The sequence below is a fragment of the Salmo trutta genome, chromosome 16, assembly GCF_901001165.1.
Source record: "Salmo trutta chromosome 16, fSalTru1.1, whole genome shotgun sequence".
Taxonomy (NCBI): domain Eukaryota; kingdom Metazoa; phylum Chordata; class Actinopteri; order Salmoniformes; family Salmonidae; genus Salmo; species Salmo trutta.
The window spans coordinates 10827035-10953328 of NC_042972.1; the positions used below are offsets into that span (position 1 = coordinate 10827035).

General features: G+C 42.8%; 4 protein-coding genes across 5 annotated transcripts; 2 read left to right on the forward strand and 2 right to left on the reverse strand.

Annotated features, from left to right (window-relative positions):
* Positions 1–9255: 9255 nt before the first annotated feature.
* LOC115150074 (ankyrin repeat domain-containing protein 60) lies at positions 9256–14029 on the reverse strand. The gene is made up of 4 exons (XM_029692979.1): positions 13460–14029; positions 13050–13180; positions 12135–12300; positions 9256–10294 (listed from the first exon to the last, which is right to left on the reverse strand). The coding sequence occupies exons 1-4, from the start codon at positions 13749–13751 to the stop codon at positions 9849–9851; spliced, it is 1035 nt and encodes a 344-aa protein (XP_029548839.1). The 5' UTR covers positions 13752–14029; the 3' UTR covers positions 9256–9848.
* Positions 14030–23393: 9364 nt separating this feature from the next.
* Positions 23394–54980, reverse strand: LOC115150075 (serine/threonine-protein phosphatase 4 regulatory subunit 1). Of its 2 annotated transcripts, none has more exons than XM_029692981.1 (20): positions 54922–54980; positions 48809–48853; positions 46440–46569; positions 45703–45809; positions 45308–45450; positions 44874–45020; positions 42495–42599; positions 41965–42030; positions 41044–41202; positions 39147–39271; positions 37308–37747; positions 36358–36659; positions 34200–34280; positions 33142–33327; positions 32457–32618; positions 31335–31435; positions 30468–30588; positions 27750–27884; positions 27324–27465; positions 23394–25272 (listed from the first exon to the last, which is right to left on the reverse strand). In XM_029692981.1, the coding sequence occupies exons 1-20, from the start codon at positions 54926–54928 to the stop codon at positions 25127–25129; spliced, it is 2850 nt and encodes a 949-aa protein (XP_029548841.1). In that variant the 5' UTR covers positions 54929–54980; the 3' UTR covers positions 23394–25126. The 2 variants fall into 2 exon arrangements, with proteins under 2 accessions (XP_029548841.1, XP_029548842.1); XM_029692982.1 differs by having other exon boundaries at positions 25021–25272; positions 34227–34280.
* Positions 54981–56948: 1968 nt separating this feature from the next.
* On the forward strand, positions 56949–68674 carry rab22a (RAB22A, member RAS oncogene family). The gene is made up of 7 exons (XM_029692983.1): positions 56949–57256; positions 57776–57855; positions 60188–60269; positions 64749–64820; positions 65414–65520; positions 67863–67972; positions 68211–68674. Exons 1-7 carry the CDS (start codon positions 57221–57223, stop codon positions 68309–68311), a joined length of 588 nt encoding a protein of 195 aa, XP_029548843.1. The 5' UTR covers positions 56949–57220; the 3' UTR covers positions 68312–68674.
* A 7729-nt stretch (positions 68675–76403) lies between these two features.
* LOC115150077 (vesicle-associated membrane protein-associated protein B) lies at positions 76404–116255 on the forward strand. The gene is made up of 6 exons (XM_029692984.1): positions 76404–76678; positions 89051–89203; positions 101901–102004; positions 107544–107624; positions 112685–112870; positions 114158–116255. Exons 1-6 carry the CDS (start codon positions 76621–76623, stop codon positions 114314–114316), a joined length of 741 nt encoding a protein of 246 aa, XP_029548844.1. The 5' UTR covers positions 76404–76620; the 3' UTR covers positions 114317–116255.
* The last annotated feature ends 10039 nt before the right edge of the window (positions 116256–126294 follow it).

Consider the following 126294-nt stretch of genomic DNA (forward strand, 5'->3'; position numbering starts at 1 on the left):
GTCCCACTAAAATACAAAGCATCTGGCTGTATGATGTTCCACTAAAATACAAAGCATCTGGCTGTATGATGTTCCACTAAAATACAAAGCATCTGGCTGTATTATGTCCCACTAAAATACAAAGCATCTGGCTGTATGATGTCCCACTAAAATACAAAGCATCTGGCTGTATGATGTCCCACTAAAATACAAAGCATCTGGCTGTATGATGTCCCACTAAAATACAAAGCATCTGGCTGTATGATGTCCCACTAAAATACAAAGCATCTGGCTGTATGATGTCCCACTAAAATACAAAGCATCTGGCTGTATGATGTCACACTAAAATACAAAGCATCTGGCTGTATGATGTCCCACTAAAATACAAAGCATCTGGCTGTATGATGTCCCACTAAAAAACAAAGCATCTGGCTGTATGATGTCCCACTAAAATACAAAGCATCTGGCTGTATGATGTCCCACTAAAATACAAAGCATCTGGCTGTATGATGTCCCACTAAAATACAAAGCATCTGGCTGTATGATGCCCCACTAAAATACAAAGCATCTGGCTGTATGATGTCCCACTAAAATACAAAGCATCTGGCTGTATGATGTCACACTAAAATACAAAGCATCTGGCTGTATGATGTCCCACTAAAATACAAAGCATCTGGCTGTATGATGTCCCACTAAAAAACAAAGCATCTGGCTGTATGATGTCCCACTAAAATACAAAGCATCTGGCTGTATGATGTCCCACTAAAATACAAAGCATCTGGCTGTATGATGTCCCACTAAAATACAAAGCATCTGGCTGTATGATGCCCCACTAAAATACAAAGCATCTGGCTGTATGATGTCCCACTAAAATACAAAGCATCTGGCTGTATGATGTCACACTAAAATACAAAGCATCTGGCTGTATGATGTCCCACTAAAATACAAAATAAAAGTGGTAAAGCCTAAATGAATCTGTAAATATTCATACACTCATGAAGCAAAATGTATGCTTGTCAAATATTTCTCTTGCTGTAATGTAATATATCTTCTGTTAAAATGATGTACAGCATGTGTGTACACGAGGGAAATACACACACTTCAGTAGCATTCAACAAAGTCCCAGTCTATTGAGCTCAAGGTCAGAGAAAAGACCCCCAGTCCTCTTCACACACCTCTTTGTTTTCATTCACCTCATACACACGTACCCACAGTGCCACTCATCGTCCCGCTGGGACCTTGAATCAGAGCTTTGATCTTCTGTAGGTTGTGATCCACAGCAACGTCCAAAAACTACACCCAGTTCAGGTCTGCTTCAAAACACACGTTACTGGCCCTGAGGAGGAAGGAGGAGAAGAGAGAGGGAGAGGGCTGTGTACCAGTAGAGGAAGGAGAAGAGAGAGGGAGAAGGCTGTGTACCAGTATAGGGAGGAGAAGAGAGGGAGAAGGCTGTGTACCAGTAGAGGGAGGAGAAGAGAGAGGGAGAGGGCTGTGTACCAGTAGAGGGAGGAGAAGAGAGAGGGAGAGGGCTGTGTACTAGTAGAGGGGGGAGAAGAGAGAGGGAGAGGGCTGTGTACTAGTAGAGGGGGGAGAAGAGAGAGGGAGAGGGCTGTGTACTAGTAGAGGAAGGAGAAGAGAGAGGGAGAGGGCTGTGTACCAGTAGAGGAAGGAGAAGAGAGAGGGAGAAGGCTGTGTACCAGTAGAAGGAGGAGAAGAGAGAGGGAGAGGGAGAGGGCTGTGTACCAGTAGAGGGAGGAGAAGAGAGAGGGAGAGGGCTGTGTACCAGTAGAGGGGGGAGACGAGAGAGGGAGAGAGCTGTGTACCAGTAGAAGGAGGAGAAGAGAGAGGGAGAGGGCTGTGTACCAGTAGAGGGAGGAGAAGAGAGAGGGAGAGGGTTGTGTACCAGTAGAGGGGGGAGAAGAGAGAGGGAGAGAGCTGTGTACCAGTAGAAGGAGGAGAAGAGAGAGGAAGAGGGCTGTGTACCAGTAGAGGGAGGAGAAGAGAGAGAGAGGGCTGTGTACCAGTAGAGTATGGCACTCTAAAATGTGCAGTTCCGTCACACAACACAATGTCACAGATGTCTCAAGTTTTGAGGGAGTGTGCAAACTGGCATGCTGACTGCAGGAATGTCCAGCAGAGTTGTTGCCAGATAATTGAACATTCATTTCTCTACCTCCAATGTCGTTTTAGAGAATTTGGCAGCACATCCAACCGGCCTCACAACCACAGACCACCTGTAACCATGCCAACCCAGGACCTCCACATTCAGCTTCTTCACCTGCAAGATCCGCTGAGACCAGCCAACCAGACAGCTGATGAAACGGAGGATTATTTCTGTCTGTAATAAAGCCTTTTTGTGATGAAAAAAACTCATTCTGATTGGCAGGGCCTGGTTCCCCAGTGGATGGGCCTGGCCCCCAAGTGGGTGGGCCTATACCCTCCCAGGCCCACCCATGGCTGCACCTCTGCCCAGTCATGTGAAATCCATAGATTATGGCCCAATGAAATGAAATCAAAGTTTATTTGTCACATGCGCCGAATACAACAGGTGTAGACCTGACAGTGAAATGCTTACTTACAGGCTCTAACCAATAGTGCAAAAAAGGTGTTACGTGAACAATAGGTAAGTAAAGAAATAAAACAACAGTAAAAATACAGGCTACATACAGTAGCGAGGATATAAAAGTAGCGAGGCTACATACAGACACCGGTTAGTCAGGCTGATTGAGGTAGTATGTAGATATGGTTAAAGTGACTATGCATATATGATGAACAGAGAGTAGCAGTAGAGAGGCTACATACAGCCACCGGTTAGTCAGGCTGATTGAGGTAGTATGTACATGTAGATATGGTTAAAGTGACTATGCATATATGATGAACAGAGAGTAGCAGTAGCGTAAAACAGGGGGTGGTGGGTGGCGGGACACAATGCAGATAGCCGGGTTAACCAATTGGTCGGCCCAATTGAGGTAGTATGTACATGAATGTATAGTTAAAGTGACTATACATATATGATAAACAGAGAGTAGCAGCAGCGTAAAAAGAGGGGTGGGGTGGGGGGGTTGAGGGGTGGGGGGGTCACAATGCAAATAGTCCGGGTAGCCATTTGATTACCTGTTCAGGAGTCTTGTGACTTGGGGGTAAAAACTGTTGAGAAGCCTTTTTGTCCTAGACTTGGCACTCTGGTATCGCTTGCCATGCGGTAGTAGAGAGAACAGTCTATGAATGGGGTGGCTTGGGTCTTTGACAATTTTTAGGGCCTTCCTCTGACACTGCCTGGTGTAGAGGTCCTGGATGGCAGGCAGCTTAGCCCCAGTGATGTACTGGGCCGCACTACCCTCTGTAGTGACTTGCGGTCAGAGGCCGAGCAGTTGCCATACCAGGCAGCGATGGAACCAGTCAGGATGCTCTCGATGTTGCAGCTGTAGAACTTTTTGAGGATCTCAGGACCCATGCCAAATCTTTTTAGTTTCCTGAGGGGGGATAGGCTTTGTTGTGCCCTCCTCACGACTGTCTTGGTGTGTTTGGACCATTCTAGTTTGTTGTTGATGTGGACACCAAGGAACTTGAAGCTCTCAACCTGCTCCACTACAGCCCCGTCGATGAGAATGGAGGCAGTGGCGCTGGTCTTTACAGACAGGCTGTACTCTCCCACTGGGGCATCTGCTGGGCTGGTGATGTCCAGGGTGATTGAGCCCGCCAGGAGCACTGAGCCCTGGTGAACCTTGACCTTCCAGATTGGAACCCTTCCAACGGCCTTCAGGTAGCCCGAACACTGACCTGGTCCCCAATGCCTCCGAAAGCTGGGGCCCTGGATGGAGAAGGGAGAATGTTTTGGGTTGTGTCCAGTAGGAACAAAATGGAAGAAAACTTTAAGAAACAGTGAGGTACTACACACAGAGCTACAAAAATTAGAAACACCTTCCTAATATTGAGTTGTCCCCATTTTCTGGTCCATGTTGACGCCAATGCTTCTCACAGTTGTGTCAAGTTAGCTGGATGTCCTTTGGGTGGTGAACCATTCTTGAAACACATGGGAAACTGTTGAGTGTGAAAAACCCAGCAGCATTGCAGTTCTTGACACACTCAAACCGGTGCGCTTGGCACCTACTACCATACCCTGTTCAAAGGCACTTAAATCTATTGTCTTGCCCATTCACCCTCTGAATGACACACATACACAATCCATGTCTCAGCTGTCTCAAGGCTTAAAAATCCTTCTTTAACCTGTCTCCTCTCTTTCATCTACACTGATTGAAGTGGATTCAATAAGGGATCATAGCTTTCACCAGGATTCACCTGGTCAGTCTATATCATGGAAAGAGCAGGTGTTCCTAATGTTTTGTAGACTGTGGATTTGTCCAATAAGATTCTATATTTTCTGACAGCGTAACGTTGATGTCAGGAGTACATATACATTACAAGTGGAGGTATCTCAAGTCCTGTCATTGGTGCAATTCAGTCTTTAGATAAGATAGAATTGACCCCAACTCAGCTATGTACAACACACTCAAGGATTAGTTCCAATATCATTATTACTGCACTTGTCTGTCTTGTCAAAGGGGACTAACATAGGGCCGATTTCCCTGCCCTAGCCTCGATCCATCCTAGTGTGTTTTAGTCCAGGACTAGCATAATCTGGGTCCGGGAAACTTTTAATACAAACAGCCCTAATAAATAGCAGAGATAAATACAGTTATTCTATTTTCTATTCTAGACAGCTCACCTGTCTCCACCATCAGCTCCAGTAAGTCTGTTGTGGGCCTGGAGGGGCCATGGAAGTCAAGGTGACCAGGAAGGACTGGCCTCTCCTGACTATCAGTCTGTTCACTGAGATGTCATCGGTGTTGTGGGCTGTGTTGTTCTTCTCACAGTGGAGCTCTACTTTACCAACGTCTTCAAGAAAGAAAGAAATGAATAAATATATAGATACTAAATATATTTTTCATTTGAAACTGAACTATCCCTTAGCCAAAATTCAGATTTTAAGTTTTTCCTAATACAACTTTTTTTTTGTTCTAGTCGGCGTGTCTGTTTCTGCATTTGTTGCCGTTGTCTTGCCCAATGTTTTGTTTGTCACATTTTTGCCTGACAGCAACATAGCAGAAACAGATTGTCAGTTGGGCTAGTTTAGATCACTGGATAGAGAAAACACTTGTAGCCTTTCACCATGCAAAATGCAGAATAAATATGCAGAAAGAAATAGGCGAAAGACCTAGGACTTAGGAATTAGAATTTAATATGATCTCTATGTAAAAGACAGCCTTGGGCCAGTATGAAATGGTATGAGAAACCTATGACAACAATTCAAGTGAAACATGGCAGAAGATTAGTGATGAAAAAAGCCCCTTAAAGGCAGGGAGAATCCCCCCCAAAAGTAAGCCTGTATATTGCACAGGTAACACATTATAGTAAACTACAGTATACCTGTATTCAAATACTATATGTACAAAGGCAGCAGCAGATCTTCAAGTCCAGTAATTTGCTGATCTGCCCCTATCTGTCAATATTGATATAGTTTGCTAAAGTGTTATCTATGCAATACACTACAGGCCAACTTTGCATATTTTGCTTAATGGCTCATAAATAATAAAAGCTGTCAGAAATCATATTAATTTAACAGATGAACAAACACCAACAAGGATGATCTTTCTTTGTAAGAAAATGTTCCATTCTACAAGTCAAGTCACCCAATTACCCATTCACTGTACTATATTACCCTCTGTCACTAAACATGACATAGGCTACCTTGACAATGCAATAGTCACATTTTTCAGCATCTGAAAAATCTTGCAATGAGCAGTGTTAGTTGACTTGCCAAAAACCCATTGAAGCTGTCTCTCACGTGGTTGTGTTGGTAAGTGGATTGAGTTGCTTGTTGTAGTACTGCAGTACTGTAAGCAATGAAAGGATGCCAGGACTTTTAAAGGGAGCCCTACCCAGGTCAAAAGAATGTCTCAAACATCACACAGACAAATGCACCCTTTCACTAGAATGGTCTTTCTGGTTCTTCCCCTGTGTGTAGGTGGTAATAGCTACTTTACATTTTTGGGCAAGTGATCATAATCTTCATGCCTTTCAGACCTTAATGTCAGTTGCACAGAATACAGCGGGTGTAAACAGTACAGTGAAATGCTTGCTTGGATGCTCTTCCTCAATGTTGCAGTAATACTACGTCATATGAAATAAATACACACGAGAAATTAAATAAGGTACACAAGAATGAAAGAAATACACAAGAAAATATTGGCATGTAGAATATATTGACATGGAGAATATATTGACATGGAGAATATATTGACATGGAGAATATATTGACATGGAGAATATATTGACATGCAGAATATATTGACATGGAGAATATATTGACATGTAGAATATATTGACATGGAGAATATATTGATATGTATACAAGTGTATTGTGACTATCAAAAATAGACACTATTGAAATCTATATACATCTTGATTTCTATGCAGGGCAAATTATACTTCAAATATACTGCTCAAAAAAATAAAGGGAACACTTAAACAACACATCCTAGATCTGAATGAATGAAATAATCTTATTAAATACTTTTTTCTTTACATAGTTGAATGTGCTGACAACAAAATCACGCAAAAATAATCAATGGAAATCCAATTTATCAACCCATGGAGGTCTGGATTTGGTGTCACACTCAAAATTAAAGTGGAAAACCACACTACAGGCTGATCCAACTTTGATGTAATGTCCTTAAAACAAGTCAAAATGAGGCTCAGTAGTGTGTGTGGCTTCCACGTGCCTGTATGACCTCCCTACAATGCCTGGGCATGCTCCTGATGAGGTGGAGGATGGTCTCCTGAGGGATCTCCTCCCAGACCTGGACTAAAGCATCCGCCAACTCCTGGACAGTCTGTGGTGCAATGTGGCGTTGGTGGATGGAGCGAGACATGATGTCCCAGATGTGCTCAATTGGATTCAGGTCTGGGGAACGGGTGGGCCAGTCCATAGCATCAATGCCTTCCTCTTGCAGGAACTGCTGACACACTCCAGCCACATGAGGTCTAGCATTGACTTGCATTAGGAGGCACCCAGAGCCAACCGCACCAGCATATGGTCTCACAAGGGGTCTGAGGATCTCATCTCGGTACCTAATGGCAGTCAGGCTACCTCTGGCGAGCACATGGAGGGCTGTGCGGCCCCCCAAAGAAATGCCACCCCACACCATGACTGACCCACCGCCAAACCGGTCATGCTGGAGGATGTTGCAGGCAGCAGAACGTTCTCCACGGCGTCTCCAGACTGTCACGTCTGTCACATGTGCTCATTGTGAACCTGCTTTCATCTATGAAGAGCACAGGGCGCCAGTGGAAAATTTGCAAATCTTGGTGTTCTCTGGCAAATGCCAAACGTCCTGCACGGTGTTGGGCTGTAAGCACAACCCCCACCTGTGGACGTCGGGCCCTCATACCACCCTCATGGAGTCTGTTTCTGACCGTTTGAGCAGACACATGCACATTTGTGGCCTGCTGGAGGTCATTTTGCAGGGCTCTGGCAGTGCTTCTCCTGCTCCTCCTTGCACAAAGGCAGAGGTAGCGGTCCTGCTGCTGGGTTGTTGCCCTCCTACGGCCTCCTCCACGTCTCCTGATGTATTGGCCTGTCTCCTGGTAGCGCCTCCATGCTCTGGACACTACGCTGACAGACACAGCAAACCTTCTTGCCACAGCTCGCATTGATGTGCCATCCTGGATGAGCTGCACTACCTGAGCCACTTGTGTGGGTTGTAGACTCCGTCTCATGCTACCACTAGAGTGAAAGCACCGCCAGCATTAGAAAGTGACCAAAACATCAGCCAGGAAGCATAGGAACTGAGAAGTGGTCTGTGGTCCCCACCTGCAGAACCACTCCTTTATTGGGGGTGTCTTGCTAATTGCCTATAATTTCCACCTGTTGTCTATTCCATTTGCACAACAGCATGTGAAATGTATTGTCAATCAGTGTTGCTTCCTAAGTGGACAGTTTGATTTCACAGAAGTGTGATTGACTTGGAGTTACATTGTGTTGTTTAAGTGTTCCCTTTATTTTTTTGAGCAGTGTATTAATACTACCATTACTCCCCTGTATACAGTGCATTCAGGAAGTATTCAGAGCCCTTCACTTTCTCCAGAGATGTTAGATCGGGTTCAAGTCCGGGCTCTGGCTCAGACACTAAAGGACATTCAGAGACTTGTCCCGAAACCACTCCTGCGTTGTCTTGGCTATGCGCTGTCGTTGTCCTGTTGTAAGGTGAACCTTCGCCCCAGTCTGAGCGCTATGGGGCAGGTTGTCATCAAGCATCTCTCTACACTTTGCTCCGTTCATCTTTACCTTGAACCTGACTAGTCTCCCAGTCCCTACTGCTGAAAAACATCCCCACAGCATGATGCTGCCACCACCATGCTTCACCGTAGGGATGGTGCCAGGTTTCCTCCAGAAGTGACGCTTGCCATTCAGGCCAAAGAGTTCAATCTTGGTTTCATCACACCAGAAAATCTTGGCTTCGGTCTGGCCACTCTACCATAAAGGCCTGATTGGTGGAGAGCTGCAGAACTCTGGAGCCCTGTCAGAGTGACCATCGGGTTCTTGGTCACCTCCCTGACCAAGGCCCTTCTACCCCGATTGCTTAGTTTGGCCGGGCGGCTAGAGTTTTGGTGGTTCCAAACTTCTTCCATTTAAGAATGATGGAGGCCAATGTGTTCTTGGGGACCTCCAATGCTGCAGAAATGTTTTGGTACCCTTCCCCAGATCTGTGCCTCAACACAATCCTGTCTCGGAGCTCTACGGACAATTCCTTCAACCTCATAGCTTGGTATTTGCTCTAACATGCACTGTCAACTGTGGAACCTTATAGACATGTGTTTGCCTTTCCAAATAATTTCCAACCAATTGAATTTACAACAGGTGGACTCAAATCAAGTTGTAAAAACATATCAAGGATGATCAATGGAAACAGGATGAAACTGAGTTCAATTTCAAGTCCCATAGCAAAGGGGCTGAATACTTATGTAAATAACGTATTTCTGTTTTTAATTTTTAATTTGCAAAAAATTCTAAAAACCTGTTTTCGCTTTGTCATTATGGGGTATTGTGTGTAGATTGATGTGAGAAAAAAATTATATAATACATTTTAGAATATGGCAGTAAAGTAACAAAATGTGGAAAAGTCAAAGGGTCTGAATACTTTCCCAAGGCACTATATGCTGCCATGGTCCAACGGCAATGCATTTGTTTGATAGAACAGTTCACGACTACAATCATTTAAACGTTAAAGGTAGTTTATTCCCCATTTAACAGTTTTCAACTCCCTTTGAATTGGCATTTTTCATACAGTATTTCAATTTTTTTTACAACATTGTTCTCATTTCTCTGGTTTCTACTTTTATTCACCAATAAGCAGTGTCACATTCTGTCGTCCAGGTTGCTCAAGACATCTTATTTCCCCATATCTGACTAATGTAATTGCACCCTTATGCTGCACCTTTGTTTTCATTGGCTTATCTTGATTATAAATGTCAGTTCATCTAATTTTCTGCCTCTTGATGAATTCATGAAGGGAGTCTTGCTGCTCGGAACCGTTGCGAAAGCGCTTACTCAACGTCCGACGTGGGAGAGGTAGGCAAACTTCTGACTTCTGACTAAATGAACAAGGGGGAAACATTGTCTGTTAGCAGGTTTTTGTTCCAACCCAACACTAACACATCTGATTCAAATGATCCGACTGCTCATGCGATTCAATCCAGAGTAGTTAGGAACTGGTGTGTTAGTGCTGGGCTGGAATAAAATCCTGCGTTCACGGCTCTCCAGGACCAGGCTCTTGGCCATCCGCCCTGTTCTTGACCTGCAGCTCTGGTCACGCATCCCCCATCCACGCCCTCCTTGCCTGGGCCCTCATGGCTGTGTTCTGCGGCGGCCCCAGCTGCCTCACTTCCACCCTGCCCTCCACCCCACGGCTACAGTGCCCCAGGTGGGCCATGTATCTCTGAGCGTGGGCACCGCGGTGCCAGGTGCGTAGCTGGGAGTCATGTTTCTGGTGGGCGAACAGTTCTGTCTCGTCCAGGTGAGGCTTGAGGCGCACGCCCTGTGCACGCTCCTGCCAGTGGAAGAGGAAGAGCTGCCGGGTGCTCTTCCTCTGGCCCCAGCGCGTGGCGGTTCTCAGAGCCGTCATGCCCTCAGCGTCCTCCAGTTGGTGTGGGGCACCGCACACCAGTAGCTCCTGTATGGACTGCAACTGGCCCTGGGCGGCTGCCGCGTGGAGGGCACTGCGCCCCAGGGGAGTCTGGCCCTTAACATTGGCCCCTAGATAACAGGATCAAGTTTGTTAGGCAGACAGAAAGAAAATGGACTAAAACAAGGAGAGACTGGCTTGACTTTTGCTTTCTTCTGCCAAACGTTTTCCGTCGCATGACCGAATTAACATGACACAGATACTGCCAGCGTACCGGAAAAACCCTGTACCTCCAAAAAGTTACATCTTCAGGAATTAAAAATAATAAATCCTTTTTTTCAGACCTATTGTTATTTATTAATCGAAGTTCACAAGGTATTATTATTTATATTAGTCCTACAGAAATATTGTTTTCACAGAGCATGGAAGGGGATCAGTCATGCACACAAAAATCTGAGGGGGAACAAAGTATGTGAGGATGGCTGGGGGGTGGTATGGTAGCATAATTACAAGATTATGTTATAATATTGTTGATGCAATGAATGGTTGTTTTATGAAATATTTTAGAGTTTTTAAATAGTTCTCATCTATGTCTGTGTGAACTGAGAGGAGCCTAAAAACCTACAGCTGGCATTCCAGAGATAAGATGTGGTCAATGTAAGCGAGATAGCCTGGAAGAGTTTCGAACAATCCCTTATTGTTCTAATCATCCTGGCATCTGGGAAACTAAGCCAAGGTGGGGTTAAAACAACACTCTAGTGCAGATGACCACAGGTTAAACCCAAAGTGGCTTATGGTGCCCCCCAATCTGCATGGGAGGGGTGGAACCAGCCATGACTAAGCATTCTTAGGCTCCTCGGCCCAACAGTCAAGAGTGTTGGTTTGACTAGTCTCATTATTCCAATAATTAATCGATATTGAATAATGACGATTGTTTGAAGAAATTACAGTCTCTCTCACTTGATTAGAATATTCCACGACAGTAGTCCGGAAAGGGGCTAGCTCCCCCGTCCATAAATTGGAGAGTTTAGCTTTTTCAAACACAATCTACAGCCATAATCATTATGTCAAATTCCATGTAAAAAATAGCAAATCAATATTTTTCTGCATATCTACGCATAACTCTTGAGCTGTCTGTATCCTGACTGGTGGTTCTTTTATTTTAATGAAGTAAATATGCTTCTCTGTATTTCTACCTAAAATCTGGGTAAAAGATTGAAATTAATACGAGTCTTATTCAGTACATTTACTTAGTGCTTGCTTTTCTAATGTCTACCAACCTTGCCAGCAGGTGTAACCGATGTGAAATGGCTAGTTAGTTAGCGGTGGTGCGCCGCGGCTTTTGTGGCGCGATGGGTAACGATGCTTCGCGGGGTGTCAGTTGTTGATGTGTGCAAGGGTCCCTGGTTCGAGCCCAGGTTGGGGCGAAGAGAGGGACGGAACCTACACTGTTACATTGATGCTGTTGACCCAGATCATTGGTTGCTGCGGTAAAGGAGGAGGTCAAAGGGGGGGTGAGTGTAACCGATGTGAAATGGCTAGTTAGTTAGCGGTGGTGCGCGCTAATAGCGTTTCAATCAGTGACATCACTTGCTCTGAGACTTGAAGTAGGGTTTCCCCTTGCAACGGCCGTGGCTTTTGTGGCGCGATGGGTAACGATGCTTCGCGGGGTGTCAGTTGTTGATGTGTGCAAGGGTCCCTGGTTCGAGCGAAGAGAGGGACGGAACCTACACTGTTACACAGGCATGCCAGCTAAGATAGTTAGACAAGCTAGCTACTCTTACTTGATTGATAAAAAATATCTGAGGGGGCACCTGCCCCTGTGCCCCCTATGGGCATCATGCCTCTGAGGGGGATGTCTACATTCAATTTATGTAAAAATAATATTTATCAAAATCACCCAAGTGAGATACAAGGTTTTTCCAGTGTGCCGGTGATATCCAGATGTTTTGCCTCTGTGGTGGAGGGTACCTTGTTGGAGCAGGAAGCGGACAGCGGGCATGTGTCCACGGTGGGCACTGATGAACAGAGCAGAGAAGAGACGGTGAGAGAGCCAGGAGGGAGCTCCTCTCATGGAACCCATAGCACTGAGATGGGAGGAACGTGGAGGTGCTGGTTTGGACATCACACTCTTGAGCTACATGAAATAAAGAGAAAATAGTCATTTCATGTGTGAAAAGTCGATGGAAATGTTCATCCTAAAAAAAGGGGAAGAGTGAAGTAAATAAGGTCTACAGGTTGTAATAGCAGCTGTGAGATGCTGTTTAGATGTGCAGTAATTACAGGCTAGCCACATTAGATCAAATAAGGAGGTGGATCTTTCAGCAAGTCTGGTAAAGAAATGCAGTATTGCTATTAGGTGATGATGTTTTTTTTACCTTTATTTAACTAGGCAAGTCAGTTAAGAACAAATTCTTATTAACAATGACGGCTGACCCCGGCCAAACCCTAACCCGGAAGACGCTGGGCCAATTGTGTGCCGCCCAATCACGGCCGGTTGTGATACAGCCTGGAATCGAACCAGAGTCTGTAGTGACACCTCTAGCACTGAGATGCATCGCCTTAGACTGCCGCACCACTTGGAAGCCACTTTTTTTTTACTATTACATTTACATTTTAGTCATTTGGCAGACGCTCTTATCCAGAGCGACTTACAGTAGTGAATGCATACATTTCATTTCATGCATTTTTTTTTAGTACTGGCCCCCCGTGGGAATCGAACCCACAACCCTGGCTTTGCACACACCATGCTCTACCAACTGAGCCATAGGGAAGACTGTGCCCACAGGGAAGACTGTACTATGATCAATAATGACCTGAGCCATTGAGAGTCTCTGTGTATGACTGCTGTAGACTATTCTAGGTTTTTCTTTCATGCCACATCACCTTGAATACATCCCCAGTAGCTGCAGCTATCACAAGCTCAGCCCATCCATCATAAGGCCAGATCATCAGGGTGACAGTAGTTCCAGGGACGATGTCATTACAGTGAATAGTGGTGTCATCACATAGGTCACCTGTTGGGTGGAGAGAGTATACATTAGGTCTGGTCAGAGAAGCACATCATCAGATAATTAGTCTGACTGGAAAACGCCCTCAATAGAATGTTCACCATGACGGGCCTGTCACTGCTAGCCTACATTTGAGATTTATAAGGGACGTGATTCTAACTTCATTGAACCCAATAAAAATCAATGGATACATATCTAATCAATTAATCAACAACAACTCCCCATTTCTCATTAAAATATGTCAACAGTTAAACCAGCAAATGACATCAAAAGTATTTATTTTACCATTATCCAGGTAGCATACTCTCTGGAAGTCTGTGGGAATCCCAACCACTAATTCCATGGCGTTTTTTAGCTCTCTGATTCTCATATTATGGTGGCAGTCGGGCACAACGAACATCTCTCCCGTTTCACGCAGCCTGGCACCAAGACTGAACTTGACTTTCTTCGACGGGTCACGGTAAATTGCACTTTTTGGTCTCGGTACACTCTTCAAGTCGATGTCGCGGTAAATCATCGCACTTTTGGGTCTCGGTACCTGAAGTGAAATCTTCGTTGAGGTGTAAAAATATGCCATTGGATTGCAACGCAATCAATATTTTTTGCAGATTGCAAAGGGTTTAGAATTGGAAAATAATGAATTCATGAATTCTCTTCCGTTTGGAATGTTGTGTCTGACTATTACTGTTGCTATGGTGATAGACGTTAGAATCCTATTGTTGCGCTTTCGGCGCATGTGCAACAATAACATACACACAGTTAAATAAAATCTAATCTTTCATAATAGTTATATTGACTTGGAAATACCTGGTATATTATGGTCAGGAGGTAGACCCACTTTTTAATAGATTTGCGACAGCAGTCGCATTTTAAATTCTGTACAACTTATTTCTGACTTTGTAACGTGATTGGCTCAGCAATCACATTTGAAATAGGCTATATCGTCAGTGGTGATTTTTAGGTGAGGGAGCGCAACAATTTGATCTCATAATTTCCTCAGCTTTACCAACCAGTGGTTTTGAGCCACACCTACTTAGCTAAAAATAAATTAAGAAATAATAATAACGTTATCTATAATATGTTTTGGTGCCTGTTTTGCATATCATTTTGGCATTAATACGCGTCACATATCAGTTGGCAAACAATGTAAAAAAATAAATAATATTGAGTTGATAAAGCCACATACAAACATGGCCTCTTTTTTGCTTTCTTGAGTAAGGCAGCTCTAAAATACAGGTGTTTCAGCCTAGTTCAGTGCTTTCTGTGGTGGTGGGGCAGGCAGCGGAAAATACAGAATGTAGAGGTTGGTAATGTTCTCTAGTTGCTCCGTGATTGGCTCAGTGTTCTGTCACTCATGTGGACAATAGGTCACCACAAAATCTACAGGAAGAGGTAAAATGTTCAAGCCCCTTTGGGTGCTGCCATAGATTTACAGTAGAAGTGCCCATCCAAGAAGGCTGAAGGTCATTGGCCACAGATAAAATGATGTCAAATCAAGTTTTTTCTACCCTAGCTTTGATTAGACGGATCATGTCAACATCGTACTTTCAAAATCTTAGCAAGCAAGCTAGACAAGCAGTCGTCATCATGAATCACGTTGACAATCTACTGGCAAATCCTTTTCCATCCTTATCATATGAAGAGAAATTAGAGATGAAACGTCTCGGTGCTCATTGGCCATAAACATTACACAACAAGTCGGAACTCACAAATTCAACTATGAGTGGTTTGGAAGGAAGCAGTGGCTAACTGCAAGAAACTCAAAGCAATCACTATTTGCTTCCCCTGCCTGCTATTCAGTGGAGAGGGTGTGTGGTCCAAGTCTGGGTTTAAGGACTTAAAACATCTGTCTGAAAGGGTCTCAAAACATGTGAATTGTGCATCACATATAGATAATGCTGTTGAACTCAGACTACTGGGGAAATCAAACGTTTTGACTCAGCTAGACACCTTATATATATGAGCCATCGACCTTTACAACCAACAAACGGAAGAAAATAGGTACGTGTTTGCCAGAATTATAGCATGCATTAAATTGTGTGGCAATTATGAGACACACTGCAGGGCCTGTTTGTACAACTGTTCTGACTTGGTGGTCCACATATAGCCTATAGCCTGTTTTAGAGAAATGCCATCATCTAATATTGTAACAGCTGCTTACGTACCTCCATTGTAAGAGCTTTCATTGTCTGCTTACGTACCCCCATTGTAAGAGCTTTCATTGTCTGCTTATGTGCCACCGTTATTTATCCTACGGTTCTGACTTGGTGTACGGGGAAAATACTGTAAGAATGGCCCATGCTCTGAATTATGTCGCTTGCCTCTTAACCGCTTATCCTTACATATGACATAGTTTGTACATTGGCATTGTTATATTGCTTGTATAGGTGTATCTCATTAGTATGTTATTCATAATTTTAGGCAATGTTAGAATGATGCATTTAATTAGATTGCTTTCTTTGTGTGTTATAATTAGCTCAAGTGTTTTTCTCTACGAGAAGGGTGGTAAGTTACAGACAAAACAACATTATATTATAGTATCCCCTCCTCGTAACCATGGTTACCAGTGACAGTCTCTTTTCCCATTCAGCTATTTGTGTTAAACAGAGAGTCCAGTAATAGAGCCATGTAATTCCAGTTCTTATTGCGAGAGTTTTTTTGTTTGCTTAATGCGCTGTCAGTGGGAGTCCTCCCCCATTAACTCGAAAGCCAGCTGTACCAATGTGTCAGAGGAAACACCGTACAACTGGCGACTGTGTCAGCATGCATGCGCCCAGACCGCCACAGGAGTTGCTAGAGCGCAATGGGACATGGACATCCCGGCTGGCCAAACCGTCACCTAACCCAAATGACGCTGGGCCAAACCCTCCCCTAACCCGAACAATGCTGGGCCAAATTCTCCCCTAACTCGAACGATGCTGGGCCAAACCCTCCCCCAGCCTGGACGACGCTGGGACAATTGTGCACCGCCTCATGGGTCTCCCGGTCACGGCCGGCTGCGACACAGCCTAGGATCGAACCCGGGTCTATAGTGACGCCTCAAGCACTGAGATGCAGTGCCTTAGTCCGCTGCACCACTCGGGAGGGCCATTTCCTGCATTTCTACACAATCTAATATGACACCTTTAGGGTAAGTTTTGGGGTTACTTTGATTGTAAATAAGAATATAATCTGTTTCTAAACACTTCTACGTGAATGTGGATGCCACCATGATTATGGATAATCCTGAATGAATTGTGAATAATGATGAGTGAGAAAGTTATAGACGCACATGTTTTCAATACAGTGTACTTTTGTCGCACAGTATACTTTTAAATCTTGTAATAAATCAAATCTAGTAATACATAACTTGACATTTCTGTCAGCTATTGTGACATTGTAGGAGGATAACCAACCTTCCATTTCATGGCAATGCATGTCTTAGCCGCAATAAATGCTAAGTTACACAGTTTCTTCTGATAACAGTCTCCAGTATCAACATTTCCAAGCAATCAAAAACAGGGAGAAGGGATAATCTGTAGACATGCTGAGATAAAAGTACATACTCTTTGCCAGAATTCAGCCAGCCTTCACAATAGCATAACATATGAAAATATGTCCCCTTTTGTGTTTTACACCTCCACCAGAGGAATTACATTTCTGAGTTCATGATATTCAGTTTCACTGGCATATTTACATTTACATTTAAGTCATTTAGCAGACGCTCTTATCCAGAGCGACTTACAAATTGGTACATACTATTGATGATCTTAAACTGCAGTCATTTATGTCTGAGATTATATGAACATGATGGCATTCAAACATATCTGTATCCATTCATCATCATTAGTGTCTCCTAGGTCTTCCTCACATTTTAGTTTTACATGTTTTGTGTCATCGGGAAAAGCCTCTATCAACCCTTGATACAGATTGGAAATCAACTTGAGAGATTTGTCAGACTGCCTTAAAATAGTTTACATCTTTGAAGCTTCTGGCTTGTCCAGTGTTTGCTGCAAAGAGAATAAAGTGTTCACAGAATAAAGTTCACCTCAGCACTGTCACAGACTGGTCTTCCCTGGTTGCCTGATCCTGCTGAGACCACTGTCACCATCTGATCCTGCTCAGATGAGGCACGATAAATAATTATCTCGGTGTACATTTATAGATAATATTATCCAAGAATAGAATCAATGGTTCAATAAATTAAATGACCATCAATTCAAGATGGAGCTTTGTGTCCATTCACTGGTTGTTATATACTGCTAAATTAACCTGAGGTGGTCTTCCCTAGCTGTCTGACCCTGCTGGGACACCTGTCACCATCTGATCCTGCTAAGACATGATGAGCATAGTGTTGGTACTGACTGTGCACCATGACAGTGAAACCTGTAGAGCTGTTTATACCTTGTCAGTGTGAAAAAATAGGTAATTATCTAGGGAAACTGACAGATCAATAACGTTACATTGATATACTGACTCTAATAAAAACTCACATTTCGCTGTCAAAACACGTTTGGCCACTGGTTTCATCACTTGATTCAGGTCTGGTGTGATTGAGGCAAAAATAATAGCTTTAGTCAGTGAGCAAGCTAACGTTAGCCAAATTTTGGCTAGCTCTAATGGTACATCAACTGGCAAAAACTAGCCAGGTTCATTTACTTCTTTTGAAATGGGACAAAACAAAGGCTACAAAACATTTCCATACATATAACAGCTGTTAGATAATGCAACCTGACAGATAGCTGGAGCTGAACTGGCTGTGGTAGCTACTAGCTAGCTAGTTCATTCACTTCCGACAGGAGGGGATAAAACATGTACTGCAGTAGCTTACGTTACATGATATGTCAGTTGCATTACTAACTCAGCACTGGGAATAAATACTTTTTTCTGTTAAGTCAAACAGCAGTTACATCAGTCAAATAAAGAGTAGCCAGTTTCTGCAATGCTTGCTTTTACAACTTGGAGAAAAAGCACAACACACAGACAACAGCTGCCTGTGTTCGCAGGCTCTGTGGTGTCCTCGCGGTCCTAAATCTAGCCGGCTGATACCGCTCTAAGGCGTCCGCATGGTCCTAAAGCACAACGATGCCGTTTTTAAAAATGTATCACAGTGCAATGATAAAACTGGGGGGGGGGGGGGGGTACAAAAATGTCATGTTCCCCCCATCCCCAGTGAAAGTTGCACCCCTGTATACATCAGTCTCTGTCTCTACTACAACGGCCTCAATTCTTCAACACTAACAAACTTCTAAACTTCTTCCATTATGCACCATCATATTTATCTCCCCAAATAATAGTCTAAAATGTTTGTTATTCCTTATGAGTAAAAGCGTAGTATTCTAAGTGTAGTTACTTGTGATGAAATATGTGATCTAAGTGCCCCACACACCAAAGTAATAAGGGTGATATATATACTGAACACAAATATAAAACGCAACATGCAACAATTTAAAAGATTTTACTGAGTTACAGTTCATATAAGGGAATCAGTCGAAATAAATTCATTAGGCCCTTTAAAAAATATATATATATTTCACCTTTATTTAACCAGGTAAGCTAGTTGAGAACAAGTTCTCATTTTACAACTGCGACCTGGCCAAGATAAAGCTAAGCAGTGCGACACAAACAACAACACAGAGTTACACATGGAATAAAGAAGCGTACAGTCAATAACACAATAGAAAAAAAAGAAAGTCTATATACAGTGTGTGCAAATGGCGTGAGGTGGTAAGGCAATAAATAGGCCATAGTAGCGAAGTAATTACAATTTAGCAGTTTAACACTGGAGTGATTGGTGAGCAGATGATGATGTGCAAGTAGAGATACTGATCTGCAAAAAGCATAAAAGTAAATAAAAACAATATGGGGATGAGGTAGGTAGATTGGGTGGGCTATTTACAGATGGACTATGTACAGCTGCAGCGATCGGTTAGCTGCTCAGATAGCTGATGTTTAAAGTTAGTGAGGGAAATATGTCTCCAGTTTCAGCGATTTTTGCAATTTGTTTCTGTCACTGGCAGCATTGAACTGGAAGGAAAGGTGGCCAAAGGAGGTGTTGGCTTTGGGGATGACCAGTGAGATATACCTGCTGGAGCGCGTGCTACGGGTGGGTGTTGTTATCATGACCAGTGAGCTGAGATAAGGCGGAGCTTTACCTAGCATAGACTTATTGATGACTTGGAGCCAGTGGGTCTGGCGACGAATATGTAGCAAGGGCCAGCTGACTAGAGCATACAGGTCGCAGTGGTGGGTGGTATAAGGGGCTTTGGTAACAAAACGGATGGCACTGTGAGTAGAGTATTGGAAGCTATTTTGTAGATGACGTCGCCGAAGTTGAGGATCGGTAGGATAGTCAGTTTTACTAGGGTAAGTTTGGCGGCGTGAGTGAAGGAGGCTTTGTTGCGAAATAGAAAGTCGATTCTAGATTTGATTTTGGATTGGAGATGCTTTTTTTATTTATTTTATTTAACCTTTATTTAACCATGAAGGGCTCATTGAGATTTAAAATCTCTTTTTCAAGAGCGTCCTGGCCAAGATAGGCAGCGCCAAGTCATTACAAAAATTACAGACAAACAACATGAAAAACTACAAGTAATCTAGTAAAAACCATAGAATTCACAAGAGTATAACAAAATCAAAAACAGCAAATTAAAAACATTGACATGTCAGGGAATCAGTCTCAAGATCATTCATCAGTGATTTAAAAATACCAATCGGGACAAGTTCTTCCAGTTTAAAAGTATTTTGTAAGGCGTTCCAAGACGATGGCGCAGAGTACATAAAAGCCCTTTTACCAAATTCAGTTCGGACATTTGGAACAGTTAGCAGGATAAAGTCCCGCGAACGAAGAGAGTACCCACCACATTTCTGAACAATAAAAATGCCCAAATAAAAAGGTAGTAAACCCAAAATGGCTTTGTAAATAAAAGTATACCAGTGACTTAAAATGAGTCTGGAAGGAGAGTTTACAGTCTAGCCAGAAACCTAGGTATTTGTAGTTGTCCACATATTCTAGGTCAGAACCGTCCAGAGTAGTGATGCTAGTCGGGCGGGCGGGTGCAGGCAGCGAACGGTTGAAAAGCATGCATTTGGTTTTACTAGCGTTTAAGAGCAGTCGGAGGCCATGGAAGGAGTGTTGTATGGCATTGAAGGCCCTAATCTATGGATTTCACATGACTGGGCAGGGGTGCAGCCATGGGTGGGCCTGGGAGGCCACCCACTGGGGAGCCAAGCCCAGCCAATCAGAATGAGTTTTTCCACACAAAAAGGCTTTATTACAAAGATAAATACTCTTCACCCCCTCTGACAATCCTGCAGGTAAATAAGCCGGATGTGGAGGACCTGGGTTGGCATGGTTACACGTGGTCTGCGGATGTGAGGCTGGACATACTGCCAAATTCTTAAAAATGACGGGTTATGGAGGCGGCTTATGGTAGAGAAATTAACATTAAATGATCAGCTCTGGTGGACATTCCTGCATGCCAATTGCACGCTCCATCAAACCTTGAGACATCTGTGGCATTCTGTTGTGTGACAAAACTGGATTAATTATCTTGACAAAGGATAAAATGCTCACTAACAGGGATGTAAACAAATGTGCACGAAATATGAGAGAAATAAGCTTTTTGTGCATATGAAACATTTCTGTAATCTTTTATTTCAGCTCATGAAACACGAGGCGAGCACTTTATATGTTGCGTTTATTTTTTTGTTCAGTGTAGTAGTCTGTCGATAGTAATCAGAACATAGATTATACTGACTATATTTCACCGCTTCACTTTACATTTTAAACTTCAAGTATCACACAAATACTTTTAAAGAAGCAAGTAACAATTCTTCTTCATGGAAAATTACCTAGCTGAGTTTTATATTAATCAAAAATTTGTGTTGCAGGTGTTTTGAACCTTTGTGACAATGATATGACACTCATTTGCACAATTCATTTGTTGGTTATCCTCTCTAGGGTAGGTGGGACGAAATCGTCCCACCTACGTAACAGCCAGTGGAATCCTGTGGCGCGTTATTCAAATACCTTAGAAATGCTATTACTTCAATTTCTCAAACATATGACTATTTTACACCATTTTAAAGACAAGACTCTCGTTAATCTAACCACACTGTCCGATTTCAAAAAGGCTTTACAACGAAAGCAAAACATTAGATTATGTCAGCAGAGTACCCAGCCAGAAATAATCAGACACCCATTTTTCAAGCTAGCATATAATGTCACATAAACCCAAACCACAGCTAAATGCAGCACTAACCTTTGATGATCTTCATCAGATGACAATCCTAGGACATTATGTTATACAATACATGCATGTTTTGTTCAATCAAGTTCATATTTATATCAAAAACCAGATTTTTACATGAGCATGTGACATTCAGAACTAGCATACCCCCCGCAAACTTCCGGTGAATTTACTAAATTACTCACGATAAACGTTCACAAAAAACATAACAATTATTTTAAGAATTATAGATACAGAACTCCTCTATGCACTCGCTATGTCCGATTTTAAAATAGCTTTTCGGTGAAAGCACATTTTGCAATATTCTAAGTAGATAGCCCGGCATCACAGGGCTAGCTATTTAGACACCCACCAAGAATTACTATAAGAAAAATGTTTATACCTTTGCTGTTCTTCGTCAGAATGCACTCCCAGGACTTCTACTTCAATAACAAATGTTGGTTTGGTTCAAAATAATCCATAGTTATGTTCAAATATCCTCTGTTTTGTTCGTGCGTTCAAGACACTATCCGAAGTGTAAAGAAGGGTGACGCGCCCGACGCGTTTCGTGACAAAAAAAATCAAAATATTCCATTACCGTACTTCGAAGCATGTCAACCGCTGTTTAAAATCAATTTTTATGCTATTTTTCTCGTAAAAAAGCGATAATATTCCGACTGGGAATCTGTGTTTTAGTTCAAAGAGAGAGAAAATAAAAACATGGAGTCGCCTCGTGCACGCGCCTCAGTCTCATTGTCCTCTGATAGACCACTTACCAAAGGCACTAATGTTTTTCAGCCAGGGGCTGGAATTACATCATTCAGCTTTTTCCCGGGTTCTGAGAGCCTATGGGAGCCGTAGGAAGTGTCACGTTACAGCAAAGATCCTCAGTTTTCAATAAAGAGAGCCAAGAAGCCCAAGGAATGGTCAGAGAGGGCACTTCCTGTACAGAATCGTCTCAGGTTTTGGCCTGCCATATGAGTTCTGTTATACTCACAGACACCATTCAAACAGTTTTAGAAACTTTAGGGTGTTTTCTATCCAAAGCCAATAATTATATGCATATTCTAGTTTCTGGGCAGTAGTAATAACCAGATTAAATCGGGTACGTTTTTTATCCGGCCGTGTAAATACTGCCCCCTATCCCTAACAGGTTATACAAGGTAGTTTTGATAGAAGAATGTATATGTTCAAGGTAGTGACAAAGATATTCTAACTCAAAACTGTATGACATATGAAATGTACTATGTGAAATGTATTAGATAAGACTATAAACTGATGGTGTGTGTAGTTTAGTCAGAATTAGAACCAGGACATTGGGTTCCTTTCTCGCTATGTAAATCAAATCAAATTTATTTATATAGCCCTTCGTATATCAGCTGAAATCTCAAAGTGCTGTACAGAAACCCAGCCTAAAACCCCAAACAGCAAGCAATGCATGTGAAAGAAGCACGGTGGCTAGGAAAAACTCCCTAGAAAGGCCAAAAACCTAGGAAGAAACCTAGAGAGGAACCAGGCTATGAGGGGTGGCCAGTCCTCTTCTGGCTGTGCCGGGTGGATATTATAACAGAACATGGTCAAGATGTTAAAATGTTCATAAATGACCAGCATGGTCAAATAATAATAATCATAGTAGTTGTCGAGGGTGCAACAAGCATGTAAGCAGGGTGTAGTTGCGACAACAAAGGATAAGAGGCGCTATTGACAGATAACAGAAGATTCTGTCCTCACCCAGGGTAGTGGAAAAGTACAGCCTGTCTGACTAGGGAGTAGCCCATGATAAGAACTTGTGTGCGTGTGTATAAAAAGACTAGCTCTGCACTAGAAGGGCAGAGCGCTCTCTGAATAAAGAACTGATCATTTGTTTGCTGGGACTCTGTCTATTTCTTAAAACTAGAGCCTTACAACCGCTAGGATACAGATGGAGTTATAAAAAGTTCAGTTAGAGCATTGAGATAGAAATTCTCGTGACAAGTTTGGAGACAGGCTACACATTACAAATGTCTTGATTTTTCTGATTTATATTATAAATTTAATTACAGAATACTAAAAATAACATTACATAAAACATATTTTAAAGAAACCATTGTAATATTCAATGGTTATGAATTGCAAAGTTCAGATATAAAATCTTTGAACAATGGTACATAATTGAAAAGAAAATTACATTTCATAAAATGCATATATATTAACAAGATGGGGAAAATTGCTGATAGATGAGATGCGTTAGGTAGTATACAGACTTGAGATGCACGCCACACCGCAATCAGTTTAGGATCTCAAGTCGTGTCTATGGTCAAAAATGGGTTGCCATGTGAACAGGTGAGAAAAAAATAGATTAAAAAGACTACAAAAGTGACTTGGTGACAGCTCCCATTATATCCACACTCATGTCTCTACAGAAAACCCTAAAACTGGCCTTGGATCTCCTCACTATACAGGTTAAGCTATACAATGCTTGCCAATGTTCGGAAGTTTTTTTATTCTCCAACATACTCATTTCACAACTAATGAGATATAATAGTCAGTGCATCTTGGAACACAAACCCAGGGCACACAACCATACTGTACAATTGATTGTGGTCAGTGCAGTGGTACAACTGACCGAAAAGACAAAATGGGATTGGAATCCACAATGTTGAAGTGGATTTACATTTTTATTAATTTAACCTTTATTTTACTAGGCAAGTCAGTTAAGAACAAATTCTTATTTACAATGACGGACTACACCGTGGATAAGGGGGAGTGCTTCACCACACTATCAATCTCTTTTTCTGCTTCTTCTTTCTACAGGTTTACAACAAACTCTGTCACTTTATCATAAACCCTTGAGTCGTGAACACCCAAAATAACCCCAAAACACAATTGAAGGCCTGCATCCAATATGGCACCATATTCCCTATACAGTGCACTTTTTTGACCAAAGCCCTATGGGCCCTGGTCAAAAGTAGTGCACTATAAAGGGAATAGGGTGCCATTTGGATGCAGAATTGACTGTCACCAGAGGTCCCGCTGACACCAGAGGTTTATTCAGGGGAGAGCAGCGTTACAGAATGTACAGATGCATTTTATATAGAAGAATCACAATTCTAGTGCGTCTATCTATACATTACATTTCTATCAGTGACGTTCTTAAGCGCTGCACCTCATTCTATAAGCTAAACGCCCCTATGGCAAAACTGGCCTGAGTAATGTCCAATCAGAGGTATTTCATTGGTCTCTGGTAGACTTGGATCACATTATTGACATAGTAAACACACAGAGGGAAGAAGCCATGAGTTCATTATCATATTTTGTTTCGTGCCGAGTGGTGCGGTTGTTCATTCTCCTAAGCAGTAGTGGTTGTCGTTGAAGACAAGATGAAAAGAGAGAGCGAGAGAGAAACCGTGATGAGACCAGAGGACCTGAGAGAACCAGCTGGATACGGATGGGTTGAGGTGACTCGAGCCGAACCGCAAGGTACGTTGTTTTCTACCTGGGATCGGACGCCATTTTGCGGTGGCTGGTTTAGCTTAGCTAGGTGCTGTTTTCAGATCAAGTGTGCGTGTATGAGTGTCTGTGTATGAGAGTGTGTGTGTGTATGAGAGTGTGTGTGTGTATGAGTGTTTGAGAGAGAGAGAGAGAGCACATGACTGATTGTATGTTTATGTATCAGTGCCTTTATTTCTTGCAGGCGAGTGGTCTGGTCAGGTCTGATGCTGGTGGTAGTTATTGGCTGTGGGTCAGAGCAGGCTGGCTGGTTCTAGATTAAGGCAGAAGTGTCCATAAGCATCATGTTGGGGTCCAGGCTGGCAAAGAAGCGTACGTCTCTGTCCTTGTCCGCCTGCAGGGTCATCGCCGTCTCCTCCAGCTCTTCTAAGTAGGCACTGCCCGGCTCTTTGAAGTACGCTGCAAGTACAAAGTCAAGTCAGTATTTATTTAAAGTGCATTTTACATGGGTCACAACTATAGAAATATAATTACTAGAATGGGTGTCCCAATTCAAGTCAATGAGGCCCTAATGGGTGGACCAGTGGGCAGTACTTAACATAATTAAATATAAGAATGTAGGAAACTGGGGAAATATGGAGAACTATAGGAAACAATGAGGAATAGAGGGAAAAACCTTAACAACAAAATTAAGGGAGAAAATAGTCCACAGAAGAGAGAGGGAAAACAATATTCTAAGTGGTATGCCCGTTTGGATATTGGAACATACTGCGTAACACATTTTGGGAGGAGAAAAAAACAACAACACGCAACGAGAGAGAAAATCTGTTGGAACTGGGAAAGACTCACTAACTGGATGTCGCTCTGGATAAATGACTAAAATGTAAATGTACTTGCAAGACCAGTCACCATTTATTATCATGTAGTGTGCTTGACTTGCCTATTGGTATTGCTCTATTCAATATAATTAGTAGTTATGCTCTTAGTAGTTATGCTCTTCTCTTGCTATTTATTCATTTCATGTGTATTGCATCATACGTGCATTTCTGTTTCTATTTAAGCAATAAGGCACCAGGAGGTGTGGTATATGGCCAATATACCATGGCTAAGGACTGTTCTTAAGCATGACGCAACACGGAGTGACTGGATACAGCCCTTAGCCGTGGTATATTGGCCATAACCCACAAACCCCAGAGGTGCCTTATTGCTATTATAAACTGGTTACCATTGTAATAAGAGCAGTAAAAATACATGTTTTGTCATACCTGTGGTATATGGTCTGATTACAGTACCACGACTGTCAGCCAATCAGTATTCAGGGCTCGAACCATCCAGGTTATAATCTGTTTAAGAACATTCCCATACACATCATGTCAATCAAGTCCTCTGTTTGAAACACTGGAGGTTGCCTTGTATCACTAAAAGGAGATATATATATCTGGTGTGAGCTATCTCACTTGTCACCCCCAAAGCCAATTCCTCCTTTGGCCGCCTCTCCTTCCAGTTCTCTGCTGCCAATGACTGGAACGAACTACAAAAATCTCTGAAACTGGAAACACTTATCTCCCTCTAGCTTTAAGCACCAGCTGTCAGAGCAGCTCACAGATCACTGCACCTGTACATAGCCCATCTATAAATAGCCCAAACAACTACCTCTTCCCCTACTGTATTTATTTATCTCCTTTGCACCCCAGTATTTCTACTTTGCACACTCATCTGTCAAATCTACCATTCCATTGTTTTAATTGCTATATTATATTTACTTCGCCACCATGGCCTATTTATTGCCTTTACCTCCCTTATCTCACCTCATTTGCTCACATTGTATATAGACTTATTTTTCTACTGTATTATTGACTGTATGTTTGTTTTACTCCATGTGTAACTCTGTGTTGTTATATGTGTCGAACTGCTTTGCTTTATCTTGGCCAGGTCGCAGTTGTAAATGAGAACTTGTTCTCAACTTGCCTACCTGGTTAAATAAAGGTGAAATAAAATAAATAAAAAAAATTTTTTAACATGCTCCATGGCTCAGGACGAAAGGCTGATTTGGCTCAGTTCATTTGCTAAGAGGAAGAACTTTGCAGCCGTTTCTGATTAATAAACAATGCCATGCTGGTGGGTGGTAACATTTAAATTAAACCCAGCCCTGAAAAGAAATGTACTCTGAAAAGAATTTGCACGTTCTCTCATAGGAAAAGACATGGCATTGACACAGATTTCACAAATGTCCCACCTTGGATTTCCCACTTCAAGTCCAAATATATCACACTTTCACTAAAATGATGACCTACTGAAGTAAATCATTTATAACATCATGGGTAAGCTCTGGCTGGCCATCATCTTTCAACTCAAAAAAGTGGATTTTCTGGTGTGAGCTTTTAAAATGTGAGAGACATATTCCCTCTCAAAGACAAATTATGTTCTATTTCATTCTTGACTTCCTCAATAGCATAAAGCATCTACATGCATGAAACATTATTGGGTAGATAAGAGGGCCCAGTCTTTACCTTTCTCCATGACACTCTGCCGCATTGCTTTGGCCACCAGCACGCGGACGTTGGCCACGGGGTCCAACGACAGGCTGAGGAGACTGGGGAGGAGGTGCTGGGCAAACTGGTCCATGGGCATACAGTCCTCCTCCACGATGGCCTGGGGAACACAGCGGAGAGAGAGTTAATAGAAAAAACAGCAGGGTTGTGTTCATTAGGGAATGCAACAGAAAATGTTTTAAAAATCAGTTTCCCTTCTGTTTGGTGCCTAATGAACATGACCAAGCAGTCAGGCATACAATTCTCACATCCACCTTCTTTCAGAATAGTGCTATGGCAAGCATGGCTGATGCAATTTCACACTAAAACATTTTTTGAAGGCAGCAGCTATTGGGATTAGTGTTTGTAAGGATTTATTTTCATAAATACTATGTGTGTCCTGACCTGGCAAATGAAGGCAAAGGCCTGGCGGCCCACCCATTTTGGACAGTGGCAGAAGCGGACGATGAGCTCGTTGATGAAGTTCAGGCCCAGCTCGCGGGCTCCACACGCATACATCTTTTGTAAGATCTCCACCACCTGGGACAGACAAGATGATATTTGATGACATTTCCACAATATGAGGTCGAAATAACAGTATGAAATTGTGTATGAACCATTTGAAGAAAATGCCTGGAATTTCAGCCTGTTCAGGAAGGATGGATCTTTTGGCCCACATCATGACGTGATCTGATTATAATAAACCAATGACTGTTCATCTGGGTAATGGGGTGGGCTGTAGACCATCCTATCAGGGCTGTGTATGTAAATACAAGGTATGACCAAAAGTATGTGGACACCTTGTCGAACATCTCATTTCTTAATCATCAGCATTAATATGTAGTTGGTCCCCCCTTTGCTGTTATAACAGCCTCCACTCTTCTGGGAAGGCTTTCCACTAGATGTTGGAATATTGCTGCGGGGACTTCATTGGAAAGGGGCTTCCCCAAACTGTTGTTACAAAGTTGGAAGCACAAAATCGTCTAGAAATTCATTGTATGCTGTAGCATTAAGATTTCCCTCAACTGGAACTAAGGGGCCAAGCCCAAACAATGAAAAACAGCCTCAGACCATTTTTTTAACAGTTGGTACTATGCATTCGGGCAGGAAGCCTTCTCCTGGCATCCGTCAAACCCAGATGCATCCGTCAGACTGCCAGATGGTGAAGCGTGATTCATCACTCCACAGAACGCGTTTACACTGTTCCAGAGTCCAATGGCGGCCAGCTTTACACCATTTCATCCAGCGCTTGGCATTACGTATGGTGATCTTAGGCTTGTGTGCGGCTGCTCGGCCATGGAAACCCATTTCATGATGCTCCCGAAGAACAGTTCTTGTGAGGACGTTGCTTCCAGAGGCAGTTTGGAACTCATTAGTGAATGTTGCGACCGAGGACAGATTTTTACACGCTACAACACTCGGCGGTCCCGTTCTGTGAGCTTGTGTGGCCTACCACTTCGCGGCTGAGCAGTTGATCGGGACAAACTGACTTGTAGGAAATCCTATGACGGTGCATCCTATGACGGTGCCACATTGAAAGTCACTGAGCCTTTCACTAAATACTGGAGGCCTCCAGTATTTATGCTGCAGTAGTTTATGTGTCGGGGGGCTAGGGTCAATCTGTTACATCTGGAGTATTTCTCGTCTTATCCGGTGTCCTGTGTGAATTTAAATGTGCTCTCTCTAATTCTCTCTTTCTTTCTTTCTCTCGGAGGACCTGAGCCCTAGGACCATGCCTCAGGACTACCTGGCATGATGACTCCTTGCTGTCCCCAGTCCACCTGGCCGTGCTGCTGCTCCAGTTTCAACTGTTCTGCCTGCGGCTATGGAACCCTGACCTGTTCACCGGACGTGCTTGTTGCACCCTCGACAACTACTATGATTATTATTATTTGACCATGCTGGTCATTTATGAACATTTTAACATCTTGACCATGTTCTGTTATAATATCCACCCGGCACAGCCAGAAGAGGACTGGCCACCCCTCATAGCCTGGTTCCTCTCTAGGTTTCTTCCTAGGTTTTGGCCTTTCTAGGGAGTTTTTCCTAGGGAGTTTTTCCTAGCCACCGTGCTTCTTTCACATGCATTGCTTGCTGTTTGGGGTTTTAGGCTGGGTTTCTGTACAGCACTTTGAGATATCAGCTGATGTACGAAGGGCTATATAAATACATTTGATTTGATTTCAGTAAGGCCATTCTACTTCCAGTGTTTGTCTAAGGAGATTGCATGGCTGGGTGCTCTATTTTACACCTGTCAGCAACAGGTGTGACTGAAATAGCCGAATCCACTCATTTGAAGGGGTGTCCACATTCTTTTGTATATATAGTGTATGTGGGATGCTGGGCTTAAGGGCGTTGTAGTTTTCATGAAGCAAATATTCAACCTAGTTCAGCGCATAAACGTGGTAATTAAATACAATGACCACAATCCATTGCGCCTGTTCTTCCTGGCTCGGACAGAGCCCGCACAACAGACTGCATGAGAGGAATGTCCACAACACGACGAGAGGGATAGAGACAGTTCGTGAGGTAGCTCTACCCGATTGATAGTTGTAGGAGCTGGTAATAAGCAGTCTTGAAAGTATGCCACATCTTCTTTAAAGAACTAGTCAAATGATTTTGTCAGACAGCTCTGCAGCATACTTAGGCAGCTACCAGCTAGCCACTAGCCTAGCTAAATAGGATGACTAAAAGACAGTACAGTACGGGAAGCACAGAAATACCGTTAGATGATTGGCTGGCTGCTACTGCCTGAGCAGAGATGAGATGATCAAATAAAAACGAAGTAATATACACAACTGAAATATTTTGTTATTTCATAGTCATTTCCTATTGATGTCTACCTAATGTGGACCTGACACAGACAATGGAATATTTTCAGCCATTTGGGATGCAAACAATGCTTGGGTGCTTCCCATTCTTAAGAAAGGCAGGTCACTGCATGAAGATGAGATGACTGTCCACTTCCACAGACGTTGGTCACAATACAGACATGCGTACACAAGCACACCTCATATCATTGAGGACAATATGAGTACTTCAGGCTGTTAAACAATAATTTCAAAAATCATTGTTACATCATTCCACCCCCCAAAAAAATTCAAGTCCAAATGTGATGCCTACCAGCTGGTAAGAGATCCACCGGACCTCTGACACTTTGTCTGAGCAGAGGGTCAGTGCTATTTGTCTGAGGTAGTTATACACATCATCGTGGCTGTACAACTCCATGATCAAGATCAGCTGCCTGTGGACACACACATGAAGACGTTCTGTTCAACACACACTGGCTCTTTAGGGGGGGTCATCCTAAAAAAATATATATTATTTCTCTGATATCTTCACTCCATAAAGGAGTCCAACAATACTTCTATATGTATTGGGAGCTCAGACTAAATAAAACCAAGAGGGCGACTGCTTTTGTGACAGCATGGAGCGCCATGTGAACCTAAGTGACAGTCTGTTTGTGCTATCATGCCAAGTCCTTGTCACTCATTGTCATGTTTGGCTTGATGGAGTAGACAAGAGCACAAACATATATGGGGCCAGGACCTGTGTCCACAAACTGTCTCAGAGTAGGAGTGCTGATCTAGGATCTGTCCATATAATCTTATTACGATCTAAAAGGCAAAACTGATTCTAGATCAGCACTCCTACTCCGAGACTGAGGATACGGGCCCAATGTTAGTGATTTACTGTCATATGCCGTCCTGCTCAGGAGCATAATTCATTGGCTGATCCATCCTGCTGACCTGGATGAAACTCTGTGATCATTGGAAGGCCCATCCAAGTGGAATACTAAAATTGTGCATGACATCACAGTCTGGTGGCAATTGCGCCACCTATAGGGAGAAATCTGGAGGCCTCGATCATAGATGAATGAGAAAGATTGGCCCTGATCTAAATGAATGGGAGACTCACCCGGCCAGCTGGTATCTAAATGAATGGGAGACTCACCCGGCCAGCTGGTATCTAAATGAATGGGAGACTCACTCGGCCAGCTGGTATCTGAACCTCCAGTTGCGGCTGTTGTCTGTCACCATGAACTCCTGAAGCTGGTACAGGTACTCTCTCCTGTTCTCCGCATGGAGCAGCTGCCACAAGACAAGACAGAAGACAGAAAGCTTTAACACCACAGAAACAGATCCAAGTTATGGGCCGTTCCACGAAACAAGTGCCTTTTGTATTGCTTTGATATTTTCAGTAGAAATTGTGCACCGATATTGAATTTTAAAAGCCTGTTCAATTAAATGAAGTGCCCCTTAATATAGACCAAATAGAGAACTCAAGAAATCAAAATGTTTACATGAATAAAGACTGGCTAAAGTGCTAAAATTATGCATTTTTACATGTCGCTCTGTGCACCCTCTGTGACTTCTAGGAAGATTTGAATCCACATAAGCCCAAGTTTAAACCACCATTGTAAAGCCCTAGTTATTTTGTTGCTTTGACAAAGTCATTTGTGAAGGTTACTAAGATGAAATCGTCAACCCTGTTATGTACAACCCAGTTACTTTACTTGACACTTACTTGAGATGGGAAAATGAGTTTATGGCAGAATGCTAAAATTAGGTCAAACCAAAACTTTTATTATCAAGTTACGCATCTCAAAAGGCACCGAACTGGTGGAAACACCCTTATCATGTCTCCCCAAAGTTACCATTATTCATCATTACAAAACCCCTGGACAACAAATTATCATGTATTATTGACTTAAGGCACAAGTATCAAAAGTACTGGAGACAAATGAAATAAGAGTAAAAGAGTCTACCTGTAAAGTAAACATGTTGTTATTGTGAAAGAGAAATTGCTTCTATGAGAACCATATGAACCCAGTACACAGGTCAAGTCAGGCAGACATCCACATTTAAAATCCACTCTAGATTTACACGTAATATGGTAGCCTGAGTTCCAGTCTGTTTGTGCTCTCATGCCAACTCCTTGTCAATGTTTGGCTCGACAATGAGCAATGGAGTTGGTAAGAAGAGCACAAACACATCTGGGACCAGGCTAGTAAAACAGCACAGCAGGTGGACCAAACGTTTTCATTTTAATATGTAGATAGCCGATTTACAATCGCTACACAGTTGCTCGTTACACGTATGGTGGTCTCACCTTGAGGAAATCATAGAGGTGTTTGAGCACGCCGATCCGCACCTCGTCCAGGTCCTTAAGGAAGCCGTTGAAGATGGGCACCAGGTCGGCCGCAGTCAGCTGGTCTCCCAGGATCAGGGCCAGATCGTGGATGGAGAATGCCAGCGTCCGGCGCACTTTCCACTGTAGGGGTAATGAGTACAACCAGGGGGTTAGCATGGCTCGTCACAAAACGAGACGTTTCCACGTTAGAGAGAATTAGGAGGAGTATAGCCAAAATGACCTTTGTAAGGTCAGAGGTGGTAATTGGGAGTATAGCCACTGCTATTTCAGCACACTCTCTCCTCTCGACCGCTGTCCCATTTAATTTGCCCAGAAATAAGCAAACATTTGAGGTAACTGAAGTTCCTTATAGCCTTTAAGTCAAAATGACAAGCTGTATTGCTTTTGGTTGCAAACTAACAGGTCAATATTACGTGACCAAGCAGTCACTGGACTGGCCATTAGCATAGCAACGTGCATAGGATTTCTAACACAAATGTAACGGTTGTTTTCTGACGTTTCAATCTCCAGTGATGAGATCATGTCAATACATAGTGTGTTCACTTTTCGTTCCAAACCAAGCTCTTATCATTAAATACCCTGAGTTTCCTCTGTCGTGTTCTTGGGCACGCAACGGAAAACTTTTGAATCCAAAAGCACCCACCTGTACGTCGGTGGCGAGGGTCTCGTACGTGTCCTTTAGGCAGTGCCAGTTCTGTCGGCCCAGGGTGAGGGCCACGCCAGGTAGGCTGAACGCACAGTGCTTGGCGATCTCAGTGTCCACCGTCTGGGCCTGCGCCGGGTCCGTCATGGAAAGATACTGGTCCAGCAGCTGCTGGGGAATCACATTCTGGAGGAGGGAGTGGGGGGCAAAAGTGGTTTAAACTTGTTACTATCATAACCATGGCAGCAGCCCTCAGTAGAAGCGACAAAAGAGGCTGGGTTCCCAGACACGGACGAAAGCCCGATTCACATTCAACAGCTGAGATGAGAACGGACTGCTTTAAGTGTTGGTGATCTGAATGGTGTAGTTTTAGAAGGTCTCATGTCGGATGCTGGGGTTTCTAAAATTCCACATGTCAAATCTTAGCTAAAGACAAGATGTGTCCGTTTAGCCAATAAGATAACCGTGTGCTGACATTCCGCCAGCCAAGCTTACAGCCAGCTTTCCATTTCTGTGGGGATAGCTGCAGTTAGCTAGCCTGGCTTGCTAATATTTCATTGTCAAGTCACAATGTGAGCTGGTGAGCCAGCCAGTGACTGCATGTATTTCATGAAACTTGTTTGCTAAATACCTTGCTACAAGTAGCTATCATTTTTGTTACAAAGTTTCACCACTGTGCTCAACCTTTTGTATTTCAATACCCCAGTCAGCTGTTTTACAACATAAAAATCTAATTCTATTCTGTCTCATTTTGTCTCGTCTTTCCTTTTTTGTTGGCTGCTGGATCTGCACCAGGCTTAAGCCCCGTCCTGGACTCAAATGCACCATCAATGAAGATTTGCATTTTAGACCAGGACTAGGCTGAATCTGGTTCTGGAACACTGGCCCTACATCTTGTCAATCGCAATTCCTTGGACATTGGATCGTTTTACTATTCTCAGACAAAACAACTTAAAGGTAGGTGTACCCCAGACTTGACTGGATCATAAATGTCCCTCTATGTGTACAGTAACAAGGATTATTAGAAATTCAGTGTTTGACAGAACTGACTAACTGACCTGGACCTTGGACTTCTCCTCACACACCTGGTTGAAAGCAGAGTCCTCTTTCCCCTCCACGCTCTCCATCAGCTCCGATTCCTGACCAACAACAGGAGTAGATACATAGCAGTCAGCTAGCACAGACACATTTACCAGTCAGCTAGCACAGACAAACATACCAGTCAGTTAGCACAGACAAACATACCAGTCAGTTAGCACAGACACATTTACCAGTCAGCTAGCACAGACACATTTACCAGTCAGCTAGCACAGACACATTTACCAGTCAGCTAGCACAGACACATTTACCAGTCAGCTAGCACAGACACATTTACCAGTCAGCTAGCACAGACACATTTACCAGTCAGCTAGCACAGACAAACATGAGGGAACTTCTGGACTGTATTTCTCTCCATCAAGAGCAGCCCCAGTGTCAAAGTTCCATATAGTCTTTTTATTTAATTTATTATTTCACCTTTATTTAACCAGGTAGGCCAGTTGAGAACAAGTTCTCATTTACAACTGTGACCTGGCCAAGATAAAGCAAAGCAGTGCTACAAAAACAACACAGAGTTACACATGGGATAAACAAACCTATAGTCAATATAACACAATAGAAAAATCTGTATACAGTGTGTGCAAATGAAGTAAGGAGGTAAGGCAATAAATAGGGCATTAGTGGAGAAGTAATTACAATTCAGCAATTAACACTGGAGTGATACATGTGCAGATGAGGATGTGCAAGTAGAAATACTGGTGTGCAAAAGAGAAGAAAAAAACTAACATGGGGGATGAGGTAGGAAGTTGGTTGGATGGGCTATTTATAGATAGTCTATCTGTACACAGCCTGTCTACAGTTGCAGCGATCGGTAAGCTGCTCTGACAGCCGATGCTTAAAGTTAGTGAGGGAGATCTAAGTCTCCAACTTCAGTGAGTTTTGCAATTCGTTCCAGTCATTGCCAGCAGAGAACTGGAAGGAAAGGCGGCCAAAGTAGGTGTTGGCTTTGGGGATGACAAGTGAAATATACCTGCATGAGTGAGTGCATCAGGTGGGTGTTGCTATGGTGACCAGTGAGCTGAGTTAAGGCGGAGCTTTACCTAGCAAAGACTTCTAGATGACGTAGAGCCAGTGGGTTTGGCAACGAATTTGTAGTGAGGACCAGCTAACGAGAGCATACAGGTCGCAATGGTGGGTAGTATATGGGGTTTTGGTGACAAAATGGATGGCACTGTGATAGCAAATTGGATGCAGTCTAAGTAGAGTGTTGGAGGCTATTTTGTAAATGACATCGCCGAAGTCAAGGATCAGCAGGATAGTCAGTTTTACGAGGGTATGTTTGGCATCATGAGTGAAGGAGGCTTTGTTTGGAAATAGGAAGCTGATTCTAGATTTAGTTTTGGATTGGAGATGCTTAATGTCAGTCTGGAAGGAGAGTTTACAGTCCAGCCAGACACCCAGGTATTTATAGTTGTCCACATATTCTAAGTCAGAACCATCCAGAGTAGTGATGCTAGACCGGCGGGCGCGGGCAGCTATCGGTTGAAGAGCATGCATTTACTTTTACTAGCATTTAAGAGCAGTTGGAGGCCACGGAAGGAGTGTTGTATGACATTGAAGCTTGTCTGGAGGTTTGTTAACACAGTGTCCAAAGAAGGGGCAGATGTATAGAGAATGACCCGCAGCAAGAGCGACATCATTGATATATACAGAGAAAAGAGTCGGCCCGAGAGTGGAACCCTGTGGCACCCCCATAGAGACTGCCAGAAGTCCGGACAACAGGCCCTCCGATTTGACACACTGAACTCTATCTGAGAAGTAGTTGGTGAACCAGGTGAGGCAGTCATTTGAGAAACCAAGGCTGTTGAGTCTGCCGATAAGAATACGGTGATTGACAGAGTCAAAAGCCTTGGCCAGGTCGATGAAGACGGCTGCACAGTACAGTTTTTTTAATCGATGGTAGTTATGATATCGTTTAGCACCTTGAGTGTGGCTATGGTGCACTCGTGACCAGCTCGGAAACCGGATTGCATAGCGGAGAAGGTACGGTGGGATTCGAGATGGTCGATGATCTGTTTGTTCACTTGTCAAAGTTCAATATAGTCTCTTTAACAGTGTCAAAGTTCCACACAATCTCTCAGTGTCAAAAAGCAATTCATCAAAGTAATTTTGACTTACCACACTGCTGTGGTCCGAGTCATCCCGTACTAGGACAGGTGAGTTGGGGGGTGACTCATGAGGCTCTGGCTCCTTCTCAGTCTCAGCTTTTGCCTCTTTCTGTTCCTCTGTGGGTGCTGGGTCCCTGGCCTGCTGGGTTGGTGGCTCAGGTGTCTGTCTCCCCTCTGTGATCACTCTGTTCTGGGAGGACTCGTCATCTGGTTTTCCATCCTCAGGTGTCTGGCTCTCTGACTCGCCCTCCTCCTCAGACTGGCTCTCCAGCTGGGCAGCCTTTAGGGCAGCCGAGAGCACCTGTACTTGGGCTGGGAGACGCATGCGGAAAGACACACACAGTTGTGAATGTGACAAAAAAAAAGGTACCGGAGCTCCAAGTCTAGGACCAAAAGGCTCTTCAACAGCTTCTACCCCAAAGCCATAAGACTGCTGAACAATTAATAAAATCGCCACCAATTAATAAAAATGTTGTACACTGCTGATACTCTGTTTATTATCTCTGCATAGTCACTTCACCCCCACCTACAGGTACAAATTACCTCAACTAACCTGTACCACTGCACACCGACTTGGTACCCGTGACCCCTGTATATAGCCTCATTGTTGTTATTCTTATTGTGTTGCTTTTTATTATTACTTTTTATTTTAGTCCACTTGGTAAATATTTTCTTAAATCTTCTTGAACTGCACTGTTGGTTAAGGGCTTTCACGGTAAAGTCTACACTTGTTGTATACGGCGCATGTGACAAATAAAGTTTGATTAGAATACACAGGTCAAGCTCAAACTCCCAAATGTCCAGATTATTAAGTTCAGTGAGTGTTAAATAACATTGTGAAGGTTGGATGATATCTAGCGCATTGTGTCACCATAAAACCCAACTTCTCCAAAATAATTGAACCAATTTCTTAACTTAATTAACAACCTTTGACAAAGACATGTTTCCCTCAATCCTCACCTTGTACATCAGGGTCATCCATGTGGGGCTGGAGGCAGTCCAATACCTTCTGGATCTGAGTGCAGGTGGCTGGCTCCAGACTGGACATCTTCCTGTCCTCTACCACCACCTCTTTCTTTTCTCCCTCTGTCCGAGGACCCTGGCCCTTCAACATCTCCAGCTCCTGGCTGATATCCGCTAACGGAGGCCTCCAGTAGAGGAAAGAGTTAAAATTCTGGTCTGTTTGTGCCGTCTCTTTGTTTTTATTATTTGTGGGAGGAAGGTTGTTGTTGTTGCGCGCCTGGCCTTCCTGTTGGTTTTGGGGAGGAGTGTGTCTGGAGTCGCTGTCCCCCCTTGACATGGATTCTAGAGACGGGGTGGAGCGGCCATCTTGGTTAATGGGTGTGTGTGAGGGTCTCACTGTGGGGCCGTTGGAGGACTCTATGCAGAGGGGGGAATTGCTGCAACAGAGAAACAACAAATATCAGAGAGCCCCTTTATCTCCCTCCAACTATATCAACAATTTATTCCAAACGCATTTAAAAAAAAAAAAAAAAATCACAACACAACTTTAATTCAAACCCATTTAACACTAGAACTGCTAAATCAGTCATTTTGACTGCTCATGAATTGTATGCCGTCCTCTGTCCTCGACTTTTCCAAAATAAGTCTATATAAACACACTGTCGTTGTTAGAATCTTAAGTATCTCTGGTAAGTATCTTATCGGGTACTGGAGTTACAACCAGTTAAATGAGGTAATGTCATTCATTGAATAGTTTTCCCCCCATTGCTCCTCCTTCTCCCAACAGTAGGGCCCGCTCCGCTCCTCCCAACAGTAGGGCCCGCTCCGCTCCTCCCAACAGTAGGGCCCGCTCCGCTCCTCCCAACAGTAGGGCCTACGCCACTCCTTCCAACAGTAGGGCCTGCTCCGCTCCTCCCAACAGTAGGGCCTGCTCCGCTCCTCCCAACAGTAGGGCCTGCTCCGCTCCTTCCAACAGTAGGGCCTGCTCCGCTCCTCCCAACAGTTGAAAGTGCAGTGCCCAGCTGATAATCCCCCCGATAATGAAACTGAACCAAACTACTTTCACAAATATAAACAACAGATGAAATAAATGAAGTAAAGTATGTTGGGGAGAAAGGGGGAGAATGGGTGAGTTGATGAGCGGTCTTAGCAGTCTACTCTGGCCTACATGGAATAGGCTAGACAGCGAGAGCGTGCGCAAATGTACATGCTGAACTGCTTTCAATATCTGGGAAGATATCCACATGAGGCAGCAGGTGGGAGAGTGTGGGAGAATGTGGTGATGAGGCTTATGGAACCTCATGCTGGCAAGGGGACAAATGTCACCATGGACAATTTCTTCACTTCACGGTCATTGGCAAATATGTTGGCTTGTAAAAAAAACAAGTCTGGCCGCACCATGAACAAAGTGAAACAGGAGCTCTCTCCCTCTGCGCATAATGCAGCACCTACACAGCCATGGTGGAGTACAACAGTGCTGAAGAATGTCAAGAAGATGGGAACATAAAGAGAACCGTAGACTATCACACACTACAACCAAACAAAGGTGTGCCAAAGTGTGTCAACTGTTAGGACCAGGAAGAACAGCTAAATTAAATCCAACGGATGCCATCGCTTGAAGACGCACACAAGATGATATTAATTGACTGATGTCAAATCGAGACTTACATTCATTATAATGAACAAAAATCACAACACACAAAACTCTAAATTCAAATGTGAAAACAAGAAAAGACTATTGGTTAATTTTACTAGTATGGTACATTTCAAATAGTGTACTTGGACCCAGAGTGGTGCGGTGACAACGTGTGTTTTGCTGTTGGTTTGTGTCCTAACCTGTCAGAGGGACACCTGGGGACCTCTAGTAGTGTGCCGTCCTCTTTGAAGTAGAGGCCCGTGGTGGAGGGGTTGGCAAAGGTGGAGATGAAGCGTCCCAAAGACTGGAAGGCAGCCTGGCGCACCTGGAGGGTGAAGAGAGCATGTCGACCATATCATTAAATACAACAACGTAGTAAAACACATAATAATATACACTGAGGGAAAAAAGTATTTCATCCCCTGCTGATTTTGTACGTTTGCCCACTGACAAAGAAATGATCAATCTATAATTTTAATGGTAGGTTTATTTGAACAGTGAGAGACAGAATAACAACAAAAGAATCCAGAAAAACGCATGTCAAAAATGTTATAAAATGATTTGCATTTTAAATGAGGGAAATAAGTATTTGACCCCTCTGCAAAACATGAACATGTACTTGGTGGCAAAACCCTTGTTGGCAATCACAGAGGTCAGACGTTTCTTGTAGTTGGCCACCAGGTTTGCACACATCTCAGGAGGGATTTTGTCCCACTCCTCTTTGCAGATCTTCTCCAAGTCATTAAGGTTGAGGCTGACGTTTGGCAACTCGAACCTTCAGCTCCCTCCACGGATTTTCTATGGGATTAAGGTCTGGAGACTGGCTAGGCCACTCCAGGACCTTAATGTGCTTCTTCTTGAGCCACTCCTTTGTTGCCTTGGCCGTGTGTTTTGGGTCATTGTCATGCTGGAATACCCATCCACGACCCATGTTCAATGCCCTGGCTGAGGGAAGGAGGTTCTCACCCAAGATTTGACGGTACATGGCACCGTCCATCGTCCCTTTGATGCGATGAAGTTGTCTTGTCCCCTTAGCAGAAAAACACCCCCAAAGCATAATGTTTCCACCTCCATGTTTGACGGTGGGGATGGTATTCTTGGGGTCATAGGCAGCATTCCTCCTCCTCCAAACACGGCGAGTTGAGTTGATGCCAAAGAGCTCCATTTTGGTCTCATCTGACCACAACACTTTCACCCAGTTGTCCTCTGAATCAGATGTTCATTGGCAAACTTCAGACGGGCATGTATATGTGCTTTCTTGAGCAGTGGGACCTTGCGGGCGCTGCAGGATTTCAGTCCTTCATGGCGTAGTGTGTTACCAATTGTTTTCTTGGTGACTATGGTCCCAGCTGCCTTGAGATCATTGACAAGATCCTCCCATGTAGTTCTGGGCTTATTCCTCACCATTCTCATGATCATCGCAACTCCATGAGGTGAGATCTTGCATGGAGCCCCAGTCCGAGGGTGATTGACAGTTCTTTTGTGTTTCTTCCATTTGCGAATAATCGCACCAACTGTTGTCACGTTCTCACCAAGCTGCTTGGCGATGGTCTTGTAGCCCATTCCAGCCTTGTGTAGGTCTACAATCTTGTCCCTGACATCCTTGGAGAGCTCTTTGGTCTTGGCAATGGTGGAGAGTTTGGAATCTGATTGATTGCTTCTGTGGACAGGTGTCTTTTATACAGGTAACAAACAGAGATTAGGAGCACTCCCTTTAAGAGTGTGCTCCTAATCTCAGTTTGTTACCTGTATAAAAGACACCTGGGAGCCAGAAATTAACATTTTTGACATGCGTTTTTCTGGATTTCTTTGTTGTTATTCTGTCTCTCAATGTTCAAATAAACCTACCATTAAAATGATAGACTGATCATTTCTTTGTCAGTGGGCAAACGTACAAAAACAGCAGGGGATCAAATACTTTTTTCCCCTCACTGTATGTATCTCTATGATGTTCCAAATCTATCATCACTGTTATTATTGTAATTCGTGGTCATTCATGCGAAAAACATCTCATACAAACAGCACCAGAATAGAATGGTGTTTATACTGTGTGTGTGTGTGTGTGTGTGCACGCGCGCATCTGGCGCAGTCTCTTACCCAGCGAGACTGGTCACTGATGAGGCTACTGAAAAGGGGGGACAGTTTTGTGCGTCGCACCTCGGGGGAGGTGGAGTTGGAGACGATCATGAAGCAGTCGGCGCATGCCTTCCGGATGCCCCACAGGCTATCAGAGCACAGGTCAAAGAACTTGGACATCTGGGCAGTGACAGAAGACAATCATTACAAGGGATGTATTCATTAGTGGAGATCGTTGCAAACTGTAGCAAAACATTTTCCAATAAAAAAAAAAGAGAATTTCTTATCAGACAAAGGTTGGTTGCACTTAAGGAAATCACAAATATCATGGATATATGGAGGCTTAAATATCATGACCTAGTGAGATATACATGGTGGAGGCTCTATTAGGCTAGTTACCTTGACTACTTTTTTATGTCATTCTCGCTGGCACCAAAAGTTTGAAATGTGTTGATAGGGGACAGAATGCAGTAGGACCATAAAATAATTGCCATATACATTACTCTTACATAATGCCCACGTGGGCGAGGATATTGGAAACTTGTGACAGAGTGCGCAAAGGTGTCATCAAGGCAAAGGGTGGTTACTTAGAAGAATCTCAAATATTAAATATATTTTGATTTGTTTAACACTTTTTTGGTTACTACATGATTCCATGTGTGTTATTTCATAGTTTTGATGTCTTCACTATTATTCTACAATGTAGAAAATAGTAAAAATTAAGAAAAACCCTTGAATGAGTAGGTGTGTCCAAACTTTTGACTGGTAATGTGCTTCTACACCTGCATTGCTTGCTGTTTGGGGTTTTAAGCTGGGTTTCTGTACAGCACTTTGTGACATCAGCTGATGTGAGAAGGGTTTTATAAATACATTTGATTGATACTGTATACCACCGTATCTTTGAGTGTGAGGACGAAATAAAGCAACATCCTAGTGACTCACCAGTAGTTTCTCTGTGGCATCACGGCCCACAATGGAACAGAACTCTCCGAAATTGGCTGCACACACCTGAAGGAAAAGAGTGTCAAAAACCTGTTAAAAATGGTTTGTTCAAGCAGCTTTTGCTCACTCGTATGACTGGAGAAAAAAATAAAAAAATATTCCAAAAAGTATTTACCCATGTCGGCCTTATAGACTTAATACTGTTGGTGCTGAATAATAAAGGGCAACATTGGGATACACCGAGGCACATTACAGTCATTACAAGCTCAGGAAAATCTCCAAAATAAATACCCCTTCCCCAACTGGCACTAAGTTCCCAAGGTCATTACAATTCCAAACAGATAGTTTAGGCCTTCATACTGAATCACAAAACACACTCCTTCAGCAACTGCATTCATTCAGTTTGTGAACATTTCGGAAGATTCAAGATGGGAAACACAATCCTTGAGCGACTACCATAAACAGTGTGTAATGTTTATTGTCAAAACTGTGCTCCAGATGGATCCGGAGAACTGTGTGTTTGAGTTTACCTTGCGGACTTGGAAGAGCCTGGCGTCGCTGCACAGCTCACAGAAACGCTGCAACAGCTGCTCCACTGTCTCTTTGCTCAGCATGGTTACCAGCTTACACATGATCTACGGAGCAGGGAGAGAGGATCACAATCAATGTAATTCTAATGGAATCCACAGGGGCTCCAGAGTACAGACATGGGATCAGCTTCCCCTCCCCCAATCTTAAAAAAATGTTTGCGGGGGAAAATGCTAAACTGACCCAGGATCTGCATCTAGGGGCACCCTTACACCTCCATGTGGATCCGAGCACAAAGGAAGCACAGTGCTTGATTCTCAAACAGCACTATTGGACTTGGTGGAGGATTCAGCTGGGCATTCCACACAGCCTTACCATTCCACAGCTAACCGTATTAGAGAAAGCATCGTCAAGGTTACAAAAATAAACCCCCTTTATAAACACAGTACTGGTAGTAACCATGGATTTATGCTGACTTGCAAATTCCTCTGAAGCTGCATCTCATATTGACTTCAATATTGTGGCTAGGGTCCACTAACAACCATCCTCATTATTCCCATCCAGGGATCAGTCTGAGCCGATATCCTCATTATTCCCATCCAGGGATCAGTCTGAGCCGATATCCTCATTATTCCCATCCAGGGATCAGTCTGAGCCGATATCCCCATTATTCCCATCCAGGGATCAGTCGGAGCCGATATCCTCATTATTCCCATCCAGGGATCAGTCGGAGCCGATATCCTCATTATTCCCATCCAGGGATCAGTCTGAGCCGATATCATCTTTGGCTGACGTGTTTTTGGTATAATGCCTCAGAACCACTACTCTTGCATCTATGTCCTATATGTCTTTATGTCCTATACAGTGCTTTTGGAAAGTATTCAGACCCCCTGACTTTTTCCCCACATATTGTTACGTTACAGCCTTATTAAAAAAAAATGTTTCCCCCTTATAAATGAACACGCAATAGCCCATGATGACAAAGCATTTTTTCCGCATTTTTTGCATATTTATTCAAAATAAAACCCATAAATATCACATTTACATAAGTATTCAGATCATTTACTCAGTACTTTGTTGAAGCACCTTTCAGAGTGATTACAGCCTCGAGTCTTCTGGGGTATGACGCTACAAGCTTGGCATACCTGTATGTGAGTTTCTCCCATTCTTCTCTGCAGATCCTCTCAAGCTGTCAGGTTGGATGGGGAGCGTCGCTGCACCGCTATTTTCAGGTCTCTCCAGAGATGTTCGATCGGGTTCAAATCAGAGATCTGGCTGGGCCACTCAAGGACATTCAGAGACTTGTCCCAAAGCCACTCCTGTGTTGTCTTGGCTGTGTGCTTAGGGTCGTTGTCCTGTTGGAAGGTGAACCTTCACCCCAGTCTGAGGTCCTGAGTGCTCTGGAGCAGGTTTTCATCAAGGATCTCTGTACTTTGTTCCGTTCATCTTTCCCTCGATCCTGACTAGTCTCCCAGTCCCTACCACTGAAAAACATCCCCACAGCATGATGCTCCCACCACCGTGCTTCACCGTAGAGATGGTGCCAGGTTTCCTACAGACATGCCGCTTGGAATTCAGGCCAAAGAGTTCAATCTTGGTTTCATTAGATCAGAGAATCTTGTTTCTCATGGTCTGAGGGTCCTTTAGGTGCCTTTTGGCAAACTCCAAGCGGGCTGTCATGTGCCTTTTACTGAGGAGTGGCTTCGGTCTGGCCACTCTACCATAAAGGCCTGATTGGTGGTGTTCTGGAAGTTTCTCCCATCATCACAGAGAAACTCTGGAGCTCTGTCAGAGTGACCATCGGGTTCTTGGTCACCTCCCTGACCAAGGCCCTTCTCCCCCAATTGCTCAGTTTGGCCGGGTGGCCAGCTCTATGAAGAGTCTTGGTGGTTCCAAACTTTTTCCATTTAAGAATGATGGAGGCCATTTTGTTCTCGGGGACCTTCAATGCTGCAGGTATTTTTTGGTACCCTTCCTCAGATCTGTGCCTCGACACAATCCTGTCTTGGAGCTCTACGGACAATTCCTTTGACCTCATGGCTTGGTTTTTAATCTGACATACACTGTCACCTGTGGGACCTTATATAGTCAGGTGTGTGCCTTTCCAAACCATGTTCAATCAATTGAATTTACCACAGGTGGACTCTAATCAAGTTGTAGAAACATCTCAGGGATGGTTAACGGAAAAAGGATGAGCTCAATTGGTTTTTTTAATCTTTAATACATTTGCAAAAATGTATAAAAATCTGTTTTCGCTTTGTCATTATAGGGTATTGTGTGTAGATTGATGAGGAATATTTTTTTTTAAATCCATTTTAGAATAAGGCTGAAACGTAACTTAATGTGAACTTGAATCATCAATAAACCCAAAGCCATATTACCGCGACGGCCTCGATCTTGTAGTCATCGTCGCTGCTGGGCTCGGTGAGGTCCAGTAGAACAGGACACACTTTGGTCTCCATGTCGCCTTTGCAGATGAGGCCCTGCTCTAACAGCACCAGCAGGGCTGCCTGACTGGTCTTCCTCACCTGGGGAAAAATACCATCTGTCAGTACTGACTGCTTTACTTCAAAATATACTATACAATATATAGTGTTTACTTAGCCTGGAAATGCACGTGTTCTGTTCAGTTCACTATGGTAGCCTTTCTTCCTAGAATTTGTTTAATGTATTACGAGCTTGTTGAATTTCCAATAACAATTAACATTTACAATTCATAGGCACAAATGACAGGCAAGCGGTGTCAGTAATCACAATTGCTTAAGATAATGTCACGGTTTTGTTGTGGTCCATTGGGAGTCCTATGTGTTCCTACCTGGTTATTGGGGTCTGTGAGATAATGAACCACGATTGGCACCAGATATCTGGAGAAGGCTGCTGGGAAGTTGGGCTGGCTCTCGTGTAGGAACATGGCAATGTTGGGCACCTGCTCCATCAGCTCAGCGCGCACTGTGGGCTCTGAGGACACACACACACGGAGATGTTCACAAACATGCGTACTAAACAAAAGTTCTAACAAAACAATACATTTTTATTTGGGGTTAATTGCATGTAAAAGTTAGTCAATTAATTTATTACATTTTACTCCAGTGGATCGCTAACCTTCCATGTCCAATTCAAGTGACAGCAATTAAAATGGAATTGACCCCAACCTCACAAACAATTGACAGAATTGTCAAATTATATGAGACAGATAAAAACAACATCTACCTCCATCTTCAGACATTCGGGCAACTGTCTCCATGACGCTGATGAAGTCATTCTCATTGTCACTGAACTCTCGAAGCACATCAAGCAACCCGCGTGCCACGATCTGCCTAGAAAGCAACACAAGCACCAAGTTAGTGCCAACATCTAGCCCAAGTAGCACAACACAGCGCTACCGGCCCGTAGCTGACGAGTAAATTACACACACGCACTTGGAAATCACCCCAATGAGGACTTGAACTCAACAAGCAGAGCATGAAAAATTCATTCCCATGAGTGGAGTTCAACTGGGGGCAATGGAGGTGTTTGGAAAGGTAATGTGCATGCTAACGTCTTGAAAACCACTGAGGGCATCAGGCAGGCTTTTATCTTTGATTGGGCAGAAAGCAAGAAGTGACCAAATAAGAAACACCTAGGTCAAACCACGCCCGTCATAACAAGCGTGGCGCCTAGTGAGTTCATGTCTTGAAGCACAGGGTGAAAAGACCTGGTAGTATGGAATGCCCAGCCTACACTCAGCCCATTCACTGATGCCCGACATCATTTGTTATATTCCAGCCATGCCATGGCATAAGCCCAGGTTTGGTGAATTCAAACCAGAACTTTTAAAATCAACAGTGTATTGTGGTCCTACATTACAAAAACAAATGGCAGTCATCATGAGCATCACATTATCTCTAAACTTTTGCCATTGCTTCCCTGTGCCGTGTTTGCAAATGCATCATCATTTTCGTTCCTACCTGTTGAAGACATTTTCGCTGAAGGCGTATTTCTCTAGTCTCCCCAGGGGGGTGAGATTGTCTTGCCCTGCATCCAGAAAAGCTGTGATCCGAATCCCGTCGCACTCTGATCCGTAGTCATCAAAACCAACTATCCAGACAGAAAAAAAATCACAACTTCACAAACATGTTAGTTCACGCTGAAGTGACTGAGTGTGGACAGTAGGTACGGTGCAGTCGGAAAGTGACTTTTCCCACATTGTTACGTTACAGCCTTATTATAAAATTTATTAAATAAAACGTTTTTTTTCCTCAGCAATCTACACACAATACCCCATAATGACAAAGCGAAAGCAGGTTTTAGAATTTTTTCCAAATGTATTAAATCTTATTTGCATAAGTATTCTGACCCTTTGCTATGAGACTCGAAATTAAGCTCAGGTTCATCCTGTTTCCATTGATCATCATTGAGATGATTCTACAACTTGATTGGAGTCCACCTGTGGTAAATTGAATTGATTGCACATGATTTGGAAAGGCACACACCTATCTATATAAAAGGTCCCACAGTTGACAGCGCATGTAAGAGCAAAAAACAAACCATGAGGTCGAATTGTCCGTAGAGCTCTGAGACAGGATTGTGTCGTGGCACAGAGCTGGGGAAGGATACCAAAAAGGATCCAAGAACACAGTGGCCTCCATCATTCTTAAATGGAATAGGTTTGGAACCACCAAGACTCTTCCTAGAGCTAGCCACCCGGCCAAACTGAGCAATCGGGGGAGAAGGGCCTTGGTCAGGAAGGTGACCAAGAACCCGATGGTCACTCTGACAGAGCTCCAGAGTTTCTCTGTGACGATGGGAGAACCTTCCAGAAGCACCACCAATCAGGCCTTTATGGTAGAGTGGCCAGACCGAAGCCACTCCTCAGTAAAAGGCACATGATACGCCTGGAGTTTGCCAAAAGGCACCTAAAGGACTCCCAGCCCATGATAAACAAGATTCTTTGGTCTGATGAAACCAAGATTGAACTCGTTAGACTGAATGCCAAGCGTCACATCTTGAGAAAACCTGGCACCATCCCTACGGGGAAGCATTATGGTGGCAGCATCATGCTGTGGGGATGTTTTTCAGCGGCAGGTACTGGGAGACTAGTCAGGATCGAGGGAAAGATGAACAGAACTAAGTACAGAGGGACCCTTGATGAAAACCTGCTTCAGAGCACTCAGGACCTCAGACTGGAGCGAAGGTTCACCTTCCAACAGGACAACGACCCTAAGTACACAGCCAAGACAATGCAGGAATGTCTTTTGAGTGGCCCAGACAGAGCCCGGACTTGAACCCCATCAAACATCTCTAGAGAGACCTGAAAATAGCTGTGCAGCGACGCTCCCCATCCAACCTGACAGCGCATGAGAGGATCTGCAGAGAAAAATGGGAGAAACTACCCAAATACAAGTGTGCCAAGCTGTAGCGTCATACCCAAGAAGAAACAAGGCTGTAATCGCTGTCAAAGGTGCTTTAACAAAGAACTGAGTAAAGGGTCTGAATACTTATGTAAATGTGATATTAACAGGTTATTTTTTTATACATTTGTAAAAATGTATAAAAACCTGTTTTTGCTTCATCATTATAGGGTATTGTGTGTAGATTGATGACATAAAAAAAACATTTAATTCCTTTTAGAATAAGGCTTTAATGTAACATGTGGAAAAAGTCAAGGGGTGTGAATACCAAATGCACTGCAAGTAAGCACTTTCATCTGGAAAAGGAACCCCTGCCTGTCAGATTAGGCTCAGTGTTAGAATTATAATGTTGATATAAGTGCGCTTTGGGTTGACCTTTGCGCAAGTAATACGACACCACATTTAACCTCAATATACATAGTAAGCAAAGTGAAAAAGTGACAGCTACTGCACTGCCTGTTTCAGTTACAAAATGAGTGGCCTATGACAAGACGGAAAGATGGATATTGGTAATAATAACTTGCCTGAACCCAGAGGGAGGAATCTGACACAAAGTTAGGGGTTAGCCTAGCGGTAAAGAGCATTGGGCCAGTAACCGAAAGGTCGCTGGTTCGAATCCCGAGCCGACTAAGTGAAGAAAACAATATTGATGTGCCCTTGAGCAAGGCACTTAACAGTAATTGCTCCTGTAAGTGTCTGCGGTTAATAGCATCTGCTAAATGACTAAAATGTCAATGTAAAATGTAACAGCCTTACATTTCATGTGGACAAAGAAAGTCAATCAGAAACTACAGGCTTCCCTCACCACACTTTGGAAGGTGTCAGTAAAATCCTGCATTGAATGTGCATCAGTAAATCTTTCTACATGAACTTCACAAGAATTCAACATGGCATTTGAAACATATTGGTGAGGGGGAAATACTCACAGTCATCCAAATCATCATGGCCATCTTCAAAATATAAAGACAGACCTGCAAAATGATGAGGACAGATTTTACAAACATGAAATCATTAATACCTTCAGTCAAATGGTACCTGGTGATCAGCAAATACATCAACTGTTACTATGAGAAAGAGAGAAAAGGGGCAAGCTAGCAAAACAAATTGCAGTCATTCAATCTTGTCTGTAACAGTTGACATAATGGGACAATTCGGAGTACAACGCATTTCTCATCCCTGGATTGAGGTATGTTTTCCAAGCCATATCGTGCACCAGCTCTGCAGTGTCTTAATCCTTAAGAGTCTAAGCTGGAATAAATAAAAAAAAAAACAAAAAAAAAAAAAACAATAACAGATTAAAACAACAACCGTTGGTAAGTCATTTGTGACGTCACACTGAGTATGTTTTGAGATGATGGCCATACCAAGGATAATTTTGCTATTTGATTTAGAATTTTAGGATCCCTTAAGGCATAAAAAAATATATACAGTACCAGTCAAAAGTTTGGACACACCTATTCATTCAAGGGTTTTCCTTTACTTAAAAAAAAAATGTCTACATTGTAGAATAATAGTGAAGACATCACAATTCTGAAATATGTTTTTCAACAGGACAAAAAGACCCAACACACCTCCAGGTGACCAAGAAGGAGAGTGATGGAGTGCTGCGTCAGATGACCTGGCCTCCATAATCACCCACCCTCAAACCAACAGATGGTTTGGGATGAGTTAGACCACAGAGTGAAGGAAAAACAGCCAACAAGTACTCAGCATGTGTGAGAACTCCTTCAAGACCGTTGGAAAAGCATTCCAGGTGAAGCTGGTTGAGAAATTGCCAAGAGTGTGCAAAGCTGTCATCAAGGCAAAGGGTGGTTACTTGGAAAAATGTAAAGTATATTTCTTTAACAATTTTTTTGTTACTACATGATTCCATATGTGTTTTTCATAGTTTTGATGTCTTCACTATTATTCTACAATGTAGAAAATAGTTAACATAAAAACTCTGGAATGAGCAAGTGTGTCCAAACTTGACCTGCACCGTATATATACAGTGGCTTCGGAAAGTATTCAGACCCCTTTACTTTTCCCACATTGTTACGTTACAGCCTTATTCTAAAATGGATGAAATAAATACAAATTCTCAGCAATCTACAAGCAATACCCCAAAATGACAAAGCGAAAACAGGTTTAAGAATTTTTTGCAAATGTATTAAAAAAAAAAAAATTAAACTTAATTTACATTAGTATTCAGCTCCTTTCCTCCAAGACTCGTAATTGAGCTCAGGTGCATCCTGTTTCCATTAATAATCCTTGAGATGTTTCTACAAATTGATTGGAGACCACCTGTGGTAAATTCAATTGATTGGGCTTGATTTGAAAAAGGCACACACCTGTCTATATAAGGTCCCACAGTTGAAAGTGCATGTCAGAGCAAAAACCAAGGCATGAATTTGAAGGAATTGTCCATAGAGCCCCGAGACAGGATTGTGTCGAGGCACAGATCTGGGGAAGGGTACCAAAACATTTCTGGAGCATTGAAGGTCCCCAAGAACCCTGTGGCCTCCATCATTCTTAAATGGAAGAAGTTTGGAACCACCAAGACTCTTCCTAGAGCTGTTCGCCTGGCCAAAATGAGCAATCGGGGGAGAAGGGCCTTGGTCAGGGAGGTGACCAAGAATCCGATGGTCACTAATAGAGCTCCAGAGTTCCTCTGTGGAGATTGGAGAACCTTCCAGAAGGACAACCATCGCTGCAGCCCTCCACCAATCAGGCCTTTGTGGAAGAGTGGCCAGATGGAAGCCACTCCTCAGTAAAAGGCACATGATAGCCCGCTTTGCCAAAAGGCACCTAAAGGACTCTCAGCTCATGAGAAACAAGATTCTCTGGTCTAATGAAACCAAGATTGAACACTTTACATCTGGCGGAAACCTGGCACCATCCCTACGGTGAAGCATGGTGGTGGCAGCATCATGCTGTGGGGATGTTTTTCAGTGGGAAGGACTGGGAAACTATTCAGGATCGAGGGAAAGATGAACGGATTAAAGTACAGAGAGATCCTTGATGAAAACCTGCTCCAGAGTGCTCAGGACCTCAGACTGGGGCGAAGGTTAACCTTCAAAAAGGACAACGACCCTAAGCACACAGCCAAGACAATGCAGGAGTGGCTTTGGGACAAGTCTCTGAATATCCTTGAGTGGGCCAGCCAGAGCCCGGACTTGAACATGATCTAACATCTCTGAAGAGACCTGAAAATATATGTGCAGCGACGCTCCCCATTCAACCTGGCAGAGCTTGAAAGGATCTGTAGAGAAGAATGGGAGAAGCAGGTGTGCCATGCATGTAGCATCACACCCAAGAAGACTTGAGGCTGTAATCACTCCAAAAGCTGCTTCAGCAAAGTACTGAGTAAAGGGTCTGAATACTTATGTACAGTCGTACCCAAAAGTTGAGAATGACACAAATATTAATTTTCAAAGTCTGCTGCCTCAGTTTGTATGATGGTAATTTGCATATACTCCAGAATGTTATGAAGAGGGATCAGATGAATTGCAATTAATTGCAAAGTCCCTCTATGCCATGCAAATGAACTGAATCCCCCCAAAACATTTCCACTGCATTTCAGCCCTGCCACAAAAGGACCAGCTGACATCATGTCAGTGATTCTCTCGTTAACACAGGTGTGAGTGTTGACGAGGACAAGGCTGGAGATCACTCTGTCATGCTGATTGAGTTCGAATAACAGACTGGAACCTTCAAAAGGAGGGTGGTGCTTGGAATCATTGTTCTTCCTCTGTCAATCATGCTTACCTGCAAGTAAACACGTGCCGTCATCATTGCTTTGCACAAAAAGGGCTTCACAGGCAAGGATATTGCTGCCAGTAAGATTGCACCTAAATCAACCATTTATCGGATCATCAAGAACTTCAAGGAGAGCGGTTCAATTGTTGTGAAGAAGGCTTCAGGGTGCCCAAGAAAGTCCAGCAAGTGCCAGGACCATCTCCTAAAGTTGATTCAGCTGCGGGATCGGGGCACCACTTGTACAGAGCTTACTCAGGAATGGCAGCAGGCAGGTGTGAGTGCATCTGCACGCACAGTGAGGTGAAGACTTTTGGAGGATGGACTGGTGTCAAGAAGGGCAGCAAAGAAGCCACTTCTCTCCAGGAAATACATCAGGGACAGACTGATATTCTGCAAAAGGTACAGGGATTGAACTGCTGAGGACTGGGGTAAAGTCATTTTCTCTGATGAATCCCCTTTCCGATTGTTTGGGGCATCCGGAAAAAAGCTTGTCCAGAGAAGACAAGGTGAGCGCTACCATCAGTCCTGTGTCATGCCAACAGTAAAGCATCCTGAGACCATTCATGTGTGGGGTTGCTTCTCAGCTAAGAGAGTGGGCTGACTCACAATTTTGCCTAAGAACACAGCCATGAATAAAGAATGGTACCAAAACATCCTCTGAGAGCAACTTCTCCCAACCATCCAGGAACAGTTTAGTGACTAACAATGCATTTCCAGCATGATAGAGCACCTTGCCATAAGGCAAAAGTGATAACTAAGTGGCTCTGGGAACAAAACATTGATATTTTGTGTCCATGGCCAGGAAACTCCCCAGACCTTATACCCATTGAGAACTTGTGGTCAATCCTCAAGTGGCGGGTGGACAAACAAACCAACAAATTCTGACAAACACCAAGCATTGATTATGCAAGAATGGGCTGCCATCAGTCAAGATGTGGCCCAGAAGTTAATTGACAGCATGCCAGGGCAGATTGCAGAGGTCTTGAAAAAGGGTCAACACTGCAAATATTGACTCTTTGCATCAACTTCATGTAATCGTCAATAAAAGCCTTTGACACTTATGAAATGCTTGTAATTATACTTCAGTAGTCCATAGTAACATGTGACAAAAATATCTAAAGACACTGAAGCAGCAAACTTTGTGGAAATTAACATGTCATTCTCAAAACTTTTGGCCACGACTGTACATGTCATTTTTTTTATACATTTGCAAACATTTCTAAAAACCTGTTTTTGCTTTGTCATGGGTTATTGTGTGTAGATTAATGAGGAAAAAAATTAATTTAATCCATTTTTAGAATAAGGCTGTAATGTAAGAAAATGGGGGGGAGGGGGGTCAAGGGGTCTGAATACTTTCCGAATGCACTTATATACATTTTTTTTACTGGTACCCAGCTACATTCAGACTGGTCTTGTGAGTGTCCTGGAGCTAAACAACAAATATGTACACTACCTTTCAAAAGTTTGGGATCACTTAGAAATGTACTTGTTTTAAAATAACATCAAATTGATCAGAATTACAGTGTAGACATTGTTAATGTTGAAAATGACTATTGTAGCTGGAAACGGCAACAACAAAAAAAATCACGGAATATCTACATAGGCGTACAGAGGACCATTATCAGCAACCATCACTCCTGTGTTCCAATGGCACATTGTGTTAGCTAATCCAAGTTTAATTTTACAAGACTAATTTAATCATTAGAAAACCATTTTGCAATTATGTTAGCACAGCTGAAAACTGTTGTTCTAATTAAATAAGCAATAAAATTGGTCTTCAGACTAGTTGAGTATCTGGAGCATCATTTGTGGGTTCGATTACAGGCTCTAAATGGCAAGAAACCTTTCATCTGAAACTCGTCAGTCTATTCTTGTTCTGGCCTGTGACGTAGGATGTCAAATCTGAAACCACTTGAACCCTACGTCACAGCCACTGAGATCCCTGCAATCCTTACATTGTAACTCAGCAGAAGAGACTGGTTTCATCACTATAGCTCATTCAGAGCTCGAGATATGTCTAAAATAATTCCGATTTTAAACATGATTAATATAAGATTAAAGTTGAGTTCCTAATGAGTTCAGGAAGCCAAACTAGAGCTCTGAGATGTTCATAGTGATGGGGTCAGATGTTTTGACCAAGACAGACCTTCAGAAAATATGCACATTTTCTCTAACACTAAACATACAAATATGTATTTTACAGTTAAGGTAAAATCTTATAGTTAGTCATTTATAATTTAATTAAACAATATTTAGAAAGCATATAAGTAATTTCAAGCCTTATTCATACAGTTTTGTTGAATTGGAAATACAAAATATTTCATGGTTTCATAATTATCATATTTGTACTGTGTACCTGAGCTTGTATCCTCAAGTGACTACACCTCAGCAATGTATAACTATTTTTTTTTACACAGATTACATTTAACTGTTTTTAATACTACGTCACATTTGTTTTGAGCCAACTTCGCTGTCGGACAGAGAGGGGCACCTGGATCACAGCTGGGAGGCAGCCAGGTTCCAAATCATATGCAAGGCGAGATTGTTCAGGCCCCCTCAATACACACAGGAATGCTGTCTGACCCTAGTACAGCTGTAAGCAAGCGGTTCGGGTCTGCTGGCTAGTGGGGCATTTAGCCTAATCCAGTGGTAACAAGTAAGACCAAGAGTGCAGTAGCCAGCCAATGTTAATTAAACACAGAACTAGGAAATGTTCCTCCAACTCAAAAACAAACCTTTACCATAACAATTTAGTGTATACTGTTTCAGCCAATGAAAATAATGAACTAACATGAGCTACGTACCTAATTTGCGCAAGTACTGGGAAGTTATATACGGTTACCAAATCACAAGCTTGCTGCACGTCATTGTTTTGAGATGGATTTGGAATGCCAAGATATCGGTGTAGAGGCTAGCAAGCTAGCTAGCAAGATACAGTAGTTTAGGCATGAAAGCAAGTCGACCTGACATATTTAGCTAACATTACATTTTAAATTGACCTAACACACAATACATTATAGCTACAACCCATACCTAGAAACATGTGCAGTGTTAGTGTTGTCAACAAGCAGATATAAATACTAGAACTTGCTAGCCAAGTTATCCCTTTCGCTTGAAAACACAGCTTGCTGCCCATGTAACGTTAGCTAGCTATCATTATTGCTTGAAAACAACACACAATAAATCTAGAAATTATGTGTCAATGTAGGCGACTTTTCACAAGACACCCTAAACGGTATTTTGACAAACACGAGTTCGTTAAAGTTTCGAATAAACGTTATTATCATAGCTAGCCACATACCTGCCATCTTGATTATATGCTCGGTGATCTATTGTTTGGGCTGTCACCATAGAGAATGATAGAGGTATCGTGTGGCCAGTGAGGGCTTCCACCATTTTAACAAAGACAGTACAGTATAACTGCAGTCCAAACAACATTTTTATCCCCTCGGCCCTCACACTAGCCACTTTGATTGCCATCTTAAGTGGAGGTCCAATTTACTAACGTTGCCCATTACCCTCATTTTAGCTCAAGGGAGCGAGTGAAGAACTTTGATCAGTTGTGGGGTTGATATGACCCACAATTCAATGCAAATTGTAGTCACGAGTCATACTCCGGAGTCCGCAAAGTGTCAAATTGAATCAACACGGCTGCATTTTCGGCATGTCAGACAAAATTAGGACACTAGCTTGCTAAAAAAAAAAAAATGTAGATGACATAGATTTTTGCATTGGCTTAGTTTGGTAGTGGGGAGCCTATAAAACGTAGCTAGCTTCATAAACATATTTTGGAGAATTCTGAAATGTATTGGAATTAATGACCAAACTATAAAACTAGCTTGCTAGCTATGGGTAACTGTAGTTAGCTACCTGACAGGAGTGCTAGCTAGGTACATTAATAGCTTTAGGTTGGTTGTTTTTAAGCTCAATTTCAAGATTTCCACCTCTCCGATCATCACTCTCCCTCGCTTGGGCAAGGGACATTTAAGGTACACTTTTTTTAAAATGTAACCTTCATTTAACTAGGCAAGTCAGTTAAGAACAAGTTATTACAGTCAGTGTTGCCAACTAATTTCCAGGGTAAGTTGATTTGTTGCGAAATTATGTTGTGATGTCATTGCGTGATAACGTAAAACTGCGTCATTACGTAGAATACACAATAACGTCACTCAAATTGACTGGTCATCTCGCCCAAAAATATGATTTGACATTTGTTCAGGTACAGACTCCCACTCTTTTCTGTACAATTTTGATTGAGACATGTTGATTGATGTTGTAAGTTCTGTTCAAGATCAAACATTCGTGACCAACTATATTCATTGGGTTTGGCTCGTCGAACCCGTACTACTACTGCTGAGTGTGTGACAGAGAAAATCGTTTGTGTCATTTAGAGGGAAAATTCATGCATTTTAGCGTTTGATTCACTTTTCAAAAGTTTCCAAATACATTTTTAAAAGTAGCTACATTTTTTGCCTGGTGTTTGAAAAAAAAAGTTGCCAGGGTAGTCTGAAAAGTTGCTAAATCTAGCAACAAAATTGCTAAATTGCCATCACTGGGAACAGTGGGTTAACTGCCTTGCTCAGGGGCAGAACAACATTTTTTTTACCTTGTCAGCTCGGGGATTTGATCGAGCAACCTTTCAATTACTGGCCCAACGCTCTAACCCGGATGTGACGATGTAAAACGTTATTTAAGGAGTGAGGGTTTAGGCCCGAGGACTGTGAACTTTGAATTTGGACTGCAGCCTTTGAAGATGGGCTTAAACTACTCCAATAGAAATCCCCAATCACACTTGTAGGCAATGTCATGGCAATATTGGCTTGCTAATAGTGCGCATGTGCAGGCTGTCAAATCAGTCACTCCTTCGATACAAAGTAATTTCACAAGGTTGGAGTAATAAGCCGTTCAACTACTTAAGACATTTGGCCAAATCTAGGTTTTGCCAATAGATTTCGAGAAAATGAACAACTCAGCTATCAGTTTTCACTTCTCAAACCCCAGCCTGGTCTGTTTGGCAAGCGTTTCTGGAAATCTCGCGATGTTGCGCCTCTGGGTTTTGAAACTCCACAGCTGGCCATTTTGTCACAGATACAAATACGAGTCACCTATCAATCTCTATGGCTTACAATCAACGTAGCCAAAACGACTTCCTGAAAGTACTTCCTGATGTTGTTTTTCAAGTTAAAAAAATAATTTAAACAATAATGTAGTTAAATATGTAGGAGATATACGTTGGGATTATTTCAAAGAACATAAAGAAAGCGCGTTGGCTTCATACATTTCTAAACTAAAAATAACCATGGAGTGTCACGTGACACGACATTTGGGCCGTAGTTCAAGATGGAGTCTGCGCCTTATTTTGTAGCTTTCCACCTACAGTAATCATAATATGGCAAATTATAGCATTGATTTTTTAAAGTTCTGAGTTTGAGGAGTTCATTTTTCTTTGCTTCTCGTCAATCTATACGGGATTTGAATATAGGTATTTGATGAAAAGAGAGGTTATTTGCTAATAATCTATCAACTGAAACATCTAGCTAGGTAGCAATCGGTTAAGTGGTTGGAATGTTCATAAACGTTCTATTAATTCGGAGATCGATATGACGCTGAGAGAGTTAAAGGTTTGCCTTCTTGGGGTAAGACAATCTGATTTTGTATTCGTCTAACTATCTGTTTAATTCAGATTGGAGTATGTCAAGTGACAGAAGCCACAGCAATGCTGCTAAAAGTTTTGTGCACCGTACTACCTAATATGTAGCTGACTAAACTCCCCTCCATGGCGAAGCAAGTTTCTGATGAATTCCACCAACGGAGTGGGGCAGATACCAGTTCGTCAGAAACTCCCTTGACCGTGGAGTTTAGTCCGTTAGATAATATTTAAATGACATGACTCTCTTTTACTCATCAGTAGTAGATTAGTAGTAGATTAGTAGTCCAGGCTAACGTTGATAAACATTACATGTGTATGTATTGCACAAGTGTTGCGAAATATTTGCATCATAGTAGTAGGAATATTTCTTCTTGAACCAATGGGGTATTCTCTTCACATAATGATGTCATCCTGACGATGAGTAATGGTCTGTGTAGTCTTGGCAGTAACCGAGTATGGATGAATTGTAACATTCACTGAACTCCTTTTCCTTGCGATTCTTCAGGACACTGGGGTTGGAAAGTCAAGCATTGTTTGGAGGTTTGTGGAGGACAACTTTGACCCCAACATTAATCCAACTATTGGGTAAGTTTGATATAGTCCTTCACCCACTGTAAATATTCTGGAAAGATGATTGCCTATCCTACAAGGTCCAACTGAAATTTGACTTACACTTTTAAACCCAACCGCTCCGGAACAAATACCTGTACATACAGGTTTGGGGGGGGGCTGCCACACTGGGTGCCCAGGGAGCTGTTGTGGGAAGTTAAGTGCCTTGCTTAAGGGTGCAATAGCAGGTAGGATTTGATTCCAGCAACCCTCTGGTTGCCAGCTCACTTCCCACCAGATTTTTCCCGTCGGATCCGGGATTTGAACTGGCAACCCTCCGGTTGCTGGCTTGCCTCTCTAACCTGCTGCCCCTTACTGTACTGCCTGCTAATGCATTGAGTAATACATTTAGAAAAATGCATGCACAGATTGGGATTTATTGGGAGTTGGTGTATGTGGAGGAGTAGGTGTTCTGTTCATGCTACATTCTCAGTGTTGTCATCCCAGTCTAATTAATTTATAGCCTGGCCCCAGATCTGTTTCTGCTATCATGTCAACTCATGATAGTGAGAGGCAAGGAGTTGACATGATCGCACAGATCTGGGACCAGGCTAATAATTTTATCACAGGCTAATCAATGTATCACTTCTGTACTTTTTTTGTAATGTGGTAAAAGGGTGAGCCTTATTGTACACTCAACAAAAATATAAACGCAACATGCAACAATTTCAACGATTTTACTGATTTACAGTAAGGAATAAGGAAATCAGTCAATTTAAATAAATAAATGAGGCCCTAATCTATGGATTACACATGACTGGGAATACTCATATGCATCTGTTGGTCACAGATACCTTTAAAAAAAGATGGGGGCTGGATCAGAAAACCAGTCAGTATCTGGTGTGACCATCATTTACCTCATGCAGCATGACACATCTCCTTCACATAGAGTTGATCAGGCTGTTGATTGTGGCCTGTGGAATGTTGTCCCACTCCTCTTCAATGGCTGTGAGAAGTTGCTGGATATTGGCAGGAACTAGAACGCGCTGTCATACACTTCGATCCAGAGCATCCCAAACGTGTTCAATGGGTGACATGTCTGGTGAGTTTGCAGGCCATGGAAGAAATGGGACATTTTCAGCTTCCAGGAATTGTGTACAGATCCTTGCCACATGGGGCTGTGTATTATCATGCTGAAACATGAGGTGATGACGGCGGATGAATGGCACGACAATGGGGCTCAGGATCTCATCACGGTATCTCTGTGCATTCAAATTGCCGTCGATAAAATGCAATTGTGTTCGTTGCTCATAGCTTATTCCTGCCCATACCATAACCCCACCGCCAACCGTACCTCTTGCCCACTCGACGCTATACACGCTGTCTGCCATCTGCCCGGTACAGTTGAAACCAGGATTCATCCATGAAGAGCACACTTCTCCAGCGTGCCAGTGACCCTTCGAAGGTGATCATTTGCCCACTGAAGTCGGTTACGACGCTGAACTGTAGTCAGGTCTTGACCCTGGTGAGGACGATGAGCACGCAGATGAGCTTCCCTGAGACGCTTTCTGACAGTTTGTGCAGAAATTCTTACATTGTGCAATCCCACAGTTTCATCAGCTGTCAGGGTGGCTGGTCTCAGATGATCCTGCAGGTGAAGAAGCTGGATGTGGAGGTCCTGGGCTGTTGTGGTTACACGTGGTCTGCGGTTATGAGGCTGGTAGGACGCACTGCCAAATTCTCTAAAATTACGTTGGAGGAGGCTTATGGTAGAGAAATGAACATTACATTCTCTGGCAACATCTCTGGTGGACATTCCTGCAGTCAGCATGCCAATTGCACACTCCCTCAACGTGAGACATCTGTGGCATTGTGTTAGATGGTGCACTTGTGTAATTATCATGCTGTTTAATCAGCTTCTTGATATACCACACCTGTCAGGTGGATGGATTATCTTGACAAACGAGAAATGCTCCCTAACAGGGATGTAAACAAATTTGTGCACAACATTTGAGAGAAATAAGTTTTTTGTGTGTATGTACAATTTTATTTCAGCTCATGAATCATGGCATCAACACTTTACATGTTGCATTTTATATTTTTGTTCAGTGTAATAAACTAGTGGTTCCCAACTCTGGTCCCCGAGTACCCCCAACAGTACAAATGTTGTATGTAGCCCCGGACAAGAACTCCTGATTCAACTTATCATCAGGCCCTCTTGAGTTGAATCAGGTACTGTATATTTGTCTGGGGTTGCGTCTGGAGTTGGGGGTAGTCAAGGACTGGAGTTGGGAAACACTGTATTAAACCATGTTAACATTATTTTGAAATGTGACTCGCATTGTATGGTTGTATTTTTGTTTTCCAGGGCATCCTTCATGACAAAGACGGTGCAGTATCAAAACGAGCTTCACAAATTTCTCATCTGGGACACTGCAGGTCAAGAGAGAGTTAGTAATCTTCTATCTTTTACAATATATTTTTCTCCAGATTAAGTGGTCCCTGTTAGACATAGGCCTTGTTTGAATAAAAATGCATCCTTCATTCCTCACTTTACTGATCTCACATGACGGGTAAAATCAAGTATTGCTCTCACTGACCTATCCATTCAGTTAAGAGATTACATCAAGAAAGAAAGAAAGGAAAGAAGAACACATTTCTAAGGAATTTGAACAGGGCCATAGAGGTCTATGTTAGGGCTCCCGAGTGGCTCATCGGTCTATGGCACTGCATCTCAGTGCAATAGGCGACACTACAGTCCCTGATTTGAATCCAGGCTGAATCACATCCGGCTGTGATTGGGAATCCCATAAGGCGGTGCACAATTGGCCCAGCGTCGTCCGGGTTTGGCCGGGGTAGGACGTCATTGTAAATAAGAATTTGTTCTTAACTGACTTGCCTAGTTAAATAAAAATAAATCAACATATTTTTTTAAGGCACACACTCGCAAGTGCAGTATGTCATTGTACCTGATAGGGGGCGGTATTTAGCTTCCATTTAGCTGCCCCCACCAAAACATCCCCAGCTCTCTCATGCCTGCAGTCATTTCACAAGGCCCTTTCCTGTAGTTGAGTGGTAGGTTATGCTATCATGATTTGTGCATTCTCAAGATCACTGCTGTCTGATTAATCTAGTAGATTTATATAGATATGTTCTAGCAACTTCTCTTTCCTCTCACTCTACCACAGCAAAGTTTCACTTTTCAGCTTTTAGTTACATCGATACTGTTTCATATTTCAATATTATTTTTGGAGGGTATTATATAGATATTTTAACTTCATGTATCGTTTTGTAAACTAGCGCTAGTCGGCTGTACCTGTGCCAAAAACTCTGGTATTTTTCATCCTCGAGCCTGTTCTCCATCTTCTTTTTAAATAGTGAGCCACTAACATATTTTTCAGTACTTTTATTTTCATGACTGATCAAAACTCATTTTCTCATGGCTCTCTCTTGTCCCTCTGCAGCAGACATATAGTGAGCAATATGTTTAAAACATCAAATCGCAATATCGAACTGCAGTACATATCATATTGACACCGAGGTATCAAGATAATACCGGATCGTGAGGTCCCTGGTAATTCCCAGCTCTATCATCTATGTGTACTGTGTCATTGGAGAGCACTCCACATTATGCTAAATCATGCCTTCCATGTGCATCGTCCTTTGAACAGTCAAGACGAGTGGCTCGTCAGCAGTCATAACGTGAGAGGCGAAAGTCTAGGGGCCACTCGCAACATGATCTGCTGTGATGTTAAATCTGGAATGCCTTGTAGCCCACACAGACAGACGACTGAAATAGATTATCTTTCAAAAGATGCACCACATGAGTAATACAAGACGGTGTAGAAACATATCATACATGTATACTAATATACAAGAACTCTTGTTGAATACATATCTGGAACCAGGTTAATATACAACAACTATTCTGGCTCCGGATGGGTTTGTGCCATATAGCCAACTTTCTATGGTCGTTATCGTAACAAACATGACGTTTGGCATGCTGTTTACGGTGGTGAGATAATGGTCTGTTCCTCTGTGTTGTGTTCTAGAGAGGGGTGGTGAGATAATGGTCTGTTCCTCTGTGTTGTCTTCTAGAGAGGGGTGGTGAGATAACAGGGTTTTGTCTTCTGTTCTTTGAGCTTGTCCAAGGGTGTGGCCTTATACAACGCTTAAATTAGATTTTCCCTTAAGATAAGACAGACTGTCTCTGCCTGCTCCCTGGTTCCAACTGATCCACAGCCACTCTCCCTGCCAGCTCTCCTGCTCTCTCTCTCTCTCTCTCTCTCTCTCTGGATAGGTATATTCAGGGTAGTGGTGAAACCCACACCATATTGCTGAGGCGTTCAGATCTACTCAGAGGGTAGAGCCAAAAGGAAGGGGTAGGGAACGATTTGGGACTCTCTCGCACACACAGTCACTCCGTCTCTCCCAGTCTACCTAGTGTTCCACAGCTGTGAGTGAGAAGATGGGAACATTTATGGCCTGCTTGACTGTTGTTTTCCTTCATTGTGAGCTGCAGCTGCCTTGATTCGAAGCTGATCGCCTCTGGAGAAGTTGTGGTCGTCAGAACCAGTTTGTGTAAATAACAGTATTGGAGTTCGGTTGAGAGATTTAGTAGAAGCCGGTGGAATGAGAGAGAGCTGTGATTAGGCTTCTACACAACCTCTGATGGCCTGGAGGGTGCGTCATCACCCCTGTCCAGAGACCTCCCATCTCACCATGCTGCTGCACAGAGAAGAAGCTGGGTTTCCCCTTTGCTCTCTGCATTCACTGGCATGGACGGGCACCTTTCATTGGGTGCCAGGCTCATAATTTCAGTAATTAATCTGCACACGTTTAGCAAAATAAGGGGCGCTTTCTTCTTTTTTTTACAACTCCGGTGTGGCCGGATGTCTGGGCCCGTATCCACAAAGCCTTTCGAAGTAGGAGTACTGATTCAGGGCAGTTTCACCTTTTTTATCATAATGAAATAACATTATATGGACAGGTTGGGACCTGATCCTAGATCAGCACTCCTACTTTGAGACGCTTTGTGGATTCTAGCTCTCACTGCGAAAATGCTCTCTGGGCACACTTTGGAAGAGGACCACACAAGACTGGCTGTACTACGTCTAGCTACACATCGCTAGCCAGTCAGACAGGCAGCATCCCTTTCCGCCATCTGCCAAGTATCCCAAGTTGGACTCCCTCCGGTAGTCTCGGGGCCAGTAACAACTATAATTGCAAGGAATGTGTGCTTTTCCTGAGGTAACCGTGTCATTCCAAGCTGGGATAGTTTATTCCTTTTTATCATAAAGGAAAATGAGAATTGGCCCAGGTCGTGCCAAGTCAATGTTTGACTGGGACTCCTGTTTGTTTTAAAGCTAATCTCTTTATTTCATTAGCTAATAGATTACATGCCTATTATTCCTTTCATGTTTAAATATGCTAATTATGTTAGAAGATTTGTGTGGAAGATTATCCTAAGATGTAGGAGGACCTAGCTTAAATGGTAGCCTAACTTATGACAGGTGTGTTACCTTCCACTAGTCTGTTGCATCTCTTTTTGTTGTTGCTTCAAACAGTAGATGGTCTGAATACCTCATTGTTACTTCTCAGTATATCTGATAACAATCATACCAAATTAAACATATGCTGCATTCCTTTTCAACAATATCAAAATACTTGTGTTCACCTAATTTGAAAGAGTGAGTCTGAAATTGATTGTGAATGAAGATACTTTTATGCAGGTAATTTAGGCTATAGCCTGCACATTTTAGAGATATATGGTACTTGGTTTTGGTATTTGGACAAGAATGCTTAGGTTCGCATTTGGTGACAGCAGCCAGGTAAATTAAACCAAAGTATGGATCGCTGTTTCTCCTTGCCCAATAGTTGGGTGACCTATCCTTTTTAAGCTTGACAACAGGTTAAAAACAGTCATCGCCGAGATCTTTTGTATTTACCCATCCAGTGTAAGGAAAGGTCTGAAATATCCATTTGATTTAGAGTTCAATGAACACAGGCATACGCTAATTACGTTGGCATTTTCATGCCAGAACTCATAAGCTTTTGGAAAATATTATACCAGAAGAAATGGAGAACTGGCAAACATCAGGCAACTTTTTTCCCCCCCAACAATGGAATGGGAAATGCTGTAAGCTCAGCTTGTTTTTATTATGCAGGGTTTTGTGATCTACTGGGTGAAGACCAAATGTATAGTTCTCCATTAATATTAAATGGCTAACTGCTTTTGACACATTGTGCTCCTCTTTATCCTGATGCTTACCACATGTGAGTCCTCGGTGGAAAGGCTTGCCATACTTCCATGTAACAAAAGCCACTTGGCATATAGGCTTGGAACAGAATTCCTTTTGGGGTTTTCAAAAAGGTCCATCGTTTCTCTTTGCTTAGTTTTACCTCTCCATTTTGAGTTGGATGTTTTATCTAATAACCCATTCAGGTAAAATGAAAAGTGAAGTAAGTTATGTAACGGTGATGAAATGTAACAGTATACGGCTTAATGAAGCTTGGGTAGTTTGACTGTAATGTTTTGGAAATGGGCGGTAGAATGGATTGCAATGCTATTTTGGTAGCCTTTGATTTTTCTCATGGATGTCCTATATAAACAATTACAAGCGATCTAGATACACAATCCTTGAAGATGAGCCAAAAAAATTGCCTTGACTTTTTCTTTAAAGCATAGCATCTCTTAGGATAAGTCATGTACTCTTACTTTAATTATGATCTACAGTACCACAAATGCATACATGGCCCCTTGACCTCACTATAACAGTGCAACCGGTTTGGCTGTAGATAAATCCCTGTTGAAAGCTTTAGAAAACCAACTATCTTCTCTGTCCAGAGGGACAGCCTCTTTATCTGAAGAATGGTTGCAGTCCATTACTCACCGTGCTCTTTCTCCACATCTCCCTGCTTTCCCATAGTTCCGTGCGTTGGCGCCAATGTACTACAGAGGCTCTGCGGCAGCCATCATTGTTTATGACATCACTAAAGAGGTAAAGTATTCCCTCGTTTCCCTCTGGTAACATGCTGTGATATGACATTTGTTTAGTTATTTTTTTTCTTCTCTCAAATGTTTAAAAGGACACTGCACCACTCTTTTCCATATCATTCCTGTGATGTCATTTGCAAAATAATTAAGTGATTTTCAAAAGCTATGAGTTTTGGCTCTCTGCATCACAGATTTTTTTTTCCCAAGATGACCCCCGACCTTTTCTTATATTTTTTTACCACAGAAAAAAAATCTCTAAATTGATTGACCTTTTGCAAAACACAGGTATCCATGCACAGAATGCTGCTGTCAACTGTAGGCAACTATGGGGGCCCACTGGTCACTGAGTCAAATGTAGGCATGTTCAGTAAACCTCTGATACTGGCCACTCTCACATTCCATGTGGAGAGAGGCACATCCATTTGTCTGCATGTCATGTTTACATCTCCTATGTTTCATAAATGTTTAAACCACACTCCCACACAGTCATGCGTTGCATAACATTTTCTCAGACATCTTACAATACAAGATGTTTACTAGGCCTATATACTGTAAACTATATAGTTAGTAAGAATGGCTCGAACCGTTGTTTCTCAGGACTCGTTCCAGACGTTGAAGAACTGGGTGAAGGAGCTTCGTCAGCACGGCCCGCCCAACATCGTGGTAGCCATCGCTGGCAACAAGTGTGACCTGTCCGATGCCAGGTAAATAAATCCCTCATGTCCCCCAGGAAGACATGGGTTGCGTCCCAAATGGCACCGTATTCCATATATAGTGCACTACTTTGGTCCAAGTCAAAAGTAGTGCACTATATAGGGAACAGGGTATCATTTGGGACACATACATTGGTTTATTGTTACAAATCAGCAGCATGGCTTCCATACTCTCATTTTACCAGACGACTCGCTGAATTGTTGACACGAGATTTGCTTGTGCTACATTTTCTAATGAAAGTTAAAGGACTCGTCCACGCTTTGTTTGGCAAGGGACGTCATCGGCTGAGCCAAGCGTATATCTTGAAACTTTCGTCTCCAACAATTTGAACGTACCGAGGAACGGTAACAAGCGGCCGATACAGCTCTCTGCTGGAGATACACTTCTTCCAGTTTATCTAATGTCACTCAAACATGCTGGCTTTAGATGAGAGGACTCTTTAACTACTAGAGTAGCTTCATTTGCATTGAAGCAATGGAGAGAACTGATGCTTGAAAATCGATGACATTTTTTCCCGTCTACCATCCATTAATATTACCGTAATTTCCGGGCTGTAAGCCGCAACTTTTTTCCCACGCTTTGAACCTCGCGGCTTAAAACAATGACGCGGCTAATATATGGATTTTTCCCGCTTTCAAATTTTTTCGCTCCAAAAAAACATTCTGTGACGTGCTCAGTTTTTTGGTGGCATGAAGCTTTCATTAGACTAATGAAATTGCCGAACGGGTTAAGGTCAAACAACTTTTTTGTTTACTGTTTAGGTTAAATCGAGCGCTCTCAAACTTCCCATCATTCTGATTACGGTAGTCATTTTGTCACCCTCATCATGGCAAAGACACGGAGAAATGCATATGATGCAGCTTTCAAGTTGAAGGCGATTGATCTGGCTGTTGGAAGAGGAAATGGAGCTGCTGCACGGGAGCTTGGTCTTAATGAGTTGATGATAAGACGTTGGAAACAGCAGCGTTAGGAATTGACTCAGTGCAAAAAGACAACTAAAGCTTACTGCTAATTATTTTGTTTTTGTTACAAGCCGTGTTTCGTTAAAGACTGTGTAAAGTTAATTTGTTTCAATGTACCGGTAGGCACCTGCGGCTTATAGACATGTGCGGCTTATTTATGTTCAAAAAAATATATTTGTTTTAATTCAGTGGCTTATATTCAGGTGCGCTCAATAGTCCGGAAATTACGGTAGTCGTAATTGACAATCTAAGCAGTTGTTACAAATGACTGTACATGGAGATGTTACACAGCACAGGTCTGGTTCAAAAAGAGAAACATGGATATGCTATTGTTTGCAGTCGGGAGTGGACTCCTGTGGAAACAGAGCTTACGATGCTTGTTCTCCTCCATGTAGTCCATTGTACTAAGATGAGCATTAGCTGGATTGAATGACAGAACAGTAGCACTGGGGGATGCCTCATGCGACACAAGAAGTCTAGCAGAGATGAGCACTGTGATACTGGTGGGGTGGTGCCACCTTGGGTCCCATTCTCTGTTTATGTCCCTGTTGGGTTCATCTCATGTTTGAATGGGTGTGTCCTCGTGCCTCTTTCTCATCTGCACTGATGTGAAACAACTAGACAGGCTGATGTGAATTCTTGGCTCACGTCCACCATATTGCTCTGGCCTATCCTGCACCTCTCTTTACTATTGAGACGCACCCATATAAATCCCCATTAAAAAGCTGCCTGTTTAAGCTAGATATATTTGTTTTTGCATTGGATGTGTCTCAAGAGTGTGCAAAGCTGTCATCAAGGCAATGGATGGCTACTTTGAAGAATCTCAAATATACAATATATTTTGATTTAACACTTTTTTGGTTACTACATGACTCCATATTTGTTATTTCATAGTTTTGATGTCTTCACTACTATTCTACAATGTAGAAAATAGGGGGTTAAAAACATGTAATTTAAAAATAAAAATAAATGTTTCCTGATCTTGCTTATCTCTGATAAAGGACAGACACTTCAGAACAAAACTTCCATTAGAATTTTTTAGGGGGACTATCTTTTGTTCCATGTAGTGAATCTGTTATTCAATGCGTTCGTATGGGCTAATAACAGCAAGACAATATATATATATATATATATATATATATATTGTCTTGCTGTTATTAGCCCATACGAACGCATTGAATAACAGATTCACTACATGGAACAAAAGATAGTCCCCCTAAAAAATTCTAATGGAAGTTAGAAATATATATATATATATATAATTTATTATTATTTATTTTTTTGATACTTCGAGTGGTCTTAAAATTCTAAATCAAATAGCTGTTAGTCTGTTACTGGTTAAGACTTGAACACACCCGTGTCTTTTATAGGGAGGTCTCGGAGAAGGATGCCAAGGACTATGCTGACTCCATCCACGCCATCTTTGTAGAGACCAGCGCCAAGAACGCCATTAACATCAATGAGGTCTTTATAGAGATAAGTAAGTGTGTTTTTTTTTCACTAGCTTTTGGGGGTATCCAATCTTTTAGGCCAAATTTATGCTTTATGGCATACCACGTTTATTACTAGTGGTGTACAATGGCTGAAATTGTCCTTGTTTATTTAAGTGTACCAAGCAATATTGTGTGAGCTTCTGTTGATGTTCCTATTTTAACCAATGGTTTATGGGTGTAACGTTGTTTTTTTGTCCCCCTTGCACATTTTGTTCCCGCCTGCAGGTCAACGGATCCCTGTCCTAGATGCAGGGGGAGGGGCTGCAGGGAATGGCTTCAAACTGCGCCGGCGGCCCTCAGAGACCCGGACCCGGACCTGCTGCTGATGCTGCCAGTGAACCCTGACCTTAGTCCCACATTGACCCCTGACCCTTCTTTGCTTGCAGCCTCCATAATCCCCCCTAACCACAGACCTGTGTCATAGAGGCCTGGGAGCTGCAAATGCCACTCCTCCATTGGGAAACGCTGATTACTACCGCCATTGCATCCTGCATCTAATGCTACACTGTAAAGAGAGAGCAGCCGAGCAAATTACAATTCACTGGGATATATGACCATATCTCATCTTTCTATGCGGCTAACTTTGGCTTAGTTATTGTGAAGCTGTAATCTTGTGTTTTTAATGCCTATCCGGAGCCCAAAAGGTTAAAATGAAGTCAACAGCCTTTTAAAGGTGCTGTATTTGTCTACATTTGTTGTACATTTGTCGTACATCTGCATTTGTCGTGCAGCATTTACAGTGACATGACCTCTGCAGAAGTCAGGGCATTTATTATTCTTGCTCTTAACCGAGCAGCACAGAGCTGTTGTGAAGGAAGTTGTCAAGGCAGTGAGTTTGTGTTTATGCAGGACCACCCGCCCTCACCTACCATCAACCAATCATGTCACTGCGGAGTTATACGGAGCCCTCCGTATTGTTACAAAATTTGAGATGCGCACGGCGATGTGGTATGGAGCTGAATTGCGTCACACCATCCATATGGTGCATCCGACTACATTTTTGGATCAAGCATAAGTTGGATCTCAGTATTTAGCCTTTAGGTTCGCCAAGTAGGTCTATGGAAGCTATCCTTTAGGATCACCAAGTAGGTCTAGGGAAGCTATCCTTTAGGATCGTCAAGTAGGTCTATGGCAGCTATCCTTTAGGATCGTCAAGTAGGTCTATGGCAGCTATCCTTTAGGATCACCAAGTAGGTCTATGGCAGCTATCCTTTAGGTATGCCAAGTAGGTCTATGGAAGCTATCCTTTAGGATCGTCAAGTAGGTCTATGGCAGCTATTCTTTAGGATCACCAAATAGGTCTATGGCAGCTATCCTTTAGGTATGCCAAGTAGGTCTATGGCAGTCTCACCCCCCTCCTTGCTGTGTTCACTTCATCCTCCCGTTTTCCAGATCTGTGGCTTGTCCAAGCCTATGGCACCAGATTCCTATATGGCTCTGGTCAAAAGTAGTGCACCTTATACACTGAGTGTACGAAACATTAAGAACACCTTCCTAATATTGAGTTGTCAGCCTCATTTCGTCGGGGCATGGACTCTACAAGGTGTCAAGGGTTTCACAGGGATGCTGGCCCATGTTGACTTCAATGCTTCCCACAGTTGTGTCAAGTTGGCTGGATGTCCTTTGGTTGGTGGACCATTCTTGATACACACGGGAAACTGTTGAGCGTGAAAAACCCAGCAGCATTGCAGTTCTTGACACAAACCGGTGCGCCTGGTACCTACTACCATACCCCGTTCAAAGGCACTTCAATCTTTTCTCTTGCCCATTCACCCTCTGAATGGCACACCACAGGAGGTTGGTGGCACCTTAATTGGGAGGACAGGCTCGTGGTAATGACTGGAGCGCTATCAGTGGAATGGTATCAAATACATTAAACACATGGTCTCCAGGTCTTTGATGCCATTCCATTTGCTCCATTCCGACCGTTATTATGAGCCGTTCTCCCCTCAGCAGCCACCACTGTGGCACAAATAGACAATCCATGTCTCAAGGCTTAAAAATCCTTCTTTAACCTGTCTCCTCCCCTTCATCTACACTGATTGAAGTGGATTTAACAGATGACATCAATAAGGGATCATAGCTTTCACCTGGTCATTCTCTGTCATGGAAATAGCAGGTGTTCCTAATGATTTGTCCGCTCAGTATAGGGAAATGGGGTACCATCTGAGAGGAATCCTACATCTGTCCTGTCCTTGAAGCTTTTTTGCATGAATTGTCCTCGAGTGGTCCAAATCCACAGCAGTTGCTATGGTTTTCCCAAGTTGTAAGCGCTCCCCTCCCTGCCTTTTTTATGTCTTGTAATACTTCTGAAAAGTTAACACAGATTTTATTTCCATTCTTATCTTGTAAACCTCTACACGGGTCATGGCATCATTGGGTCTGCAGAATGCAGTGCTTTTTCTCTTGCAACAACCACATGATCTATTTTCCAACAGGAGACTAAATGAATGTTCTATTTGAAGCGTTAAATTGTGCTAATGTAAAGTCATTGTTCCCAAATTTAAGAAGAAACGTCCCCAACTCTAACTCTTGTGAACCAGGTAGATGAGTCAGACGTGCGTGATGGGAAGTGTAGTTGTGTAGTCTGTTACTTTTTAATGACCCTCACACAGTGCTTTGCAGCACAGGGCCAAGGCAGGTGTTTGCCAAACCGTTTGAGAAACGGTAATGAAAATCCCTAATAGGAGTAATGTGGTCTTTTTTTATCATGTTGTTTCTCCATTACAATTTCAGTGCTCGTCAATATCGTTGTCTCTCAGTGACTGCTTTAGCCTTGACACTTTGGATGGAAAATGGGTTTGATAAAGGGGATGGTAACTTGGCTGGTTGATGGTTACCACCGAAAAGGAGTCATTTTAAGGCCTCGTCTCTTAGAGGGCCAGGCTGTTTGAGTGCTGACAAGACTTGCAGTCACCAAGTGTGCGGTTATGATAACTGCTCACATTTTCCACTTTAATAGTTGCTAAAATGAGCCAATCGCTGAAATTCTGTAAATTAATTTATTTCCCCGGAGTGCTTGGAGTATACTGCCAGCCCTTTTACAGTGTTCATTGCATTTCAATGTTTTTGAAATTGCATTTTAACTGTTTGTGTTAGTTGGCAACCCCGTCCGTCTGCGATCCCTCACTGTTTTTTTTTTTTGTTTTGTTATGACCGTTTTACAGGAGAGTGATTTTGTGAGGTCCTGCCAATTCTTTAATTGTCCCTTTTAAAAAAAAAAAATGTCATCGTTCTTTTTCTCATTCCTTTACAGAATAAGCACTGGCTCGCACATCCAACATAGTTTTACTACCTGGCCAGAGATAAAAAAAAAGGACCATATCTGGAAACTGGACTTGTTCTAAGAAGAACAAGTCGACACTCTTTAGATCTTTCTAAAGAAAAGGTTTCCCGCAGAGAACCAGGCACAGCTTTCCATTGACATGCTGACCCGCTGATGAACCGTGCTCTCTTTTCAATTCCAAATGATGGGCTCTACTCCGGGGATCTGTTTCATTCGTTCCCCTTGCTCCTTCTTTCTGCTGCTGGCTGCCTTCACTACGCTGTGAAGCAAGCAATTAACGAAAGCTTGAATATGGTGTGGATCTGGAACACCTTGTCCAAAAATACAAAGAGAAGCGATGAAGGAACACTGAGCAACGTGTTCACGCTGTTGTCTTAAATTGCTCCTCTGTGTAGTACAGTAATGTAAAGTCTCACATTTTAGTTCTTGACCTATTGCCATTTGACAGGCAATTTAGGGATAATGCCTAGCACAGAACGGTCCATGTAATTGTTCCCCTTTCCTTTTGATTTCCTTCTAGTGTCTTTCCCTCTTGCCGAAAACACGTGAATGGGCCACATTTAACACCAGTTGAAGACCCCCCCCCCCGCCTCTAGCTGTAGACTGGCCAGCCTGCCTCTAGCTGTAGACTGGCCAGCCTGCCTCGAGCTGTAGACTGGCCAGCCTGCTTCGAGCTGTAGACTGGCCAGCCTGCCTCGAGCTGTAGACTGGCCAGCCTGCCTCGAGCTGTAGACTGGCCAGCCTGCCTCGAGCTGTAGACTGGCCAGCCTGCCTCGAGCTGTAGACTGGCCAGCCTGCTTCGAGCTGTAGACTGGCCAGCCTGCCTCGAGCTGTAGACTGGCCAGCCTGCCTCGAGCTGTAGACTGGCCAGCCTGCCTCGAGCTGTAGACTGGCCAGCCTGCCTCGAGCTGTAGACTGGCCAGCCTGCCTCTGAATTGTCTGTCCTTTCTCGTAATGTGTGCATTTGTCCACTTCCTTTCATGGATTTAAAGGAAATTACTGGTTTAAGAAATATGATGGAAAGACTCTCTCTGTATACAGTGGACACCAATCTAACCCAACGCTTTTAAATGAGCGGGGAGGAGTACACAATTGCACACTTTTTAAGGGATAGGAGGGATAATTGTGTTTCAGAGTGGGTCTCTTGAGGTGAAGTTGTCTTAAAGGGGCTTTTGTCTTTTCCATTATAATCAGTGCTGATGGGGAGGTGTGTTAATAGCAGGGTTGACTGTAATGTTCTTCAGGATATTTTTTTTAACAACCATGTCAGTGCAATAATTGTCTTTATGGCAAGGGTTACTAAAATGTGACAAGAATTTTTAGGGATCAAGAAGATCTAGTTTAAAGTTTTATTGTCACATGCACAAGTACAGTGAAATGCTTGACTTGCACGCTCTACCCAACAGTGCAGTAATCAATATCAAAATAGTATAACTCATTTTTTTATATATGTGTGTGTGTATATACTGAACAAAAAATATAAACGCAACGATTTTACTGAGTTACAGTTATAAGGAAATCAGTCAATTGAACTAAATTAATTAGGCCCTAATCTATGGATTTCACATGACTGGTTAGGGACACAGCCATGGGTGGGCCTGGGAGGGCATAGGCCCACCCACTTGGGAACCAGGTCCAGCCAGTCGGAATAAGTTTTTTTTCTTTTTCCCCACCAAAGTGCTTTATTGCAGACAGAAATACTCCTCAGCAGACCCCCCCAGTCAATCCCGCAGGTGAAGTAGCCGGATGAGGAGGTCCTGGGCTGGCGTGGTTACACGTGGTCTGTGGTTGTGAGGCTGGTTGGACGTACTGCCAAATTCTCTAAAATGAAGGAGGCGGCATATGGTAGTGAAATTAACATTAAATTCTCTGGCAACAGTTCTGGTAGATATCCCCGCAGTCAGCATGCCAATTGCAAGCTCCCTCAATTTGAGACATCTGTGGCATTGTGTTGTGACAAAACTGCACATTTGTGGCCTTTTGTCCCCAGAACAAGTTGTACTTGTGTAATGATAATGCTGTTTAATCAGCTTCTTGATATGCCACACCTGTCAGGTGTATGGATTATCTTGACAAATGAGAAATGCTCACTAACAGGAATGTAGACAAATTTCTGCACAAAATTTGAGATATAAACTTTTAGTGCATATGGAAAATCTGCGATCTTTTATTTCAGCTCATGAAACATGGGACCAACACTTTACATGTTGCGTTTATATTTTTGTTCAGCGTAATAAAGAAAACACATGGCCAGGGGTTAGAAGCTGATGATGTCTGTTTGTCTGAGCCTTGATGCACCAGTATCATCTTCTCAGTCACCGCCTGGCATGTACGTCCTGGATGGCTGGGAGCTCACCCGCAATGATGAGCTGGAACGGTCCGTACCACCCTCTGTAGGGCCTTCCTGTCGAGGGCGGTGTAGTTGCTATATCAGACGGTTATACAACCAGTCAGGATGTTCTCGATGGTGCAGCTGTAAAAGTTCCTAAGGATCTGATGGGCTATGCCAAATCATTTCAGCCTCCAGAGGGAGAAGAGGCACTGCGGTGCCTTCTTTACGACTATGCTGTTGTAGGAGGACAATGATAAGTCTTCAGTGATGTAGACACAGGAACTTGAAGCTCTTGACCCTCTTCACTGCAGTCCCGTTGATGGGGCCCCTCTTTCCTGAATTCCAAGATCAGCTCATTGGTCTTGCTGACATTTAGGGCGAGGTTGTTGTGCTGACCTCTTCCCTGTAGGGTTTCCCAAATGCGGTCCTTGGGACCACAAGGGGTGCAAGTTTTGGTTTTTGCCCAGCACTGCACAGCTAATTAGTTGATTATTTTGATAATCAAGTTTTGATAATTTAAATCAGCTGTATAGTGTTAGGGCAAAAACCAAAATGTGCACCCCTTGTGGTCCCAAGGACCGAGTTTGGGAAGCGCTGCTGTAGGCTGTCTCATCGTCATTGGTGATCAGGCAGACCACAGTCGTGTCGTTAGCAAACTTGATGATGGAGTTGGAGGCGAGCAATGAGTACAGGAGGGGGCTAAGCACACACGGTTGGGGGGGGCCCTGTGTTGAGGGTCAGCTTGTTGGGTGCGTTGTTGCCTAACCTCACCACCTGATGTCAGTCTGTCAAGAAGTCCAGGATTCAGTTGCATAGGGAGGTGTTCAGTCCCAGGGTCCTGAGCTTGGTGACGAGCTATAATATGCTTACATGTTACTTTTAGTGATTGATTACGTTTTGAGCTTCTGATCATCAATTATTCAAAAGGCCTTTAAAAATACAATGTTTATGGTTGTGGCGTTTAAGTGTTCCTCAATGATTTCCACTTGAAATGATATCGTAGTTAGCCAGGACAGTGCATTTATTAAAAAGGGAAATGTATTTCTAGTACTTTACAACTGCACTTTCAAATGAAATATTTGTGTACCTTACATTTTAGGTATATTATTTTGCCGCCATTGTAATTACCTTTTTTCTGCAGCAAACCTATCTGAAAAAATATTAACCAGACAAGTCCCAATATGTCTTGTACTGTTTGTTTGAGTAAATCAACTTCTTTCATTGCCTTTGTAATGGCATTGCATCATATGCCTTTGTATTCCAGCAATCATTATTTTACAGTATGACTTTTTATTTTGCTCTCTCTCTCTTTGTAGAAGATGAGGCAGCTTCTTCTCTGTGACATTTAAAATGTAATTTCAATAACACACATCACAATTGCATTGCTCACATTTGTTCTAATGCTTAACAGTTGGAAATGTAGATATTTGTAACATAAATAACAACAGTGTAATGTCTAAGTGTTACTGATTTATGTCTGGTGTGTGATAAGATGAAGTTACTGAATTTGACATGATATGCAGCATTAGAGTGCTAAGGGCCTATCATAGAAAGACAACCAGTTGCATGAATCATTTTTGGGAAGAATACCAACAGTCTTAGGCTGGTCCTGAGAGATTTTGCAGCAACACATTGTGAATTGTCTTATTCGATGTAGATGTCACCAAACATGCACACAAATCAATGACTATTTAGCCTGTAAGGTTGAATATAATGTATGTTACATTGTCTGAGATGCTAGACCAGGCATAGATCTACACATGTATAGTAACTCCACCACCTCTTTGTCATATTTAGCTTTCATACTTGTCATAATGACTGTAAACAATAACAAAACAAGAGTCTGAAACGTGTTAGCAGTGTTCGTTGAATGTCTAAAAGGGAATTGTCAAGCAGTTTACTAATAAATAAAACAAATATTGAAGGAAGGTGTGTGTGAGTGGGATACTGTCTGCTGGGCTGGGCTGGGCTGTGAATACCTCTGGTCCAGGGTGTTGGTGCACATTCCCCTTCTAAGTTAAGAGGTACAGGTACTAACGACCTGGACCAGAGGTACCTTGGAGGCTGTGTGCTTATGTGCGTCAGGGAGATAAAATGACAGTGGTGTTATGTAATTGGTCCTCTTGCACCAGTGACAGTTAGCCTTCTGGTTATGTATTTATATATATATGTACGTGTGTGTGTGTGTGTGTGTGTGTGTGTGTGTGTGTGTGTGTGTGTGTAATACATGACACTTCAGGCATGTGTATCACTGGGATAGGATTCCACGCTGCACTTTGAATAGTGCTGAGGATGCAGAACGTTCACCTGACAACCTCAACACTCCAGCACTGGGGTCAATCATGTTAGTTATTTCAAGTAAACCTGTGTGTCACATGCATGTTATAAAGTGACAGGGTGATACATGAATAGGTGCACAACAGGGCTGTGTATTGGGACTGGGACTTTTCCCACTTTTGCAGATATGGTCTACAGAAACATAAATGTATATCCTTTTATTGGGTCAATACTTTATCAAAGTGATTTTTTATTATTATTGTCAATTTGCACTTGCCTGAAACTGTACAGGATTAACATGAATTACATTATAGGTCGTTAGAAATGCATGATGTATGGCAGTAATTATAAGAGGCCATAACACTGTGATAACATGATACATAAGAAGGTCCTGAGAAAGATTGATGACCATGAGACACCTGTCCCTCCCTTCCAGGCTTAGGTGTCCCAACTCCCAAGCTTTGCCCGGACATCGTCTCGCATCACCTCTTCACTCCTCGTTGAGTGGCTATGCAGGGGCTGTGACGTTGCACAAAGCCTCTCTCTCACTCCTTTCTTGCTGCATCACAACCGCCGCTAGTAGCTCCCTGGCTATTTGCACTGACCGGGGGACAGGATAATCGCATAGCTAATTAGCATAATAATAATAACTCTAAAGATAACACTAGCTAATATCACCACAACAGGAGTAATCTACGGAAACGATTTACATTGAGCTATCCCCTTGGAACCGCTGGGACATGGCCAGGCAAGATCAGGTCCTGCTCTTGGAGCCACAGCACGAACTGAAATTCCGAGGTAAGAGACTGCTGAGGAGGGGAGGGCCCAGCTCTGAAGGGAGGGGGGGAGCCATTTTTGTGAGTGGGGTAGTTAGTAACAGGCCCATTTAATAAGGAGGGGGCCATATGCCCATTAATTTGTAAAATAACAGTGAGCTAGGGAGGAGAATAATTTCAAACGACTGGTTGGCATATTTTCTGGCAGCGTACACAGCCTTTCCTGAACATGAACCTGTGTTAGCTAGCTAGCTAGCTAGCTAGCTATTCATTCTTGCAGCTCCCTGACAAGTCTTTCCTGCTAATAATGTCGAGTTGACCTTCTAGTAACGTTAGTTAGTGCGTTATGTTTTACGTGCATTGTGCAATATCGTTCCAGTAATTTAGGCGAGTCGGTCTGTTTATTATTGTGCTAGCTGTGTTTCAAGCACAATGTCAAAATACAATTACTGGTTGAATCGCAGCTATTATCGTTCATGCCCGACGACAATCATGTCAGTGTAATTATGAGCTAACAATGAATAGCAACTGATTGCCCCCCCAACATGCATGTTGCAAGCATCATGATAGGTAGCTAACGTTAACTAATTGGTCTAGTTTGCTAGCTAGCTAGTTACTGTAATTAGCTAGCTAGCGGTTAGTCTAACCGTTTGCAAGATGGAACTGGGCATTAAATACTAGCTAACGTTAGCTATATTGCTATCTGGCGGTTCTTCTCATCAGTTGTCAAGTGTTGTTCATGACCAGGTGTGGAAAGCAGCAATATGGGTCAGGATACCATATGGACACTTTGTACTGGGCATCCTAAGAATTACAATGTGTCAAATTAGTTAAATATTCATTTATTGACCCCACTCAATAGGCTACGTTCCCTGAAGCATTATCACAATGTAACATTAGGCCATTTTTGAGATACAAAATAATAAATAGCCTTTCATCTGTGTTTGTTGAATTATATATAGGGTCTTTCCACAGTAATTTGAGATGCCCTATTGCCTTGTCAAGCCAATATAATCCATTGCTTAAAGGTGCAATATGCAGACATTGCTCTGCCATTTCCTGGTTGCTAAAATTCTAGTACTTCGCCTAATTTCAGTTTATGTGACAAAACAATCAACGTGTAGAGAATCATTGTACCATATAAACCGCTGTGAAATATATTTTCAATAACCAAAAATATTGTATTTTCAGCTGGTTTAAAGCTGGTTTACAAAAATGAAAGTAAGCGATGCAAAAACTAAACTTAAGAAAGGGAAACATAAATAGAGCACAAAGAACAGATCTATCACTTCTTAGACTTGCATTCAATGAGTGACAGATGTATAACTCACATTTCTATGTGAATTTGGTTGGGTCCCAGGGAAAGTTAAAGCAGCTTTAAACTGTGCTGCTTGTTGTGAAGGTAGCCTTTTTATTTGTCTTGGCTCATTGCAAACAAACTGAGCCCACTAATTGATAACTACGAGAAATATGTTTACCTCAAGGAAATCCCAAGCCACACAGGCCAGTACAGGGGTTCCCAAACTGGGGTTCATAGGCCCCAGGAGGTCTGCAAGGGGCTTTCAGGGTATTCAGCAAAGTGGCAGATATAACTAAAATGTCAAGACTTCTGTTAGGTAAAATCACAATCATAGGTATTCTCTCATATAAGCCTGATATTGTTGTTTTTGTTATTTACGGGGCCTCAACATTAACAAGTTGGGGAACCCAGTGCTAGCAGGCCTACAAAATCATTGTCAATATAGAGCAGGAATGGGCAACTGGTGCCCCTTTTGTAGGTTCGTGGATCAATTTCCCCCAAAATGTAAATTATTTGTATTTTTCAGGGGAAGGTATTCTACTAGAATAGGTGCAATTCTAAGATTTGGTTCTACATCAGCAGTTTTTCTCTCATTATCTTATCTCGTTATGAGATGAGTAATGCAAGATATGGAAACATTTATTCAAGTGCATTATTAAAGTGACTAGTGATCCATTTATTAAAGTGGCCAATGATTTCAAGTCTATGTGGGCAGCAGACTCTATGTGTTAGTGATGGCTGTTTAACAGTCTGAAGGCCTTGAGATATAAGCTGTTTTTCAGTCTCTCGGTCCCCACGTTGATGCACCTGTTCTGACCTCGCCTTCTGGATGATAGCAGGGTGAACAGGCAGTGTCTCGGGTGGTTGTTGTCCTTGATGATCTTTTTGGCTTTCCTGTGACATCGGGTGCTATAGGTGTCCTGGAAGGCAGGTAGTTTGCCCCCGGTGATGCGTTGTGCAGGAGGGTCTTGCGGTTGTGGGCGGTGCAGTCGCATCAACAAAGCAGAGTGGGTGGACACCCTACAATATGTTACCATGAAATTATGGCCATGTTTCGAGAACATTGCAACACATATGAGCTAAACCTTTAATTGAAGCAGTTTTGAATGCCTACTAGTAGTGATATTGTACTTATAGCCAAGTGGGGAGTAGTCTGAGGTTTGTAAACCAGTCATTTTCCATTGTTTGGTAACACCTAAATTACTAATTAAAGTCTTTGACTGGACAGATAATCAAATCACCTAGTCTCTTAGACTAAAATTGGCCATTGAAAGGCAGGCCTGTGTTGACAACAAATCCAGCTGTGTTCCTTTCGGGTTCTTTATAAATCTCCTTATTCTTTATTAGTATCAATTTGGAACCGCACACTCAAGGTACACAGTCTTGCTCTTTCTCAAAAACAAACCTTTCAGATGACACAACAGTGTTAAATATGCCCTTCAGAACTCTCTTTTTGTGCCTGTATTTTTTTCTGCCAGTTGGAAAGCATCCCAAGGCTGTTGTAGATAAGGTATAGGCTACAGTAGTTAGTTGCATGAGTCGTTTCATTGAACGATGTTCCACCAGTTGTGAGGGTTTAAAATTCGCCTCTGTCTTGGCTCAGTGTGCGAAGGGATGTGTCAGTTGCTATGGACATTTACGGGCTGAAACCTTATCTTAGTCTATGTGCTAATTCACACTACGAGGCAGCTCACTTCCACATTTCCATCCACAATGCACCTTTGTTTCCCTCAAACGCAAGGGCTTCCTCTATACCAGCTAGTAGGGCCTCCCTGTGGCTCAGTTGGTAGAGCATGGTGTTTGCAACTCCAGCATGGTGTGTGCAACGCCAGGGTTGGGGGTTCGATTCCCACGGGGGCCAGTACAAAAAAAAAAAAAAATGTATGCATTCACTAGTGTAAGTCACTCTGGATAAGAGCGTCTGCTAAATGACTAAAATGTAAATGTAATTGCCAGGGACCTCACAATACGATATTATCGCAATACTTAAGTGCCAATATGATATGTATTGCGAGTCTATATGTATTGCAATTCAATACTGCGATTTTATTGCGAATTGATATTCCAAACATATTTGCTCACCATATATCTGCTGCAGAGGGTCAAGAGAGAGCCATGAGAACACACATTTTGATCAGTCATGGAAATAAAAGTGCTGAAAACAAATTGTCTTACTATTTACTTATTTTTGGGATGGAGAACTGAAGGAAAATAGTTTTGGTTCAGGCACAGCTGACTAGCTCGGTTTCCTGATAGTGATGGAACCTAGGCTTATGAGTGTTTTAACAATGCATCGTTCCTACAGTGGCCGAAGATGTAGGCCGTTTCCCAAAACACCACGGCACGCAGAGAACGTTGGCTAAATGTGTCAGCAAGACGAAGGAGCTGAATGTGGATTACTGGAAACGGAGGGCCAAGCACGCCCCCATTCACATCGACGGGCTGTAGTGGAGAGGGTCGAGAGCTTCAAGTTTCTCGGTGTCCACATCACTAAGGATCTATCATGGTCCACACACACTAACACATTTGTGAAGAGGGCACCACAATGTTCATTTCCCCCTCGGGAGGCTGAAAAGATTTGGCATGGGCCCTCAGATCCTCAAAAAGTTATACAGGTGCACTATTGATAGCATCTTGACTAGCTGCATCATTGCTTGGTATGGAAACTGCTTGGCATCCTGACCGCAAGGCACTACAGAGGGTAGTGCGTATGGCCCAGTACATAACTGTGGCCAAGCTCCCTACCATCCAGGACCTCTGTACCAGGCGGTGTCAGAGGAAGGCCCTAAAAAGTGTTGAAGACTTCAGCCACCCAAGTCATAGAGGGTGGTACCGATGCACCAAGTGCGGAACTAACAGGACCCTGAACAGCTTCTACCCCCAAGCCATAAGACTGCTAAATAGTTAGTCCGGGTAGCTGTTTGGTTAACTTTTTAACCACCTATATTGACCATTTTTGTACTAACTTTTTTAACTCGTCACAAATGTTGCTGCTACTGTTTATTACCTATCCTGTTGCCTAGTAATTTCATTCCTAGTTGCATGTACATACAGTGCCTTTAGAAATTATTCATAACCCTTCCACATTTTGTTGTGTTAGAGCCTGAATTCAAAATGTAGGGTGTTAACCCATACAATTATTTAATTCAATGTTTATAAAAACAATCCAAACCCTATGTCTTTACCATGTATGGTTCACGATACTAGCAATGGTCACTAGCAATGGTCACAACAAACTAACGTTCTTACTTAATCAACGCTGTTAAGTACAAGCATATCAAGGTTATACTGTTGTAGAGAATCTAATGATTAGTTGACTCTGATTCATAATGGCATAGGGCATATAACTACATTTAGACACAATACTGACAGTATGGAAACTGCTTGGCGTCATTTAGTAGCATCCTCTTGAATTGACCCTTTTTTTTTTCACTACATTCTAGAGCAGTGAGTGAATGCCCTTCAAAATAGCCCCCCCCCTTTCTCAGCCATAGCCATCTACACACAATACCCCTTAATTGCATTTTTGCACATTTATTGAAAAATGAAATACAGAAATATCTTATTTACATAAGTATTTACACCTCAGTCAATACTTTGTAGAAGCACCTTTTGGAGGCGATTACAGCTTTGAGTCACCTTGGGTATGTCTGTATCAGCTTCGCACATTTGGATTTGGGCATTTTTTTTTCCCCCATTCTTCCTTGCAGATTGTTTCAAGCTCTGTTAAGTTAGATGGGAGCGGCAGTGAATAGCAATCTTCAAGTCTTTCACGGATTGCCAATGGGATTTAAGTCCGGGCTTTGGCTTGGCCTCGTACCCATGCACATCGACTCAGTACTGGTACCCAGGGTATATACCGAAGTCATTGTTACTCATTGTGTATTTATTATTACTTTTAATAATACATGTTATTACTTTTCTATTATTTCTCTATTTTCTCTCTGCATTATTGGGAAGGTAAGTAAGCATTTCACTGTTAGTCTACACCTGTTGTTTATGAAGCATGAGACTAATAATACACTGCTCAAAAAAATAAAGGGAACACTAAAATAACACATCCTAGATCTGAATGAAAGAAATAATCTTATTAAATACTTTTTTCTTTACATAGTTGAATGTGCTGACAACAAAATCACACAAAAATAATCAATGGAAATCCAATTTATCAACTCATGGAGGTCTGGATTTGGAGTCACACTCAAAATTAAAGTGGAAAACCACACTACAGGCTAATCCAACTTTGATGTAATGTCCTTAAAACAAGTCAAAATGAGGCTCAGTAGTGTGTGTGGCCTCCACGTGCCTGTATTACATTTACATTTAAGTCATTTAGCAGACGCTCTTATCCAGAGCGACTTACAAATTGGTGCATTCACCTTATGATATCCAGTGGAACAACCACTTTACAATAGTACATCTATATCTTTTTTTTTTTGGGAGGGGGGGGGGGGGTTAGAACGATTACTTAATCCTATCCCAGGTATTCCTTAAAGAGGTGGGCATGCTCCTGATGAGGTGGCGGATGGTCTCCTGAGGGATCTCCTCCCAGACCTGGACTAAAGCATCCGCCAACTCCTGGACAGTCTGTGGTGCAACGTGGCGTTGGTGGATGGAGCGAGACATGATGTGCTCAATTGGATTCAGGTCTGGGGAACGGGCGGGCCAGTCCATAGCATCAATGCCTTCCTCTTGCAGGAACTGCTGACACACTCCAGCCACATGAGGTCTAGCATTGTTTTGCATTAGGAGGAACCCAGGGCCAACCGCACCAGCATATGGTCTCACAAGGGGTCTGAGGATCTCATCTCGGTACCTAATGGCAGTCAGGCTACCTCTGGCGAGCACATGGAGGGCTGTGCAGCCCTCCAAAGAAATGCCACCCCACACCATGACTGACCCACCGCCAAACCGGTCATGCTGGAGGATGTTGCAGGCAGCAGAGACTCTTCCTAGAGCTGGCTGCCTGGCGAAACTGAACAAACGGGGGAGAAGGGCCTTGGTCAGAGAGGTGACCAAGAACCCGATGGTCATTCTGACCGAGCTCCAGAGTTCCTCTGTTTATAAAAACCTGTTTTTGCCTTATCATTAGGGGTATTGTGTGTAGATTGGTGAGGGGGAAAAAAACAATTTTAATACATTTTAGAATAAAGCTGTAATGTAACAATGTGGAAAAGGTCAAGGGGTCTGAATCTGCAAACATTGCAGTCTTGGCAAAATAGATTTCAATTGATTAAACATTAAATTGATTTCATTATGATTGAAATATATGGGCCCATGTAGCCTATATCTTTTAATGCGGTCATCTCAGTTTTATTTTGAAGCATATGTTTATCCTTTGCGTATTTGTAACAATTGCAAAGACTTTGGCAATTATCTGAAGTTATCAGCGGTCACAGAGACGATAAGATCTTCATTTTACGTTTAGCTGACATCTTTTGTGAATAAAGTGATGAGGAAGGGCAAACAAGCATCTAACAACGCACTTAGCTGTTCTATGAGTGGTCTGAGGCAGTTGGTAAATAACGAGCGTTTTCAAGTGCAATTTCAGTAACAATGGTATTTGGGAAACCGCTTGGAGATTTAACGATGGTTCTAATTAGAGGTCGACCGATTAATCGGAATGGACGATTAATTAGGGCCGATTTCAAGTTTTCACATCAATCGGAAATCGGTATTTTTGGACGCCAATTTAGCCGAAATTGTATTTTTATTTTTTTTTTTTACGTATTTTTTTTTTTTACCTTTATTTAACTAGGCAAGTCATTATTTTCAATGATGGCAGAGGAACGGTGGGTTAACTGCCTTGTTCAGGGGCAGAACGACAGATTTTTACCTTGTCAGCTCAGGGATTCAATCTTGCAACCTTACGGTTAACTAGTCCAACGCTCTAACCACCTGCTTTACATTGCACCCCACGAGGTTATGCGAATGCAGTAAGAAGCTAAGGTAAGTTGCTAGCTAGCATTAAACTTATCTTATAAAAAACAATCAATCAATCATCACTAGTTAACTACACATGGTTGATGATATTTCTAGTTTATCTAGCCTGTCCTGCGTTGCATATAATCGCTTAGGTACACGTTGCTCCAACCATAAACATCAATGCCTTTCTTAAAATCAATACACAAGTATATATTTTTAAACCTGCATATTTAGTTAATATTGCCTGCTAACATGAATTTCTTTTAACTAGGGAAAGTGTGTCACATCTCTTGCAAACAGAGTCAGGGTATATGCAGCAGTTTGGGCCGCCTGGCTCGTTGCGAACTGTGAAGACTATTTCTTCCTAACAAAGACAGCCGACTTCGCCAAACGGGGATGATTTAACAAAATCGCATTTGCGAAAAAAGCACAATCGTTGCACGACTGTACCTAACCATAAACATCAATGCCTTTCTTAAAATCAATACACAGAAGTATATATTTTTAAACCTGCATATTTAGCTAAAAGAAATCCAGGTTAGCAGGCAATATTAACCAGGTGAAATTGTGTCATTTTGCGTTCATTGCACGCAGAGTCAGTGTATATGCAACAGTTTGGGCCGCCTGGCTCGTTGTGAACTAATTTGCCAGAATTTTCCGTAATTATGACATAACATTGAAGATTGTGCAATGTAACAGGAATAACGTTTTGTTTTCGAGATGATGGTTTCCGGATTCGACCATATTAATGACCTTTCGTATTTCTGTGTGTTATATGTTATAATTAAGTCTATGATTTGATAGAGCAGTCTGACTGAGCGGTGGTAGGCAGCAGCAGGCTCGTAAGCATTCATTCAAACAGCCCTTCGTATTGCATTGCGCTGTTTATGACTTCAAGCCTGTCAACTCCCGAGATTAGGCTGGTGTAACCGATGTGAAATGGCTAGCTAGTTAGCCGGGTGCGCGATAATAGCATTTCAAACGTCACTCGCTCTGAGACTTGGAGTAGTTGTTTCCCCTTCCTCTACGTGGGTAACGCTGCTTCGAGGGTGGTTGTTGTCGATGTGTTCCTGGTTCAAGCCCAGGTAGGAGCGAGGAGAGGGACGGAAGCTATACTGTTACACTGGCAAGACTAAAGTGCCTATAAGAACATCCAATAGTCAAAGGTATATGAAATGCAAATCGTATAGAGAGCAATGGGACAAGACTGTATCTACCAATTTGGATATCACGAAATTGGGGAGAAAAAGGGTTAAAAGTAAAAAAATATTTAGAAATTACAAAACATTATACAAATATATTTGCACCACACCTGGTTGGTTGACCCTCACAGCCAGCTACGTCCTTCCCAATTCTCCTCCCCCAACCAGTATTTTCCTATTTCCTCCAAACCCTGCTTTCCTTTAGATAGGTCTACTAGGCCCAGGCTGTTGTATACGTTTAGGCTTCTTTTCTTATTGATAGGCCTAATAGGTTAAAAATACCAAATTATTGTCCCTGTGGCACTGAAGTAATTTATTTCCAGATCCTCTAGAACAGGGTTTCTCAAACTTGGTGCATGTTTTGGTTTTTGCTCTAGTACTACACAGCAGATTCAAACAATAAATGAATCATCAAGCTTTGATCATTTGAATTAGCTGTGTAGTGCTAGGGCAAAAACCAAAAGGTTCACCCCTTGGGGTCACCGAGGACCAAGTTTGGGAAACGCTGCTCTAGAAGGTCTATGCCTTCTCCTCTTAGATGTTTTGTGAGCTGAACCTAGTAGGCTTAACTATATGTTTAATCTAGGCTGTCAGTTTAATGGCCACTTTTTTATAGTTCTGTAGAACGAGAGCCATTAGTGACAGTAATACTGGTAGCCAATCCTTTCTTGGAAGTTAAATAAAACCTGCCCTCATATTAAGCCCACTCATGTGTTTTGTTTGTGTATTTTTTTTTACAAAGACTTGATTCACTACAACCGAGCAATTAATGGAACTGCAACTGGACATGGGGCCCAACGATATATGCTTTCATCTCATCTTCTAAATGGCATGTTATTATATTATTATTATTATTATTATTATATTTCTAAATTAGCCATGGCCTTAATTGCATCACCTGCTCTACTTATTCAAATTGAGTAATAACAGCTTGTTTTCAGTTTTCCCCTGACCACTCCCAAATTGCTATTTTCTGAGAAGCTATTTGTTTCATTTTTTGACCATTTTAATTAAAAGCAATCACAGTAAGGTACTCAATTGTTACCTAGAAATTATTTGATATTGAGATGGCAATGGACCTTTTAATAAAACCATTTTTTCTTTTGCTTTTAAAAAAAAAATGGAACTCGCAACAACAACAAAAACGGTAATCTTCATATGTCTTGTAGCGTAGACCCTATTTTACATCATCTGCGGTGTTTGTGTTGTGCACGCCAGCGGTTGAGACACAGCATACTCTTGAATACAGGGTGGGTGTCATGTAAGTATGTGAGTCAAATATATTTTTTTACTTTCAAATGGTACCACAAAGATGGTTGGAGGTCCACACATCAGAGAATATTGACTTAAGTGTGAATATCCATTGTTATAAATTAAACTGTTAATCCTCCATAGGAAAACTATTGAAATAATAAATATAGATAATAGAATAGATATTCCCATTCAATTTGACATTCGACGGTGAATGGACTGACGGCCATGTTTCTGGTAGTAATTGTAAGTTAAAGTTTCAATTTAATTTATATTTCAATGGTGTACCAGCTAAATTGCAGTGGTCTGAAAGGATAGGTCCATTCTATGAATTATATATGATTGACATGACAGCCACCCTGTATTCAAGAGAATGCTGTGTCTCAACCGATGGCTGGCACAACACAAACCCCTAAGATGATATGAAAGAGTCTAAGCTACAGTACAACATTTGTGAAAATGGGAAAAATCTGAATTTACATGTTTTTAGATAATTAATTTTTTTCAAGAAATCATAGAATAGTTTGACAACCCTGATTGTAAGCCGTTAAAAATATATCAAATTCAACCGTTTGTCTTTTTCAGTGATAAAGACATGGTGGGGGCCAACTTTGGGCCAACTTTGAGAACCTCCTGAGTGTTTTGGCATTCATGTCCAAAAAGTCCCTTTCTGACCACTTCTACCATGGGCAAAACATGTATGGAAGGTTTTGTTCAAATCAAAAAGGGTGCAGTCAAAGTGATTTAAATCAGATGGAAGGACCCTAGAGTGAGGTTAGTAGAGGCAACTCTATTATGGTTCAGGCTATAACCAAAGTCTGGGGTTCTATTTTGGTGTTGGCATCATGTGTCAACGTCCATACACCTCAAACGCATGTTGATGAAGCTTTGCTCCAGATAATAATTTCATGGTATAAATTAGGCCTACTGCCCTTTCAGTGACTAGGCCTACACGTCTGGATGTGGGTCATTAGCTAATACAGTTCATAGATGTCCCCACTCAAAAGCATAGGCCCCCTATAGCTCAAAAGCATAGGCCTCCTCAACCTTGGATTAGTATTCAGACTTGTTGTCCTTAGGATGTGTTCCTCTATGTTACGTAATGTGCATCGCCTTAAGCCTGATTTTTGCATTGTAACTTCCCTCTCTTTCTTCAAACCTTTTCCTCATTCTGAAATGGCGATCCGGCACGTGACGGACCTCCGCTTTTATGCCTTTTGATGTGCTGATTCAGTAACATTCATTTGATTAGCTCACCATGTTTTCTCTACGGTTTGCACAGCTTTCACATGCATTAGTCTGTCTGCTTGTGGTAATTTCGTACACTCTCTTTCTGTCAGCGTTACCGCCCATATATCCCGGTGTTATAGAATGTGATAGCCTTGTGATTGGAACCCCAGGTGATATAGAATGTGATAGCCTTGTGATTGGAACCACAGGGGGTATGGAATGTGATAGCCTTGTGATTGGAACCACAGGGGGTATGGAATGTGATAGCCTTGTGATTGGAACCACAGGGGGTATGGAATGTGATAGCCTTGTGATTGGAACCACAGGGGGTATGGAATGTGATAGCCTTGTGATTGGAACCACAGGGGGTATGGAATGTGATAGCCTTGTGATTGGAACCATAGGGTGTATGGAATGTGATAGCCTTGTGATTGGAACCACAGGGTGTATGGAATGTGATAGCCTTGTGATTGGAACCACAGGGGTATGGAATGTGATAGCCTTGTGATTGGAACCACAGGGTATGGAATGTGATAGCCTTGTGATTGGAACCACAGGGGTATGGAATGTGATAGCCTTGTGATTGGAACCACAGGGGGTATGGAATGTGATAGTCTTGTGATTGGAACCACAGGGGGTATGGAATGTGATAGCCTTGTGATTGGAACCACAGGGTGTATGGAATGTGATAGCCTTGTGATTGGAACCCCAGGTGATATAGAATGTGATAGCCTTGTGATTGGAACCCCAGGTGATATAGAATGTGATAGCCTTGTGATTGGAACCCCAGTGGGTATGGAATGTGATAGCCTTGTGATTGGAACCACAGGGGGTATGGAATGTGATAGCCTTGTGATTGGAACCACAAGGGGTATGGAATGTGATAGCCTTGTGATTGGAACCCCAGGTGTCTGTAACCTGCCTGGCTGTCTTCAGCATAGTCTACTTTTAAAACCTAACTGATTTGTCGCTGAGCCCGTCATTGTCCCTCATTGTCTCAAAGCAAGGAGTTGTGACGCATGCCCCCTTTGGGAAAATCCAGATTTGTATTGTGTTGTTGTTAATTTCTTTAATCAGGAAGTTGCTCAACTGTGTACAATGATGTCATTATTGAATCTACCTTTTTAAAGGGCCAATCGGCAATTGAAGCAATAACAAAGTTCATCCCTTCCACTGGTAAACAGCTTATATTTTGGGTTCCTGATGACAGTTGATCTATGCTCATGAGGTATTAATAATTAATATGTTATTTTCTTCAAGAATCAATGGGTACATCATTAATTTAAGTCCAAACATTTATGTAGCAACTGCAGATTGTCCCTTTTAGGCCCACCTCTGTAAAGCCTGTTGTCTGTTAAGTCGCCTATTGTCGGTCTAAATCCCAGTATATATTTAGGTTTGATTAAAAAACGAATAATAATAAAAAGATGGAGGCTCCAGCTTCTCTAACCCTTTTCCTTTTTGGGACCTTGTTCTCCCTCCACAGGTCCCTTCTCGGATGTGGTCAACACCACCCTAAAACTCGCCAACCCTACAGACAGGAATGTGTGCTTCAAAGTCAAGACGACGGCCCCGCGCCGTTACTGTGTCCGGCCGAACAGCGGCGTCCTCGACGCCGGCACCTCAATCAACGTCTCAGGTAGGCCTACGTATTATATTGTGGATCTCGTCGCAAAATTCCAGAAACTTTCCCAATGTTCCCAGGTTTTTCAGAAATCCTTGTTGGAGGAATTGTGCAACCCTAACAGGCCAGGGAAAACTAAGTGTGGATTGCAGTCTCTCCTTGTCTGTAGACTGTTTTCAATGTAAGGAAACATATATGCACCTTAGAGACTGCTGCCCCATGAGCACTGGTCACTTTAATCATGTTTACAGTGTATTCGGAAACTGTTCATACCCCTTTTCCCACATTTTGTTATGTTACAGCTTTATTCTAAAATCTATTAAATAAAACATTTTCCTCAATCTACACACCATACCCCATAATGACAAAGCGAAAACAGGTTTTGCAAATGTATAAAAAATGTAAACCGACACCTTATTTATATAAGTATTCAGACCCTTTGCTATGAGACTTGAAATGTAGCTGTTTCCATTGATCATCCTTGAGATATTTCTACAACTTGATTGGAGTCCACCTGTGGTAAATTCAATTGATTGGACATGATTTGGAAAGACACACACCTATCTATATAAAAGGTCCCACAGTTGAAAGTGCATGTCAGAGCAAACACCATGAGGTCGAAGGAATTGTCCGTAGAGCTCCAAGACAGGATTGTGTCGAGGCACAGATCTGGGTAAGGGTAACAAAATATTTCAGCAGCATTGAAGGTCCCGATGAACACAGTGGCCTCCATCATTCTTAAATGGAAGAAGTTTAGAACCACCAAGACTCTTCCTAAAGCTGCCCGCCCAGTAAAACTGAGCAATTGGGGGAGAAGGGCCTTGACCAAGAACCCGATGGTCATTCTGACAGAGCTCCAGCGTTCCTCTGTGGAGATGGGAGAACCTTCCAGAAGGACAACCACCTCTGCAGCACTCCACCAATCGGGCCTTAATGGTAGAGTGGCCAGACGGAAGCCACTGCTCAGTAAAACGCACATGACAGCCCGCTTGCAGTTTGTCAAAAGGCACCTAAAGGACTGGCCATGAGAAACAAGATTCTTTGGTCTGATGAAACCAAGATTGAATTCTTTGGCATGAATGCCAAGCGTCATGTCTGGAAGAAACCTGGCACCATCCCTACAGTGAAGCAGGGTGGTAGCAGCATCATGCTGTGGGGATGTTTTTCAGTGGCAGGGACTGGGAGACTAGTCTGGATCAAGGGAAAGATGAACGGAGCAAAGTACAGAGAGATCCTTGTTGAAAACCTGCTCCAGAGCGCTCAAGACATCAGACTGGGGTGAAGGTTCACCTTCCAACAGGACAATGACCCTAAGCACACAGTCAAGACAATGCAGGAGTGGCTTCGGGACAAGTCTCTGAATGTCCTTAAGTGGCCCAGCCAGAGCCCGGACTTGAACCCGATCAAACATCTCTGGAGAGACCTGAAAATAGTTATGCAGCAACGCTCCCCATCCAACCTGACCGAGCTTGAGAAGATCTGCAGAGGAGAATGGGAGAAACTCCCCAAATACAGGTGTGCCAAACTTGTAGCGTCATACCCAAGAAGACTCGAGGCTGTAATCGCTGCTTCAACAAAGTACTGAGTAACATGCTGACCGGACGCATCGCAAAATAAATTTAGAAATCCATGTTATTCAATTATTGCACCCACACTGCTTCGCGCGCGCCAACGAGCGTCTGTGTTGCCAAGGGCTAAAATACAACTCCTTTCTATTTCTGACGCAGATCGCGCTGCAAGTCCTGCCTCTCCCATCTCCTCATTGGTTTATAGAAGCAGGTACCCACATCCCATCTCCGCATTGGTGGGTATAAAGACCCACGTGGGTATAAAGACGAAATGTTTTGCCGGTTGTTGTGGTAATACTATGAAAGTGTAGATGCCAATCACCATATAAGTTCAAAGATGAAAAAGCCTGGAAGGAGGAGAGATGACTAGAAACGATTTGGTTGGCCGTTTTATGTGTGGATTAATTGTCGGTGTAGAGGACCTTGTGCATTTCAGGTAAAATAACAACTCAATGTTTATATCCCAGGACAAATTAACTAGCTAAATTGGACAAATTAGCTAGCAAATGCAAGCTAACTAGCTAAATTGCCATACATGTTTAATGCTTTTCGACCTGTTCCCAAATTAATGTAATTGGTTCAGAGTTTGTTTTGATATTTTAATCTGCGTGTCATGATCGCGTTTGGTGTAGGGGGACAAAATAAATGTATGCACAGTAGCGCACGATGGCGCACACTCGCAGCCAGTTTGGGTTCTGTGTAAAGGGTCTGAATACTTATCTAAATGTGATATTTCACCTTTTTTGGGGGGGGGAGGGGCAAAACATTTAAAAAATCTGTTTTTGCTTTGTCATTATGGGGTATTGTGTGTAGATTGATGAGGGGAAGAAACTTTTTAGTCCATTTTAGAATAAGGCTGTAATGTACCAAAATGTGGAAAAGGTCCAGGGGTCTGAATACTTTCCGAATGAACTGTTCATACCGTTTTCCACACTTCATAAGTATATACTGTACAGTCGTGGCCCAAACTTTGGACGAATGTTTAGCCAGTGAGTTTTGTTAGCAAAATCAGAACCAAAACCATTGTAGTGCCATTGTACCTGATGCACAATGCTAATCTAAATATGTGCTCAGACATTCAATTATCTGGAGAGCTTCACCAACTGTGGGAAAGTCTGGATTCTGAAGTGTGGTCTCCGAAAAGTGTCATACTTCCTGCAGGAAAAGAATGCTCCGTAAAATAAGTAGAAATAAGGCAAGCCAAACATGCTGAGAAAGGTTTCCTTTCAGCGTAACAGGGTTTCCAAACCTCAGACATTTCGGTGGGTTTGTCTTACTAATGCCCTGTGACAGAACACTTGATCCAGTCTTTAGAATGTACAGTCGTGGCCAAAAGTTTTGAGAATGACACAAATATTAATTTTCACAGTCTGCTGCCTCAGTTTGTAGGATGGCAATTTGCATATACTCCAGAATATTATGAAGAGGGATCAGATGAATTGCAATTAATTGCAAAGTCCCTCTTTGCCATGCAAATGAACTGAATCCCCAAAAAACATTTCCACTGCATTTCAGCCCTGCCACAAAAGGATCAGCTGACATCATGTCAGTGATTCTCTGGTTAACACAGGTGTGAGTGTTGACGAGGACAAGGCTGGAGATCACTCTGTCATACTGATTGAGTTCAAATAACAGACTGGAAGCTTCAAAAGGAAGGTGGTGCTTGGAATCATTGTTCTTCCTCTGTCCATCATGGTTACCTGCAAGGAAACACGTGCCGTCATCATTGCTTTGCACAAAAAGGGCTTCACAGGCAAGGATATTACTGCCAGTAAGATTGCACCTAAATCAACCATTTATCGGATCATCAAGAACTTCAAGGAGAGCGGTTCAATTGTTGTGAAGAAGGCTTCAGGGTGCCCAAGAAAGTCCAGCAAGTGCCAGGACCGTCTCCTAAAGTTGATTCAGCTGCAGGATCGGGGCATCACCAGTACAGAGCTTGCTCAGGAATGGCAGCAGGCAGGTGTGAGTGCATCCGCACGCACAGTGAGATGAAGACTTTTGGAGGATGGCCTGGTGTCAAGAAGGGCAGCAAAGAAGCCACTTCTCTCCAGGAAAAACATCAGGGACAGACTGATATTCTGCAAAAGGTACAGGGATTGGACTGCTGAGGACTGGGGTAAAGTCATTTTCTCTGATGAATCCCCTTTCCGATTGTTTGGGGCATCCGGAAAAAAGCTTGTCCGGAGAAGACATGGTGAGCGCTACCATCAGTCCTGTGTCATGCCAACAGTAAAGCATCCTGAGACCATTCATGTGTGGAGTTGCTTCTCAGCCAAGGGAGTGGGCTCACTCACAATTTTGCCTAAGAACACAGCCATGAATAAAGAGTTGTACCAACACTTCCTCCAAAAGCAACTTCTCCCAACCATCCATGAACAGTTTAGTGACGAACAATGCCTTTTCCAGCATGATGGAGCACCTTGCCATAAGGCAAAAGTGATAACTAAGTGGCTCGGGGAACAAAACATTGATATTTTTGGTCCATGGCCAGGAAACTCCCCAGACCTTAATCCCATTGAGAATTTGTGGTCAATCCTCAAGAGGCGGGTGGACAAACAAAAACCCACAAATTATGACACACTCCAAGCATTAATTATGCAAGAATGGGCTGCCATCAGTCAGGATGTGGCCCAGAAGTTAATTGACAGCATGCCAGGGTGGATTGCAGAGGTCCTGATAAAGAAGGGTTAACACTGCAAATATTGACTCTTTGCATCAACTTCATGCAATTGTCAATAAAATCCTTTGACACTTATGAAATGCTTGTAATTATACTTCAGTATTCCATAGTAACATCTGACAAAAGTATCTAAAGACACTGAGGTAGCACACTTTGTGAAAATGAATATTTGTCATTCTCAAAACTTTTGGCCACGACTGTATTCTAGTCACGCATAATCCTATATAACTACTGGTGTCCAAACCTTTTCTATCCATATATTGTCTATACTCACCATCATATACACTGAACAAAAATATAAGCGCAACCTGTAAAGTGTTTGTCCCATTTTCATGAGCTGAAATAAATTATCCCAGAAATGTTCCATACACACGCCTATTTCTCTCAGATTTTGTGCACAAATTTGATTACATCCTGGTTAGTGAGCAGTTCTCCTTTGCCAAGATAATCCATCCACCTGACAGGTGTGGCATATCAATAAGCTTATTAAACAGCATGATCATTACAGAGGTGCACCTTGTGCTGGGACAATAAATGGCCACTCTAAAATATACAGTATTGTCACACAACACAATACCACATACGTCTCAAGTTTTTGAGGAAGTGTGCAATTGGCATGCTGACTGCAAGAATGTCCACCAGAGCTGTTGCCAGATAATTGAATGTTCATTTCTCTACCAAAAGCCGCCTCCAATGTCATTTTAGAGAATTTGGCAGTACGTCCAACCGGCCTCACAATCGCAGACCACATGTGGGCGAGCGGTTTGCTGATGTCAACGTTGTGAACATGGTGGAGTTATGGTATGGGCAGGCATAAGCTACAGATAACGAGCACAATTGCATTTTATCTATGGCAATTTGAGTGCACAAAGATTCCTTGCCGAGATCTTGAGGCCCATTGTCGTTACATTCATTATATTTTTGTTCAGTATGCTGTACAAGTCAAAAGTTTTAAAACACCTACTCATTCAAGAGTTGTTATTTATTGATACTATTTTCTACATTGTAGTCTAATAGTGAAGACATCAAAACTATGAAATAACACATATGGAATCATGTAGTAACCAAAAAAGTGTTAAACAAATCCAAATAGATTTTAGATTCTTCAAAGTAGCCACCCTTGAGCTGATGACATCTTTGAACTCTCTTGGCATTCTCTCTACCAGCTTCACCTGGAAGGCTTTTCCAACAGTCTCGATGGAGTAGTTCCCACATATGCTGAGCACTTGTTGGCTGCTGTTCCTTCACTCTGCGGTCCAACTCATCCCAAACCATCTCAATTGGGTTGAGGTCGGGTGATTGTGGAGGCCAGGTCATCTGATGCAGCACTTCTTCACTCTCCTTCTTGGTCAAATAGCCATTACACAGCCTGGAGATGTGTTGGGTTATTGTCCTGTTGAAAAACAAATGATAGTCCCACTAAGCACATACCAGATGGGATGGCGTATCGCTGCAGAATGCTGTGGTAGCCATGCTGGTTATGTGTGCCTTGAATTCTAAATAAATCACAGACAGTTTCACCAGCAAAGCACCATCAGACCTCCTCCATGCTTCACGGTGGGAACTACACATGCAGAGATCATCCGTTCACCTACTCTGCGTCTCACAAAGACACAGCGGTTGGAATCAAAAATCTCAAATTTGGACTCATCAGACCAAAGGACAGATTTCCACCGGTCTAATGTACATTGCTCGTGTTTCTTGGCCCAAGAAATCTCTTTTTTATTTTTATTTTATTTTTTCACCTTTTATTTAACCAGGTAAGCCAGTTGAGAACAAGTTCTCATTTACCTCATTTACCTGGCCAAGATAAAGCAAAGCAGTGGGACACAAACAACACAGTTACACATGGGATAAACAAACATACAGTTGATAACACAATAGAAAAATCTCTATACAGTGTGTGCAAATGTAGTAAGATCAGGGAGGTAAGGCAATAAATAAGCCATGGTGGCAAAATATTTACAGTTTAACAATTAAACACTGGAGTGATAGATGTGCAAAAGATGAATATGCAAGTAGAGATACTGGGGTGCAAAGGAGCAAAGAAATAAATAACAATATGGGGATGAGGTAGTTGGGTGGCCTATTTACAGATGGGCTGTGTACAGGTGCAATGATCGGTAAGCTGCTCTGACAGCTGATGCTAAAAGTTAGTGAGGGAGATATAAGACTCCAGGTTTAGTGATTTTTGCAATTCGTTCCAGTCATCGGCAGCAGAGAACTGGAAGGAAAGGCAGCCAAATGAGGAGTTGGCTTTGCGGATGACCAGTGAAATATACCTGCTGGAGCGCGTGCTACGGGTGGGTGCTGCTATGGTGACCAGTGAGCTGAGATAAGGCGAAGCTTTACCTAGCAAAGGTTTATAGATGACCTGGAGCCAGTGGGTTTGGCGACGAACATGAAGTGAGGGCCAGCCAACGAGAGCATACAGGTCGCAGTGGTGGGTAGTATATGGGGCTTTGGTGACAAAACAGATGGCACTGTGATAGATTGCATCCAATTTGCTGAGTAGAGTGTTGGAGGCGATTTTGTAAATGACATCGCCGAAGTCAAGGATTGGTAGGATAATTAGTTTTACGAGGGTATGTTTGACAGCATGAGTGAAGGATGCTTTGTTGTGAAATAGGAAGCCGATTCTAGATTTCATTTTGGATTGGAGATGCTTAATGTGAGTCTGGAAGGAGAGTTTACAGTCTAACCAGACACCTAGGTATTTGTAGTTGCCCACATATTCTAAGTAAGAACCGTCCAGAGTAGTGAAGCTAGGCGGGCGGGTGCGGGCAGCGATCGGTTGAAGAGCATGCATTTAGTTTTACTTGCGTTTAAGAGCAGTTGGAGGCCACAGAAGGAGTGTTGTATGGCATTGAAGCTCGTTTGGAGGTTATTTAACACAGTGTCCAAAGAAGGGCCAGAAGTATACAGAATGGTGTCGTCTGCGTAGAGGTGGATCAGAGAATCACCAGCAGCAAAAGCGACATCATTGATGTATACAGAGAAAGGAGTCGGCCCGAGAATTGAACCCTGTGGCACACCCATAGAGACTGCCAGAGGTCCGGACAACAGGCCCTCCGATTTGACACACTGAACTCTATCTGAGAAGTAGTTGGTGAACCAGGCGAGGCAGTCATTTGAGATACCAAGGCTGTTGAGTCTGCCGATAAGAATGTGGTGAATGACAGAGTCGAAAGCCTTGGCCAGGTCGATGAAGACGACTGCACAGTATTGTCTTTTATCGATGGTGGTTATGATGTCATTTAGGACCTTGAGCGTGGCTGAGGTGCACCCATGACCAGCTCGGAAACCAGATTGCATAGCGGAGAAGGTACAGTGGGATTCAAAATGGTTGAGGATCTGTTTAACTTGGCTTTCGAAGACTTTAGAAAGGCAGGATAGGATAGATATAGGTCTGTAACAGTTTGGGTCTAGAGTGTCTCCCCCATTGATGAGAGGGATGACCGCGGCAGCTTTCCAATCTTTAGGGATCTCAGACGATACGAAAGAGAGTTTGAACAGGCTAGTAATAGGGGTTGAAACAATTGCGGCGGATAATTTTAGAATGAGAGGGTCCAGATTGTCTAGCCCAGCTGATTTGTAGAGGTCCAGATTTTGCAGCTCTTTCAGAACATCAGCTATCTGGATTTGGATGAAGGAGAAATAGGGGAGGCTTGGGAAAGTTGCTGTGAGGGGTGCAGAGCTGTTGACCGGGGTAGCCAGGTGGAAAGCATGGCCATCCGTAGAAAAATGCTTATTAAAATTCTCGATTATCGTAGATTTATCGGTGGTGACAGTGTTTCCTAGCCTTAGTGCAGTGGGCAGCTGGGAGGAGGTGCTCTTATTCTCCATGGACTTTAGTGTTCCAGAACTTTTTGGAGTTTGTGCTACAGGATGGTGTCCTTTAGCAAGGGATTGGGAAAGGGTGATACTTAGTAGTGGTTTCTTTGTGGCAATTTGACCATGAAGGCCTGATTTCATGCAGTCTCCTGAACAGTTGATGTTGAGATGTGTCTGTTACTTGAACTCTTTGAAGCATTTATGTGGGCTGCATTTTCTGATGCTGGTAACTCTAATGAACTTGTCCTCTTCAGCAGAGGTAACTCTGGGTCTTCCTTTCCTGTGGCGGTCCTCATGAGAACCAGTTTCATCATAGCGCTTGATGGTTTTTGCGACTGCACTTGAAGAAACCTTCAAAGTTCTTGACATTTTTCAGACTGACTGACCTTCATGTCTTAAGAGTAAGCTGTCATCAAGGCAAAGGGTAGCTACTTTGAATAATCTCAAATATAAATATATTTAGATTTTATTTGTTTAACAATTTTTTGGTTAAAACATGATTCAATATGTGTTATTTCATAGTTTGGATGTCTTGACTATTATTCTACAATGTAGAAAATAGTAAAAATAAAGAAAAACCCTTGAATGAGTAGGTGTGTCCAAACTTTTGACTGGTACTGTATAACTTTAACCCTTTTCAACAGAAGTCTGTCTAAGTAATGGAACTTCCTTACAGAATTAGCATGCAAGTTATTTAAAACATGGGTTTGAATGTTGTTATAAGTGTGCTGGCGCATTCAAACAATGATAAAATGAAAGGTACTTGCCATTTTAACCATTGTCCATGTAACAGACCATTTACATTTTTGGGGCAAGTGACCACGACCTTTGGGCAAGTAAAACATTAACTGTACTTTCCCGATGGGCAAGTGCCTTTGAGAGGTTAATGGTAACCCCTGCGGTAATATACATTCTCTTCACCACATCAAGCCCACTAATAAACAGCTAGACAGTAGGAGAGCATAGAAAAATGCTTTTGGGCAGATTGTGACAGGGAGGCAATATAACCCATTTTCAGTGTGGCCCTCCGGACCACCTTGGTGAATACCAAAATTGTGACATCCCTGCACCTCTTAGAATCAAATCATTGGAGCAATAATGTGTACAGGATGTATTTATGTAAAGTAGTATTTTGTCAAATCAGTTGAGAAGTCCAGGCAGTTCTGCAGAATAGTATGCTTTCTGTTGGCTAGAGATAGAGTTCTCTCTGCCCCCCTTGGACCAACAGCTGTGTTCTCACCCCGGGACTGCTCTTTGAGGGAGACAGGACCTGGCTAGAGTTTCCTGGGTCCACTAACATGGCTATTTGCTGCCACCGGCTCCATTTTCACTGGCTGGATTCGGTGCCAGGCCACACTTCGAGTCACCTAGGGAATCTGTAGTGGGCGACATAGAACCCCGGGTTCAGACAGCCACAGCCCTTCTCCTCCAACAGAGGCTTTTCTCTCTAATTGTCAACAGAGCAGCACAAAAGGCAATGTGGAAATTCACTTTGCCTAGACCGAAAGGGAAAACTTTGCCTAGACCGAAAGGGAACACTTTGCCAAAGGATATCTAAAATCCCTAATGTGTCATTTGCAGGCTTAGTTGGAGACACACACTGTGCTTTTGAAGCTTAGGTTAACCCCCACAAAACGTTATATGTTAAACGCACACCACAGAGATGCTCAACTTGATTGGTATTGTGCTACTGTTCTATGGGAAAATATTAGTGATGGGGGGGATCGATACAGTTACATATTGCGACATGTTTTCAGCACTTTTTATTTCCAACTAATTTTCTGTTTTCTCTTTCTTTTCATGCTCTCTCTTGTCCCTCTGCAACAGCCAATAAGTGAGCAATATGTTTGTAACATCAAATCGCAATAAAATCGCAGTATCGAATCGCAATACATATAGAATTGTGAGAATTGCAATACATATCGTATCAGCACCTAAGTATCGTGCTAATATCGTATCGTGAGGTCCCTGGCAATTCCCACCCCCAGAAACTATGGAGCTCTCGAAAGCACCGAGAGGGGCCTTATGTCAACAAATTGAAGGAGTTTTAAGCCCTCAAGACATTTCAACATTCTATAGAAAAAGCTTAGGCAATTCCTTTCCTTATGGCTGGCCAATGTTTTGCCAACTTTTTCCTCAGGACACATTATTGTTCCACATTATTGGTCCACATTATTGTTATGAGAGATCCAATCTCCTGATCAAGGCGGAGATCAGTATCTAGAGTGATGAAGTTGCTTAATGAATCATCTCACTCCATTTGGATGGGACATTACTTGGAAGGAAGAAATATCCACAACTCTAATGCTCACCAGCGGTTTATTGAGATGGTGTGTCTCAACAAACCACTAAGGAACATTACAGAGTTTGGGATATTTCTTCTTGAACTGCATATGAATTATTGCTATACAGTACAAATGGAAATTCAATCAATTTCTTAACTCTTGAAACCACACAATCCTTAGTTAAGCTAACAATATAATTTCTGCGCAATACTTCTTCCACTTAGGGGACCCCTTTTTAGTTTAAGGGCACTTTCAGAGGCAAAAGTTCTATATATACTAATCTCTGCTGGAATGCTGGAAGTAGCCTATAGGCCTAACATACGATCCTATCACTATAGCTTTCAGAGTGCTTGGGGCCCTTGTTCTCTCAGTCTATCACTATAGCTTTCAGAGTGCTTGGGGCCCTTGTTCTCTCAGTCTATCACTATAGCTTTCAGAGTGCTTGGGGCCCTTGTTCTCTCAGTCGTAGCTTGTGGTATTTAGCAGTAGTCATGGCCTCCCTCGGTCTTTCCTTTGTGAATGGATCCACTAGCAGACTGAGGTTGATATGGATAATAATTCCATAGTTTAGTCCCCACGGACCCAAATATTTAAGCACTCCCAACTCTCCTTCGTCTAATAGCTCTATTTAATCACAACCAGTAAGGAAAAACTAGCAAATTATTGTCTAATGTTTTACTACAATTAACTTCTCTGAATATTAGGAACGTTATCTCCCATATGAAGGTGTCCATAATATATCACACAGGATAAAAAGGAGCTCTGTCAGGACCGGTTTAGTTATGTCATTCAAAGCGTGTGAGTTTAAAGAAATATTTTTTTGACAAATTTGGGACTTATTTTAGGTTATTTAATGACCCTCAAAGAACGTACATGCTTTCCTTCCCTTCGGACCCACGGTGGATGGCTGAGCAAATTGGGTCTGACTGCAACAGGATGTCAATCTGTTTCAGCCGTCTGTTTTTGGTTTGCAATATTGAACTTGCTTGATTGCCGTAATGGCGTACAAGAACACTTGTGAAGTTTTTTTGTACTCCGGAGAGAATTGGCATGTGCCATATACGAGAGCCGTCCTAGTTCGCCACATCTGAGAGCGCTAGCACTGGCTTTGAAATGAAGAGGTCATTTGTTTTGAATGAAAGTTAGCCATAGCTCCCCCGAAATCACTCCCACAGTCGGCATTGATGTTAAACGCGCAGCCCTTTGAGTCCAAACGCGCTCCTCTTAAAACAGTAATGAATACGAGGAAAAAGATTACCCATCAATACCCATTTTATTCCCTGCCAGAGCAGTTGAGACGCCGACATAAGAAAGTGATCATTGTAAATCATTTGAACAGCTTGAAAATACCTTTTGGTCATTGGAATGACATCAAATAACAATTGATTGGATGATGTGACGAGACGATGGGTAAAATAATATTCAGACACACCTGTTTTTTATTAGGGCAATTTGTAATGTTGAAGTGAAAAACATTGAAGCTGTTAGAAAAAATGCCACCGGTGGGGAGTTATGTAGATCCGTCAATGTTTTGCAGTCATGGTAACATGAATATGTTACATTCCAAATGGCACCCTATTCCCTTTATAGTGCACTACTTTTGGTCAGGGCCCTTTATGCGCTATAAAAGGAATAGGGTACCACATCATTTATCGTTTTGAATACTTGTTAAATCTCCTTCAAATCCGAGTACCTCAACTGAAACACAGAATTAGGAGAATGTGCTGACAAAAGCACGCATTTTATTGAAGTTGAAGGTAGTTCCGCGAGTGATTGCTAACTAGCGTTAGCGCAATGAATGGGAGTCTGTGGAAGTCTGATCCCATAGACTAGTCATTGCGCTAACGCTAGTTAGCAACTTCCAACAAACTGCATGCAGAGACATGTAATTGCCAAAATCTCGCACTATCCCTGTAACGCTCATTGACTTTGAACATGCACATTTTCAACAGTCATATTCTTTTCACCCACCAATGAAGTTGTATGCCTGCCCTGATTCTGAATAGAATCATTGATTTATGAGTCAACAAAAATAGGTGTAATCTTAACTATAGGATAATGACAGCGAGAGACGACCAAGTGACAGACAACTTTGCTATTGTCTGGAAAGGGATCATATATATATAAGCACTACTCCGCTATAGAGGCGCTCTGCTGTCCCAAAGCTCATAGACCTAGGGCAAACCATAGAAAAACATTTTGAATTGCAAAACGAAAGTCAGGGTTTCTTAATGGACAGGTCCAAACAGTCCTCTCCTCTTTCAGGTTTCTTCAGTTTGGTGCCTAAGGAACACAATTCTGTATGTATATTTATGGTTCTTTCTGCTGTGCCCTTCTCCCAGTGATGCTGCAGCCTTTCGACTACGACCCCAACGAGAAAAGCAAACACAAGTTCATGGTGCAGTCCATGCTGGCTCCCCCCGAAATGACAGACATGGAGGGAGTGGTGAGTGTGTCCCGTCACCATCCTCTCACTCACTCACTCACTCACTCACTCACTCACTCACTCTCACACACACGCATACTATAGAAGAAATTGCACCAATATGAAAATCTGGGCCGTTAATTATAGCATAGATATTTTTACCTGAACACATCTGCTGATATGACTAATATATTGTGCATACCTGACAATTATCTGCCAATACCAAGATGACGAATATATTGTGCATTTCTAACAATTATCTGACAATACCAATATGACTGATATCCCCACGTCTCAAGTTGACCACCATCATTCCTGTTCCCAAGAACTCTTAAGGCTTCATGCCAACATGACTACCACCCTGCAGCACTCACATCTGTAATCATGAAGTGCTTTGAAAGGCCGGTCATGGCACACATCAACTACATTATCCCAGATACGCTAGACCCACTCCAATTTGCATACCGCCCCAACAGATCCATAGACGATACAATCTCAATTGCACTCCACACGGCCCTCTCCCACCTGGACAAGAGGAATACCTGTGAGAATGCTGTTCCTCGACTACAACTCAGCGTTCAGCACCATAGTGCCGTTCAAGCTCGTCAGCAAGCTCGGGACCCTGGGACTGAATACGTCCCTCTGCAACTGTATCCTGGACTTCCTGACGGGCCGGTAGGCAACAACACAACCGTCACGCTGACCCTTAACCCGGGGGCCCCCCAGGGGTGGGTGCTTAGCCCCCTCCTGTATTTCCTGTTTACCCACGACTGCGTGGCTAAGCACGACTCCAACACCATCATCAAGTTTGCTGACGACACGACGGTGGTAGACCTGATCACCAACAGCAATGAGACAGCCTACAGGGAGGAGGTCAGAGAACTGGCAGCATGGTGCCAGGACAACAACCTCTCACTCAACATCAGTACGACAAAGGCACAGACGTCAATTCAACGTCTATTCCACGTTGGTTCAACGTATTTTCATTGAAATGACGTGGAAAAAACATTGATTCAACCAGTGTGTGCCCAGTGGGGAGCTGATCGTGAACTTCAGGAAATAGGGGCGGGTGCACACCCCCATCCACATCAACTGGGCCACAGTGAAGAGGGTCAAGAGCTTCAAGTTCTTCTGTGTCCACATCACTAAGGACTTATCATGGTTCTCTCACACCAGTACAGTCGTAAAGAAGGCACGTCAACCCCCTTTTTCTCCCTCAGGAGGCTGAAATGATTTGGCACGGCCCCTCAGATCCTGCTGCGCCATCGAGAGCATCCTGACTGGTTGTATCACTGTCTGGTATGGCAACTGCACCGCCCTCAACCAGAGGGCCCTATACAGGGTGGTGCGGACGGCCCAGCGCATCACTGGGGGTGAGCCGCCAGCCATCCAGGACATACATGCCAGGCGGTAACTGAGAAAGGCATGAAAAATTGCCAAAGTCTCCAGCCCCCCAAGACATGGACTGTTCTCCATGCTCCCGTCCGGCAGGCGCAACCAGTGCATCAAGGCTCAGACAAATGGACACCAAAATTAGACTCCTAAACATACTCCTAAACAGCTTCAATCCCCCGACCATACGAGTGTTAAATGGCTAACAACTACTGTTCCCTCTCCACCCTGACTCTCCACCCTGACTCTCCACCCTGACTCTCCCACAGACTATCCACATATCTGTACCCACTCAGACACAACCTACACTGCTGCTAAAATGATTATTGATTAGATGTATTACTCCATTACGCTGCTGTCCATTGATTATTGATTGCCATTACCAATTCCCATTACCAATAGTATTGATCTATTTATTCTGCTACTGGTCACTAGTACTCCTGTTTACATGTATACACTACCAGTCAAAAGTTTTAAAACACCTACTCATTCAAGGGTTTTTATTTTATTTTTACTATTTTCTACATTGTATAATAATAGTGAAGACATCAAAACTATGAAATGGCACATATGGAATCATGTAGTAACCAAAAAAGTGTTAAACAAATCAGAATATATTTTATATTTGAGATTCTTCAAATAGCCGCCCGTTGCCTTGATGACAGCTTTTCACAGTCTTGGCATTCTCTCAACCAGCTTCACCTGGAATGCTTTTCCAACAGTCTTGAAGGAGTTCCCAGATATGCTGAGCACTTGTTGGCAGCTTTTCCTTCACTCTGTGTCCGACTTATCCCAAATCTCAATTGGGTTAAGGTGGAGGATTGTGGAGGCCAGGTCATCTGAAGCAGCACTCCATCACTCTCCTTCTTGGTAAAATAGCCCTTACACCGCCTGGAGGTGTGTTGGGTCATTGTCCTGTTGAAAACAAATTATAGTCCCACTAAGCGCAAACCAGATAGGATGGCGTATCGCTGCAGAATGCTGTGGTAGCCATGCTGGTTAAGTGTACCTTGAATTCTAAATAGATAACAGACAGTGTAACCAGCAAAGCACCCCCACACCATCACACCTCCTCCTCCATGCTTCACGGAGATTATCCGTTCACCCACACCGCGTCTCACAAAGACACGGCGGAACCAAAAAATCTCCAATTTGGACTCCAGACCAAAGGAAACATTTCCACCGGTCTAATGTCCATTGCTTGTGTTTCTTGGCCCAAGTATTTTTTTCGTACTGATGTTCTTTTAGTAGTGGTTTCTTTGCAGCAATTCAGCCATGAATGCCTGATTCACACAGTCTCCTCTGAACAGTTGATGTGTCTGTTACTTGAACTTTGTGAAGCATTCATTAGGGATCACATTTCTGAGGCTGTTAACTCTAATGAACTTATCCTCTGCAGCAGAGGCAACTCTGGGTCTTCCATTCCTGTGGCGGTCCTCATGAGAGCCAGTTTTATCATAGCGCTTGATGGTTTTTGCAACTGCACTTGAAGAAACTTTCGAAGTTCTTGACATTTTTCAGATTGACCAACCTTCATGTCTTAAAGTAATGATGGACTGTCATTTCTCTTTGCTTATTTAAGCTGTTCTTGCCATAATATGGACTTGGTCTTTTACCAAATAGGTTTTTTTTTCTGTATACCATCCCTACCTTGTCACAACACAACCGATTGGCTCAAACACATTAAGAAAGAAACAAATTCCCCAAATTCACTTTTAATTGAAATGCATTCCAAGTGACTACCTCATGAAGCTGGTTGAGAGAATGCCAAGAGTGTGCAAAGCTGTCATCAAGGCAAAGGGCGGCTACTTTGAAGAATCTCAAATATAAAATATATTTTGATTTGTTTAACACTTTTTTGGTTACTACATGATTCCATATGTGTTATTTCATAGTTTTGATGTCTTCACTATTATTCTACAATGTAGAAAATAGTAAAAATAAAGAAAAACCCATCAGTAGGTCTTCTAAAACTTCTGACTGCTTGTGTATATTACCACTAGTATATTACCATACATATTTATATATTCCTTCTACCAGTCACTTTTCAGCCCTGTTGACATGTATATCCTACTACCAGTCACTTTTTATGTATAAACACACGTCAACCACTCCAGTACCCCTGCACATTGAATAAGGTACTGACCTGTATATACAACCACTCCAGTACCCCTGCACATTGAATAAGGTACTGACCTGTATATACAACCACTCCAGTACCCCTGCACATTGAATAAGGTTCTGACCTGTATATACAACCACTCCAGTACCCATGCACATTGAATAAGGTACTGGTACTGACCTGTATATACAACCACTCCAGTACCCCTGCACATTGAATAAGGTACTGACACTGACCTGTATATACAACCACTCCAGTACCCCTGCACATTGAATAAGGTACTGACCTGTATATACAACCACTCCAGTACCCCTGCACATTGAATAAGGTACTGGTACTGACCTATATATACAACCACTCCAGTACCCCTGCACATTGAATAAGGTTCTGACCTGTATATACAACCACTCCAGTACCCCTGCACATTGAATAAGGTACTGACACTGACCTGTATATACTTGCATTCGCGTGTTTCTTTACCTCACATTGTAGTTTTAAAAATATTTTACATGTTTATTATTATTATTATCATCACTGCATTGTTGGAAAGAGGTCTCAAGGTAAGAATGTCACTGTACTGTTTTCACCTGTTCTATCCTGTGCACGTGGAAAATTAACTTTGGAGCTTAAAACATACCTGACATTTATCTGCCGATACAGATATGACTAATATATCATGCATACCTGAAAATCACCCCTAGCACACATGCTTTGCATACCACAAAATCCATAAATCAGTCTAGGCCAAGGGTCACACACCCTGAGGACGATGACGAGGACAAAGAACCCAGGCTAGGCCCACAGCTTGATTGAGGACCAACAAGCCTTAAACATTAGTTCCACTGTCACTGCTTTGTCTGTTTCTCTCTCTTTCTGTTTCTCTTTCTGTTTCTCTTTCTGTTTCTCTCTCTTTCTGTTTCTCTCTCTTTCTGTTTCTCTCTCTTTCTGTTTCTCTCTCTTTCTGTTTCTCTCTCTTTTTGTTTCTCGCTCTTTCTGCTTCTCTCGGTCTCGTTTGCGTGTGGAAGTAGGCCTAAGTGATCTCTTGTGTGCTTTCCCTGCAGTGACATGACTCTTGAGAATTTGGTTTGCTATTACGATTGAGACACACACACACAGGAACACACACTTGGGATAGGTGAGAAATAGGTTTGGGCGGTATATACCGTATTTTAAAATACCCACGGGATGATTTTCAATACCTTTAAAACTAATTTCAGTTTTTTATTAAATTGTCATATTTATTTAGATTTTTTAAGTAAATATCTGCAGTTAACTTGGGCCCTCGGTTATGAAATAAAGCAGATCGCGTTCTTCAATTTATGTGCTCGGTTATTTTTCATTATGAAGCTTACCAGTAGTTCCCTGAAACAGCTGAGCCATCACGTTGTTTGTTTACAAGTGCACAACGACGAGAGACCCGAGCCTCGTGAGCAGGGTTGGGGATCAATTCCATTTCAGTTCCTGTCAATTCAGGAAGTAAACCAAATTCCAATTCCAGATTTTCCTCATTGAAAGGCATTGGAATTAAAGTTTGGAATTCATTGTATTTCCTGGAATTGACTGGAATTTAAATGGACTTGACCCCACCCTGTTCGTGAGCCACTCTCACTGTTGTGCAGCATGCAATGATCTGGTAACACTTCACAACTAAATATTTTCCAGACAGATATCTTAACTATTAAGTTAACTGTGTCTAAAACGCAGTTGTGCATTTGGTTTGCTAACTTAGTAGCTAGTTATCCAAGTGGTAAGCTTTGTGCAAAATCAAGCTTTTCTTGATAACAGCAGAGAATTCTAACCTGGATCAAGATCCTTTCTGTGTAAGATTAGTTTTGTGCAGAAAACTGTGAATAGCATTTTTTTGTTACTTTTATAAGTTTATGAGCTCGGATGTCTGTCCTGTATAAAATGTTTGCATGTGCTCATTAGCAATTCGCTAACAATCCCCAGTGTAATTCTTATATGTACACGTTAGCCACTGTCCAGTTTGCTTTCCCCGGTCTTGGGCTGACAATTGTTGGCTGTGGTCTCTCTCTCTCTCTGCAGTGGAAGGAGGCAAAGCCAGAGGAGCTGATGGACTCCAAACTGAGGTGTGTCTTTGAGCTGCCGGCGGAGAACGAGAAAACGGTGGGTTCATAGTCTCTCTCTTATTACTTCTCTCTTGCAATATTTATATAGTTGCCACCCACAAAAATAGAGAGCCTACTATAAAATACATAATTCAAATAATGAGCCATATTGTATGCTCAAATAAATGGGGCATTAATATTATTTTATACTAATACAATTTGTCAGAGAAATCGATTTTGTTTAACAAGTCATATTTCTTTCTCTCAAAAAGGTAGGGGTCAAAATTATTGACACCCCCTGTTTTCAATACCTCAACCTTTGCGAGGATAACAGCACTGAGCCTTTTTCTGAAATGTTTTATTAGTTGGAGAACACATTGGGAGGGATCTTGACCATTCCAGATCCTCTGTGCTTATGGACTGCCCTCTCTAATACATAACTACAGGGGGAGTTTGTGACCAACTTTTTATTTCATTTTCAGAAGAGTTGTTATTGGTACAGGTGTAACATTCAAAGTCATAATCATTCAGATATGTTCATAATTCAGTCACACACCAAAAAAACCACTCAGAGAAATGCATACAAAGATAACCCTAACACACTCCCCCTCAGGCCCCTTCCACCCTCCCCACCCGGAAACCATGTTTCCCACCCCGCCTAGCCGACCTCTCCGGCCCAAAGAAAGCATGCCTCCCACCCATCCATCTCCTGAGCCTCCCCCCATAACATCCAGAGATTCTAATAGTAACTGTATCCACTGGTTAAATGGGAGAGAGTGAGGTGGTGGCCATCTTAGAACCAATATTTTGTCAGTCATAATTTAGAAATTAATTTTGTAACTTTGTCCCAGAATCATTTAACTGCATGGCACTCCCACATCATATGAAGGAATGTGCCTAACTGCTGTTTTCAATCAAGATCTCAGCGATCACTGCCTCAGTGCTTGCATCCGTAATGGGTCTGCGACCAAACGACCACCCCTCATCACTGTCAAACGCTCCCTAAAACACTTCTGCGAGCAAGCCCACTCAAAAAATATAGAACTAGGAATAGATATAGTCCTTGGTTCACTCCAGACCTGTCTGCCCTTGACCAGCACAAAAACATCCTGTGGTGTTCTGCATTAGCATCAAATAGCCCCCGTGATATGCAACTTTTCAGGGAAGTTAGGAACAAATATACACAGGCAGTTAGAAAAGCTAAGGCTAGCTTTTTCAAACAGAAATGTGCATCCTGTTGTACTAACCCCAAAAAGTTCTGGGACACTGTAAAGTCCATGGACAATAAGAGCACCTCCTCCCAGCTGCCCACTGCTCTGAGGCGAGGAAACACTGTTACCACCGATAAATCCACTATAATTGAGAATTTCAATAAGCACTTCTCTACGGCTGGCCATGCTTTCCACCTGGCTACCCCTACCCCGGTCAACTTCCCGGCACCCTCCACAGCAACCCGCCAAAGCTCCCACCATTTCTCCTTCACCCAAATCCAGATAGCTGATGTTCTGAAAGAGCTGCAAAATCTGGACCCATACAAATCAGCCGGGCTAGACAATCTGGACCCTGTCTTTCTAAAATTATCTGCCGAAATTGTTGCAACCCCTATTACTAGCCTGTTCAACCTCTCTTTCGTATCGTCTGAGATTCCCAAAGATTGGAAATCTGCCGTAGTCATCCCCCTCTTCAAAGGGGGTGACACTCTAGACCCAAACTGCTACAGACCTATATCTATCCTACCCTGTCTTTCTAATGTCTTCGAAAGCCAAGTTAACAAACCGATTACCGACCATTTCGAATCTCACCGTACCTTCTCCGCTATGCAATCTGGTTTCAGAGCTGGTCATGGGTGCACCTCAGCCACGCTCAAGGTCCTAAACGACATCATAACCGCCATCGATAAGAGACATTACTGTGCAGCCGTATTCATCGATCTGGCCAAGGCTTTCGACTCTGTCAATCACCACATTCTTATCGGCAGACTCGACAGCCTTGATTTCTCAAATGATTGCCTCGCCTGGTTTACCAACTACTTCTCTGATAGAGTTCAGTGTGTCAAATTGGAGGGCCTGTTGTCCGGACCTCTGGCAGTCTCTATGGGTGTGCCACAGGGTTCAATTCTCGGGCTGACTCTCTTCTCTGTATACATCAATGATGTTGCTCTTGCTGCTGGTGATTCTCTGATCCACCTCTACGCAGACAACACCGTTCTGTATACTTCTGGCCCCTCTTTAGACACTGTGTTAACTAACCTCCAGACGAGCTTCAATGCCATACAACTCTCCTTCCGTGGCCTCCAACTGCTCTTAAAGGCAAGTAAAACTAAATTCATGCTATTCAATTGATCACTGCTCGCACCTGCTTGCCCGTCCAGCATCACTACTCTGGACGGCTCTGACTTAGAATACGTGGACAACTACAAATACCTGGGTGTCTGGTTAGACTGTAAACTCTCCTTCCAGACTCACATTAAGCAACTCTAATCAAAAATTAAATCTAGAATCGGCTTCCTATATCGCAACAAAGCATCCTTCACTCATGCTGCCAAACATACCCTCGTAAAACAAACCATCCTACCGATCCTCGACTTCGGTGATGTCATCTGTAAAATAACCTCCAACACTCTACTCAACAAACTGGATGCAGTCTATCACAGTACCATCCGTTTTGTCACCAAAGCCCCATACACTACCCACCATTGCATCCTGTACGCTCTCGTTGGTTGGCCCTCGCTTCATACTCGTCGCCAAACCCACTGGCTACAGGTTATCTACAAGTCTCTGCTAGGTAAAGCCCCGCCTTATCTCAGCTCACTGGTCACCATAGCAGCACCCACTCGTAGCACACGCTCCAGCGGGTATATCTCACTGGTCACCCCCAAAGCCAATTCCTCCTTTGGTCGTCTTTCCTTCCAGTTCTCTGCTGCCAATGACTGGAACCAACTGCAAAAATCTCTGAAACTCGAAACACTTATCTCCCTCACTAACTTTAAGCACCAGCTGTCAGAGCAGTTCACAGATCACTGCACCTGTACATAGCCCATCTGTAAACAGCCCATCTATCTACCTACCTCATCCCCATACTGTATTTATTTATCTTGTTCCTTTGCACCCCAGTATCTCTACTTGCACATTCATCTTCTGCACATCTACCATTCCAGTGTTTAATTGGTATATTGTAATTACTTCGCCACCATGGCCTATTTATTGCCTTAACTTACCTCATTTGCACTCACTGTATATAGAATTTTTGTTTTCTTTTGTTCTACTGTATTATTGACTGTGTTTTGTTTATTCCATGTGTAACTCTGTGTTGGTTTATGTGTCGAATTGCTAAATAAAGGTGAATTTAATGAGGGGACATAGTGAACAGTCGGGAGTTGGGGCTAATTTCAGCGTAAAATATTTAATTGCCGTTAAATACAGTCTGTGAACAAACTTAAAATGTAAAGTACCAGTCAAAAGTTTGGACTATGTTGTAGAATAATAGTGAAGACATCAAAACTATGAAATAACACAAATGGAATCATGTAGTAACCTAAAAAGTGTTAAATAAATCAAACTACATTTTAGAAGTAGCCACCCTTTGCCTTGATGACAGCGTTGCACACTCTTGCCATTCTCTGAACCAGCTTTTTTTCAACTGCATATTTACCATTTTCTGTCATCCTCCCTCTTCCTTGTTTTTTTCACACACACGTATTTTTCTTTCCCTGTCGCTCCGCCTCATCCGTTACACGTCTCTAAAACTCAAGTGATTTAGTAGAGAAAATCCCTGTCATCAGGAGTAGAGGCAGAGCTTGTCTTGCCATAGCCCCAGCCACAGCCCCAGCCCCAGACATAGCCCCAGACATAACCCCAGCCATAGCCCCAGACATAGCCCCGGCCACAGCCCCAGCCAAAGCCCCAGCCATAACCCCAGCCATAACCCCAGCCATAGCCATAACCCCAGCCCCAGCCATAACCCCAGCAATAATCCCAGCCATAGCCATAACCCCAGCCATAACCATAACCCCCAGCATAACCATAACCCCAGCCATAGCCGCAGCCATAACCATAACCCCAGCCATAGCCCCAGCCATAACCATAACCCCAGCCATAGCCATAACCCCAGCCATAACCATAATCCCAGCCATAACCCCAGAAATAGCCATAGCCCCAGCCATAGCCATAACCCCAGCCATAACCATAGCCATAACCCCAGAAATAGCCATAACATAACATAACCCCAGCCATAACCATAGCTCCAGCCATAACCATAGCTCCAGCCATAACCATAGCTCCAGCCATAACCATAGCCCCAGCCATAACCATAGCCCCAGCCACAGACATAACCCCAGCCACAGCCATAACCCCAGTCACAGCCATAGCCCCAGACATAACCCCAGCCATAACCATAACCCCAGCCATAGCCCCAGACATAACCCCAGCCATAGCCCCAGACATAGCCATAGCCCCAGCCATAACCATAACCCCCAGCATAACCATAACCCCAGCCATAGCCATAACCCCAGCTTTAGCCATAGCCCCAGCCATAACCATAACCCCAGCCACAACCATAGTTCCCTGGGCCACACTCTCACTTTTCACACATTTTATTATTGTTGTGATTACTCTGCAAAGCACACACAGATGGTAGAAGATCACTTCCCCCGGGATGAGCAGAAAATATGAGCCCCGTAAACAAAGCCACAGGGAAAATGGGCCGTTGTTGTTTTTGTTAATTATGATCAGCGAGATACATGGCTGGAAGCAACAGCATCGTCGTGCCACGTAGTTGGGAGTGAAAATTGAAACCAGCTTTTGTGTCTCTTTTTGGAAATATTGGGAGTGTGTGTGTGTGTGTGTGTGTGTGTGTGTGTGTGTGTGTGTGTGTGTGTGTGTGTGTGTGTGTGTGTGTGTGTGTGTGTGTGTGTGTGTGTGAGAGAGAGTGAGTGCACGCGCCTGCCTCTCTCTTAGTGTACGACATGACTGCAATCACTACCAGCCAGGCCTGCAGCAGAACAAGTTACCAACATTCACTTTCTCCCTATTGATTCCCTATTGTATGTTTCTGCATATGTACCAAGAGGTTGAAATAAACCTAAGCCCTCTCTCCTTCTTTCCGCTCCTCCACCCACAGCACCAGGACCCGGATGCCAACAAGATGATGTCGTCCAACCTGCTCAAGTCAGAGTCCTCCACACTGTCCATGAAGTCCATGAGCTCCACCCTGGACGACGGCGGCGAGGTCAAGAAGGTCATGGAGGAGTGTAAGAGGTTGCAGATGGAGGCACAGCGACTACGGGAAGAAAACAAGCAGATCAGGGTGAGAACCAAGAGACGTCTGGGATTCAATCAAGGACTCAATCAATGGCTATTCACTGACTGGACAAAACATTAAGAACATCTGCTTTTTCAATGGCATAGCCTGACCAGGTGAAAGCTATGATCCCTTTTGATGTCACTTTTTAAATCCACTTTAATCAGTGTAGATGAAAGGGAGGAGACCAGGTTAAATAAGGATTTTTAAGCCTTGAGACAATTGAGACTTGGATTGTGTATGTGCACCATTCAGAGGGAGAATGGGCAAGACAAAAGATTGAAGTGCGTTTGAACGGGGTATGGTAGTACAGTAGGGGCCAGGCGTACCGGTTTGTGTCAAGAACTGCAACGCTGCTGGGTTTTTCACGCTCAACAGTTTGTGTATCAAGAATGGTTCACCAACCAAAGGATATTCAGTATCCAGCCAACTTAACACAACTGTGGGAAGCATTGGAGTCAACATGGGCCAGCATCCCTGTGGAACGCTTTAGACACCTTGTAGTGTCCATATCCTGACGATTTGAGGCTGTTCTGAAGGCAAAAGGGAGTGCAACTGACGGTGTTCCTAATGTTTTGTACACTCAGTGAAAATCATTAATTTTAAATTTAAAAAATGGATGTAGCAGCCCCAGATTTCCCCTTTTAAAGGGGAAAGACGATGAGTCAGACTCAGGAGCAGCACGCCACCCGCTGGCCTGCCACCTCCCCTTTAAGTAGTGCCAGAGGCGGAATTGCTTTTGGCCACTCCTGTCCCGGGGTCCCGATTACCCCCACCCGCTGTTGGGAAATTAAGTGTGTTAAAAGCTGGCGTCTGGTGGAGTCCTGAGGGGGTTTAGATGATTTACACATCCCCTTTGAATGAATGAAGGACATTACCTATCTTTCACTGAATGAATGACATTACCTATCTTTGAATGAATGAATGAATGAATGACATTACCTATCTTTGAATGAATGAATGACATTACCTATCTATGACTGAGGGATGTGGATAATACTGATGGTAATTTTCCCCACTCTTTCTCTCTATTTCACCATATCTATCCCTCTCCCCCTCCTCTTTCCTTCCTTCCCTCTCTCTATCTATCCCTCTCCCCCCTCTATCCCTCTTTCTCCTTCCCTCTCTCTCATATCTATCCCTCTCTTTCTCCTCTCTCTCCATATCTATCCCTCTCCCCCTCTTTTTCTCTCTTTCTCTATATTTCTCCATATCTATCTCTCCACCCTCTCTCTGTTCCTATTTCATCTTTCTCCTTCTCTCCCTCTCTTTTGGTTTCACCACCCCCTCCAGGAAGACGATGGCCTGCGGATGAGGAAGAGCAACGTGTTGTCCTCCTCCCAGCACTCCTCCCACTCCACGGTGAAGGAGGAGGGGCTGAGCCTGCGCACGGTGGCCCTCATCGTGCTCTTCTTCGTGGTCGGAGTCATCATCGGCAAGTTGGTCTTGTAAGAGCAAGCGGCGAGCGAGAGACGGCCAACCGCATGCTTTCGGGGGATTGAAACAAACGGATTTGGGATTTTTTTAAATTCAGAAATGCCATATCAATGGGGTAGTTTTGAATCGTTCAGTTATGTACAAATAAAAAAAGATACAAATAAAAACTCCATGTTATGAACAAACCAACGAGAGAAAAAACAACAACAACTTGTTACAAGATCTCTTTAATCATAACATAATCATTCTGGCCTACGCCACAGATACAATATGAGCAGTAGGAGGGAGAAAAATGCAGATCATTGATAGTCATTGAAGGGAAGGATTTTCTAAACACTGGGGGGGGCTTGCGATTGAGTCAGTTTGCCTTGTGTGAATGTTGTTTTCACGGATTGTCATTTCTTTTCACAAGTGGCCTGAGGCCGTGGGCAGCACTCTGTGTAAAGAATCCATAGTAACCCTGGAGTAAAGTAATGCCAGGTGGGCAGAGCTCTGTGTAAAGAATCCATAGTAACCCTGGAGTAAAGTAATGCCAGGTGGGCAGCACTCTGTGTAAAGAATCCATAGTAACCCTGCAGTAAAGTAATGCCAGGTGGGCAGCACTCTGTGTAAAGAATCCATAGTAACCCTGGAGTAAAGTAATGCCAGGTGGGCAGAGCTCTGTGTAAAGAATCCATAGTAACCCTGGAGTAAAGTAATGCCAGGTGGGCAGAGCTCTGTGTAAAGAATCCATAGTAACCCTGGAGTAAAGTAATGCCAGGTGGGCAGAGCTCTGTGTAAAGAATCCATAGTAACCCTGGAGTAAAGTAATGCCAGGTGGGCAGAGCTCTGTGTAAAGAATCCATAGTAACCCTGCAGTAAAGTAATGCCAGGTGGGCAGAGCTCTGTGTAAAGAATCCATAGTAACCCTGCAGTAAAGTAATGCCAGGTGGGCAGCACTCTTTTTGGCTCACCTCCTTTACAACATGATTGACACAGAGGCTTCAGGAAGTAGATGGGGTTATGCACAGGGCTACTGTCAACCAAACTGACTCTTCCAATCAGAGGCTTTGTATAGACCGTCTCCTCTGTGATTGGGGAACATCCTTAATCGACACAACAACCCCTCCTCTGTCTCCTCATTCTCTGTTTTTCCAAGCTAGAACTTTTCCCCCTCAGCTTTTGATCATAAACACCTGAGTTGGCAGTATATTCTTGATTGCATGCGTCCACTAAAGAGCATTGCATTTTTTGGGACATTTTACATTTAATTGAATTGCTTTCATCATTGTGATGTTTCTTTTCAGCCTTAGGTTTTCTCAACTCAATCTTCAGATTGTTTTTTCCCCTTTCATTTTTTTCTTCTTCATTTTTGTGATTAAAGTTTTTTTGATTTTTAGGGTTTGAGGTATTATTAAAAAATGTATGCAGCTAAATGAACTCCGGATGGGTTGGGACTGAGTCACTGAATAAACTACTTACCTTGTGACTGTTATTAGCAAGTTATTCTGGAAGGAAAGAAGGGAGAGAGGGAATGAGGAAAGGAACATGTAGAAGTGAGTTTTGCTGAGGTTTACCTCAACAATAATACTGCTGACGGTTTTGTCTGTTTTCTTTTTTCTTCTCCAAGCCATACATTTGTTGATCTGTCAGGCAGAACTGTCATTTAAATGCTTTATGCTGTCCGTTCACCATGCTGTGACTGTCCACGTAACTCTTAAAGAACATTTCTCCAACTGTATGGTCATGGTCATTGGCTTCATTCACCCCACTACGGTCAGCATCGATAGGTTTGGATCTTTGTCTGTTTCTTTCACCGTTATAGCCATCACTGCACTCATGTTCATTTTAATGCACTATATTCTCAAGAATGTTTTTTCCCAATATCTATCAATGTAACTGTTTTGTTAGTTGACGTGTATGCATTTAACTCACGAGAAAACATACTAAACTATATCCTGAAGGGACCATTCTGCCTTTTGTGTTTGTCCCTACTGTTTTTGATTGCTTTGTCCTTAATGGGATTCATGTCAAAAATGCAATACACTCAATTTCTTTCATCTCACTGTCGCAGATTATGGATAACAAAAAATAACTTGCCGATGGAAGTATGGATTTGAGGAAAGAGCGAGGGAGAGCGTAACCTAATGCATCTACGTGTGACTGAGTAACCTACTGTATCTACGTGTGACGGAGCGTAACCTACTGTATCTACGTGTGACTGAGAGTAACCTACTGTATCTACGTGTGACTGAGCGTAACCTAATGCATCTACGTGTGACTGAGCGTAACCTACTGTATCTACGTGTGACTGAGCGTAACCTAATGCATCTACGTGTGACTGAGCGTAACCTAATGCATCTACGTGTGACTGAGCGTAACCTACTGTATCTACGTGTGACTGAGCGTAACCTACTGTATCTACGTGTGACTGAGCGTAACCTAATGCATCTACGTGTGACTGAGCGTAACCTAATGCATCTACGTGTGACTGAGCGTAACCTAATGCATCTACGTGTGACTGAGCGTAACCTACTGTATCTACGTGTGACTGAGCATAACCTACTGTATCTACGTGTGACTGAGCGTAACCTAATGCATCTACGTGTGACTGAGCGTAACCTACTGTATCTACGTGTGACTGAGCATAACCTACTGTATCTACGTGTGACTGAGAGTAACCTACTGTATCTACGTGTGACTGAGCGTAACCTAATGCATCTACGTGTGACTGAGCGTAACCTACTGTATCTACGTGTGACGGAGCGTAACCTAATGCATCTACGTGTGACTGAGCGTAACCTACTGTATCTACGTGTGACTGAGCGTAACCTACTGTATCTACGTGTGACGGAGCGTAACCTAATGCATCTACGTGTGACTGAGCGTAACCTACTGTATCTACGTGTGACTGAGCGTAACCTACTGTATCTACGTGTGACTGAGCGTAACCTACTGCATCTACGTGTGACTGAGCGTAACCTAATGCATCTACGTGTGACTGAGCGTAACCTACTGTATCTACGTGTGACTGAGCATAACCTACTGTATCTACGTGTGACTGAGAGTAACCTACTGTATCTACGTGTGACTGAGCGTAACCTACTGCATCTACGTGTGACTGAGTAACCTACTGTATCTACGTGTGACGGAGCGTAACCTACTGTATCTACGTGTGACTGAGAGTAACCTACTGTATCTACGTGTGACTGAGCGTAACCTAATGCATCTACGTGTGACTGAGCGTAACCTACTGTATCTACGTGTGACTGAGCGTAACCTAATGCATCTACGTGTGACTGAGCGTAACCTAATGCATCTACGTGTGACTGAGCGTAACCTACTGTATCTACGTGTGACTGAGCGTAACCTACTGTATCTACGTGTGACTGAGCGTAACCTAATGCATCTACGTGTGACTGAGCGTAACCTAATGCATCTACGTGTGACTGAGCGTAACCTAATGCATCTACGTGTGACTGAGCGTAACCTACTGTATCTACGTGTGACTGAGCATAACCTACTGTATCTACGTGTGACTGAGCGTAACCTAATGCATCTACGTGTGACTGAGCGTAACCTACTGTATCTACGTGTGACTGAGCATAACCTACTGTATCTACGTGTGACTGAGAGTAACCTACTGTATCTACGTGTGACTGAGCGTAACCTAATGCATCTACGTGTGACTGAGCGTAACCTACTGTATCTACGTGTGACGGAGCGTAACCTAATGCATCTACGTGTGACTGAGCGTAACCTACTGTATCTACGTGTGACTGAGCGTAACCTACTGTATCTACGTGTGACGGAGCGTAACCTAATGCATCTACGTGTGACTGAGCGTAACCTACTGTATCTACGTGTGACTGAGCGTAACCTACTGTATCTACGTGTGACTGAGCGTAACCTACTGCATCTACGTGTGACTGAGCGTAACCTAATGCATCTACGTGTGACTGAGCGTAACCTACTGTATCTACGTGTGACTGAGCATAACCTACTGTATCTACGTGTGACTGAGAGTAACCTACTGTATCTACGTGTGACTGAGCGTAACCTACTGCATCTACGTGTGACTGAGTAACCTACTGCATCTACGTGTGACTGAGCGTAACCTAATGCATTTACGTGTGACTGAGAGTAACCTACTGGATCTACGTGTGACTGAGCGTAACCTACTGTATCTAAGTGTGACTGAGCGTAACCTACTGCATCTACGTGTGACTGAGTAACCTACTGTATCTACGTGTGACTGAGCGTAACCTACTGCATCTACGTGTGACTGAGCGTAACCTACTGTATCTACGTGTGACTGAGCGTAACCTACTGTATCTACGTGTGACTGAGTAACCTACTGTATCTACGTGTGACTGAGCGTAACCTACTGTATCTACGTGTGACTGAGCGTAACCTACTGTATCTACGTGTGACTGAGCGTAACCTACTGTATCTACGTGTGACTGAGCGTAACCTACTGTATCTACGTGTGACTGAGTAACCTACTGTATCTACGTGTGACTGAGCGTAACCTACTGTATCTACGTGTGACTGAGAGTAACCTACTGTATCTACGTGTGACTGAGTAACCTACTGTATCTACGTGTGACTGAGCGTAACCTACTGTATCTACGTGTGACAGCGTAACCTACTGTATCTACGTGTGACTGAGTGTAACCTACTGTATCTACGTGTGACTGAGCGTAACCTACTGTATCTACGTGTGACTGAGAGTAACCTACTGTATCTACGTGTGACTGAGCGTAACCTACTGTATCTACGTGTGACTGAGTAACCTACTGTATCTACGTGTGACTGAGCGTAACCTACTGTATCTACGTGTGACTGAGCGTAACCTACTGTATCTACGTGTGACTGAGCGTAACCTACTGCATCTACGTGTGACTGAGCGTAACCTAATGCATCTACGTGTGACTGAGCGTAACCTAATGCATCTACGTGTGACTGAGCGTAACCTACTGTATCTACTTGTGACTGAGCGTAACCTACTGTATCTACGTGTGACTGAGCGTAACCTACTGTATCTACGTGTGACTGAGCGTAACCTACTGTATCTACGTGTGACTGAGCGTAACCTACTGTATCTACGTGTGACTGAGCGTAACCTACTGTATCTACGTGTGACTGAGTAACCTACTGTTTCTACGTGTGACTGAGCGTAACCTACTGTATCTACGTGTGACTGAGCGTAACCTACTGTATCTACGTGTGACTGAGTAACCTACTGTTTCTACGTGTGACTGAGCGTAACCTACTGTATCTACGTGTGACTGAGCATGACTCTGCTTAGAGGGAGGGCAGAACAGGTCTGAGCTGAGCTATGCTGTCCCAATGGTTGTGAATACACTAAAATTGACCTGTCTACCATCGTGATCCATGTAAGCAGTCGGCAACTGTTTTGTATGTATATAAGTAAGAAAAATTCCTATTCCTAGTCAAGTAGTCAGTCTATGGTGTTAAACCTTGATGGACTATGTAGCATCTTAATAAATTAAGTGAATAAAGACCCTACCTAATTCTGTGTGAAGTAATTTCCTCTTTGTTCAACGAACCGGTCCGGAAAACAATTACATTTCTCATCCTCTGGCTGAAGAAGCCGACAGCCTTGTTGACCGGTTTCATCTGCTTTACAAAGTGTCAAGCTGTAAAAAGCTTGTGTCCGAGGGAAGCTCATCACCGTGTCCGAGGGAAGCTCATCACCGTGTCCGAGGGAAGCTCATCACCGTGTCCGAGGGAAGAGGGACTTAGTCGGATGTCGCTACTTTCACATGTCTAGATTAAATATTGGATAGGGAAATGTCAGCATCTGAAATTAGCATTCCCCTCACAGCTAATACATCTCCACTGACATCTGCTGCTACGTTAGCTATAGATGGTTTGCTTTATTTGGCTGTGGTTCTTGCAATGTTTTTGTTTTACGTTGAAAACGATGTTTCCTTGTGGTAATTGGCTTTCATTGTGTGGTGATGTTAAATGAGAAATTGTTTTATTAATGTTATTGTATCTTTAACACCCTGTAAACGTTCTGTCAGCACTTCAGGTTTTGGTGTAACCTCCTGAGGTGCACCTGAAGTCAGTAGGAACTGTGGTGTTTAAGTTGGTGGGGCCTAGATACTTTACATCTAGAGACACTGTTGTGGAAATGACCCCATATTCATTTACATTTTTTTATTCAGCTTGGGAATTGTCATTTCCAAGTAAAATAGCAATGGAATGTTCTCAAAACTGTGATAATGATAATCGACCCTATTCGACGCACCTGAAAACGGGTCAACTCAGAAATACCCTATGCATTGACACCGTGTGTTGACGTGTGCCAATTTTCCATCGAGAATGTTTATATACACTTAAGGAAGGAGGAATTTACACCAGAAGACTTGTCATAGAGATTTATGAGGAAATGGATGGTTTCCAATAATTCTCTTCACAGACTTTACAGACCTATAGTCTGGTGGATGAAACAATACAGATGTTTTTTACTCCACAGTGACCACAGGAAAACCACATTAGATGTTACGTGTTTGAGTTTTGGCCCTTGACTGGATTGGTTCCAATGGTGCCTGTAGTGTACATACAAGGCCTTCAGAAAGTATTCATACCCCTTGACTTATTCTACATTTTGTTGTGTTACAGACTAAATTCAAAATAGAGTCAATATATATTTTATCTCTCACCCATCTACACACAATACCCCTTATTGACAAAGTCAAAACATGTTTTGGGAAATTTTAGCAAATGTATTGAAAATGGACAAATATCTAATTTACATAAGTATTTACACCCCTTTGCTATGATACTCCAAATTGAGCTCAGGTGTTTCCAATTTCCTTTGATCATCCTTGATGTTGCTACAATGTGATTGGAGTCCACCTGTGGCTAATTCAATTATTTGGACATGATTTCGAAAGAAACACACCTGTCTATATAAGGTCCCACAGTTGGTGTGCACGTTAGAGCAGAAACTATACCATGAAGTCCAATAAACTGTCTGTAGATTGCTGAGAATTGTGACGAGGCATATATCTGGGGATGGTTATAACATTTTTTCTAGAGTGTGGAAATTGTAAAAATATGGAACTACCGAGACTCTACCTAGAGCTTGCCGTCCAACCAAATTGAGCAACCGGGAAAGAAGGATAATGGTCAGGGAGGTGACCAAGAACCCAATGACCACTCTGACAGAACTTTCTTGGCCAAGAACCTGCCTGATGGACAACAGTCTCTACAGCACTTCACCAATCTGGGCTTTATGGGAGAGTGGCCAGACGGAAGACACTCCTGAGAAAAAAGTACATGACAGCACGCCTGGAGTTTGCAAAAAGGCACGTGGACGATTCGGAGCATAAGGCAAAAGGCTGTGGTCTGATAAGACAAAAGGGTAGCTCTTTGGCCTAAATGCAAAGCGCTATGTCTGTAGAAAACCAGGCACAGCTCATCACCCACCTAACACAATCCCTACCGTGAAGCATGGTGGTGGCAGCATCATGCTATGGGGATGCTTTTCAGCAGCAGGAACTGGGAGACAAGTAAAGATAGAGGGACCAATGAATGGAAACAAAAATAGGCAAGTCCTTGATGAGAACCTGCTTCAAAGTGTAAATAACCTTAGACTGGGGTGACAATTTACCTTCCTAGAGGACAATGACCCCAACCATACAGCCAGAGCAATGCTGGAATGGCTTCAGAATAAGAATGTGAAAGTCCTTGAGTGGCCCAGCCAAAGCCCAGACTTGAATCCCATTGAATATCTGTGGAAGGACATGAAGATTGCTGTTCACCACCACTCCCAATCTAATTTAATCTACAAGGAAGAATGGAAGAAAATTCCCAAATACAGATGTGCAAAGCTGATACAGACGTACCCAAGACAACGCAAAGCTGTAATCGCTGCCAAAGGTGCTTCTATAAAGCATTGATTCGGGTATTTTAACATTTATGTAAATTAGATCTTTCTGTATTTAATTTTAAATAAATGTGCAAACATTTCTAAAAACATGTTTTCACTTTGTCATTATGGGGTATTGATGAAAAAATAAATATTGAATCAAATTTGAATTCAGGCTGTAACACAACAAAATGTGTAATACGTCAAGGGGTATGAATACTTTCTGAAGGCACTGTAGCTATTTGAATGCTGGCAGACTCTGACAAAGTGAGTCACAGAAAGTGCTGGTCAATGGCTACGTTGCCTTTTTAGGCCTGAATTAATTCAAGCCTAAATTAGGTTGTGCTGATGTTTGAACCCATATCAGCAAATGTCACTCTACGTAGCTAGCTGACTCAATGTATATTCAAATCAATGTCTGTCACAGGAGAGATTGTGCAGATGTTACTGTCCTCCTAGAAACGGAATCCGCTGTAGGATGAGACATTGTGAAGGTGTCACAGGTCAGGACTGTATTCACTTGTGCTCCAGTTTAAAGTTTGTCCTCCCCCTTTTGATTGAGGGTTGTGACTTTAATCCAACAACTGTCAAATCAAATTTGATTGGTCACATACACGTGTTAAGCAGATGTTATTGCGGGTGTAGCGAAATGCTTGTGTTTCTAGCTCCGACAGTGCAGGAATATCTAACAAGTAATATCTAACCATTACACAACATATACCCAATACACATACATCTAGTAAAGGAATGGAATTAAGAATATAAAAATATATGGACGAGCAATGTCAGAGCGGCATAGACAAAGATACAGTAGAATAGTATAGAATACAGTATGTACACATGAGATGAGTAATGCCAGATATGTAAACATTATTAAAGTGACTAGTGTTCCATTTATTAAAGTGGCCAGTGATTTCAAGTCTATGTATATAGGCAGCAGCCTCAAATGTGCTAGTGTCTAGCTCAATCACCTCTTTATTTTAATGAATCTGGTACTCATTGAAGTTTGTTCAATAAAACTGATATCTGGCTGTGTTTCCAAGTTAATAAACATATAAAGCATTAACTGTCCAAGTGCACTACATTAAACTATGCATCGAGCACACTTATTCACCATCAAATAGGCTTCTTGGTGTTAACTGTATGCCATAATTAGTATTGGCAATGTGCGGACCATTGTTTGTAACTTGTTCAAGTACATGGGGAAAATAATCCACCTTCCAGCTTCTAACAGTTTGAGCAACAAGTAAACCAGCGTATGTTTAGATTTCATTTGTTGTCCTTTACAGGCATAAGTGTAACCCTGAACATTTTTAATGGCCCTCAAGACAGAAATATTTGTCTGACGAGGAAGCCGATTGCATGCAACTCATTTCAACCTGTAAATATGCAAAGACCACATTACTGTCTAAATAGGATTTGAAAGCAGGAGTATGCCAGATCTGTTGGAGTCATGACAACTAACACTCATTGCGTCTTTTTTGGGGGGGGGGAGAACAATAACTGCTGAAGCTTTTCCAGTAACATTGTGATGGCTCTTGGAAGCAGGTGTTGTGATATAGAGTGTTGCCAATAGAAACAGTAGATGTTTTAGGGTACCTTCAATCCACAAAGGTTTATCTTCTTTCTCAATGGGAGACAACGTTACTGCCTGTTGACTAGCGGGACCTAATAGTTTGGTTCAAAGTAACTTAATGAGGATTTCTCCTCCATTTTTCCAGGTTAACATTAGGTCATGATCAAAATTGTGAGGGAGCCCACTCCCTTGGCTGAGAAGCAACCCCACACATGAATGGTCTCAGGATGCTTTACTGTTGGCATGTTGGCATGACACAGGACTGATGGTAGCTCACAAGCTTTTTTCCGGATGCCCCAATCAATCGGAAAGGGGATTCATCAGAGAAAATGACTTTACCCCAGTCCTCAGCAGTCCAATCCCTGTACCTTTTGCAGAATATCAGTCTGTCCCTGATGTTTTTCCTGGAGAGAAGTGGCTTCTTTGCTGCCCTTCTTGACACCAGGCCATCCTCCAAAAGTCTTCATCTCACTGTGCGTGCAGATGCACTCACACCTGCCTGCTGCCATTCCTGAGCAAGCTCTGTACTGGTGGTGCCCCGATTCCGCAGCTGAATCAACTTTAAGAGACGGTCCTGGCGCTTGCTGGACTTTCTTGGGCACCCTGAAGCCTTCTTCACAACAATTGAACCGCTCTCCTTGAAGTTCTTGATGATCCGATAAATGGTTGATTTAGGTGCAATCTTACTGGCAGCAATATCCTTGCCTGTGAAGCCCTTTTTGACAGAGGAAGAACAATGATTCCAAGCACCACCCTCCTTTTGAAGCTTCCAGTCTGTTATTCAAACTCAATCAGCATGACAGAGTGATCTCCAGCCTTGTCCTCGTCAACACTCACACCTGTGTTAACGAGAGAATCACTGACATGGTGTCAGCTGATCCTTTTGTGGCAGGGCTGAAATGCAGTGGAAATGTTTTTTTGGGATTCAGTTCATTTGCATGGCAAAGAGGGACTTTGCAATTAATTGCAACGTAATTCCCTCTTCATAACATTCTGGAGTATATGCAAATTGCAATCATACAAACTGAGGCAGCAGACTTTGTGAAAATTAATATTTGTGTCATTCTCAAAACTTTTGGCCACGACTGTACATTCTAAAGACTGGATCAAGTGTTCTCTCACAGGGCATTAGTAAGACAAACCCACCAAAATGTCTGAGGTTTGGAAACCCTGTTACGCTGAAAGGAAACCTTTCTCAGCATGTTTGGCTTGCCTTATTTCTACTTATTTTACGGAGCATTCTTTTCCTGCAGGAAGTATGACACTTTTCGGAGACCCCACTTCAGCATCCAGACTTTCCCACAGTTGGTGAAGCTCTCCAGATAATTGAATGTCTGAGCACATTAGATTAGCATTGTGCATCAGGTACAATGGCACTACAATGGTTTTGGTTCTGATTTTTCTACCAAAACTCACTGGCTAAACGTTTGTCCAAAGTCAACTGCTCAACGAACAGCTCATTCAATTAACTCGGCAGCCAAGTTGGCACACAACGACGCATGTCCCTGGAAGCAGTCGCTTTCACCAAATAGGGTAGCAGTTAAAAGCACTTTTATAATTTATTTTTAACGGATGCCTTTAACGAGCCACTGGCTTGATTGCAAACAGGTTAGCCCGTAATTCACCCTTGCCTGACGCTCAGCTTTTATGGCGCGCAACAGAAACCGCAAACAGACTATAAAAAGCGGTCGTTCCCCGGCCTTCCTCAGTCATCATCACCCTCCTCCTAGCCATCCTGGAACATAACCATGGTGGATCCATGTGTTGTTATTGGCCCAGTTGTGGAACATGGATTTAGGAGGCTTTAGAGTCCATTAAATGACAATCCTGCACATTAGTGTTCTGATAAATGCCAGTCATCTTCCGTCTTTTTTTTCTCTCCCTCTTGGTTTTTCGTTAGATTTTCAATCCAAGCCTGGAGTACACTTGCTCAAACCCGAAAGATGACCTCATGGGTCTAGCAGCCACCATCACTATTATGAGAGGAGTTAATCTGAACAGTATGTTGCCTTTGAAAATGACTCATATGGATCTTCTCCTCTTGGGCTTTTTCTAACTGCACCACCGGAGCCAGCTACAATCTTTCGTCCGTTCTTTCACAGAACAACCGCAGTCTTTTCCTATTTTATTACGCCAATGCAGACTTAAAAATAATAGAAATGGTCAACTACCAATCCAAAATGATAATCATAACTCTAACATGCTGACCAGATCGCTCACGTGCATATGAAGAAGCCGCATGTGGAGTTCCTGGGCTGGTATGGTTATACGTGGTCTGCGGTTCTGAGGCCAGTTGGGCATACTGCCATATTCTCTAAAATGACATTGGAGGTGGCTTATGGTAGAGAAATTAATATTCAATTCTCTGGCAACTGCTCTGATGGACATTCCTGCAGTCAGCATGCCAATTGCACGCTCCCTCAAAACTTGAGACATCTGTGGCATTGTGTTGTGTGACAAAACTGCACATTTTAGAGTGGCCTTTTATAGGTGTACCTGTGTAATGATCATGCTGTTTAATCAGCTTCTTGA

What these genes read in the sequence shown, in the direction of transcription:
- LOC115150077 (XM_029692984.1), top strand. Translation starts at nt 76,621, where the DNA reads ATGGCCAGGCAAGATCAGGTCCTGCTCTTGGAGCCACAGCACGAACTG. An exon ending in GCACGAACTGAAATTCCGAG is followed by an intron (nt 76,679 to 89,050) that starts GTAAGAGACTGC and finishes CTCCCTCCACAG; the next exon opens with GTCCCTTCTCGGATGTGGTC. An exon ending in CGGCGGAGAACGAGAAAACG is followed by an intron (nt 107,625 to 112,684) that starts GTGGGTTCATAG and finishes CTCCACCCACAG; the next exon opens with CACCAGGACCCGGATGCCAA.
- LOC115150075 (XM_029692981.1), bottom strand. An exon ending in ATGCCACAGAGAAACTACTG is followed by an intron (nt 41,203 to 41,964) that starts GTGAGTCACTAG and finishes GTCACTGCCCAG; the next exon opens with ATGTCCAAGTTCTTTGACCT. An exon ending in GGTGGATCTCTTACCAGCTG is followed by an intron (nt 27,885 to 30,467) that starts GTAGGCATCACA and finishes TGTCTGTCCCAG; the next exon opens with GTGGTGGAGATCTTACAAAA.
- LOC115150074 (XM_029692979.1), bottom strand. Translation starts at nt 13,751, where the DNA reads ATGGCATATTTTTACACCTCAACGAAGATTTCACTTCAGGTACCGAGA. An exon ending in CTACTGGGGATGTATTCAAG is followed by an intron (nt 12,301 to 13,049) that starts GTGATGTGGCAT and finishes TATTTCATGTAG; the next exon opens with CTCAAGAGTGTGATGTCCAA. An exon ending in CCGCTTCCTGCTCCAACAAG is followed by an intron (nt 10,295 to 12,134) that starts GTACCCTCCACC and finishes CCTGTTATCTAG; the next exon opens with GGGCCAATGTTAAGGGCCAG.
- rab22a (XM_029692983.1), top strand. Translation starts at nt 57,221, where the DNA reads ATGACGCTGAGAGAGTTAAAGGTTTGCCTTCTTGGG. An exon ending in TAAAGGTTTGCCTTCTTGGG is followed by an intron (nt 57,257 to 57,775) that starts GTAAGACAATCT and finishes GCGATTCTTCAG; the next exon opens with GACACTGGGGTTGGAAAGTC. An exon ending in AACATTAATCCAACTATTGG is followed by an intron (nt 57,856 to 60,187) that starts GTAAGTTTGATA and finishes TTTGTTTTCCAG; the next exon opens with GGCATCCTTCATGACAAAGA.